The following is a 144179-nucleotide window of genomic DNA, read 5'->3' as shown; positions in this document are numbered from 1 at the left end:
TATTGTATTATTTGTTCTCTCTTCTCCGGTGGATTAAACTGAAATTGAAACAAACTTTCTATAGCTTGTTTTAAAAATAGTGATATTTTAGAGATTTTTTCATTTTCAAATAACCAAAAGTGAGAGGTTGTAATTTGAATAAACGGAAAAAGGTCATTCTTGAACATGGGGTGTGACATTCTTACTAATCTACCAGAGAACCAGTTTGGATGTAATTATAACTTTTGTATGACTGAAGCCTTTAGTGAGAGATCTAATGCTTTAATGTTTAATAGATTCTGCCCTCCGAATTCATATTCATTAGATAAATAGCCCTGTTCAATTTTGTCTGCCTTGCCGTTCCAAATAAACATTAAAATGTTTTGCTCATATCATTTAAAACCCTTTCACACGTACCATCACACGGGTGTGATCGTTCTACAGTGGTCCCTGAAGCGTACGATCACACCCGTGTGATTAGAACACTCATTTAGAACGCTCGTTTAGAACGGCCAGTTTCGAATGACGCAACAATCAGCGTTTGAGCTGGCCACACTTTTTTCAGAAACTATTTACACAAACACAGTCCTTACAAAGTTATGTCCAGAATGTGAGCAGTTTATTTTTTGGATTCAATGTTCAGATATTCACAGAAGTATATATAGCATAACACAATCATCCTAACCGGGAAAATGTAGGCTACAATAGTCCTAGCGCTAACTGAGGAAAGATTGACCCAACACAAGCAGTCATATTTTCTAACTCTAGGCTGACATAAACTACAATATGAATTAGCTAATAGCAATTACTATGTATAATTAATCACATCACGGGTGAGCTCACCATTGATCGAAATAATTAGGTAAAACACTTTATAGAAATCGAAAGTAATCCGATGATTAGTTTCAGCGCGCAGCCATGCATTTTTCCTCACAGAAACCGAAGATAATAAGAGAAGACGAGATGAGTTTGGTCTGTTTATAGTATGCATGTTGAAGGGGTGTGTCATCTACCGTCGTTCACATCCCACCATTCATTTCCGGAAGTCCTCAAAGAATTTGTGAACTCTTACTCACCTCATTTTGTTATAACATCTTTGGTCAAACAGACGATTACGTGAAACCCAGAATGCATTGTATGTCAACAAACATGGCTACACAGCTGGAATTAGCTTAGCTCATCATAATCAGTACATCCTTCAAAAAAATTATTTTACACACATAATATGTGCCCATTACAATCTGTGCAAGAATCGGAATGCATGATTTGTCACCTAGAATTGAAAACATGTGAATAAAACCGTAAATACATAAATAATTGCCACACGAAACATTTTCTGATAGTGATTTATTGATACAAGTGGCGCGTGCCGGTAGTCAAACACGTACCCTCTCACTCTGAGCCATTCCTCTGAGCCATTCAGTGTTGTTGTTTATGTATGTAGCTAGTGAGCTAAGCTGTAGCATTAGCAATGTCTTTCAAAAGGAGACAACTCACAAATGTGGAAATTCTGGAGATTTTTTTAAATTCTGACAATGAGTCTGAGTATGAAAGTCAGGAATCAGATTCTGACAGTGACAGTGAGGAGCTGCCCTCCAACCTTGTAGCCATTGAGAACCCTGAATCTGAATTTCCCTTGTCCACTGACGAAGTACCAGTTCCCTTTGAAGATGCTGGTGGTGATGGAGGCAGACCGACAGTGGATGAAGTACAGGAGTTCTGTGGTAGCTGGAAGGCCACCAGTAATTTCACCCCTCCTGGCCCTGCTGTTTGCTTTGACGAGTCCCAGTCTGGAGTGCAACGCCCCTTGCCATTTCCAACTGAGGCAGAGTGCTTCAAGTTGTTTCTGACAGAGGAGCTGGTGGGAGACATAGTAGAGGAGACCAATCGCTATGCCTTGGAGCTACAGGAGAAGAGAGAGCCAGGAGTGAGGGGGAAACTCGCTAAATGGGTGACAACCACAATTAGTGAAATGTATACCTTCCTGGTGACAGTCCTCCTCATGGGGATAGTAAAGAAGAACTCCCTAAGAGAATACTGGAGCACAGATCCTATGTTTGCAACTCCCTTCTTTGCCACCCTCTTTTCCCAAGACCGCTTCCTAGTTCTGCTGCGATGCCTGCATTTCGTCAACAATGCTACTGCCATCTTAAGTGACCCGTTATACAAAATAAGAAATGTTCTAACCAGCCTGACATCAGCATTTGGTCGGGTCTTTGTGCCATACAAGGACCTATGCATTGATGAGTCCCTGATGTTATGGAAAGGTAGGCTGGCGTTCCGTCAATATATTCCCTCCAAAAGGCACAGGTTTGGAGTCAAGTTCTTTGTCATGTGCGACGTGAAGACAGGATTTGTCCAGGATATTATAGTTTACACAGGGTCCACCACTGACATCAAACATTATGAGGGGCTTGGGGTGTCCGGGTCCGTAGTGATGACCATGCTGGCTCCTCATCTCGGCAAGGGACACACTTTGTATGTGGACAATTGGCACAGCAGTCCCACACTCTTCCAGCATCTGCTCTCCAACAGCTCAGGGGCCTGTGACACAGTCAGGTCAAACAGGAAGGGGATGCCGGTATTCGGATGCAGGAAGATGCAGAGAGGGGAGGTGGAGTTCCAGGAGAACGGTCAACAGCTGGCAGTAAAGTGGCATGACAAACAAGACGTCCATGTCCTCTCCACTGTTCATACAGCAACCATGTCGGCCACAGGGAAGGTGGATCACCTGACTGGAGAGAGAAAGATCAAACCAGATTGTGTGCTCGACTATAACCTCAAAATGGGGGCAGTGGATAAGGCAGACATGATAAACAGCTTTATGGAATGCACTCGGAAAACAACCAAGTGGTACAAGAAGATATTTTTCCATCTGATCGACACTGCTGCCCTCAATGGCAGCATAGTTCACCGCCAACTAACAGGTGAGATGATTACTGAACAAGCTATTTTTGTAATTGGATGTACAGTTCACATACAAATCCATTATGCAATTATAGTGACAATATCTCACCCACCTACCCACTGCCTCATCATCCTCTAACTTTCTTCATCCTCCCCACTCCCTCTTAGGTAAAGTAATTAGTAGTAAAGTAGTCTTTTCATCCAGTAAGACTGTTAAGGAGTGTACGTTAGCATACAAAAGCTGTCCTCATTCTTCTGCTCCAAAGATGTCCAGCTCCAGTTATGATATTGGCAAATAATGTTTGTGGTTTCTGAAAGTACAGAAGAAAGAGGAATTATTAATTAGAATACAATATAAGGATATAGCAATAAAACAATACTACAAAGAAGTAACATAATAAACACTGCTATAAAAAATAGTTTATTGCATTAAGAAACTAACTTTTGAGCTCCACAGGGGGGCAAGGCAGGGCAGAACAGAGCTATGCTGAATAGACCAAATAAACAAACCATGGTCATATTTTTTATTTTATTTAACTAGGCAAGTAATTTAAAAACAAATTATTATTTACAATGATGGCCTACACCGGCCAAACTCGGACAACGCTGGGCCAATCGTGCGCTGTCCTATGGGACTCCCAATCACAGCCAGTTGTGATACAGCCTGGATTTGAACCAGGGTGTCTGTAATGACGCCTCTAGCACTGAGATGCAGTGCCATAGACCGCTGCGCCACTCGGGAGTCATAAGGTCAGGGTAGCTTCAAAATACAACACAAGCTAATAGTTCTCTGACGCAACTAGCACTGTTTTACAGAGCTAATAGAATAATGTAGCTACATAAGCACGATTGACTATAACACCATAAAGGTTATAAAATGTGTAACGTTACCTCACGTGTCCGCGGTTATAAGGAATATATTATGATCCATACATACAGTGAGCTACAGCAGAAACTATTATAACGTAATAAGGCACTTACTTTGATAGAAACGCAGCCTGGATTTGAACCAGGGAGTCTGTAGTGACGCCTGTAGCACTGATGTGCTGTGCCTTTGACCGCTGCGCCACTCGGGAGTCATAAGGTCAGGGTAGCTTCAAAATACAACACAAGATAGTACTTCTCTGACGCAATTAGCATTGTTTTACAGAGCTAATAGAATAATGTAGCTACATAAGCACGATTGACTATAACACCATAAAGGTTATAAAATGGGTAACGTTACCTCACGTGTCCGCGGTTATAAAGAATATACACAAATATATTACGCTCCATACATACAGTACGCTACAATAGAAACGACATACAGAAACTATTACAACGTAATAATGCACTTACTTTGATAGAAACGCACACATTTCCAAAGTTATTATTATTAACGAAAACAATGACTGCAATGAGGGCAACAGATAGAAAATGTGAACACGTGTGCAGATCATGTTCTGACGGGAGATGAGCAAATGTCTGCAGACGTGAACTGCACAAACAATTGGGAAGTGCTTGGGGGAATTTTGTCCGTGTCAGAAATGTCCCAAAAATGTAATTGTCCGCAAAAGTAAAAATTACTATTTTTATGTGAATGAATGAGGAGGCGGAACACACCTAAATTCAAACTGTTTTTAGAAAATAAAAACTTGTTAGAAAATAATTTGAAATTGAAGTTGAAACAGCCTATAAATATAAACAGGCTGCGTGCTTTGGTTTGAGGGCAGCGCGGATAAAATGTACTGTTACGTATCAATCACATTCTGGAATGGAGAGAACATTCTAACATCACGTGCATAAAAAAACTCACGCTGGGGCGACCGTTAGAGATATTTGGAACTCACGCATGAAAGGGTTAAAAAACAGGCCGCTAGCTGTAGGCAAGGCCATACGCAAATAGGTAAACTGGGATATGACTAAAGAGTTAATCAGGGTGATTTTTCCACAAATAGACAGGTATTTTCCTTTCCAAGGTAGCAAAATCTTATCTATTTTTGCTAATCCAAATTGTGGATTTAAAAGAAAACATGAATCATCAGCGTACAATGGCACCTTTTTTTTAAGCCCTGGATTTCTAACCACTTAATATTATTGTTGGATATGCTTTTAACAGCTAACATTTCAATGGCAATAATTAATGGATATGCCGATAGTGGACAACCTTGTTTTACTCCTTTTGACAGTTTAAAACTTTCTGAGAAGTAGCCATTATTTACTATTTTACACATAGGGTTACTATACATAACTTTAACCCATTTTATAAGAGCTTCTTCCATTTGAAAGTTATCCAGGCATTTATATACAGTTGAAGTTGGAAGTTTACATACACTTAGGTTGGAGTCATTAAAACTCGTTTTTCAACCACTCCACAAATTTCTTGTTAACAAACTATAGTTTTGGCAAGTCGGTTAGGACATCTACTTTGTGCATGACACAAGTCATTTTTCCAACAATTGTTTACAGACAGATTATTTCACTTATAATTCGCTGTATCACAATTCCAATGGGTCAGAAGTTTACATACATTAAGTTGACTGTGCCTTTAAACAGCTTGGAAAATTCCAGAAAATGATGTCATGGCTTTAGAAGCTTCTGATAGGCTAATTGACATCATTTGAGTCAATTGGAGGTGTACCTGTGGATGTATTTCAAGGCCTACCTTCAAACGCAGTGCCTCTTTGCTTGACATTATGGGAAAATCAAAAGAAATCAGCCAAGACCTCAGAAACAAATTTGTAGACCTCCACAAGTCTGGTTCATCCTTGGGAGCGATTTCCAAACGCCTGAAGGTACCACGTTCATCTGTAAAAACAATAGTACACAAGTAAAAACACCATGGGACCATGCAGCCATCATACCGCTCAGGAAGGAGACGCGTTCTGTCTCCTAGAGATGAACGTACTTTGGTGCGATAAGTGCAAATCAATCCCAGAACAACAGCAAAGGACCTTGTGAAGATGCTGGAGGAAACAGGTATAAAAGTATCTATATCCACAGTAAAACCAGTCCTATATCGACATAACCTGAAAGGCCGCTCAGCAAGGAAGGAGCCACTGCTCCAAAACCGTCATTAAAAAGCCAGACTACGGTTTGCAACAAAGATTGTACTTTTTGGAGAAATGCCCTCTGGTCTGATGAAACAAAAATAGAACTGTTTGGCCATAATGACCATCGTTATGTTTGGAGGAAAAAGGGGGGGCTTGCAAGCCGAAGAACACCATCCAAACCGTGAAGCACGGGGGTGGCAGCATCATGTTGTGGGGGTGCTTTGTGCAGGAGGGACTGGTGCACGTCACAAAATAGATGAGACATGAGAAAGGAAAATTACGTGGATATATTGAAGCAACATCTCAAGACATCAGTCAGGAAGTTAAAGCTTGGGCGCAAATGGGTCTTCCAAATGGACAATGACCCCAAGCATACTTCCAAAGTTGTGCCAAAATGGCTTAAGGACAACAAAGTCAAGGAGTGACCATCACAAAGCCCTGACCTCAATCCTATAGAAAATTTGTGGGCATAACTGAAAAGCGTGTGCGAGCAAGGAGGCCTACAAACTTGACTCAGTTACACCAGCTCTGTCAGGAGGAATGGGCCAGAATTCACCCAACTTATTGTTGGGTGAATGGGTGGAAGGCTACCCGAAATGTTTCACCCAAGTTAAACAATTTAAAGGCACTGCTACTAAATACTAATTGAGTGTATGTAGACTTCTGACCCACTGGGAATGTGATGACAGAAATAAAAGCTGAATAAATAATTCTCTACTATTATTCTGACATTTCACATTCTTGAAATAAAGTTGTGATCCTAACTGACCTAAGACAGGGAATTTTTACTAGGATGCCAGGAATGTCAGGAATTGTGAAAAACTGAGTTTAAATGTATTTGGCTAAGGTGTATGTAAACTTCCGACTTCAACTGTATTAACTCCAGTCATACTTTATCAAATGCCTTTCAAAGTCAGCTATGAATACCAGGCCTGATTTACCAGATGTTTCATAGTGTTCAATTGTTTCCAGATTGAACTATTTGGCCTGAATGCCAAGCGTCACGTCTGGAGGAAACCTGGAACCATCCCTGCGGTGAAGCATAGTTGTGGCAGCATCATGCTGTAGGGATGTTCTTCAACGACAGAGACTGGAAGACTAGTCAGGATCGAGGGAAAGATGAACGGACCACAGTACAGAGAGATCATTGACGAACACCTGCTCCAAAGTGCTCTGGAGCTCAGACTGGGGCGAAGGTTCACCTTCCAACAAGCACACAGCCAAGACAACGCAGGAGTGGCTTTGGGACAAGTCTCTGAATGTCCTCGAGTGGCCCAGCTAGAGCCCAGACTTAAACCCGATTGAACATCTCTGGAGAGACCTGAAAATAGCTGTGCAGTGACGCTCCCCATTCAACCTGACAGAGCTTGAGAGCATCTGCAGAGAAGAATGGGAAAAACTCCCCAAATATAGGTGTGCCAAGCTTGTAGCATCATACCCAAGAAGACTTGAGGCTGTAATTGCTGCCAAGGGTGCTTCAACAAAGTACTGAGTAAAAGGTCTGAATACTTACGTAAATGTGATATTAAATTTGTATTTTTTTTGTATATATTTGCAAACATTTCTAAAAAACAATTTTTGCTTTGTCATTATGGGGTTTTGTGTGTAGATTGATAAGGGGAAACAACTATTTAATCCATTTAGAAGGTTGTAAAGTAACAACATTTGGAAAAAGTCAAGGGGTCTGAATACTTTCTGAATGCACTGTATATTGTCCCTAACATCATTACCCCATAGTAACACACACACACACACACACACACACACACACACACACACACACACACACACACACACACACACACACACACACACACACACACACACACACACACACACACACACTCCCCACCCTTCCCCCACAAACAACCACAAGCTCAGATGTTCAACAATTGTTCCATTCCCGTTTTAGTGTGGTAGTGTGGCCCCAGGCCAGAATCTGAACCAGCTGGCTGAGGGACCACCAATAACCACCCCTATCTGTGTAGAATTTGTCTTCAGGTTAAACCTTTCACTAAAACATGTTTTTACCAAGTGCTGAAGAGACCTCATAGCATCTGTCTATAATCCAACGCAACCTACATCCACTAACTACCGTATTTCTACTAAAGAAGCTTTAGCGGTGATCCCTAACAACCTTAATTAATTTCCTCTAAACCATAGAAAACCACCATGTTGTAGTAATCCATCAGTCTCCTCTTCATAGTCGTTGGAAGTACTGGGTGCATCACTTAAATGAGATGAGGGTGATTAATTTTTGTCTCTCTCCATCAAGTAAACAAGATGTATATGAGATCAAATGAATGATTAGTGCAAAAGTACCTAGAGGCTAATAAAATAAACTTTATGTTGGCAGCTACTCCAGTTCTCACAGTTAGATGGTTGAGGTAAACCTCGGGAGGTTCTTTCCTCTTTTCAACCTCTTTAAAGAGACCACTAAAATGCCACCAGGGGGAGACAGACTGAAATATAAACTGATTTATTTGTCTATCTGGTCTCTGTTTATACAAATGCAGGCCTTGGTTTTTGGGAGCTCATCAAAGACAACATATTGAACATATTTGAATGAAGCAGGACTGTTGGAGCATGGATACAGCAACTAATATGTGTTTGCCAAAAATAGTAAGAGGAGTTTGCTAAAAATTATACCATAAAATTTGACCAAAAAAACATTGCGATGAATCTGTGGTTTGGGTCTGGCACAACTTAAAACCCTGTGGCTCAACATGTAGGTAATGTAGACAGTGCCCTCACATGCCCTCAGCCATTCTCCAATGAAGCTCAATCAAAGGATTTGAAAGAAAACAAATACAAACACTAACACTAACAGCGCCTCTTCAACCTCAGGGGGCTGAAGAAAGACCCTCACAAACTTTTAAAGATGCACAATTGAGAACATCCTGTCAGGATGTATCACCACCTGGTACGGCAACTGCACCGTCCACAACCGCAGGGCTCTCCAGAGGGTGGTGCGATCTCCCCAAAAATGTACAGTATATATTTATTTTCCATTCTTTTACTTTTAGATTTGTGTGTATTGTTGTGAATTGTTAGATACTACTGCAGTGTTGGAGCTAGGAACACAAGCATTTCGCTACATCCGCAATAATATCTGCTAAATATGTGTATGTGACCAATAAAATTTGATTTGATTTATTTGAACTTAGGTCTGGCTGCCAGTGCTCTTCAGGTATTCTGCTGTGTCACTCTGCCCATAATTACAATGGTCCAGTTTATGGGGAAATCAATTCAATCAAACTGGTTAGTAAAATGAATTAAAGTCCTAATGAGCCTGTCAGCCAGGCCATCCTACAGCTGTGACTTAAAAGCTTACAATGTGTCATGAGGAGTGGAACTAACAGTTTTATGTTTGGCTTTGGGATAGTTTAAAGGCCAGTGCCAGAGGACCTGAGGGACCTACTGGGTACATAACTTAAAAGCATGTCTGACATGTATTGGGCTGCACAATCATGGATTAATTTAAAAACCAATAGATGAAGCTTAAAAGTAATTATAAAACTCACCAGTGCAGTGACCTTTAAAACCGGTGTAATGTGTGCGCTCCATCTGGTCTTGGTCAGTACCCATGCTGCAGCATTCTGTATGTTTTGCAGTTGACCAAAGGCTTTCTTGGGTAGACCAGACAGGAGAGCATTACAGGAGTCAAGCCTGCTTGCAATAAAAGCATGGATGAGTCTCTCTGTATCAGCCTGAGAGAGAAACGGCCGCACCATAGCAATGTTCCTCGTGGTAAAAAGCTATTTAGGTCACATTCCTAATGTGTGATTCGAAATTGTGTTCAGAATCTAAAATAACACCTAGGTTTTTTATCTTTATTGCCCATGAATTAAAATGTGCGGCCAGATTCTCTCTCTGTGCTTTGGCTCCAACAATCTCTGTGCTTTTGGCTTCAACAATAAAACATGTTTGATTATTTTTAGAGGTAAATATAAAGTGGGCCTCTTATTTCATGTGTACAACATCATGATACTGGTCGTTTCTTTCCAGTTTCCAGGATATTTCAAGAGCAGTAGGAACCTCTCAGCTGTGCTTAAATAGCGCTGTAGAAATGACACATGTTTATTGATATACAGTAGATATTTGCCTTTGTTTTTTCATATGTGTCCTGAGTGGGATATCTCAGTTTTTTCATCACCTTAATGGGGAATCCGAGGCCTCCTTGGGCAGATGGGGCCTGCTGGACCTCAGGTAATAATACATTGATAAAACTTGCAATTTATCATTTTAGACAATAATCAAGTAGAAGGCAAAGTAGTCGCCATCAATGACTTGGTTGGCTCATCTTCTGTGTCATCATGACCTTGCCTTGCCTGCTGAGATCCATTCTGTGAAAGAGTAACTTAAAACCTTAAAGTGTTTTGAGAACCATGTAAAATGCTATATTTTCTTCTCTCACCCTTTTCATGTTCAGTCTCATTAAAATTAAATTGTTTATGTGCTGCTCCATAATGCTATATCTGACTTACGCAATGAGGCTTACGCCCAACTATACATAACCACTTTAGAAGAACTGACAGGCCAATGAGGAAATAGCTGCAACTGTATTGTCATGTGATTTCAAATTATTCTCACATTCTCACCATTTTATTCTCCAGTGTTTTCTGTTTATCTTTCAATTTGTCTTTCTCCCTATATCATTTTGTGTGATAAAAGAAGCCTTTTGCCTCAGCTTTTTGATCTATAATAAAGTGTAGTCCTCAGAATTTCACATGATGAAAATCACAGTATTTTCATGAGGTTAATTTTACAATGCCAGATGATTATGCCGTTGTTTAAATGTTTAATCATCATTCAGGGTCATGGTCCGATGGGTCCACCTGGAACTTATGGATGTGAAGGTTCAAAGGTAACCAGTGAGCTCTTGCTCTTACTATAATTCCCCTACCCTAAGTAAGTGTGTGTGTCTGAGCTGCATGTACTGTGTGTGGGCATGTAAGTATGTATTATCGTATGTACACTGAACAAAAATATAAACAGAACATGTAAAGTGTTGGTCCCATGTTTCATGAACTGAAATACAGTGCATTCGGAAAGTATTCAGACACCTTGACTTTTTCCACATTTTGTTACGTTACAGCCTTATTCTAAAATGGATTAAAAGAGTTTTTTCCCCTCATCAATCTACACACAATACCCCATAATGACAAAGCAAAAACATATTTTCGTCATTTCTGCAATTGTATTAAACCCCAAAAAACTGAAATATCACATTTACATAAGTATTCAGACCCTTTACTCTGTACTTTGTTGAAGCACCTTTGGCAGCAATTACAGCCTTGAGTCTTCTTGGGTATGACGCTACAAGCTTGGCACACCTTTATTTGGAGAGTTTCTCCCACTCTTCTCTGCAGATCCTCTCAAGCTCTGTCAGGTTGGATGGGGTGTCAATGCACATCTATTTTCAGGTCTCTGGCTGGGCCACTCAAGGACATTCAGAGACTTGTCCCGAAGCCACTCCTGCATTGTCTTGGCTGTGTGCTTAGGGTCATTGTCATGTTCAAAGGTGAACCTTGACCCCAGTCTGAGGTCCTGAGTGCTCTGGAGCAGGTTTTCATAAAGGATATCTCTGTACTTTGCTCCGTTCACTTTAGCCTCGATCCTGATTAGTCTGCCAGTCCCTGCTGCTGAAAAACATCTCCACAGCATGATGCTTCCACCACCATGCTTCACCGCAGGGATGGTGCCAGGTTTCCTCCAGACGTAACGCTTTCATTCAGGCCAAGCATTCAGGCCAGATAATCTTGTTTCTCATGGTCAGAGTCCTTTAGGTGCCTTTTGGCAAACTCCAAGCTGGCTGTCATGTGCCTTTTACTGAGGAGTGGCTTCCGTCTGGCAACTCTACCATAAAGGCCTGATTGGTGGAGTGCTGCAGAGATGGTTGTCCTTCTGGAAGGTTCTCCCATCTCCACAGAGGAACACTGGAGCTCTGTTAGAGTGACCATCAGATTCTTGTTCACCTTCCTGCCCAAGGCCCTTCTCCCCCGATTGCTCAGTTTGACTTGGCAGCCAGCTCTAGGAAGAGTCTTGATGGTTGCAAACGTCTTCCATTTAAGAATGATGGAGGCCACTGTGTTCTTGGGGACCTTCAATGCTGCAGAAATGTTTTGGTACCCTTCCCCATATCTGTGCCTCAACACAATCCTGTCTCCGAGCTCTAGGACAATTATTTTAACCTCATGGCCTGGTTTTTGCTCTGACATGCATTGTCAACTGTGGGACCTTATACAGACATGTGTGTGCCCTTCCAAATCATGTCTACCCAATTGAATTTACCGCAGGTGGACTCCAATCAAGTTGTAGAAACATCTCAAGGATGATCAATGGAAACAGTATTAACCTGAGCTCAATTTTGAGTCTCATAGCAAAAGGTATGAATACTTATGTAAATAAGGTATTTAAGTTTTTTATTTGTAATACATTTGCAAAAATTGTTCAAAACCTGTTTTCGCTTTTTCATTATGGGGTATTCTGTGTAGATTGATGAGAAAAAATATATTTAATTAATTTTAGAAAAAGGCTGTAATGTAAGAAAATTTGGAAAAAGGGAGGGGACTCTGAATACTTTCCGAATGCACTGTAAAAGATCCCAGAAATATTACATACACACAAAAAGCTTATTTCTCTCAAATTTTGGGCACAAATGTGTTTACTTACGCAGTCAGTCAGGAAAGCAAAGGCTAGCTTTTTCAAGCAGAAATTTGCATCCTGTAGCTCTAACTCCAAAAAGTTTTGTGACACTGTAAAGTCCATGGAGAACAAGAGCACCTCCTCCCAGCTGCCCACTGCACTGAGGTTAGGTAACACGGTCACCACCGATAAATCCATGATAATTGAACATTTCAATAAGCCTTTCCCTATGACTGGCCATGCCCTCCTCCTGGCTACTCCAACCCCGGCCAACAGCTCCCCCCCCCCCCCCCCCCCCGCAGCTACTCGCCTGAGCCTCCCCAGCTTCTCCTTCACCCAAATCCAGATAGCAGATGTTCTGAAAGAGCCGCAAAACCTGGACCCGTACAAATCAGCTGGTTTAGACAATCTGGACCCTCTCTTTCTAAAACTATCCGCCGCCATTGTTGCAACCCCTATTACCAGCCTGTTCAACCTCTCTTTCGTATCGTCCGAGATCCCTAAAGATTGGAAAGCTGCCGCGGTCATCCCCCTCTTCAAAGGGGGTGACACTCTAGACCCAAACTGCTATAGACCTATATCTATCCTGCCCTGCCTCTCTAAAGTCTTCGAAAGCCAAGTTAACTTCTTATGGCTGTGGGGCAGTATTGAGTAGCTTGGATGAATAAGGTGCCCAGAGTAAACTGCCTGCTACTCAGGCCCGGAAGCGAAGATATGCATATTATTATTAGATTTGGATAGAAAACACTCTGAAGTTTCTAAAACTGTTTGAATGATGTCTGTGAGTATAACAGAACTCATATGGCAGGCAAAAACCTGAGAGAAAATCCAACAAGGAAGTATGTGAACAAGGAAATCGGAAATCCAACAAGGAAATCGGTGAACATACCGTTTTCAAGTAATTGCCTATCCAAGATACAGTGTAAATTTGGTCCGATTGCACTTCCTAAGGCTTCCACTAGATGTCAACAGTCTTTAGAACCTTGTTTCAGGCTTCTACTGTGAAGGGGGAGCGAATAAGAGCTGTTTGACTAAGGGGTCTGGCAGAATGCCATGAGCTAAGTCACGTGCGCAGCCGTGAGAGCGAGCTGCGTTCCCTTTCATTTCTAAAGACAGAAGGAATTGTCCGGTTGGAATATTATTGAAGATTTATGATAAAAACATCCTAAAGATTGTTTCTATACATCGTTTGACATGTTTCTACGAACTGTAATGGAACTGTTTTGACTTTTCGTCTGGACTAAGTGCCTGCGCCTTGTGAATTTGGATTTGTGAACTAAACACGTGAACAAAAAGGAGGTATTTGGACATAAATGATGGACTTTATCGAACAAAACAAACATTTATTGTGGAACTGGGATTCCTGGGAGTGCATTCCGATGAAGATCATCAAAGGTAAGTGCATATTTATAATGCTATTTCTGAATTCTGTTGACTCCACAACATGGCGGGTATCTGTATGGCTTGTTTTGATGGCTGAGCGCTGTACTCAGATTATTCCATGGTGTGCTTTCGCTGTAAAGCTTTTTTGAAATCTGACACAGCGGTTGCATTAAGGAGAAGTATATCTTTAATTCCATGCATAACACTTGTATTTTCATCAACATTTATGATGAGTATTTCTGTAAATTGATGTGGCTCTGCAAAATCACCAGATGTTTTGGAAGCAAAACATTACTGAACATAACGCGCCAATATAAACTGAGATTTTTGGATATAAATATGAACTTTATCGAACAAAACATACATGTATTGTGTAACATGAAGTCCTATGAGTACCATGTCATGAAGATCATCAAAGGTTAGTGATTAATTTTATCTCTATTTCTGCTTTTTGTGACTCCTCTCTTTAGCTGGAAAAATGGCTGTGTTTTTTGTGACGAGGCACTGACCTAACATAATGGTATGCTTTCGTCGTAAAGCCTTTATTAAATCGGACACTGTTGTGGGATTAACAACAAGTTTATCTTTAAAATGGTGTATAATACTTGTATGTTTGAGGAATTTTAATTATGAGATTTCTGTTGTTTGAATTTGGCGCCCTGCACTTTCACTGGCTGTTGTCAAATCAATCCCGTTAACGGGATTTCAGCCGTAAGAAGTTAATAAACAGATCACTGACCATTTCGAATCCCACCGTACCTTCTCTGCTGTGCAATTCGGTTTCCGAGCCGGTCACGGGTGCACCTCAGCCACGCTTAAGGTACTAAACGATATCATAACCGACATCGATAAAAGACAGTACTGTGCAGCCGTCTTCATCGACCTGGCCAAGGCTTTCGACTCTGTCAATCACCGTATTCTTATCGGCAGACTCAATAGCCTTGGTTTCTCTAATGACTGCCTCGCCTGGTTCACCAACTACTTTGCAGACAGAGTTCAGTGTGTCAAATCGGAGGGCCTGTTGTCCGGACCTCTGGCAGTCTCTATGGGGGTACCTCAGGGTTCAATTCTCGGGCCGACTCTTTTCTCTGTATATATCAATGATGTTGCTCTTGCTGCGGGTGATTCCCTGATCCACCTCTACGCAGACGACACCATTCTGTATACTTCTGGCCCTTCCTTGGACACTGTGCTAACTAACCTCCAAACGAGCTTCAATGCCATACAACACTCCTTCCGTGGCCTCCAACTGCTCTTAAACGCTAGCAAAACTTTTTTACATGCTTTTCAACCGTTCGCTGCCCACACCCGCCCGCTCGACTAGCATCACCAACCTGGACGGTTCTGACCTAGAATATGTGGACAACTATAAATACCTAGGTGTCTGGCTAGATTGTAAACTCTCCTTCCAGACTCATATTAAACATCTCCAATCCAAAATCAAATCTAGAATCGGCTTTCTATTTCGCAACAAAGCCTCCTTCACTCATGCCGCAAAACTTACCCGAGTAAAACTGACTATCCTACCGATCCTCGACTTCGGCGATGTCATCTACAAAATAGCTTCCAATACTCTACTCAGCAAACTGGATGCAGTCTATCACAGTGCCATCCGTTTTGTTACCAAATCACCTTATACCACCCACCACTGCGACCTGTATGCTCTAGTCGGCTGGCCCTCGCTACATATTCGTCGCCAGACCCACTGGCTCCAAGTCATCTATAAGTCTATGCTGGGTCACTGGCTTACTGGTGCTCTTCCATGCCGTCCCTAGGAGGGGTGCGTCACTTGAGTGGGTTGAGTCACTGACGTGATCTTCCTGTCTGGGTTGGCGCCCCCCTTGGGTTGTGCCGTGGCGGAGATCTTTGTGGGCTATACTCGGCCTTGTCTCAGGATGGTAAGTTGGTGGTTGAAGATATCCCTCTAGTGGTGTGGGGGCTGTGCTTTGGCAAAGTGGGTGGGGTTATATCCTGCCTGTTTGGCCCTGTCCGGGGGTATCATCGGATGGGTCCACAGTGTCTCCTGACCCCTCCTGTCTCAGCCTCCAGTATTTGTGCTGCAGTAGTTTATGTGTCGGGGGGCTAGGGTCAGTCTGTTATATCTGGAGTACTTCTCCTGTCTTATCCGGTGTCCTGTGTGAATTTAAGTATGCTCTCTCTAATTCTCTCTTTCTTTCTCTCTCTCGGAGGACCTGAGCCCTAGGACCATGCCTCAGGACTACCTGGCATGATGACTCCTTGCTGTCCCCAGTCCACCTGGCCGTGCTGCTGCTCCAGTTTCAATTGTTCTGCCTGCGGCTATGGAACACTGACCTGTTCACCGGACGTGCTACCTGTCCCAGACCTGCTGTTTTCAACTCTCTAGAGACAGCAGGAGCGGTAGAGATACTCTTAATGATCGGCTATGAAAAGCCAACTGACATTTACTCCTGAGGTGCTGACTTGTTGCACCCTCAACAACTACTGTGATTATTATTATTTGACCATGCTGGTCATTTATGAACATTTGAACATCTTGGCCATGTTCTGTTATAATCTCCACCCGGCACAGCCAGAAGAGAACTGGCCACCCCTCATAGCCTGGTTCCTCTCTAGGTTTCTTCCTAGGTTTTGGCCTTTCTAGGGAGTTTTTTCTAGCCACCGTGCTTCTACACCTGCATTGCTTGCTGTTTGGGGTTTTAGGCTGGGTTTCTGTACAGCACTTTGAGATATCAGCTGATGTAAGAAGGGCTATATAAATACATTTGATTTGATTTGATATGCTAGGTAAAGCTCCGCCTTATCTCAGTTCACTGGTCACGATAACAACACCCACCCGTAGTACACGTTCCAGCAGGTATATCTCACTGATCATCCCCAAAGCCAACACCTCATTTGGCCGCCTTTCCTTCCAGTTCTCTGCTGCCAGTGACTGGAACGAATTGCAAAAATCGCTGAAGCTGGAGACTTATATTTCCCTCACCAACTTTAAACATCAGCTATCTGAGCAGCTAACTGATCGCTGCAGATGTATATAGTCCATCTGTAAATAGCCCACCCAATCTACCTACCTCATCCCCATACTGTTTTTATTTACTTTTCTGCTCTTTTGCACACCAGTATCTCTACTTGCACATCATCATCTGCTCATTTATCACTCCAGTGTTAATCTGCTAAATTGTAATTCTTCGCTCCTATGGCCTGTTTATTGCCTACCTCCTCATGCATTTTGCACGCACTGTATATAGACTTTCTTTTTTTCTACTGTGTCATTGACTTGTTTATTGTGTTATTGGCTTGTTTATTGTTTATTCTATGTTATTCCATGTGTAACTCTGTGTGGTTGTCTGTGTCACACTGCTTTGCTTTATCTTGGCCAGGTCACAATTGTAAATGAGAACTTGTTCTCAACTAGCCTACCTGGTTAAATAAAGGTGAAATAAAAAATAAATTAAAAAACTTCCCTGTTCATGAGCATTTCTTCTTTGCCAAGATAATCCATCCACCTGACCGGTGTGGCATTTCAAGAAGCTGATTAAACAGCATGCATTACAGAGGTGCACCTTGTGCTGGGGACAATAAAAGGCCCCTCTTAAATGTGGAGTTTTGTCACACAACACAATGCCACAGATGTCTCATATTTTGAGGGAGCATGCAATTGGCATGCTGACTGCAAGAATTTCCACCAGAGCTGTTGCCAGAGAATTTAATGTACATTTCTCTACCATAAACCGCCTCCAATGTTATTTTAGAGAATTTGGCACCAACCAGCCTCACCATCGCAGACCACATGTATAGTGTCGTGTGGGCGAGCGGTTTGCTGATTTCAATGTTGTGAACAGAGTGCCCACTGCTTGCTGTGGGGTTTTGGTATGGGCAGGCATAAGCTACGGACAACGAATACAATTGCATTTTATTGATGGCAATTTGAATGTATTGATGGCAATTTGAATGACGAGATTCTGATGCCCATTTTTATGCAATTCATCTGCCGCCATGACCTCATGTTTCAACATGATAGGCTAATGCTATTACTTTTTAAGATATGACCCAGGTGCAAACAGTGTTGAAGAAACTAAAGTTTAATCTTTAAACAGGGGCATGCAACCGACAGGTCAAGGCAGGCAGGGGTCAATAATCCAGAGAGGGTCTAAGGCCCCGGAACAGCAGGCGGGCTCAGGGTCAGGTCAGGCAGAGGTCGGCAATCCAGAGTAGAGGAAAAGGTACAGGATGGCAGGCAGGCTCAGGGTCAGGGCAGGCAGGAAAGTCAAAACCGGGAAACTAGAAAACAGGGACTATAGGAAAGACAGGAGCAAGGGAAACCACTGGTAGGTATGAACGAACAAAACGATCTCGCACAGACAGACAGGGGATAATGGGGAAGATGGGTGACACCTGGAGGGGGGTGGAGACAAGCACAAGGACAGGTGAAACAGATCAGGGCGTGACAAATGCACTGCCCCATGTTGTAAGGATCTGTACACAATTCCTGGAAGCTGAAAATGTCCTAGTTATTCCATAGCCTGCATACAGTACTCACCAGACATGTCACCTATTGAGCAAGTTTGGGATGCTCTGGATCGACGTGTATGACAGCGCGTTCCAGTTCCCGCCAATGTCCAGCAACTTCGCACAGCCATTGAATAGTAGTGGGATAATATTACCAGGCCACAATCAATAGCCTGGTCAACTCTATGCAAAGGAGATGTGTCACGCTGCAAAAGGCAAATGGTGGTCACACCAGATACTGACTGGTTTTCTGTGACCAACAGATGCATATCTGTATTCCCAGTCATGTGAAATCCATAGATTAGGGCCTAATGCCTTTATGTCAATTGACTGATTTCCTTATATGATCTGTAACTCAGTAAAATCTTTGAAGTTGTTGCATGTTGGGTTTATATTTTTGTTCAGTATACATGTGCATTTCGTCATGTAGTTGGTGTGTGTTCTGGGAGTAATGAGTGTGTTAACATGGGGGGCCCAATGGGTGTGTGGATCAGATGAACATCCTGGGACACCTGGACTGAAAGTAGGTCTTTTTTCACTTGTTTCGGATAGGTAAAAGATGCTATGCGATGTTCTAGTGTTGGGGGTTGTAAGTGGGTCTTTTCCATACAGGATTCACCTCAGGCAGAAAACTTTGCCTTTGGATTTCTCAGCATCATCAACTCACAACACATATCATTATATTTTACTGCTGTAGGCCTATGATTCCTGTGCTTTTGGCCTTGTGCCATTCAATACTAACTGGTAGAAGTCCCCTGAGAATTAAATACAAATTGCAGGACACGGAAAGGAAATAGGTTAGTGTGGCTTCATTTTAATGTCACAGAGAAGGCAGAATCAACTTGCATGTGCATGTATTATTGTTATACAGTATACAGTACTGTAATTGTTAAAGTTTTTCCTGTTGTTTCTCTAGGGAGCAGAGGGATTCAAGGGTTACCTGGTGACCAAGGACTGCCGGGGGTTCAAAGGTAATGAATTGCAAAATGATGCTCTCTTATCAACTATATTACAAAAGTAAGTTAACTCTGTAGAGTATGGCTTTTTTGGTTTATTAATTGTTATTATCATAATATGTCATATTAATAGTCATATGACTGACTGTAGGTAACATGTCTTCTATTGTTTTCAGGGGGAAACTGGAGAGCCTGGTCCCAAAGGAAGCAAGTATAAAACAACACGTGTGTTTAGTCCTTGTGCTTTTTAGATGTGTTCATGACTTATATTTTAAGAAACAGCAGTTAATGGTGTTTTCATTTTTCAACATCAACCTCCCATTCTGTTTCTCTAGGGTGAGAGGGGGAATAATGATGTGACTGAGACCCCTGGGACAAGAGTATTTAACTTTTCCCCTCTCTCGACTCTACTTGAGGGGCATGCATTACTCGTAACTGATATAGATGTTCATACTGCCTTTTAGACTCTGATTTCATGTTTTTCCATGTCATTGCCGCTCTGTAGGGTGAAACTGGGCTCAGAGGAAGCAAAGAAGAGGTACGTTTCATTAGTTTGTAAATATCTCACTTCTCAAATGTAACTTCTTGTTTGTGCCCTGAGAAATTCAGAAATCTACCTATACAGACCTACAGGTCTATTTTGAAGACTGTAACCCATTTCCATCTACAGTTTTCATGCGAGTAAAGTCATACCATATCAACCAAATATCATGATAGGCTAATTTGTTCTTTCGACATCGTGGTATCTTTTTGTGTCAGTAAAATGTATTATGTGAGAAATAACCATCATAACGAAGTAAATTTGGAGTCACGCAATGAAATTGTGTGTCCCACTACAACTCGGGAAACCACGCAGTTTAAATCTGGCAACAAAAAAATGTTGATTAACTTCACAGGGTGGTGAAAGTGCATGGTATGAGCTTGATGCTCCTTTCCAATAAATGTCAAGGGTTTTATTCTGGTGACATGATGATCAATGCTGTTTTGACAAATAAAAACATTTTCGCTCTTATCCATAATCTCATCATGTAGACTAGCCTATCCACAGAGCCTATCTGTACTGTATCTGCGATCTGTTGGCTAGAGCGCATGTGCCAAGACCAGAGTAGGGTACATTTACTATTTAACGCAACAGTTTTTGTGCCGAAACTATCCGTAGAGTTGAAAATGCGATGGAAATACATTGAACATTAGGTTTAAGCAAAAAAGTCAATTTTGTGTGCACTACGTCCTCACCCACTGATTTTTATCTGCAAGTCAGTTTGGTGGAAACACTACTGGTGGGAAAAGCATATATTTTTTTCATGCAGATTTTTGAATATTCGCATGAAAATGTGTCGCCAATTGGATGGAAACCTACGTAGCTATACAAACCACATTATTTCACCAACACTGACACAAAAGAACAGAATACAAGTATGATGAAGAGAAGGGAATCTATTTCAGTATATAGTGGTTAGTTCAGCTCCCCATAACCGCCTCCACTGTCTCATGCGAACTTATTGGTCTGTGACAAGTAGTACATACAGGTAATGTGGTTTGGACATTACCAATTATGCGTCACATCTTGGACAATCTTGGACAATTCCCGAAAATGATGCATGACTTTAGAAGCTTCTGATAGGCTAATTGACATCATTTGAGTCAATTGGAGGTGTACCTGTGGATGTATTTCAAGGCCTACCTTCAAACTCTGTGCCTCTTTGCTTGACATCATAGGAAAATCAAAATAAATCAGCCAAGACCTCAGAAAAACAATTGTAGACCTCCACAAGTCTGGTTCATCCTTCGGAGCAATTTCTAAACGCCTGAAGGTACCACGTTCATCTGTACAAACAATAGTACGCAAGTATAAACACCATGGGACCACGCAGCCATCATACCGCTCAGGAAGACGTACTTTGGTGCGATAAGTGCAAATCAATCCCAGAACAACAGCAAATAACCTTGTGAAGATGCTGGAGGAAACAGGTACAAAAGTATCTATATCCACAGTAAAACGAGTCCTATATCGACATAACCTGAATGGCTGCTCAGCAAGGAAGAAGCCACTGCTCCAAAACCGCCATAAAAAAGCCAGACTACGGTTTGCAACTGCACATGGGGACAAAGATCGTACTTTTTGGAGAAATGTCCTTTGGTCTGATGAAACAAAAATAGAACTGTTTGGCCATAATGACCATTGTTATGTTTGGAGGAAAAAGGGGGATGCTTGCAAGCCGAAGAACACCATCCCAACCGTGAAGCATGGGGGTGGCAGCGTCATGTTGTGGGGGTGCTTTGCTGCAGGAGGGCCTGGTGCACTTCACAAAATAGATGGCATCATGAGGAATGAAAATTATGTGGATATATTGAAGCAACATCTCAAGACATCAGTCAGGAAGTTAAAGCTTGGTTGCAAATGGGTCTTCCAAATGGACAATGACCCCAAGCATACTTCCAAAGTTGTGGCAAAATGGCTCCAGGACAACAAAGTCAAGGTATTGGAGTGGCCCTCACAAAGCCCTGACCTCAATCCCATAGAACATTTGTGGGCAGAAGTGAAAAAGCCTGTGCGAGCAAGAAGGCCTACAAACCTGACTCTGTTACACCAGCTCTGTCAGGAGGAATGGGCCAAAATTCACCCAACTTATTATGGAAAGCTTGTGGAAGTCTACCCAACATTTTTGACCCAAGTTAAACAATTTAAAGGCAATGCTACCAAATACTAATTGAGTGTATGTAAACTTCTGACTCACTGGGAATTTGATGAAAGAAATAAAAGCCGAAATAAAAAATTCTCTCTACTATTATTCTGACATTTCACATTCTTGAAATAAAGTGGTGATCCTAACTGACCTAAGACAGGGAATTTTTACTAGGATTCAATTTTTAGGAATTGTGAAAAACTGAGTTTAAATGTATTTGGCTAAGGTGTAAATAAACTTCCGACTTCAACTGTATGTAAACATACATCAATGCAATCTATAACACCAATTGAATTTGCTGTGATGTTGTCCCACACCAGAAAGGTGTATCAGGAGACACTGGAGCCAGAGGGCCAGAGGGAAGGAAGGGGGATGTGGGTCTGATGGGAGCTGCTGGGCCTTGTGCCTCTCCTGGACAAGATGGGTTACCAGGGAAATCAGGAGAGCTTGGATACCCAGGGAAACCTGTACGTGGACCACGAGTAGAAGCGATTTGCCACAAAATGTCAATAGAGTCATTACCAGCTCATTATCTTCAAGCATACTGATGTGAATGTATTGTCTTTCAGGGGAAGCCACCAACTGATGACCACTTGATGAAGCTTTGCGCTAATGTACTTCCGAGTATGTTCCCTGCTATTTTTTTTATGCATGACTATTATCTGTTGTATGGATTATTGAAGATTTAGACTGTTTCAAATGATAGACTCCAGAATGCTTGCTAGGAATGAAGGCATTAGGCAATCATTGATTGTTTTTATTTTTTCACCAAGTGCACGTATCCAGGGCATTTCGAAATAGTGAGGATGTTCGTAATTGTAGATCTAAGAAAGCATACAGCAGCATCCTGTTGGTCTACACATCATAACAGCATGTTCACTGAACTACCCCCTGGAAACATCTGGAGCACTAGTGCAGCTTTCATTTCTGCATTTTGGAGAAAAAAAACACACATCCTCTGCAACGTACATTGTTGCCTAATCTCTGTGTCTGGGTAGAACTCAGTACATGTTTCTATTTTAGACCACAAGTCTTGGAGATACATAATAACATGCCGACAGTAGTGATGAAAATCTGAATCTGGCTCCGAACTAAACAAATGCATAGACCTACTATTCATTGGAACAATGTATATGACAAAATAGCAACAATACAGCTCGTATGGTGTTGCCTGCCTATGCAAACTCTGTGCTCCAGCCAAACGCTACAATACGCCCACGAATGTTAGTTTCTTCTCCGCAATGGGTCTAGATCTGAGTACCTTCCCGACGATTTCTAGAAGGCAAACACATTCTAACCGTTCTGATTGGTCCCATAAATCGATGGTTTGGTTTGTCGGCCACAAATAATCCTATCCTTGTTGTCCTTTTTCTATAAATGGCACACAATTCTTTGTCTGACAACTAAAACTGAATTATTTCGCTGCTCTATGTTCTCTACATATTTCAATCTGAGATTGCCATCATTGAAATATTAAAAATATTATTCTAATAGTGCTGATCATGATGACAGATATTATTGGCAAAATCACAAAGTTACATTATGACACATACCAACTTGTCAACTGTTATATCTTTTTTTGTTTTGTTTATTTATTTAATTTGTATTATTCTTTTTAAAAAATTGGAGGGTAGATCAGCTTTAATAGTGCAGATATATTGTAGATTCCATCAATGTAATTGTCTGCATAATTTCCAATCCCCCATACATTTTTGGGGTGTTTATATATATACACTACTGGTCAAAACTTTTAGAACAACTACTCATTCTAGGGTTTTTCTTTATTTTTACAATTTTCTACATTGTAGAATAATAGTGAAGACATCAAAACTATGAAATAACACATATGGAATCACGTAGTAAACAAAAGAGTGTTAAACAAATCCAAATATATTTTATATTTGAGATTCTTCAAATAGCCACCCTTTGCCTCGATGACAGCTTTGCACACTCTTGGCATTCTCTCAACCAGCTTCACATGGAATGCTTTCTCAACAGTCTTAAAGGAGTTCCCACATATGCTGAGCCATTGTTGGCTGCTTTTCCTTCACTCTGCGGTCCGACTCATCCCAAACCATCTCAATTTGGTTGAAGTAGGGGGATTGTGGAGAACAGGTCATCTGATGCAGCACTCCATCACTCTCCTTCTTGGTCAAATAGCCCCTAAATAGCCTGGAGGTGTGTTGGGTCATTGACCTGTGAAAAACAAATGATAGCCCGAACCAGATGGTATTTGGTATTTTATTAGGATCCACATTAGCTGTTGCAAAAGCAGCAGCTACTCTTCCTGGGGTCCACACAAAACAAGAAACATAATACAGAATGACATAATACAGAACATCAATAGACAAAAACAGCTTAAAGACAGAACTACATACATTTTTTAAAAGCACACGTATCCTACATATTAATGCATACACACAAACAATCTAGGTCAAATAGGGGAGAGGTGTTGTGCGCCGAGGTGTTGCTTTATCTGTTTTTTGAAACCAGGTTTGCTGTTTATTTGAGCAATATGAGATGGAAGGAAGTTCCATGCAATTAGGGCTATACAGTTGAAGTCGGAAGTTTACATACACTTAGGTTGGAGTCATTAAAAATCGTTTTTCAACCACTCCACAAATGTCTTGTTAACAAACTTGTAGTTTTGGCAAGTCGGTTAGGACATCTACTTTGTGCATGACACAAGTCATTTTTCCAACAATTGTTTACAGACAGATTATTTCACTGTATCACAATTCCAGTGGGTCAGAAGTTTACATACACTAAGTTGACTGTGCCTTTAAACAGCTTGGAAAATTCCAGAAAATGATGTCATGGCTTTAGAAGCTTCTGATAGGCTAATTGACATAATTTGAGTCAATTGGAGGTGTACCTGTGGATGTATTTTAAGGCCTACCTTCAAACTCAGTGCCTCTTTGCTTGACATCGTGGGAAAATCAAAAGAAATCAGCCAACACCTCAGAAAAAAATTGTAGACCTCCACAAGTCTGGTGCATCCTTGGGAGCAATTTCCAAACGCCTGAAGGTACCACGTTCATCTGTACAAACAATAGTACGCAAGTATAAACACCATGGGACCACGCAGCCGTCATACCGCTCAGGAAGGAGACGCATTCTGTCTCCTAGAGATGAACGTACTTTGATGCGAAAAGTGCAAATCAATCCCAGAACAACAGCAAAGGACCTTGTGAAGATACTGGAGGAAACAGCTACAAAATATCTATATCCACAGTAAAACGAGTCCTATATCGACATAACCTGAATGGCCGCTCAGAAAGGAAGAAGCCACTGCTCCAACACCGCCATAAAAAAGCCAGACTACGGTTTGCAACTGCACATGGGGACAAAGATCATACTTTTTGGAGAAATGTCCTTTGGTCTGATGAAACAAAAATAGAACTGTTTGGCCATAATGACCATCATTATGTTTGGAGGAAAAAGGGGGAGGCTTGCAAGTCGAAGAACACCATCCCAACCGTGAAGCACGGAGGTGGCAGCATCATGTTGTGGGGGTGCTTTCCTGCAGGAGGGACTGGTGCACTTCACACAATAGATGGAATCACGAGGAAGGAAAATTATGTGGATATATTGAAGCAACATCTCAAGACATCAGTCAGGAAGTTAAAGCTTGGTCACAAATGGGTCTTCCAAATGGACAATGACCCCAAGCATACTTCCAAAGTTGTGGCAAAATGGCTTAAGGACAACAAAGTCAAGGTATTGGAGTGGCCATTACCAAGCCCTGACCTCAACCCTATAGAACATTTGTGGGCAGAACTGAAAAAGTGTGTGCGGGCAAGGATGCCTACAAAACCTGACTCAGTTACACCAGCTCTGTCAGGAGGAATGGGCCAAAATTCACCCAACTTATTATGGAAAGCTTGTGGAAGTCTACCCAACATTTTTGACCCAAGTTAAACAATTTAAAGGCAATGCTACCAAATACTAATTGAGTGTATGTAAACTTCTGACTCACTGGGAATTTGATGAAAGAAATAAAAGCCGAAATAAAAAATTCTCTCTACTATTATTCTGACATTTCACATTCTTGAAATAAAGTGGTGATCCTAACTGACCTAAGACAGTGATTTTTTACTAGGATTAAATTTCAGGAATTGTGAAAAACTGAGTTTAAATGTATTTGGCTAAGGTGTATGTAAACTTCTGTCTTCAACTGTATATAATACTGTATGCTTTCTCAAACTTTATCTGGATTTGGGGACTGTGAAAAGACCCCTGGTGGCATGTCTGGTGGGATAAGTGTGTGTGTCAGAGCTGTGTGTAAGTTAACTATGCAAACAATTTGGAATTTTCAACACATGAATGTTTCTTATAAAAATAAGAAATGATGGCAGTCAGTCTCTCCTCAAATCTTAGCCAAGAGAGACTGGCATGCATAGTATTTATATCAGCCCTCTGATTACATTTAAGAGCAAAACGTGCCACTCTGTTCTGGGCCAGCTGCAGCTTAACTAGGTCTTTCCTTGCAGCACTGGACGACACGACTGGACAATAATCAGGATTAGACAAAACTAGAGCCTGCAGAACTTGCTTTTTGAAGTGTGGTGTCAAAAAAGCAGAGCATCTCTTTATTACGGCCAGACCTCTTCCCATCTTTACAACCATTAAATCTATATGTTTTGACCATGACAGTTTACAATCTAAAGTAAAGCCAAGTAATTTAGTCTCCTCAACTTGTTCAACAGCCACACCATTCATTACCAGATTCAGCTGAGATCTAGAACTTAAGGAATGTTTGTACCAAATACAATGCTCTTAGTTTTAGAGATGTTCAGGACCAGTTTATTACTGGCCACCCATTCCAAAACAGACTGCAACTCTTTGTTAAGGGTTTCAGTGACTTCATTAGCTGTGGTTGCTGATGCGTATATGGTTGAATCATCAGCATACATGGCACACATGCTTTGTTTAATGCCAGTGTCAGGTCATTGGTAAAAATAGAAAAGAGTAGAGGGCCTAGAGAGCTGCCCTGCGGTGCATCACACTTTACATGTTTGACATTAGAGAAGCTTACATTAAAGACAACCCTTTGAGTTTTATTAGATAGATAGCTCTGAATCCACAATATGGCAGAGGTTGAAAAGCCATAACACAGGTTATGGTCAATAATATCAAAGGCTGCATGGAAAATCTAACAGTACAGCTCCCACAATCTTCTTATTATCATTTTCTTTCAACCAATCATCAGTCATTTCTGTCAGTGCAGTACATGTTGAGTGCCTTCTCTATAAGCATGCTGAAAGTCTCTTGTTAATTTCTTTACAGAGAAATAGCATTGTATTTGGTCAAACACCATTTTTTCCAACAGTTTACTAAGAGTTGGCAGCAAGCTTATAGGTCTACTGTTAGAACCAGTAAAGGCCACTTTACCGCTCTTGGGTAGTGGAATTACTTTGGCTTCCCTCCAGGCCTGAGGACAAAGACTTTCCTCTAGGCTCAGATTAAAGGTATGACAGAAAGGAGTGGCTATAGAGTCAGCTACCATCCTCAGTAGCTTTCCATCTAAGTTGTCAATGCCAGGATGTTTATTGATCGATAACAAGAATTTTTCCACCTCACCCACACTAACTTTACAAAATTCAAACTTGCAATGCTTTTCTTTCATTATTAGATTTTTATGCATGAGTACAATTGCTCACTGTTTGTTGTTGGCATTTCCCGCCTAAGTTTGCCCACTTTGCCAATGAAGTAATCATTAAAATGATTGGCAACATCAAAGGGTTTGGTGATGAATAAGCCATCTGATTTGATGAAAGATGGAGTTGAATTTGTCTTTCTGCCCATAATTTAATTTAAAGTACTCCAAAGTCTTTATATCATTGATCTTGGCTTCATAATACAATTTCTTCTTCTTTTTGTTGAGTTTACTCATTTCTCAATTTGCAGTAAGTAAGCCAGTCAGATGTGCAGCCAGATTTATTAGCCATTCCTATTGCCCCATCTCTTTCAAACATACAGTTTTTCAATTCCTCATCAATCTATGGAGCCTTAACAGTTCTAACAGTCAGTTTCTTAACAGGTGCATGTTTATCAATAATTGGAAGAAGCAATTTCATAAATTCATCAAGTGCAGTCTGGATGCTCCTCATAAATCACATCAGACCAACAAATATTTTTAGAGTCACAGCATGATGATCTCTTATACACTATTTTAGGCTTAGCTGTTGGAACTTTGGCTTTCATGGATATAGCCACTACATTGTGATCACTGCATCCAATGGGTATGGATACAGCTTTAGATCAAAGTTCAACAGCATTAGTAAAAATGTGATCGATACATGTGGATGATCTTGTTCCTGTAGTGTTTGTAAACACCCTGGTAGGTTGATTAATAACCTGAACAAGATTACAGGCACTGGTTACAGTAAGAAGCTTCCTCTTGAGCGGACAGCTTGATGAAAACCAGTCAATATTCAGGTCCCCAAGAAAGTAGACCTCTCTGTTTACATCACATACATTATCAAGCATTTCACACAGTATATTTAGATACTGACTGTTAGTACTTGGTGGCCTATAGCAACACCCCAAAAAGAAAAGGCTTTAGATGTGCCAAGTGAACCTGCAACCACAACACTTAAATAACACATGACATAAGATCTTCTCTAAGCATTACAGGGACATGGCTCTGAATATATACAGCAACACCTCCCCCATAAGCATGTCTGTCTCTTCTATAGATGTTATATCCTTGTATTGCTACTGCTGTATCATCAAATTAATTATCTAAGTGAGTCTCAGAAATAGCTAATATATGAATGTTATCTGATGTTAGCAAGTTATTGATTTCATGAACCTTATTTTTAAGGCTACATATATTAATATGGGATATTTTCAGCCCTTTCCTGGGTAGCTTATCAGAGATTGCTCTTTTCAGTATTATATCTAACAAAGCAAGAGAAAAAAATATACATTCAGCGGTACATTAATCAATTGGTGTGTGTGTGTGTGTGCTGCGGGGTTGAAGCTACAAACCCATAGGCTTGGCTCTCTCATCCCTTCCAGGCTTCTGGGAGGCAGGGTGGACAATGAGCCTGTCATAGCGGATGTAAGCAATGTCCCCACGCGCTCTGGCAGCTTTCATGGCTGGGATCAGTTCTTTCCTCTTCTGGCGCACAGCTTCAGGATAGACCTTGTTGAGGAATATATAAGTTCCTCTCAAGTTCTTGGCTCTTTCCAGAACAGCTACCTTGTCCTTGAACCTCAGGAACTTGACCACTATTGGCCTGGGCCTGTCACCTGGGCCGGTGGTGGGTTTTCACCTATTTCACCTTTATTTAACCAGGTAGGCCAGTTGAGAACAAGTTCTCATTTACAACTGCGACCTGGCCAAGATAAAGCAAAGCAGTGCGACAAAATCAAACAACACAGAGTTACATAAACAGACGTACAGTCAATAACATAATAGAAAATATCTATGTACAGTTTGTGCAAATGTAGAAGAGTAGGGAGGTAGGCAATAAATAGGCCATAGAGGCGAAATAATTACAATTCAGCATTAACACTGGAGTGATGTGATGTGCAGATGATGATGTGCAAGTAGAGATACCCTCTTTCTCTTTTGCACCAGGTAAGTAATAATATAGGGGTGAGGTAGTTGGGTGTGCAATTTACAGGTGGGCTATGTACAGGTACAGTGATCGGTAAGCTGCTCTGACAGCTGATGCTTAAAGTTAGAGAGGGTGAGATAAGACTCCAGTTTCAGTGATTTTTGCAATTCGTTCCAGTCATTGGCAGCATAGAACTGGAAGGAAAGGCGGCCAAAGGAAGTGTTGGCTTTGAAGGAAGTGTTGGCTTTGGGGATGACCAGTGAAATATACCTGCTGGAGCTGTGGGCACGCTCCACCTCAATCTTCCTGTGGTCCATCTTCAATTTCTCAGAGATCATTTCCCTTACTTTGTCCTCAGACTCCGTCCAGGTCTCATGTGGAGATTCTGCAATTCCGTCCACAACCATGTTGTTCCGCCTTGATTGTCCCTCGAGATAGTCTGATTTATCTGTCATTGTTATCATGGATTCACACACAGAACTGATGTCCTCTCTCAATGACTTACAGATTGCTGTCATTTTGCCATTCTCCTGTTACAACTCATCGAGCTGACCCTGGGAGAACTGCAAACTGTTCTTCAGGTCCTGGACCTCTCTGGTCAGGTCGTCCATTCTTTTATTAGTAGAATCCATGAGTATTTGGACAAAACACTTGAAGCTATTGTTGTTGTAACAACTGCATGTAGGTCTCTTTTGTTCGTTTAAAAGATCCTTCACATGTGATAGAGAGACAACACTGTCCTCAACGGTACTCCCACCGGCTTTCGTCTTTGTCATGGTAGCTAGCAACGTAGGTTACGCTGTTACTCCTCGCAGTTCCAGACAGGGCTGGTCACATGGAAGATTGAAAACAACAAACAGCAGGGATCTAGACAGCCACAAACCTGGGACAATCCGCGGTCCCAGCCACAATGGCTAACCACGTTGCGGGCTGCGTTCATGAAAACCCTGCTGGCTTGATATGCAGCTAGCTGCGACGCCAAATAGCTCCTCAGACCTGTCCTTGGTCGGCAGGATGACTGGAAAGAGACAAGCAGTCCCAGCAACTGATGCCTACTGAGTCGCGGGATCCAAACTGAGAAGCTAGCTAGCAACCAAGAACTTTCCAATACATTTTCAAACAACAAACTTTCCAAACAAACAAAACCTAGCTCTTCCTCGTTCCGCATTCAACAGGAAGTGATGGGAAGTTAACTATGATGGGATGGATTATCGCTGCAGAATGCTGTGGTAGCCATGTTGGTTAAGTGTGCCCTGATTTCAAAATAAATAACAGACAGTGTCATCAGCAAAGCATCCCCACACCATAACACCTCCTCCTCCATGCTTTACGGTGGGAAATACACATGCGGAGATCATCTGTTCACCCACACCGCGTCTCACAAAGACACCGCGGTTGGAACCAAAAATCTTCAATTTGGACTCCAGACCAAAGGACAAATTTCCACCGGTCTAATGTCCATTGCTCGTGTTTCTTGGCCTAAGGAACTCTCTTCTTATTATTGATGTCCTTTAGTTGTGGTTTCTTTGAAGCAATATGACCATGAAGGCCTGATTCAAACAGTCTCCTCTGAACAGTTGATGTTGAGAGGTGTCTGTTACTTGAACTCTGTGAAACATTTATTTGGGCTGCAATTTCTGAGGCTGGTAACTCTAATGAACTTGTCCTCTGCAGCAGAGGTAACTCTGGGTCTTCCATTCCTGTGGCGGTCCTCATGAGAGCCATTTTCATCATAGCGCTTGATGGTTTTTGCGATTGCACTTGAAGAAACTTTCAAAGTGCTTGAAATTTTCCTTATTGGCTGACATTCATGTCTTAAAGTAATGATGGGCTGTCGTTTCTCTTTGCTTATTTGAGATGTTCAAATAGTGCTATCTTCTGTATACCAAACCTACCTTGTCACAACGCAACTGACTGGCTCAAACGCATTAACAAGGATAGAAATTCCACAAATTCACTTTTAAGAAGGCACACCTGTTAATTTAAATGCATTCCAGGTGACTACCTCATGAAGCTGGTTGAGAGAATGCCAAGAGTGTGCAAAGCTGTCAACAAGGCAAAGGGTGGCTACTTTGAAGAATCTCTTATATAAAATATATTTTGATTTGTTTAACACTTTTTTGGTTACTACATGATTCCATATGTGTTATTTCATAGTTGTGAAGAAAAACCTTGAATGAGTAGGTGTGTCCAAACTTTTGACTGGAACTTTTGAGTGCATTCGGAAAGTATTCAGACCCCTTCACTTTTTCCACATTTTGTTATGTTACAGCCTTATTCTAAAATGCATCAATCTACACACAATACCCTATAATAAGATGGCGCCGGAGGAGATGGCTGCCGTTTTACGGGCTCCTAACCAATTGTGCTATCGTGTGTTTTTTTTTTTGCTATCGTGTGGGTTATTTTGTACATAATGTTTCTGCCACGGTCTCTTATGACCGAAAAGAGCTTCTGGATATCCGTACAGCGATTACTCACCTCGTACTGGGTGGGAAAAAAATCTTTAACGAGTCGGACGCAAAGGATTTACTTCACCATCAGTCATATTAGCCAACGTGCAATCATTGGATAAGAAAATGGATGAGCTCCGATCAAGAGTATGCATCCAAAGGGACATTAAAAACTGTAATATCTTATGTTTCACCGAGTCGTGGCTGAACGACGACATGGATAACATACAGCTGGCTGGGTTTTCGGTCCATCAGCAAGATAGAACAGCTGCCTCCGGTACGACAAGGGGTGGCGGTCTGTGTCTATTTGTGCACGAAATCTAATATTATGGAAGTCTCAAGGTTTTGCTCGCCTGAGGTAGAGTATCTCATGATAAGCTGTAGACCACACTATTTACCAAGAGAGTTTTAATCTATATTTTTCGTAGCTGTCTACTTACCATCACAAACCGATGTTGGCACTAAGATGAGCTGTATAAGGCCATAAGCAAAGAGAAGAAAATGCTCATCAAGAGGCGGCACTCTTTGTGGCCGGGGACTTTAATGCAGGGAAACTTAAATGCGTTTTAACTAATTTCTACCAACATGTTACATGTGCAACCAGAGGGAACAAAACTGTAGACCACCTTTACTCCACACACAGAGACACGTACAAATCTCTCCCTCATCCTCCATTTGGCAAATCTGACGATAACTCTATCCTGATTCCTGCTTACAAGCAAAAAATAAAGCAGGAAGTACCAGTGACTCGCTCATTAAGGAAGTGGTCAGATGACGCAGATGCTAAGCTACAGGACTCTTTTGCTAGCACAAACTGGAATATGTTCTGGGATTCTTCTGATGGCATTGAGGAGTACACCACATCAGTCACTGGTTTCATCAATAAGTGCATTGATGACGTCTTCCCCACAGTGACCGTACGTACATACCCCAACCAGAAGCCATGGATTACAGGCAACATCTGCACTGAGCTAAAGGGTAGAGCTGCTGCTTTCAAGGAGCAGGACTCTAACCCGGATACTTATAAGAAATCCCACTATACCCTCTGATGAACCATCAAACAGGCAAAGTGTCAATACAGGACTAAGATTGAATCGTAATACACCGGCTCCGACACTCGCCGGATGTGGCAGGACTTGCAAACTATTACGGACTACAAAGGGAAGCACAGCCGCGAGCTGCCCAGTGACACTAGCCTACCAGACGAGCTAAATAACTTCTATGCTCGCTTCGAGGCAAGCAACACTGAAGCATGCATGAGAGCATCAGCTGTTCTGTACAACTGTGTGATCACACTCTCCATAGCCGATGTGAGCAAGACCTTTAAACAGGTCAACATTCACAAGGCCGCAGGGCCAGACAGATTACCAGGATGTGTGCTCTGAGCATGCGCTGACCAACTGGCAAGTGCCTTCACTGACATTTTCAACCTGTTCCTGACCGAGTCTGTAATACCAACATGTTTCAAGCAGACCACTATAGTCCCTGTGCCCAAGAACACCAAGGTAACCTGCCTAAATGACTACCAACCCGTAGCACTCACGTCTGTAGCCATGAAGTGCTTTGAAAGGCTGGTCATGGCTCACATCAACACCATCATCCCAGAAACCCTAGACCCACTCCAATTTGCATACCGCCCCAACAGATCCACAGATGGTGCAATCTCTATTGCACTCCACACTGCCCTTTCCCACCTGGACAAAAGGAACACCTATGTGAGAATGCTATTCATTGACTACAGCTCAGCGTTCAACACAATAGTGCCCTCAAAGCTCATCACTAAGCTAAGGACCCTGGGACTAAACACTTCCCTCTGCAACTGGATCCTGGACTTCCTGACGGGCCGCCCCCAGGTGGTAAGGGTAGGTAACAACACATATGCCACGCTGATCCTCAACATGATCATCCTCACTCCCGACGACACAACAGTGGTAGGCCTGATCCTCAACAACGATGAGACAGCCTGTAGGGAGGAGGTCAGAGACCTGGCAGTGTGGTGCCAGGATAACAACCTCTCCCTCAACGTGATCAAGACAAAGGAGATGATTGCAGACTACAGGAAAAGGAGGACCGAGCACGCCCCCATTCTCATCAACGGGGCTGTAGGTGAGCAGGTTGAGAGCTTCAAGTTCCTTGGTTCCAAATCACCAACAAACTATCATGGTCCAAACTAGAGATGAAACGGAATGAAAATTTCATATCACGATTATAGTGACCAAAATTATCAGTATTATCGCAGTATTGTTAAAATGTGCTGGAAATGTTCAAAAAGTACTGATACACACACTGAAATCATTTCACCAAGTTTATATTGAAAACCAGCAAACAACAAATAAAATTATCAGCACTATGCACTTTTTGTGTGCATAAACATTAAAATAGTAACATTAAAGATGGCACCATGTGGCCATGAGAGGTAAAAGTTTCCCTAGTGCAGGTTTAAATGAACACAACCTTAAGTAAGCAAATCAAATGGGCATGTAAAAGCAACACAAGTAAAGCAATGTGCATGTAAGAACAATAACAATATGTAAACAAATCCAATGTGCAGGTGTTGACATTAAAATAACAACACAAAATATGTAAACAAATCAAATGAACAGCACTGATTGTATGGCCTAACATCCTGTATGTATGCATCTTTGTTCACTTGAGATTGAAATGTAAAAATGTCAGCATATTTACTTTGTCCGGTTTAAGTAGTGATCTGCGAGGAGAGACAATGTGCCTGCTGGCACTGAACACTCTCTCTGATGGCACGCTGGTTGCTGGGATGCACAAAAGCTTCCTGGCAACCCAGGCAAGGTGAGGCAGCTCTGATGCATGGCCCCTCCACCACACCAGTGGATCCTTTTCTGTTGGAATGGGTGGCAGAGACGGGTAGACCTTGATCTCTTCTTTCACTCTGTCTTCTGGGGAGGTCGGAATCTGACCCTCTTCAACTCTCTGCTGCCTTGTTGAGGTAATATTTCTCAGCAACCCAGCCAGGCCTTTCCCCTCTCTGATACCGCTGTGGGGGTGTTGGTGGTGGAGGTGCTGCTAGTGCTTTGTGGTTCTTCCCTGACTTGTGCAGCTGCCAGCTTCAAGGCCTCCTGGACACAGCTGCCAGTGTAAACTTTTGCAGCCTCAGGCTCATCTAACAAGCTCCTTTTGAAGCGGGGGTCAATGAAACAAGCCATGTGCATGACTCTCTTTGCATCTGTTGTTAAGGTCTTCTCTCATTACCCTTTTCATCTCCTTGGTCAGGGATGGCTTCGTATCCTTTTCCACCAGAACATCACGGGTGATGTGGTCCAGGACAGGCTTGCTGGCTGACAGTGTCACTCGTGTCTCTGAAGCAAGTGCATCTGTAAACTTGCTCAGAGCTTCAAGGAGCTGTCACATTTGCTCCATGACACTTATGTTGGCATCCTTAGGCATCATATGCCATGTTCCTCTTTCTCTAGCCAGTGTCACACAGACTGGCTGCTGTTGACTGAGGAAACGCTCAAGCATCTTGTGTGTAGATCCCCATCGGGTCACCACATCATGTATCAAAGCCTTCAGTGGCATGTTGAGGGCAGCTTGCTTTTCTCTCAGTTCTCAGTCCTTCCAGCTCCGTGAGAAGCCTTGGGCCAGATGACGGCAGGCCTTGACTGAGATGGCCAAATTCAAATTATGGCCAAAGCACCCAAGCCACAGATCTGGGAACTCTTCAAAAGCCTTGATCATGTTTGTGGCGTTGTTTGTGGTTATGCAGACCAGGTCTTTCTTGTTGATCCCCCACTCTTCCAGCATATTCTCAAAAAACTCTCTGATGTTGTGTGCCGTGTGATCTTCTGGGAAGAACTGTTTCCAGACAGTTTGATTCCAGTTGCCAGTCTGGGGTGAGGTAATCGATAGTAAAGCTAATGTAGGGTTGACCACCCCCGCTTTCACTGGTCTAGAGATCAGTAGTTGCAGGAAACCCTGTGGCTTGAGCCAAATTTTTTCCAACATCAGCTTTAACCTGGTTGTACAGGTTAGGGATTTCAGTCTTGGAAAATAATGTTTGTGGTGACACTTTGTAGTGAGGCACGGAAACCTTCATTAGCCTCAGAAAGCCAGGCCTCTCAACAATTTGAAATGGCATCATGTCCTTTGCAATGTAATATGAAAGGGCTACAGTGAGGTCTTGAGCATGTTTTGATGTGGTTGCATAAGCTGCCTGCCTTTTAAATGCTTGCTCGAGTGTCTGTGTCACAACTGTAGATGAGGGACCAGTAGCATCACTGGGTTTTCCTGTTGCACGCCCACTATGTAAACAAGGGAATAGCAAATGTATTATTATTATTATTATTGGTGTTGTTACATTATAATTATTATTATTCACTCCTCTAGGTCACCAGGCTGCTCGTTATGGCGCACACCTGTCACCATCGTTACGCGCACCTGCACGTCGTCAGACTCACTTGGACTCCATCACTTCCTTGATTACCTGCCATATATATGTCACTCCCTTTTGTTCCTTTCCCAGATGTCACTGTTTCTGTTTCATGTTTGTGTGCTGTTCGAGGTTCTTGTTTTGTATTATGTTCTGTTTATTTTATTAAAACACTCACTCTCTGAACGTGCTTCCCAACTCTCAGCGCACATCGTTACAGAATGACGCCTCACCTAAGGGAAGCATCAGGGAGAGTTTTTTTTGTTGTTTTGGTCAGGCTCTCATGCCTCAGCCGGATCGACAGGCTCCCCTGCCTCAGCCAGCTCGTCGGGCTTTCATGCCTTTGCCGGATCGCAAGACTCCCCTGCTTCCACTGGCTCGTCAGGCTCCCCTGCTTCAGCCGGTCTGTCAGGTTCCCGCGTCCCAGCCGGCGACAGGTTTCCGCGCATCAGCGGGGGTGATCGGTCCGACCCCGATCTCCGGGATCGTCCCTTGGGTTGGCATCCTGTGGCTGGAGCCGAACGCGCCGGGGAGGGGGTACCGTCAGTTATGCTCTCTCTCCGGCGCTCTAGATCACCATGCTCCTGCGTCTCAGCCAGATAGAGTTTCCTGTGCCTCTGCAGAGGTGACCGGTCCGCTCCTGTTCTCCGGGATCGTCATTTTGGTCGGCGTTCTGCGGCAGGAGCCGCGCGTCGGGGAGGGGGTACTGTCACGTGTGCTCCCTCTCCGACCTCTAGGCCACCAGGCTGCTCGTTATGGCGCACACCTGTCACACGTGCGTGCGCATCGTCAGACTCACCTGGACTCCATCACTTCGTTGATTACCTGCCCTATATATGTCACTCCCTTTGGTTCTTTCTCCAGATGTCACTGTTTCTGTTTCATGTTTGTGTGCTGTTCGAGGTTCTTGTTTTGTATTATGTTCTGTTTATTTTATTAAAACACTCACTCCCTGAACTTGCTTCCCAACTCTCAGCGCACATCGTTACTCACTCACTTACTCACACACACACAGTATCTTCTGTTTTGCATTTGAGTATATGCAATGACCCCATGCACAATTGACATAAATACAAATGAGTCTTAAGAAGACAGTGATAGTAATTGCGATGAGCCCAACAATTGACATAAATACATGAGTCTTGTATTGGAGTATATAGTGTTTCTCCTGTTGGAACACTTTTACAACCAAGTCGATGACTGACGGATTTTAAATGAACAAAATATGTTGGTTGGGTGACTAAACTACATAACGTGTTATCGTGTGCAATGGGAGAATAGAGTCTGCAGACACACGACGCATACAGCAGCAGAACAACGTGTAGTGTTTTTACAAGCTTCGGTTTACATTAATGAGAAGCTATTAGCAAGTTAGACAGACAAACCATGACATTTTTCCCCATTCCAAAGTCCCCACAGCTAAAAGTTAACTTACCTTGCATTCACTATAAAGTAGTGGGTGGTGGTCACGAAGATGACTCAAGAGATTTGAAGTGTTGCCCCCTTTCACAGCGATTTTTTTTTGGCATGTTATGCAGACAGGGTGACCATCTTCGATTAAGTTTCCCTCAGCACTCTTGTAAAACCCAAAATACGATCACTCTGAAAAATCTCCAGAGCGCTGTCACTGCCTTCCGCCATGTTTTCACACAAAACAAAACAAAACCCACATTGCATGCTGCGCCTGCGTCAGACTGTTGCTTATTTTGGTTGATGCTGGACAGTATTTTACGTGAGTTTTTCAAACCGTGTTTTAATGAAACGGTAATACTAACCGTCGGAAATGTTACCATGGTTTAACGTGAAACCAGTAACCGTTTCATCCCTAGTCCAAACACACCAAGACAGTCGTGAAGAGGGAATGACAACGCCTATTCTCCCTCAGGAGACTGAAAAGATTTGTCATGGGTCCTCAGATCCTCAAAAAGTTCTACAGCTGCACCATCGAGAGCATCCTGACTGGTTGCATCACCGCCTGGTATGGCAACTGCTACAGAGGGTAGTGTGTATGGCCCAGTACATCACTGGGGCCAAGCTTCCTGCCATCCAGGACCTCTAAACCAGGCGGTGTCAGAGAAAGGCCCTAAATATTGGCAAAGACTCCAGCCACACTAGTCATAGACTGTACTCTCTGCTACCGCACGGCAAGCGGTACCGGAGCGCCAAGTCTAGGTCCAAAAGGCTACTTAACAGCTTCTACCCCCAAGCCATTCTACCCCCGAACAGTTAATTAAAATGGCCACCCAGACTATTTGCATTCTCCCCCCACCCACATTTTTACACTGCTGCTATTCTCTGTTTGTTATCCATGCATAGTCACTTTACCTCTACCTACATGTACATATTACCTCAATTACCTCGACTAACCTGTCACGCCCTGACCTTAGAGATCCTTTTTATGTCTCTATTTTGGTTTGGTCAGGGTGTGAGTTGGGGTGGGTATTCTATGTTCTATTATTTGTATTTCTATGTTTTGGCCGGGTAGGGTTCTCAATCAGGGACAGCTGTCTATCGTTGTCTCTGATTGAGAACCATACTTAGGTAGCCCTTTTTCCCACCTGTCTTTGTGGGAAGTTGACTTTGTTTATGGCACATAGCCTTTAGCTTCATGGTTTGTTTTGTACTGTTTATTGTTTTGTCGGCGTATTCACTTAAATAAAGGAATATGTACGCTCACCATGCTGCACTTTGGTCCTCTTCCTTCAACAGCCGTGACATAACCTGTGCCCCCACACATCGACTCTGTACCGGTACCCCCTGTATATAGCCACACTACTGTTATTTTATTGTTGCTCCTTAATTCTTTTTTTTTCTTTCTTTGTATTTTTTACTTTAGTTTATTTTGGCAAATACTTTGACACATATTTTTCTTAAAACTGCATTGTTGGTTAAGGGCTTGTAAGTAAGCACCAGCTGTCAGAGCAGCTTACCGATCACTGTACCTGTACACAGCCAATCTGTAAATAGCACAACCAATTACCTCATCCCCATAATGTTACTTATCCTCTTGCTCTTTTGCACCCCAGTATCTCTACTTGCACATCATCATCTGCACATCTATTACTCCAGTGTTAATGCTAAATTGTAATTATTTGCCCTATTTATTGCCTTACCTCCTTACACTTCTACATTTTTACACACTGTACATAGATGTTTCTATTGTGTTATTGACTGTATGTCTGTTTATGTGTAACTATGTGTTGTTGTTTTTGTCGCACTGCTTTGCTTTATCTTGGCCAGGTCGCAGTTGTAAATGAGAGCTTGTTCTCAACTGGCCTACCTTGTTAAATAAAGGTGAAATATATATTTTTAAAGCATTTCACTGTAAGGTCTACCTACCCCTGTTTTGGCGCATGTGACAAATATAATTTGATTTGATTTGACAAAGCAAAAAAAGTATTTAGGAAATTTTTGTGACCAGCTCTGGGAAGAGTCTTGGTGGTTCCAAACTTCTTGTATTTAAGAATGATGGAGGCCACTGTGTTCTTGGGGACTTTCAATGCTGCAGACATTTTTTGGTACCCTTCCTTAGATCTGTGATTCAACACAATCCTGTCTTGGAGATCTATGGACAACTCCTTCAACCTCATGGCTTGGTTTTTGCTCTGACATATACTGTCAACCGTGGGACCTTATATAGACAGGTGTGCGCCTTTCCAAATCATGTCCAATTATTGAATTTACCACATTTGGACTCCAGTCAAGTTATAGAGACATCTGAAGGATGATCAATGGAAACAGGATGCACCTGAGCTCAATTTTGAGTCTCATAGCAAAGGGTCTGAATACTGATGTAAATCAGTCCAGAGTATTCTTCCTCACTATGAGCTCTCTCCAATCAAAAAGCAGCCGGTGCTTTTAAATGCAAACATTTACACTACCATTCAAAAGTTTGGGGTCACTTAGAAATGTCCTTGTTTTTGAAAGAAAAGCAAATTTTTTGTCCATTAAAATAACATCAAATTGATCCGAAATACAGTGTAGACATTGTTAATGTTGTAAATGACTATTGTAGCTGGAAACGGCCATTTTTTAATGGAATATCTACATAGGCGTACAGAGGCCTATTATCAGCAACCATCACTCCTGTGTTCCAATGGCACGTTGTGTTAGCTAATCCAAGTTTACCATTTTAAAAGGCTAATTGATCATTAGAAAACCCTTCAGCAATTATGTTAGCACAGCTGAAAACTGTTGTTCTGATTAAAGAAACAATACAAGTGGCCTTCTTTAGACTAGTTGAGGTATGGAGCATCAGCATTTTGTGGGTTCGATTACAGGCTCAAAATGGCCAGAAACAAAGAACTTTCTTCTGAAACTTGTCAGTCTATTCTTGTTCGGAGAAATGAAGGCTATTCTATGCGAGGAATTGCCAAGAAACTGAAGATCTCACACAACGCTGTGTACTACTCCCTTCACAGAACTGCACAAACTGGCTCTAACCAGAATAGAAAGAGTGGGAGGCCCCGGTGCACAATTGAGCAAGAGAACAAGTACATTAGTGTCTAGTTTGAGAAACAGATGCCTCACAAGTCCTCAACTGGCAGCTTCATTAAATAGTACCCGCAAAACACCAGTCTCAACATCAACATCAGTGAAGAAGCTGGGGCTGCGCTTTGGGTCATTGTCCTGTTGAAGGGGAGAATGGCTCAAAATAATGTCTGAAACGGAGCAAATGGACTGGCATAAAACCCAAGGAAACCATGTGTTTGATGTACAATGCCTTCAGAAAGTATTCATACCCCTTGACTTATTCCACATTTTGTTGTGTTACAGCCTGAATTCTAAAAAATATCTCACCAATCTAGATACAATACCCCATAATGACAAAGGGAAAACATGTTTTTAGAAATGTTTGCAAATTTACAGAAAATGTAATACAGAAATATCTAATTTATATAGGTATTTTACTTTGTAGAAGCACCTTTGGCGATGATTACATCTGTGAGTATTTTTTGGTAAGCCTAAGAGCTTGCACACATGGATTGTACAATATTTGCCCAATATCCTTTTTTAAATTCTTCAAGCTCTGTCAAGTTGATTGTTGATCATTGCTAGACAGCCATTTTCAAGTCTTGTCATAGATTTTCAAGTCGATTTAAGTGAATTATGCCACTCAGGAACATTCAATGCCGTCTTGGTAAGCAACTCCAGTGTAGATTTGACCTTATATTTTAGGTTATTGTTTTGCTGAAAGGTGAATTTGTCTCCCAGTGTCTGTTGGAAAGCAGACTGAACCAGGTTTTGCTCTAGGATTTTGCCTGTGCTTATAGCTGTATTACGTTTCTTTTTATTAAACAAAAACTCCCTAGTCCTTTCCCGATGACAAGCACACCGATAACATGATGCAGCCACCACAATGCTTGAAAATATGAAGGGTGGTACTCAGTGATGTGTTGTGTTGGATTTGCCCCAAACATAATGCTTCGTGTTCAAGACAAAAAATGATTTCCGTTGCCAAATTCTTTGCAGCATTACTTATGTGCCTTGTTGCAAACAGAATGCATGTTTTGCAATATTTATATTCTGTACAGGTTTCTTTCTTTACGCTCTGTCATTTAGCTTAGTATTGTGGAGTAACTACAATATTGTTGATCAATCCTCAGTTTTCTCATATCACAACCATTAAACTCTGTAACTGTTTTAAACTCCCCATTGCTCTTATGGTGAAATCCCTGAGCAGTTTCCTTCCTCTCCAGCAACTGAGTTAAGAAGAACTTCAGTACTCGATTGAGGGACCTTACAGATAATTGTATGTGTGGGGTACAGAGATGGGGTAGTCATGTTAACCACAATTATTGAACACGGAATGAGTCCATGCAATTTATTATGCGATTTGTTAAGCACATTTGTACTCCTGAACATATTTAGGCTTTCCATAACAAAGGGGTTGAATACTTATTGACTCAAGACATTCCATCTTAATTTTTAAAAATAAAATGTAAAAAGTTTCTACAAACAAAATTCCACTTTGAAATTATGGGGTATTGTGTGTAGATCAGTGACACACAATCTCAATTTAATCAATTTTCAATTCAGGCTGTAACACAACAAAATGTGGAAAAAGTAAAGCAGTGTGAATGCTTTCTGAAGGCACTGTATTTGATACCATTCCACAAATTCAGCTCCAGCCATTACCACGAGCTCATCCTCCCCAATTAAGGTGCCACCAACATCCTGTGATTGCAGATGAGATTACATTAAAAGTACATAGTGCAAGTGATCAGTGCTGTTTGAGATTTTGCACAGATTATTATAGCAATTGTGAAGATCTCCACAAACCTGTGACCTTTCCATGCTGTCTTAAACATGCACTCTTTCTATGACAACATAAGAAGACATGTATAGTTACAGTAGGCTAACCTCAAAATGTGCTGATGAATGTGTTACTCATTTTAAGGTTGAATAAATACTGTTGCATTAGTTTGTAAGATAGCCTTAACTTTAGGCTACTTACTCTATTACAAAAGTAATATTGCATTGTGTTTGATAAACAATGCAACCAAATATCAACATTTAAAGGATCTCTAATGATTGGATAGTTTCATCTGAGCCACTGGCTTAATCCTATTCTTTAATGTTTACAACATTGATTCAACCAGTTTGTGCCCAGTGGGTAGTGTTCAGTGACCCTCCTGCTGGATGGAAATGAACATGTTTTCTCTCAGTATGTATCCTCTGTCTGTTGTACCCATAAATAGTGTGACCTGGTTAACTTTCATCCATCTTATTTTGAAAAACATTTGATAAGATGAGCTATTTGGATGCAGTTTGTTGTATACTTTTTTATGTATTTTGGACGAGTTCATACAATTGTCTTTCTCTTTTTGTTTTCTGCATTTCAAAACAATTGTATACATTTCTCCATGTATTTTCTTGTCAGAGAAAGAGCACTGTTGACTGTAAAGTATTTTTTGAATAAACCTTCTGTTATAATCTTGTTGATAAATTGAATCCCATGTTATAACCCTTTATGGTTATAATGATGAATAATGTTCCAGAAATTCCTGTATTGAACAGTGTAAAGACAGCCCTTTGTAAGGGAGGCTATTAAGGAGGAGTTAATCACATATCACATATCTCAAGCAGTAGCAACAACTCTCACACACAAAGCTTCAACCTACTAGCGCTGACACATGAACAGAAAAACTACTTCCTTTCTGACAATCACATCAGCACACAGAAAGGTCACATTGGTAAGTTGTTAAAGTATCACTTCATTTTCCAGTCCACTTGCAGCTTGTAGGCTATTTACCTATACGTTATGTAGTAACAATGAGTACTTTCTAGTATTTACTTAAAATAATTTTAAGCAATTAAAGAAATGAAAGCATAATCCCTAGGCATTTACTACATTTATACTGCATATACTTACCATTTAACTTGCAATTTGTAAATATATAGGAGGTAATAGCAGACCATAAAATCAAATGAAAACACTATATTTACACCCTCTTAACAGGTTACGAGACTGACAACCATGGGGGCTTATGAAGACTTCTTGGCTTTAGAGAATGAGGACAATTACACAGATTATAACAACTCTGTAGACCCCAGCTATGTCGTGGATGAAATAGTGAATCTGTGTGTCAAAACTGTGGTAAACAGATTTGGAGCCAAGTTCATCCCAACATTCTACACTATCAATTTCCTGTTGAGTGTGGTTGGGAATGGGCTGGTTCTATGCATTATCTACAAATACGAGAAGCTCACTTCCGTCACCAACATCTTCCTACTCAACCTGGTCATCTCTGACCTGCTGTTTGCGTCCAGTTTGCCCTTCTGGGCCATTTACCACTCCTCTGAGTGGATCTTTGGTCCGTCCATGTGCAAGCTGGTGGGCAGCGTGTACTTAATCGGATTCAACAGCTCCATCCTCTTCCTCACTCTCATGACCTTTGACCGATACCTGGCTGTGGTCCATGCCATTAACGCTGCCAAACGGAGGAGGAAGTTCTATGCCTGCGTCTCCTCGGCAGTTGTGTGGTGTATCAGCCTTCTGGCCAGCGTCAAGGAGTTAGTTCTGTACAACGTCTGGAAGGATTCTCAGTCCGGACACCTTTGTGAGGAGACAGGCTTCTCCAAGGAAATCATGGACAAATGGGTGCTGGTGGGTTACTATCAGCAGTTTGTTATCTTCTTTCTGCTTCCTTTGGCCATGGTCATGTACTGCTATGTTAGAATCACAGTCCGAATCATGTCAACCCGGATGAGAGAGAAGTGTAGGGCAGTCAAGCTGATTTTCGTGATTGTATTTGCATTTTTTGTGTGCTGGACCCCATACAATATTGTGATACTGCTGAGAGCCCTCCAGATCTCCACCGGTCATAGTTCTGAGCCGTGCTCTGATGTGCTTGACTACGCTCTGTATGTGACTAGGAATATAGCATACCTCTACTGTTGTGTAAGCCCTGTCTTCTACACGTTTGTTGGGAAAAAGTTTCAAAGACACTTTAGGAAACTACTTGCAAAGCGTATCCCATGTCTGAAGAGTCATATCCTCACTAGCCAAAGTAGCCAAAGTAGAACAACTTCTCAGAAAAGCCCACATACCATGTGTGAATACTAAAGAGGAACTGGTCTTTAAACCAGAGATTATTGATGTGAATTGGGAATAATGTATATACTTTTGAGGGTTTTATGTTTACTATCTCAAATAATTTCTCAATCATAGCAATACAATTTGAACATGCAATTTCTATTCTGTGTAATTTTGCTTCGGACATTGTGTACTCAACATTTTCTGCTAAACTGTAAATTACAAAATGATGTTTGAAATATTTGAATCAATGTTTGCACGCAGGACTCGCTTTGGATAAAAGCGTCTGCTAAATGGCTTATATTATAATTATTTTTACAAGAAAGTGTACATTTTATTTGCTTCAGGAGCTTGAGCTGTTTCTTTCCTTGTTTTTTTAACAATAATTTTTATTGGATCACATTAAAGCAACACAATCGATAAATACGAATAAAAAAAGTCCCCTTTTTGAACAACTCCCTCTACTATTACGCATCTTGAATCTTTGCATCTTTGCATAAAATAAATGAATAAAGAGTTGTGAAATAATGTATTTACTCATAGCATGTGGTTCTGAATGTTGACTGACTTAATTTAGGTCTACCTGTTTTGAGAGATGCATATTCTATGCTCTATCATACTATCTAGGCCTCTACCATTTTCTTGCTGGCATAACTATCAAGAAAGAAAAAATATTTCTCCACTCTAGCTATTTTCAGAGCAGGCTGTTCTTGACATTACTCAGAACTCCCCTTCTCACACTTCCTTTAACATAAACACATTGGAGAACATCCTGTTAGTCATCCTTTTTTTCATATCTCACTTTGCTTAACATTTTGAGCAGGTTGCCTGGTGTTCTCCACAAGCGTCTTGGGACTTGTCTGAAGTCGGTACAGCCGATCTGCCAACTTCCGTCTGTAGCGTAAACTGTGTAACAGTTTGGGCTGCACACCTGGTTGTTTTACTCGAGTAAAACAATGCCCAACAAGACTTGTCTGAATGTTTTTTTATTTAACTAGGAAAGTCAGTTAAGAACAAATTCTTATTTACAATGATGGTGTCACGCTCGTTGAAAAGAGTAGACCAAGGCGCAACGTGCTTAGAGTCCGACATAATTTTAATAAACTGAAACTCACTGAACAAAAACAACAAACAACCAACCAAACGAACGAACCGTGAAGCTATACAACTATCGCTGACAGGCAACTAAACATAGACAAGATCCCACAAACACAAATGAGGAAATGGCTACCTAAATATGATCCCCAATCAGAGACAACGATAAACAGCTGCCTCTGATTGGGAACCATATCAGGCCACCATAGAAATACAAAAACACCTAGATGACCCACCCAAGTCACTATCATGCCAACACAGAGAAAAGACCAACACAGAGAAAAGACAGCTTAATATGGTCAGGGCGTGACAGTACCCCCCCAACCCCCCCCCCAAAAAAAATGCGGACTCCGACCGCAAAGCCTGACTTAATAGGGGAGGGTCCGGGTGGGCATCTATGGATGACGCAGGGCGTCGGGGGCGGCTCCGGTCGGGGATCATCGGCGGAAGCTCCGGACTGAGAACTCCTGCTGAAGGCTCTGGACTGCAGACCGTCGCTGGAGGCTCTGGACCGCCGACCGTCGCTGGAGGCTTTGTCGCCGGAGGCTCCGGACCGGGGCCCGTCGCCGGAGGCTCCGGACCGGGGCCCGTCGCCGAAGGCTCCGGACTGTGGACCGTCTCAGGAGGTTCCGGACTGTGGACCGTCTCAGGGGGTTCCGGACTGTAGACCGTCTCAGGGGGTTCCGGACTGTAGACCGTCTCAGGGGGTTCCGGACTGTAGACCGTCTCAGGGGGTTCCGGACTGTAGACCGTCTCAGGGGGTTCCGGACTGTAGACCGTCTCAGGGGGTTCCGGACTGTAGACCGTCTCAGGAGGTTCCGGACTGTAGACCGTCTCAGGAGGTTCCGGACTGTAGACCGTCTCAGGAGGTTCCGGACTGTAGACCGTCTCAGGAGGTTCCGGACTGTAGACCGTCTCAGGAGGTTCCGGACTGTGGCTCGTCGTTGGAGGTTCCGGACTGTGGCCCGTCGTTGGAGGTTCCGGACTGTGGCCCGTCGTTGGAGGTTCCGGACTGTGGCCCGTCGTTGGAGGTTCCGGACTGGGAACTGTCGCCGGAAGCTCTGGACTGGGAACTGTCGCCGGAAGCTCTGGACTGGGAACTGTCGCCGGAAGCTCTGGACTGGGAACTGTCGCCGGAAGCTCTGGACTGGGAACTGTCGCCGGAAGCTCTGGACTGTGGAGGCAGGTGGCACCAGGCTGATGACACGCACCTCAGGGCGAGTGCGGGGAAGAGGCACAGGACGTACTGGACTGTGGAGGCGCACTGGAGACCTGATGCGTGGGACCGGTACAGGTGGCACCGGGCTGATGACACACACCTCAGGGCGAGTGCGGAGAGGAGGCACAGGACGTACTGGACTGTGGAGGCGCACTGGAGACCTGATGCGTGGGACCGGTACAGGTGGCACCGGGCTGATGACACGCACCTCAGGGCGAGTGCGGGGAAGAGGGAAAGGACGTACAGGACTGTGGAGGCACACTGGAGGTCTAGAGCGCAGAGCTGGCACAACCCTTCCTGACTGGATGCTCACTCCAGCCCGGCAAGTGCGGGAAGCTAGCACAGGACGCACTGGGCTGTGGAGACGCACTGGAGACCTGATGCGTGGGACCGGTACAGGTGGCACCGGGCTGATGACACGCACCTCAGCACGCCCGCTCTGCAGCGCTCTCAACGCCAGCACCTCTCTCCGGAATCTTGCGTCAAGCTCCTCACTCGACTCCCTGACTAGCTCTGGTTCACTCCTCGGCTCCGCCGACTGCTCCATATGCCCCCCCAAAAAACATTATTGGGGTTTCTGTGGCCTTCCTCCCTGACCTCGTTGCTGTCCTATCATGCTCCTAGGCGACTCCCGCCAAGGAAGGCGATCCTGTCCTGCCAGGATTTCCTCCCAAGTCCAGGATCCCTTCCCATCCAGGATCTCTTCCCAAGTCCAGGATACTTCCTCCTCCTGCGCACGCTGCTTGGTCCTTTGTTGGTGGGATCTTCTGTCACGCTCGTTGAAATGAGTAGACCAAGGCGCTGCATGCTTAGAGTTCCACATAATTATAATAAACTGAAACTCACTGAACAAAAACAACAAACTAAACGTGAAGCTATACAACTAGCGCTGACAGGCAACTAAACATAGACAAGATTCCACAAACACAAATGAGGAAATGGCTACCTAAATATGATCCCCAATCAGAGACAACGATAAACAGCTGCCTCTGATTGGGAACCATATCAGGCCACTATAGAAATACAAAAACACCTAGATGACCCACCCAAGTCACTATCACGCCCAAACCAACACAGAGAAAAAACAGTTTAATATGGTCAGGGCGTGACAGACAGCCTACACCGGCCAAACCCGGACGACACTGGGCCAATTGTGAGCCGCCCTTTGGGACTCCCAATCACGGCCGGTTGTGATACAGCCTGGATCGAACCAGGGTGTGTGTAGTGACGCCTCAAGCACTGAGATGCAGTGCCTTAGACCACTGCGCCACTCGGGCTAATAGCAGTAAGGCTAAATAAACGTTTTCAGCAAATATATACAGTACCAGTCAAAAGTTTGGACACACCTACTCATTCAAGGGTTTTTCATTATTTTTTACAATTTTCTACATTGTGGAATAATAGTGAAGACATCAAAACTATGAAATAACACATTTGGAATCATGTAGTGACCAAAAAAAGTGTTAAACAAATCAAAATACATTTTATATTTGAGATTCTTCAATGTAGCCACCCTTTGCCTCGATGACAGCTTTGCACACTCTTGGCATTCTCTCAACCTGGAATGCTTTTCCAACAGTCTTGAAGTAGTTCCCACATATGCTGAACCCTTGTTGGCTGCTTTTCCTTCACTCTGTGGTCCAACTCATCCCAAACCATCTTAATTGGGTTGAGGTCCGGTGATTGTGGAGGACAGGTCATCTGATGCAGCACTCCATCACTCTCATTATTGGTCAAATAGCCCTTACACAGCCTGGAGGTGTGTTGGGTCATTGTCCTGTTGAAAAACAAATGATATTCCCACTAAGCGCAAACCGGATGGGATGGCGTATCACTGAAGAATGCTATGGTAGCAATGCTAGTTAAGTGTGCCTCGAATTCTAAATAAATCAGTGTCACCAGCAAAGCACCCCCACACCATCAAACCTCCTCCTCCATGCTTCACAGTGGGAACCACACATGCAGAGATCATCCATTCACCTACTCTGCGTCTCACAAAGACACGGCTGTTGGAAACAAAAATCTAAAATTTGGACTCATCAGACCTAAGGACAGATTTCCACCGGTCTAATGTCCATTGCTCATGTTTCTTGGCCCAGGCAAGTCTCTTCTTCTTATTGGTGTCCTTTAGTAGTGGTTTCTTTGCAGCAATTCGACCATGAAGGCCCGATTCACGCAATTTCCTCAGAACAGTTGATGTTGAGATGTCTCGGTTACTTGAACTCTGTGAAGCATTTATTTTGGCTGCAATCTGAGGTGCAGTTAACTCTAATGAACGTATCCTCTGCAGCAGAAGTAACTCTGGGTCTTCTTTTCCTGTGGCAGTCCTCATGAGAGCTGAAACTTTAAAAGTTCTTGAAATTTTCCGGATTGACTGACCTTCATGTCTTAAAGTAATGATGGACTGTCGTTTCTCTTTGCTTATTTGAGCTGTTCTTGCCATAATATGGACTTGGTATTTTACCAAATAGTGCTATCTTCTGTATACCACCCCTACCTTGTCAAAACACAACTGATTGGATCAAACGCATTAAGAAGGAAAGAAATTCTACAAATTAACTTTTAAGAAGGCACACCTGTTAATTGAAATGCATTCCAGGTGACTACCTCATGAGGCTGGCTGAGATAATTCCAAGAGTGTGCAAAGCTGTCATCAAGGCAAAGGGTGGCTACTTTAAAGAATATAAAATATAAAATCTATTTAGATTTGTTTAACACTTTTTTGGTTTCTACATGATTCTATATGTTTTATTTCAAAGCATTGATGTCTTCAATATTATTCTACAGTGAAGAAAATAGTAAAAATAAAGGAAAACCCTTGAATGAGTAAGTGTGTCCAAACTTTTGACTGGTACTGTATATACTGTCTATATTTTTTATACGTCAAGGGGTCTTAAAATTCAAAATCAAATAGCTAAATGATCCTTGGTATGACCTGGTTCTCTGGTAAGAGATTACGCCTAGCCCTGGAATAAAAAGCATGCTCATTGGAGGTTCTCCTAGGCTTAATATGTGTCCGAGAAGCCAGCCCGAAAAATCTTACAAACATCATTCTTTAGTGGAATTGTACATCAGTTGTTTACCAGATGGTTATGCTGACTTACAATAAGTGTTTCAATTTACAGAGGTGAGAAAACCACATACAAACTTTACAAGAAGGACTTCCTTTGTTTTGGTGTGAATGTACGAGTCACACCACAAGTAAGATTCAAAGTACCATATTCAAAAGTACAAAGTAAGTCCTTTTTAGACAAATAAATAAATGATATGCCTTGATAGGAGTCAGGTAGCCAATCCTAGTTACCATAGAGGAAGAAAATGTTAGGGAAAACAGTATAAGACAGAAATTCTGCATTAAAACAGACTTATGTAAATAGTCTGTTACGTTTAGAAGCAATTACTTTGTCTCAGGGAAGGTGATGCAACACGTAATGGGCACATGGTGGCACTATTCATCACATAATGCAGTGGTTCCCAAACTTTTTATAGTCCCGTACCCCTTCAAACATTCAACCTCCAGCTGCGTACAAAATATTGTGAGCACAAAAATTGTGAATAACTCACCACAGGTTAATGAGAAGGGTGTGCTTGAAAGGATGCACATAACTCTGCAATGTTGGGTTGTATTGGAGTCTCCACTCTTTTACAAATAAAAAACATTTTTTTTAAATCACACGAATGTATTCCAGAACACACACACACACACATTCCTAATGAGAGGTGTGTGGCTGGTGGAAGTTTTCAACAAGCATGTCTATTCTGGGCTCTGTTTTTGACAGTGCAACACTAAGGTCATGCTCAGCATTGAGACTGTTTCTGTACTTGTTTTTAAGTAATCCAGAGTTGAGAACCCTGACTGACATAGGTATGTGGTGCCAAACTGGACCAGAACATCTACTGCTTTCTCAGTCAGGCAGGAGACAGCTTCCTGCTGCAGATGAGCATCCCAGAACAGTGTGTGTGTTTGCCCCAAAAAGTATCTTGCTTCAATCAGTTTATTCCAGTTCAGAATAAAAATGACTTGTATTTTAACAGCAACGGTTCCAACCTAGACTTGTTTTCAACAATAATTTCTACAGTAAGATGTACAGTAGGCCTGATCATTTTTCATCATCTGTACTATTATTTAGGATTGCACTATCAGTAGCTAGCTAGCTTGCTTTGGCTAACGTTAGCTATTAGCTTTGTACAAGGCCAGGGGATTGTTTGAAAGAGAAACTCACATATACTACTGCAATGAAACAGCTGGGAGCAGGTCTCGAACCCTCGACCTTCTAGCCCGAGGTCCGGCGCGCTATCGACTGTGCCGCAAAAGTATGTTCATGCGGCAGAGTCGATTTCCGCGCGTATAAACCCAGGGTCGTTACACTACTATGAGACAGTACTCCCTTATTTCTGCTTATCATCACCTTTTATAAAATGACAACAATGCCCTGCTAGCTGACTTACTTTTCCACTGTCGAAGCACTGTTTCCTGAAGCACTCTGCCCTGTTCTGAAATAATTCCATGGGTAACGTTATACCGTCATGCTGTGGATGTTTGGTCAGGACGTGGCGTTATATGAATTTGTTCGTTTTGATTGACTCATTACTAAACACTTCCCCGCACAAAACACATTGAGGGAGCTCCTCGTTAATTCTCAAAGTTTATATGAAAGAGAGAAACTCATCGGTGTATTGGCTTTTCATGACTATCGAGCTCAATCAGAACTTGTTGCTAGCATGAGTCCATTAGGCGAGTGGGAATGACAAATCAGTGGCTGATAGCGCATTATCTGCTGTCGAAAGACAGCGCTGCAGCGTGTCGCGGAGTGATTTTCAAGATAAGGCCAGAAAAAAATTCTGGTAAACCGCGAAGCACACGGTAATCTCCCTCTCGCACAGCTGCCAAACTAAGCAGAGACCGCTGCAAAGCAGAGCGCACTGAACAGAGACCGCAGTTGCACTTGGCCAAATCAATTCCCTAAATAATTATACATTTACTCTGACACGTCGCGACCCACCATTAACAGGTCCGCGACTCATACTTTAAGAAAGGCTGCAATAGGGATATCCAAAGTCAACCTAAATTTACCACAGGCGATCGAGTCACGTGCAGCTGCACTCCGAATGTGATTATTTGTGTGCTGCCAGCTGTGGGCAGGATTAAAACAAACCCAACCTTAATTTACATTGTGATGGTCACAGCCACAAATCTCGCAAAACTCCGTTTTGGACAAAACTGACTTCATGACCAAAATTATCCTACTTACACTTTGTAGTCAATTTTGATAGTAGAATAAATGTTTCTGACTCATATGATGCCACATAGGCTGTTTTATAAATGAGAAGTTGTTTTTAGGGGTAGTTGTTAAAAGTTACTGTATACTGAAACAACCAGGGCAACTCAACATGAAAGAAAAGTGTCCACATAATAGCGCAACACAATTCCAAACATGACAGATAAGATACATAGCCCCTAGGCTATATGAATATAAAGATTTGATTTTTTATATTATTTAACCTTTATTTAACTAGGCAAGTCAGTTTTAAGAACAAATTCTTATTTACAATGTCAGCCTACCAAAAGGCCTCCTGCGGGGATGGGGGCTGGGATTAAAAATATATAAATATAGGACAAAACACACATCATGACAGAGACAACACAACACCACATGAAGATAGACCTAAGACAACAACATAGCAAGGCAGCAACACATGACAACACAGCCTGGTAGCTACACAACATGACAACAACAAGGTAGCAACACAACATGGTAGCAGAACAAAACATGGTACAAACATTATTGGGCAGACAACAGCACAAAGGGCAAGAAGGTAGCGACAACAATACATCACGAAGAGCAGCCACAACTGTCAGTAAGAGTGTCCATGATGGAGTCTCTGAATGAAGAGATTGAGATAAAACTGTCCACTGAGTGTTTGTTGAAGCTCGTTTCAGTCGCTAGCTGCAGCAAACTGAGAAGTCAAGCGACCCAGGGATGTTTGTGCTTTGGGGACCTTTAACAGAATGTGACTGGCAGAACGGGTGTTGTATGTGGAGGATGAGGGCTGCAGTAGATATCTCAGATATGGGGGAGTGAGACCTAAGAGGGTTTTATAAATAAGCATAAATTAGTGGGTCTTTCGACTTTTATACAGAGATGACCAATTTACAGAGGAGTATAGATTGCAGTGATGTGTCCTTTAAGGAGCATTTGTGGCAAATCTTATGGCCCAATGATAAAGAACATCTAGCCGCTCGAGAGCACCCTTACCTGCCAATCTATAAATTATGCCTCCATAATCTAGCATGGGTAGGATGGTCATCTGAATCAGGGTTAGTTTGGCAGGTAGGGTGAAAGAGGAGCAATTACGATAGAGGAAACCAAGTCTAGATTTAACTTTAGCCTGCAGCTTTGATAGGTGCTGATAGAAGGACAGTGTACCATCTATCCATACTCCAAAGTACTTGTATGAGGTGACTACCTCAAGCTAGAGGTAGTAATCACACCAGTTGGGAGAGGGGCATTCTTCTTACCAAACCACATGACATTTGTTTTGGAGGTGTTCAGAACAAGGTTAAGGATAGAGAAAGCTTGTTGGACACTAAGAAAGCTTTGTTGTAGAGCATTTAACTCAAAATCCGGGGAGGGGCCAGCTGAGTATAAGACTGTATCATCTGCATATACATGGATGAGAGAGCTTCCTACTGCCTGAGCTATGTTGTTGATGTAAATTGAGAAGAACGTGGACCCTAGGATTGAGCCTTGGGGTACTCCGTTGGTGAAAGGCAGTGGCTGAGACAGCAGATGTTCTGACTTTATACACTGCACTCTTTGAGAGGTAGTTAGCAAACCAGGCCAAAGACCCCTCAGAGACACCAATACTCCTTAGCCGGCCCACAAGAATGGAATGGTCTACCATATCAAAAGCTTTCTCCAAGTCAATAAAAATAGCAGCACAACATTGCTTAGAATCAAGGGCAATGGTGACATCATTGAGGACCTTTAAGGTTGCAGTGACACATCCATAACCTGAGTGGAAACCAGATTGCATACCTGAGAGAATACTATAGACCAGGGGCTTAACCTGTTTTTAATTCTCATTTTCTTTATGGGGGCGTGTTTGTTTACAATATCACTGAAGACGCTGGAGATGAGAAGCAGGTACAGGGAGTACACATTTAATGAACGGACAAGTGACAGAACAGGAACAGCGACAGAGCAGGGAGAACAAAACGACATGACGACAACAATGCTGAAGCGGGAAACAACCTCGGGAACAGACAGATATACGGGAGGTAATGAAAGCAGGTGATTGAGTCCAGGTGAGTCCAATGAATCGCTGATGCGCGTGACGAGGGAAACAGGTGTGCATAATGATGGTGGCAGGTGTGCGTAGTGCTGGGCAGCCTGGGAGAGCGGGGGCAGGCGTGACAGTACCCCCCCCCCCCCCCCTAGGGGCGCCACTCGGCGTCCAACCTGAGCGAGCCTGATGGGCCGGCTGAGGCATGGGCGTAGAAGCCCGACGAATCGGCTGCAGCGTGGGAGCCTGGCAAACCGGCTGCGGCGTGGGAGCCTGATGATCCGGCTTAGGTGTAAAACCCTGACGATCCGGCTGAGGCATGACGTGGGATGGGAGTCTGCCGAGCCAACCGGGGCAAGGAAACCTCTCGAGCCAGCTAGGACGTGGAAGCATGACGAGCCAGCCAAGGCACCCCCCTGGTTCCAAAGGTGGCGGCCACCATGACCAAAAAGCCAGCACTCCCTGATGCTTCAAATGGTGGCTTCAGCATTCTGTAAGAACCGACGCTGGAGAAGCAGGTACAGGGAGTACACATTTAATGAATGGACAAGTGACATTACAGCGTTAGAGTAGGGAGAACAAAATGACATGACGACAATAATGCTGAAGCGGGGAACAACCTCGGGAACAGACCGATATAAGGGAGGTAATGAAAGCAGGTGATTGAGTAAGCGCCAGGGAGGGAGAGAGCAGGACAAGGCATGACACAAAAAGCGCTGTAATTTCTAAACGGTTCACCCGATATGGATGAAAATACCCTCAACTTAAAGCTGACCGTCTGCACTTTACTTTTCAGTATAGAGCCAAAAGAAGAAAAAATGCTTCACTGTCCCAATAATTATGGACGGCACTGTAAATGGAGTACACAGTGCAATGAAATGCTTACTTGCAGGTTAGTCCCTCGACAATGCAAAAAAAAAAAAAGTAGGTAGCTAAGTGAATAAAAAGAGTAATAAAATAAAAGCTCAATTAAATTATTTCACCAATTTAATAATGGGCAGTTTTTCACAAATACAGTGACTATACAAAACATTAGGAACATCTTTCCATGACATAGACTGACCAGATGAATTAATGTAGAAGCTATGATTCCTTATTTATGTCACTTGTTAAATCCACTTCAATCAGTATAGATTAATGGGAAGAGTCAGGTTAAAAAAGGATATTTAAGCCTTGAGAGCCTTTTAACAGGGTATGGTTGTAGGTGCCAGGCGCACCGGTTTGAGTGTCAAGAACTTCAACGCTGCTGGGTTTTCACACTCAACATTTTCCCATGTGTATCAAGAATGGTCCACCACCCAAAGGACATCCAGCCAACTAGACACAACTGTGGGAAGCAGTGGAGTTAACATGGGCCAGCATCCCTTTGGAATGCTTGACACCTTGTAGAGTCCATGCCCCGACGAATTGAGGCTGTTCTGAAGGCAAAAGTGGGTGCAACTCAATATTAGGAAGGTGTTCCCAGTACACACAGTGTAGTTACATAGCCTATATGGAAATAAAAAACATGAGCCAAGCATTTTTACCTGTAGAGGTTATAAGACCTCAATGATTAATTTCCTTTGGTCAGTTCTACCACCTTCAGCTTCAGTCCACAGGGGGGCACAGTGTCACTGTCAGAAGATAAGTGCTTCAGTCAGAAAAAATGTATCTCATCCCTTTGGTCTCAGCTAGCTAGCCAGCCAGTAGCTACCAAAGTGGCTAACCAGCCAAGCTAGCTAAAGAAACAAAACCTATCAAATACACTCGCTGGAAATAAACACATTTCCTAATATCATGACTCATATCAACATCCTTAGCTTGCCCATTCACTAAATATACTGTTAAATAACCCTGATTGACACCCAATAGCTTAAGGATGCTGAGCGCTAATCCTAGTTTATTAGCATTAGCAAACCCTCATGCTGAAGGAGACTAGCTAAATAGCTACCACCAACCCTGCACAAACCTGTGTGACTAACTCTGCCACTGGTGCACTTTGACTTTCTGCCTGATCTACCCTCTCTACCTTATTCAACACTGCCTGAACCTGCTCACTTTTTTTGCCACTCTCAGAAGAAGTACCGAATATCCAGACTCTGTCCCAGACTCTGACTGAGTGACAGGAGTTTTGCTAAGCGATGACATTGACATCTAACTGGTGCTGTACAGGTGGGAAAAGGTCAAGGGACATGAGCGGTCCACTGCGTTGTGAAATCTCGACCAATCACAGCAGACACCGCTTCACTCCAGGGGCTTCTTGCATTTCCTACTGAATAGCGCAGTATATTGCATTGTTTATTTTTGTCATTCAGATTGGTCAGTAAAACATTTTTTTTTGTTCTGCATAGCGCAAGTCATGGAAACTTATATCAGACTGAAATGTACAAAATATAGATATTGTTATTATTAATATTTATTTATTGACCATCAAATGTTTTGGGGCTGGAAAATGCATAATGATGCCATTGCAATCAATCCAAGCTGTGCAGCAGCCATTTGATCAGTGGTGGAATAATTACCCAATTGTCATACTTGAGATAAAGTAAAGATACCTTAATAAAAAATGTCACACAGTAAAATACTACTTGAGTAAAAGTTTGAATGTATTTCGTTTTAAATATACTTAAGTATCAAAAGTTAATGTAGAAATCATTTCACATTCCTTATATTAGGCAAAAAAAGATAACACAATTTTCTTGCTATTTTAATTTACGGATAATCAGGGGCACACTCCAACACTTAATTTACAAACAAAACATTTGTGTTTAGTGAGTCCACAAGATAGGGATGACCAGGGATGTTCTCTTGATAAGTGCGGGAATTGGAACGTTTTCCTGTCCTGCTAAGCATTTGAAATGTAGTACTTTTAGGTGTCAGGGAAAATGTATGAAGTAAAAAGTACATTATTTTCTTTAGGAATGTCGTGGAATAAAAGTAAACATGTTCAAAATATAAATAGTAAAGTACAGATACCCCAAAAAACTACTTAATTAGTACTTTAAAGTAATTGACTTAAGTGCTTTACACCTGACTTTGATTAATGGAAAGAGACATCTGTTACAAAACACAAAAAAGTTTAATTACGTGCAGAGATTACCAAGCCTTGGTGGGTAGGCCTGCACGGTAGGGAGGGATATATTTTCTCTTTGTCGAGATTGATGTAGTCTATTTATTGTAAACACAAACCATTAAGTGCCCGAAGTCAGTATGCTTTGTTTATTGGTTGTGTGGTGCAATGGAACAGAAACCTGTTGGTGGAAAATGTATTCAATAATTTTATATAATTATAAATATGGCATTCAAATGTTGAAAATCTGATTTCCCCCTAGCTGATCATTGTCTGCAGCCGGCTCTGATCTTAGTGCAATGAAACAGGCAGGGAGAGTGAGGCCCCCCCACAGTAAACTGTCCATAATAATTAAGCAGCTCCATTAAAAACATTACACATAGCCTAGGCCTACTTAAGAATTATTCGATTTTTTCAGTATCCTAGACTTCACAATCTCTTGTAGACCGTGGTCTTTAATTGATACTGAAGGGACATACATTTGTGAAATAATAATAATTTAGATATGCCTTTATGAGCATGTCCTCAGGTAGTGTAACTTTTCTAATTTAGACCATTTCTGCATCATTATTTTTTTAAATACTTATGTGTAGGACACTGACACTATGGAGCATCAACAAAGGCACGTCAGTGATCTTTAGGTCTGAGTCGGAGCTCTAGAAAGAGGTTTCGTCTTGATGGTAAATATGTTTTACTTTTGTTTCATGATAAGGACTAGGATCAGACAAAGTATATAGAGAATTTTTTTTCCCGCATTCCTAGTTGAACGCACTTAAGTCGGAAGTCGGAGATGTCCGAGTTCACAGTTTTTCTGAAAGCCGCAAGAGAGAGATTGCGTGCCTTGCGTAGAGTAGAAACCTATAATTTGTGCGTGGTGCGTGCATGGGCGGGGGCAGCAAAACGGAGACTGAATTGATGCAAAATGGTCTGCAATTGGTCGAAGCTTTGTGGTACCCAGGAGAAAGACTGTATCGCACAGCAGCATCATTGTAAGAATGCTCCGAAAACCGACTGACAAACCTGGAACATGGCCCAGCGGAGGATATAGAATATCATATTTTTAGAACATCAGAACATGACAAATGCCATAAGCATTTAGACGGTTCATCTATAATAGGCTATGATTCAAAGGCAGGTGACACTGACCCAGGTACGTTTGAATAAATGTAGGCATATTTGTCCAGCTGTCAATAAGATAGGCATGGCTAAATTGATACGTGTCAGTGTCCGAATCGATCTCTAGTTTAGATTGATGTATGTAATCACGATATCTATGCACTAGAACATAATATAGTTGACGCCTCATATGTGTTCTCAAACAAAGACATTTCTAGCCTTTTTCGTGTGTTGTGATTGTTCCACTGATGCTGCATGCTATGTCATTGGATGCAGTAGAGTACGGCCTCTATATTGATGACCAGGCCAAAAAATTCGCCCCTGTAGCCAGGTTGGCTATGTAATGTCTCGTAGTGTTTGATATTATTATTATTAGGAAATTAGTATCGATTTCGCCATTCGGAGAGTGTTTTGATCGAGTCCGTATATCCTAGTCAGAGTAGGTAAATCCTTTTGGGATGCGCCACCATAGTCGGGGAAGGGATCTCTGCCAAACTTGTCATCATAGCACGCAAATTGGCCTACTCTTTTTGGTTGTTAGAGAGAGGGAGCGGAAGGGATGAACAGTGTGTGTGTGTGTGTGTGTGTGTGTGTGTGTGTGTGTGTGTGTGTGTGTGTGTGTGTGTGTGTGTGTGTGTGTGAATTTAAAATGCAACACTACATAGGATGGAGCAGAGAGAGGTGAGAATAGGAGGAAGGCAACATTTGTAGTTTACTAGTACTACTATACTATATTAATACTACTACTGTTCCGGATGTTGATTAAGGCAGCCCACCACACCTCTCTGATTCTGAGAGGTTGGGTTAAATGTGGAAGACACATTTCAGTTCAATACATTCAGTTGTACAACTGACTAGGTATCCCCTTTTCCTTTACCCTTGTACTACTATACCATAGTAGGCCACCTAGAATACACAAGCTGTTCCAGACAATTCAACACTGCACAGGGAGATAGAGACTCTTTCCATCAAAAGATGCAGTCAGTGCTCACAAGCAGCCAATCTCTCTGCTAATGGTCAGATTACTATTGATTCACCAGTGACCCTCAACGACTCAAACTACCATGTAGAAGGAGAACATGCTGTCTATTGATCCATGTTAAAATCACCACTGTGGAGGAGATAGCTTGTTCAAACTGAAAGCTATCTGAATACAGGAAATCTCCCTGCCTCATAAAAGTTGGAGAAGGATTCTATTTACCTGCCTGCCAACTGTCTGCAGCCATTATTCTCATTTAAAAAAATGTGGAATGGATTTAATGGCCTGAGAGATCATCCCTGACACTTCTTAGTGGTTGGAAAATATTAGACCTACTTTGATTTTTGAGGGAGATTTAAGAGAGAATTTATGTATTTGATACACCTTACTGAGCACATCTAAATGTATATATTTTCTTCCTAAAAATCGTTGGGCATGCTAAGTGTGGCATAGTTAGGTAACAATAGAGCTCCTCAGTGGATAAGATACAGAGGAGAGCACTTTTATAAAATCCTCAGAAAATTCCCCTCCCTGCTGCAGCCCTGCTTGGTTTAGTCTGGTGGGAGCTAAATGAGCAGGAAGGAGAATGTTGAGCCACCACTCAGTAGATAGTAAAAAAAATGCATTGAGTGAGTCATCAGCCAAGAGCCCCAGTGCAGAGGTGCATGAGGAGGACTGAACACTGCTCCTTTGACTGGAAGGATATCTATGATGTTGCTGCTAATCCAGTGCAGCGAAGAAGAAACTCAGTATCTGGATGCAACAGAATGCGATCTGTTGTCCTAGCTGCTTTCCCATGGTTGAACACTGCATGCTATGATCAGCTACGTGGTTTGTTTAGCGTCACGCTGCTGATTCGCTGTAGTGTAATTTGTGATGCCGTGATGATAACGCACCAGATCCTCTTCTTCAGATTAGTCCCAGTGAGTAAATCCAATGAGATTAAAATCATGAGCTTTATGTGGAGGTAGGTAGCCTACAGTATGGGATTAACTACAGTGTGGCATATTCATGCATCATGCTGGCAACCATCCAACCTTTCAAGAAAAGAGTTATCTTTTCTTTTTGCATCTTTTCTCCACAAAACGTTTCGTATTTCACTATACCTTTTTACTGTACCTTAATCACAAGGGATTTACAACTGTCCTTCATTTTACTAATGTTGTTGTAATGAAATGGCAGCTTTTAAAATATGATAAGGATTGTATTATTTAACACTTTTGGCCTACTCAATTATACTGTCTGCATCCCTGCTTTTATTAATCGGTTGGGAGCTCCTGTGAGGGAAGAAATATGCAGACCTACTGTGTTATGTAAGTGCACTAAGATGTCCTCAGTAGCTGCACAGTCAATATAGTACTGGGATGGTGATTAGCAATGAGCCAAGTTATCTCATATGGTTAAGTAATAGTCCCATTCAGAGAGAAACATAAACGACTGCACTGTCGACTGGCGTTTTAATGTGAAGCCTTTGAACTCACTTACAGTAGCAGTAACCTTTCCTCTAACTCCTCTTTTGATTTAGCTTAGTGACCATTTCAGTATTTTATCTACTCAATTATTATACTTTGCCTGCACACACAGCAGAGAATACCAAGTGAAATTTTCACATTCTTCCCTGCTCTTCTCATTCTCTTATACAGTGTGTGTTGTATATGGTGGCATTCCATCCATACTGTACACAGGTTGTATGGAGGCAGGCAGAAGACAAGTGACCTTGTTGCTGAAGAACAGTGGCAGAGTTGTTGAAGATGATGGTTGGCATCTGGATGCACTTCCACACTGGAGGGCCAGAGAGTGGCTCTAATAAGACACGTCACTGAGGGGTCTGTGCTGGTGGATTGTTCTCAGAGGGGAGTAGGGGACTTGTCTATTGTGTTGGTCTGCTGCCCAGGCAGACTGACTGACAGAGAGAGAGACATTTATCTTCTATCACTGAGCCAGCAGTGTTTGTATGCGTGCGTCTGCGTGTGTGTGTATAAGAGAGAGAACGAGAGAGATATTTAATTGAACTGAGAGAGAGATTTAATTGAACTGAGAGAGCGAGAGAGAGAGAGAGGCAGCACACTCAATCACTTTTGAACAGTCCATTTCACACCCTGAGCAGGACAGGGCCCTGGAGTGTTCCTTACTGTTAGCACTGTGCTGTATTGTTGTCTCTCCTCCCACTGAGAATCTACTACAAGATAGTGGAGAAACCTCCCAAAGCTCATGGGATTTCCTGTTGGTAATCTTCCCACTGGAGCTCCACTTACTCTGCAGGACTGTAGAAATCGCTACCTCTAAAGTCTGCTCAGAGATAACCAACAGAATAACACATCTGCAGTGTTCTTAAAGATGGAGATAAAGGTTTTGATTGGACTTTATCTACTGTATCTCAAAAACAGGGATAGGAATGCTAAATGTGGGGCCTCCTTAACCTCTCTCCAGTAAAAGCTCTTCATCCTCCCCATTCACAGTTTTCTTCTCTGCTTTTCTTCCCTCTCCTCCAGAACTTGTACCAGAACAGGTTTCTCGGACTCAGACTTGCAGCCATGGCCTCCCCGTGTCGTTCATCCCAGAACCGTCGGCGCTGTAAGGACCCCATCCGCCACAGCTACAACCCCGAGCAATTCCGCAACGTTAATTTCCAGAATGGGGTGCCGGAGGATGTGGCGGCCATGTACCGCTCCACCAGCGACACGGACCTGGTGACATCACACAGCCGCTCCACGCTTACCGTCAGCACCTCGCTCTACGCCATTGGACAGACCCAGGACATCCTCATCTGCTGGGACATCAAGGAGGAGGTGGACGCTGGGGACTGGATCGGCATGTACCTCATTGGTGAGCACTAACATAACTTTTAGGAGAATATTTTTACTATTTAATTTTACCATTGATTTTCTTAGAAGGGACCAAATGAATAATTAGTAGATGATAGAACCAGATAGAGATGGTGAGATGAAGAACAGTTTATTTCCAATCTTGTGAAGCTGTTACACATCGGGTAGATTAAGGACAGGAACAAGAATGTGTTATTTCAAGTCTATTTGAAAGGTACTGTATGTAAGGTACATGGAGCGCTATGTGATGACTCAGGTCAGGTCTGCTTTCCCATATCTTTGAAGGTAATCTTAAGGTGTTCTGGTTTTCTGATAAGGTTCTCAGACTCATATCCACAGGTAACTGACAATGTTTGTGTGATAATGTAGTGCAACTTTTGGCTGGATTCAATCCGTATCGCCAAAGTTCAGTACTCTAGTGCGCTTGAAATGTAAAGGTGATTTCCGATTGAGCCGACATATGCAGCGTTTACTATGAATGCAGTCTCTGCGAATGCGGGAACATTGCCTTTAAACTTAAATTGCACTGTAGTGCTGAACTTCCGCGATACGGATTGAATCGAGCCTTAAGTCTCACACCTTTCCTCTCTGTCTTACCTCTCTCTCAGAAGAGGTGTCGTCTGAGAACTTTCTAGACTACAAGAGCCGCGGAGTGAATGGTTCCCACAAGGGCCAGATAGTGTGGAAGATTGAGGGCAACTCCTATTTTGTGGAGCGTAAGTGCATTTCTGGAAATACATCCAAACCCACCTACATTATAATATGCTATTTCTCCCACACACTAAGAGAGCTGTTTTATAACGGATGTAGCATCTAGCTCTCAGAACAGGACACTGCTTCGTCAGTGCATATTGTAGATCTTTACGTAACACTGAAACAATCTCATATCCATTTTGTTTCTCATAACAGTTGTGCCCATACATTTGTGTCAATACATATGTTTCTTGACAATGCATATCTTTAGACTTCCATACTGTAACTATCAGGATTTCCCAGTACAAATCCTTCTTACCCTGCACTGATTAAAGCAAGTCTTTTAGGCAAGATTCACAGAAATAAAATAATTTACACAGCCAAAGGATCCCATTAGATCCACTAGACTAGAGAACCCACACTGACTGTACAGTACAGTAGGCCCCGGTGTGGACAGCTCTGCTTACACACAAGGGAAGTGGAACTAATAATAACTAACTACCATTGCCATCTTCCTCTCATATGGTCCTGCTAATGTAATGATTTGTCAGCTGTGAGTGATTTTGTTATTTAGCTAGCTCTGCTTATTTTTTATTTACCTACAGTAAGACTCATCCTTCAAAGAGCTCGTCCCACCTCATTAGTACAGACAGGACATTCGCTAAAATCAGTGCCTCTCTATAGGCCAGGCCAGTCCATGGTGTTTACTCCAAAGCATCTCTTTTTAGCTACCACAGTAGATTAGCAGGATGGATAGAAGCCACTGAGATTGAGACTGAGACTCTGTGTAATGAAAGTGATAGTATTATCTGTCTGTCTGACTCTCAGGTCCTAATAACCCTGTAGCTGAGGACAGCTTGCTCTCTCCCCCCCCCAGTTTATTGGCATGCTGCTCAGAACATCTTTCTAAAGGCGTCAGCATGCTTCAGTTCGGCTGGAGGCTAGCCAAAGTTGACTAGGTGAACTGAACAAGTGTGCTCGCATAGTCCCTTAAAATACCTTCTCTTGGAAAACGCGACAATAGCAGTTTGTCCATTTTGAGACACCATAGCCAGTATAAACTTCCTCAAAATAGTCAGAATTAACCTAAGATAACAAGAAATCTGTCATTAATTTAGACATTTTTGCAGAGGAGATCTTAGTTGCGCATATTTCTATCTAACTAAGATGTTTGATGCAGTATTTCTCAATGAAAAAATTTGCACGAAAACAAGTTGTCTCTTTATTGAAGGATCCCTACTGCTGATCAATCACCGATGAAGGGGCATAGATTTCGGCTACCGACTTCGGCTTGTCTCCAGAAAAAATGTTGTGTGCCCAAACAGCCCAAGTCCAAAACGAACAAAAACGTTACAAAATGTCTTCATAATATATGCACAAACTCTTCCGAACTGTTTAGGCTGGGAAGCATGCGGACGCCTTTAGGCCATACTGTTGTGGCTCTGGCCTGTTTTTGAAAGCTATCCAACTGTGAAATGTGGTAAAGGTGCCAATAAACTGAGAAATCATGTATAAAACGAACAGTAGCTCATGCTAAAAAGATAGGACAACATGTTCTTAAACTCATTTCTGTTCTCTCTCCTCTGTCCTCTTTCTTCTCTCCTCTGACTCTTCTTTCTTCTCAGCGGAGACCAAGATCTGCTTTAAATACTACCATGGTGTGAGCGGGGCCCTGCGAGCCACTTCCCCCAGTTTGACTGTGAAGAACCCCTCAGTTCCGGTGAGTGTGTGGGACGACTACTTTGTCCAAACCTGGTAGTGCTACACGGGCTCTATGTGTTCATTAGTGCTCCTCTAGGGACACTGATGATAAGAGGTAGCGTGTGAATTATGGATCTACTGTATGTCTTTCAATCTGAAGGATATATCTTTGCATTGTCTGGGTTTGAGCTTATTACTAGAGGCCAAAAAACTCCTGACAGTTCCAGAAAGGGATCAGCAATCCCTCTGGTATCTCATCTATTGTCCAGCTCCGTCCATTATAACTGCCTGGATTACTTGGGGTTATCAAACGCCATTTAAAGTGCCGATATGTTAGGTTTAGAAATCCATATATTAGATTGGTTACCCTTCCTTTCTCATTGACTGGAGAAGAAAACAATGGCATTTATTACAAGCTTATTGGCAGGATAAAATGTGTCTGTCAGAGGAAAAGATAACATCTGCAAATCTGTGTATGCAACCAATACATTTTGATTTGATTTGATTTAAGACCCACTGGAGGGACAGACAGAGGGAGAGGGAGAGAGAGCGACAGAGGGAGAGAATGATGGAAACAGAGACTGCAAGTGCTGAGAGAGAGAGATAACGCACAGACAGACAGACAGCACGCACAGTCAGAGATAAACAGACAGATAAGCCACAGCCAGAGGTGAACAGAGAGTGGAAGGGAATTACAGAATTTCCTTCTGTTGTCCTTGTGCTGGCCCTGTTGTGGAGTAAACTGTAGCACAGGTCTTGTGGGCACTTAAGGTTACTACAAGCTCCATGCGTGCATGTGGGTGGAGTGGGATCTTTGGAGTAGCGGACACCTTTTGTTAACATGATATCCTCGCAGGTCCCATTCACAAGGGGGCGATGGCAAGTTTTTTATTTTTGTGTTTTCATTGCTAGTAGTAGCCAGCCAGTAGATAGCTGGCTTTAGCCTGGCTAAAAAGAAAGCTAGCTAGCCTTTTTAGCTTCCCACATCTCAATGTGAAACAATCAGATTTATAATGAAATAATATGCCCTGGCAAATATTCTTATACTTCCAGTGTACCTGAAATATTATACCAGTTTGATATGCTGCTTGTGTATTCATTCCCCTATCAGCTAAAAAGATAACATAATGTTTTGGTGTGGAGAAAAAGTCACATAGCTAGCTAGTTGGCTTCAGTAGGTTCTAGCATTTCACAATAGCCTGTAATCACTAGTTATTACTTTTAAACAAAATACCTTTTTGGTGGATTCTTGAGTTTTCTTGTTGTCTTCTCATGTGGTGAAAGCAAAATAAGAATATCTTGTCTTGTCGTACCTTGCTAACAAGTTGGCTAGCCTTTTAGCTTCCCTCATCTCCATCTGAAATAATCTGATTTATAATTAAATAATATGCCCTGGTAAATATTATTATACTTGCCAGTGTAACATTATCCTAATTTGATATGATGCTTCAATGTATTCGCTCCCAGAATAACGTTATCACTTCTAAACAAAATACATTTGGGGGGGATTCTATAAGGCTACAATGTTGTCTGGTTTATTGTTTGAACAGTCGCTGAGATTATATTTAGTTATCAATGCAAAATAGGCTACTTTAATGAATAGTCTATATAGCCCAGCACTGCAGTGGAAACAATGATACGTTGAGTCTCAATCTCCAGGTAGAAGAAAACTGCGTCAAATGCCGGAGTGTACGGTATTACAAGGAGCCGCCTCTTTTGTGACGAAAATGTAATTGCAACACTACGCTACACTCTGTCACCCCCTCTACGTATTCTCTGTATGTGCCTTTAAGTTCCAGCTGTCTGCTGTAGGCCCCCACAGCCGACACACCACCACACTGCTATGATCACTGGTCCACCTAGAGAGGCTCACACGATACTCCTACAGGAATGTGCACACGCGTGTGTGTATTTGCATCTGACCCTTACCCCTCACCCCCCATCTCTCAGTGGCTGTTTTCCCTTAACTGAATCTTTCCCTGGGTAGTAATGGGAAGAGAAAGCTAACCCGCCTGCCTGCTGTAAAGACCCCTAGATAGGCTTACACCTGTGGAGGCGGAGCAAGGAGGAGAGATGCTGTAAAGGCTGGCGCTGATGTCCCTCTCTCATTCTCTTTATTCTTTGTCTCTATCACTCCCTTTAACCCTTTCTCTTTTTCACTCAATCTCTTTTTTCTTCCCTCCCTCCCTCCCTCCCTTCCCTATTTCTCCCTCATGCAGGTATTTAAGCCCGTCACCAATGAAGAAGTCCCCCAGAGCACAGGCAGTAGAAGACTCATCAGCTTCTCCCTCTCAGGTGAACAGTCTATTGTGCCAAGTGTTTCTGACAGGCCTGAGTTGAGTTAGATTCCTAACAGTGAGGGATGTAGCAGCAGCAGCAGTAGAGGCGGTATGATCCAGTTCCATCTGATTCACAGTGAGGTAACACACACTGATGTGATGTTAGATGAAAGGTGGGTGTGACAGCTCGGGAAGTTGTGTATCTAAATAGTTCTCTCCCCCCACCACTGCATGGGAGATGACAGGAGGCAAATGTGATTTTTAGGCAGCAGCTCTTCCCCCTTCATCTTTAGCTTTGATCAACACAGGCTGAACAAACAGGCGGACTGTAGCAGTCCCTGTCTAGTCCCAGATCACTGGAAGGTTATGCTACTGTATGACATGGCTGTCACAATTGTTAGAGAGCAGAGTTGGAGAAAGTTAAATGCCACACTATTCAAAATAATAATTCTGTCTAGACATATTTTTCAGGATTAGTTATTTTCTCTCTGCTCTCCTGTAGCAGAATCTATTACTACTACTATTGTAGAAGTACAATATACTGTTGTATTTGGCGAGATATTGAACTGAATTATTTTGCAGAGCTTCTCAAGGATATTCTTGCTGCCTGCACTCTACTCCACTTTGTCAGAAGAATGTGATGTCCTTAACCCTGTAGAGGTGACATTTCAAAGCCTTTCCTTCTCTCTATACTCTTATCATTTCTGGCAGATTTCCATGCCACAGGGCTGAAGAAGGGGATGTTCTTCAACCCTGACCCCTACCTTAAGATCGCCATCCACCCCGGCAGGAACAGCATCTTCCCGGCACTGCCACACCACGGCCAGGAGAAACGCTCAGGCATCGTCTGTAACACCATCAACCCCCACTGGCAGAGAGAGGTGAGTGGAGAGCTGTGTTAGTGATTCATATAGTGTAAACGTTCTGTGCAATACTGGTAATGATTATTTCAATGTTCTGACTGGTTTTATACAGGTAGGCCCTCTACATGTACACACACCCAACATTATAATGGGTTATATTTACTCAAGAGAAAAAATGCTGAACATGTGTTGCAAAAACTTGTATTTGGATGTAATGATTTGGTACCACAATATCATCTCCCACAACATCTATTAAAGATATTGATCTCTGCATAATACAGGCAAGCAGAGCTTATTGACGTTTGACTTGGTTAGGCAGGGATATTCCCCTCCCCTGCCTGTATCTCCTCCTGAACACAGCAGTACTCCCGCCCTGCCTGTGTCTCCTCCTCCTGAGCACAGCAGTACTCCCCTCCTGCCTGTATCTCCTCCTCCTGAACACAGCAGTACTCCCGCCCTGCCGGTATCTCCTCCCACCCTGCCAAATGTATTATCATTTATAATGTATGAATTATACATTTACACCATGAGTTTTCTCATGTGGTAATCGTCTTTTATAATAATGCCTGTCAATATTTGATTCGATTGATTCGATTTCCTAATTATTCTTACAGGGGTTTCGTTTTTTCTTTACCTCTATATTTTGGCATCACTGTCATTGAAGATCACACAAGGTTAGGTAATGCATTGTTTCATATGTATTGTTCCCTCCATTCCAAAGTCTTACTTTGAGTGCAAAGAGTTCAGCACCATTGACATCTCCCTCTTTGTTTCCTACAGCTGCAAGTATTTTCAGCACTATTAACAGCTACACACAGGGATATGCAGCTGTATAAGGCTATACGCACACACTTACACACGGCACCTTTACAGGCATTTTAAATAGATACTATGTCTTTCTCTCCCTCCTCAGCGCTTCAACTTTGTGTCTCTGCCCACGGACGTTCTGGAGATCGAGGTAAAAGACAAGTTTGCCAAGAGCCGTCCTATCATCAAACGTTTCCTGGGCAAGCAGTCCATGCCAGTGCAGAGGCTACTGGAGAAGCATGCTATTGGGTACGGCTCAGGAATACACAGAATGCTCATACATTTATCAGGATAATCAAATTATTATTAATATATATTTGGGGAGCTCTTGACAAGAGTCCTCTAAAGAATGTTTAAATCATAAAGTAACATGTCTCTCTCTTTTGAACTCCAACCCCCACTCCCTCTCCTTCCACCCTTTCCCCCCTCTTCTCTCCCTCCGGCCACCTCCCCATCTTTCTCTCAATTTGTCCCTCACTCCTGCACTTTTTTCCCTCTCCCCCACTTTTCTCTCTCCCTCCCTCCCCTCTCTACCCCCCTACACAGTGACCGTGTGGTCAGCTACACGCTGGGCCGAAGGGTGCCGACAGAACATGTCAGTGGACAGCTGCAGTTCAGATTTGAGATCACGTCCTCTATTCATCCAGGTTCCTCTTCCTCTCACACATCATCTCACAATAATCCAGATCTGGGTTCAAATAGTACTCGTTTGCCTTCAAATAGTTTTGCTGCACTTGATCAAACTGTCCAGATGTAATGGAACTAATGAAATAGTTCCAAAAGTACAAACCCCACCCAGCTGGGTCTCTTAACAGGCTCAATCAAACGCTCAAAGTATTTGAACAAAAACTCATGCTAATTGAACCCAGGTTTGTATAGGAAAGGGGGATACCTAGTCAGTTGTACAACTGAATGCCTTCAACTGAAATGTGTCTTCCACATTTAACCCAACCCCTTTGAAACAGAGAGGTGTATATCCTGTTTGTTGGTTTCCTCTCATGTAGGTTCACTTAGTGTTTTTCAATACAGAGGTGGGAAGATAAGAATATATAATATGTACTGTAAGTCTTTCTGTAAATATCAACTTTCAAATCTAGGTTTAGACTGGCAGATATTAAACATTGCTCTAGCTGTTGAGTTGACACTTTTTTTTTTACAATAGGTTCCGTTATTATAATTTGCCATATTGTCATACTCGATGTATACAGGATTTTCCATTCATTGACATACCAAAGCAGAAACAGAGTGGTCTATTAACTAATGAATGAGTTCATGTTGATATGACCCACTTTGTGTCAGGCAGCCTGGGAGGTAATGAGCTCTGTTCTCCTCCTGCAGATGATGAAGACATGTCTCTCAGCACAGAGCCTGAGTGTGCCGCTGTGCAGGAGACCAGTAACCAGGGGGAGGGCCAGTCTTCCCAGGCCCAGGGCCAGGACGAGGACACCATGAGCCTGGGTCCGGGGGCTCCCGAACTCCCCATGGATGAGGAGGAAGACGCTGGAGCTCCAGAACTTCCAATTGGAGGAGATACAGTTACAGACACGCCCATGGAGGGGCATCCATCAGGGCCTTTGGGTTCAGAGCAGCCCATGGATGGAGATGGAGACTCAGGGCCTTGCTGTTCCAGAGCCAAGGCCCTAAAAACAGAACCAAGCCAACCAGAGGTCAATGGGGCTCAGGAGGAGGTGGCTGTGGCTGTAGCTGCGGCTGCAGAGAAGCTGCCCAAGGTAGAGGATAACAGTGAGGAAGGGGGGCAGCAAACCCCCTCCAGTCCTCAGCTTGCTGACCCAGAGCAGGGGGTGGACAGTACCCCAGCAGAGGGTCAGGTCATACCTGCTGTATTGGAAGACATGGAGAGTGGAGCGCCTGGGGAACCAGCAGAACAGGTGGTGGGTCAGGAGGAAGGAGACGAGGAATGCTGCTCCCTGCGCATCAGGACCACCCCTAGGCGTAAGAACCGGCCCTGCTCCCTGCCCGTGTCGGAGCTGGAGACAGTCATCGCCTCGGCCTGTGGGGAGCCTGAGACCCCTCGCTCCCACTACATCCGCATCCACCACCTCCTCCACAGTCTGCCCTCCTCCCAGCCAGGCACCCAGGAGGACGGGGAGGGAGAGGGGGCTGAGGCTGAAACAGAGCCCGATCCAGACCCAGGCCCTGACCAGCTCAGCCCCAGGGTCCAGGATGGCTCAGAAGAGGATGAAAAGGCAGAACCCCTGACCCCAGGGCCCAGGAGGACCCTGCCTCGCAGCCTGTCCATCGAGCGTCTGTCCGACCTGGCCCTGCTACTGGACAGCGAGGGCCGCCACCCCCAGGGCCAGGTCAGGGGTCACCAGAGAGTGTCTGACGACGACATGGAGCCCTGCTGCAGTGATTCCTGCTATGAAGGCCGAGGAGGCAGTCACAACCAGGCACCTCTAGTGGCTGCAGCCAGGATGTCTGTGGAGAGCAGTGATTTTCCCTCCCAGGAGGATGAGGACATGGAGGTGAATGGAGCGGAGAGCAGGGAGCCAGGAGATGGGATGCCCCAGTGGCAGGTGGATCCGTCCACGCAGGTCCAGAGCCCCCAGAGCTTCATAGAAAACGGAGAGTCACCCGTGGCCGGGCCCAGTGGAAAGATAGGACGTGAGTTGGGTTCCTCACTGAATACTAACTAGCAAAATATAGATGTGAGTTGGGTAAGTTAGGATATACTGACCTGTTTTTGTCGTCCCATAGGAGATTGTCCCTTACCGTCCAGTCATCCTCCAATCAGCCAGCTTCCTGCTCTGCGTCATGATCCTCATCATTACCCCACTATAGATGAACCACTACCCCCAAGTGAGCTTTGTATATAACTTTGTCTGAGACTGAGTCATATCATTCATATTCCTTGTTGATGAACAATACATACCAGGACAAACCTAATGATACTAAGAAATAATTGTCTCCACTGTGTGTTTGTGTATAGACTGGGAGGCGCGTGTGGACAGCCACGGTCGTGTGTTCTACGTGGACCACATCAACAGGACCACCACGTGGCAGAGACCCACCTCAGCAGCCACGCCCGACGGCATGAGGAGGTCCGGATCCGTTCAGCAGATGGAACAGCTCAATAGAAGGTGAGTGAATGGGAGAGACGGGAAGAAAGAAGAGAGGTAGATCATACTTTTGTAGCCACTTTTCATTGTATGTTAAAAGAAAACAAGTGAAAACGTACATTATACAGGGCCATCTGGTGGTTGTAAGAAGAACCTAAAGCTTATTTGTTTCTTGGATGATTTTCTTAGAATTGGTTCAGTTCTTTCCGAGAATGGGGGAGTTTTGTATTAAATCCCCTAAAGTTGATGTCGGTGCTCCGCGGAAATGAATTTGCATAATACAAAAATCCCCATCAAAATATGTCACTTTAAGATAGAGATTTTTTTGCATTCGATGCATCTCAATCTACCACATCTGTCTAATGTATGTAGCACTTCCTCATCTGCGGTGAAAGGTAGCAGAGCTAGAGTGGTGTTTGTCAGATTATGAGACATCCTGAAAATCGGTCTTCTCACAAAATCGTATGTAGCGTTTGGAACGGTTTGGCCTACAAACTAATACGCCTCTGTGGAAAGATGAGTCTAACGAACACAATGGTGTTCTCCGTTTTGCTCTACGGCCCCCACAAGCGTCTTGGTACTTGTTTGAATGCGGTACAGCCGATCTGCCCACTTCTGTCTGTAGCGCCCGAACAGTTTGGGCTACCCACTAATATGACACCGTGGAAAGGTGACTCTCACGAACATGTCATGTTGGTTATTTTGCTCTAGGACGCCCACAGACCTCACAAGACTCATCTGAAGGTCTTCCAGTACCAGTTGAAAAAAACAATGGAAGTACAGTATATATGGAGACTGTTAAGTGCCAAAAATAAGGGGTTAAATACATGTTTAAAAAATCCTGATCATTCTTGTACATTATCTCTCACACATAGGACAGACACTTCAGAACCCCGCACCCCATTGATACCTATTGCTTGGATTTTGTTTCAAAAGCATTTGCTGCCGTGTGTTGAACATTTGGTTAGGGCTGTGTAGCTCCCTCCAGTAACCACGAGAACAACCGTTCCTTGATTTTAACTGGCGGCTTTATTCTGTAGATTTAGTCAGAATTATCACCTTCCGTGAGAACTATAAAGTAAATGAAAAATACAGTTAAGCACACTCTTACAACCTTATCTTACGAGTGACTTATTAGCTTGGTATAACTCTGAAGTGCTTACATAAATAAACAGTTTAGCCGGCGCTATAACAGTATCAGATTAAACACATGAATAAAGGAAAAATACCTCATTGGCTGCTTATTACAGAAGGGAGGAAATCAAACTTCACACTTATTATTCCTGGCATGAATTCACACTTCATCCTTAATTATTATAATGTTACCATCCTAACATACACGCTTCAACCTTTATGAACTACACCCGATGACATGAAAACTTAGCTAACACAGCGCGGGATTGCCTTCCCTCCAAAAGTGTGTTGCTACAATAAGGATCCCCGTTACAACAGTATTAGCTACGTAGTTCCGCTTGTCTTATCATTTCCCCCGCACAGAGGACACGTAAACAATTCAAACACAAAACAACGACATACAGGTTAACTGTCAGTTACACTCCCACCAATCACCGGTGATTTCTGTGAAAGGGGTCTGCAGGTTTCTTGATCGGCTTCCAGGAGGGTGACTGTCTTATGGATGGGCCTCTCCAGATAGGTGGGTTTGGTGATGCGTTTACCTCTCTCATCCAGGGTTGAGTCGCTGATCAGTAACTTGAATCTTCTCACCCGGCCATCCTGTCCCGGGTACACTTCTGTAACCTTTGCCAATTTCCACTGGTTGCGTGGTGCAGTATCATCTTGCAAGATGACAATGTCATTAATCCTTGCGTTTCTTCTGTCTTTATTCCATTTCTGTCTGTGTTGGAGGTTTAGGAGGTACTCTTTCTTCCACCTTGTCCAGAATTCATTGGCTAAGAATTGTACTCTGCGCCATCTCTTGCGGAGATAAATATCTTCCTTGATGAACTGTCCAGGTGGCGGTAAGATAACTGTGGGCTTTATTATCAAGATGTGATTTGGCGTGAGAGGTTCTGGACCTAATCGATCATTCAGATATTCCGTAGTTAGGGGCCTACTATTTAAAATCGCCATGACTTCATAGAGAAAGGTACGCAGAGAAGCGCTGTCGAGTCTTCCGTCTGACTGATCAAGAATGGATGAACTTCTTCTTAATAGGGGGCGATATTTTCACTTTGGGAAAAAATAGTGCCCAAATTAAACGGCCTCGTACTCTGTTCTAGATCATATGATATGCATATTATTATTACTATTGGATAGAAAACACTCTGAAGTTTCTAAAACTGTTTGAATTATATCTATGAGTAAAACAGAACTCATTTGGCAGGCAAACTTCCAAACAGGAAGTGAAAATTCTGAAATGGGTCTCTGTGAAGGGCTGCTCCTGTTCAATTGCCTTGTATTTATGGATATGTATGCACTTCATACGCCTTCCACTAGATGTCAACAGGCAGTAGAACGTTGAATGAGGTGTCTAGCCTGATGTGGGACCGAATGAGAGCTTTTGGAGTGACAGGTCAGCCATATTGGCAGTATTTTGCTGCGCACCTGGTAGCACCATATTATTTTCTGCAATGCGTTAGGTAGACACGAAGAAATGCTCCGTCTGGGACGTTATTGGATACATATGAGAAAAACATCCGAAAGATGGATTTTCAACTGAGTTTGACCAGTTTATTCGACTTTTATTATGACTTTTGGAATTTTTCGTTCCATGCGCCAAACTTTCATTGACACGTGAGCACCATTATGCTAGCCAAAGTTGCTAATTCGACAGAAGAAATGGACATTCTAAAACAAAACAACGATTTATTGTGGAACTAGGACTCCTGGCACTGCATTCTGATGAAAGTTCATCAAAGGTAAGATAATATTTATGATGTTATTTCGTATTTTTGTTGAATATGTTGACTCCAACATGGCGGAGAATGGCTGAGCGCTGTCTCAGATTATTGTATGCTGTGCTTTTTACTAAAGTTATTTTTTTTAAATCTAACACAGCGGTTGCATTAAGAACCAGTGTATCTTTAATTATATGTCCAACATGTATTTTTCAGCAAAGTTTATGATGAGTTTTTCTGTTAGATTACGTGACTCCAAAATTTCTCCGGACAATTTGGAGTATTTTTGCGCCATGTTCACAATGTAAAACCAGGATTTGTAGCTATAAATATGCACATTTTCGAACAAAACATAAATGTATTGTATAACATGATGTTATAAGACTGTCATCTGATGAAGTTGTTCAAAGGTTAGTGATTATTTTTATCTCTATTTGTGGGTTTTGTGAAAGCTATCTTTGCGGTGAAAAAATGGCGTTGTGTTTTGGGCTATTGTGGTGAGCTAACATAAATATATGTTGTGTTTTCGCTGTTAAAACATTTTAAAAATCGGACATTTTTGCTGGATTCACAAGATGTTTATCTTTCATTTGCTGTATTGGACTTGTGATTTCATGAAATTATATTATATGATATTCCCTGTGGCGCTAGGCTAGGCTATGCTAGTCAGCGTTTCTGATGAGGAGGATCCCGGATCCGGGAGGGTGATTTTAAGACACTTCGTATCGTGCGGATTTGCCTTTCCCAAACACCACCCATGTGACTTGAAGATGGGGTGTTCATGATAAACTCGCATCCAAGTTCCTTCAGTCGTGTTTGATCCATTTCTTTCAGGGCGTCCACAAACTCGTGTCTTGCGCCAATGAAGTTGCTGCCTTGATCACATCTGATTTGACGAACATTACCACGTATGGCAATGAATGAACGCAGGGAATTGATAAAGGCGTCGGTGGTTAAGTCATCAAGCATTTCAATGTGAACTGCTCGAGAGCCCATGCAAGTGAGTAGGAGCCCATAACGCTTTAACTCTCTTCTTCCGTCCTTGGCATAGAAAGGTCCAAAGCAGTCCATCCCGCAGTATGTGAAGGGAGGCGTGGTCTTCCATGCGTTCCTTCGGAAGATCTGCCATCCTTTGCCCTTCTGTACATCTTCTGAATTTCCTGCATTTCACACATTTGTAGATGTGAGAGGCATCCTAGGATCCATATACCGTTGGATCGCAGCTCATTGATCGTCATTCCACGTCGTTGGTGTCGTACTCTTTCATGATAGTGCTTGACGAGCAGCACTGACAAGTGGCTATCTCTTGGCAGGATTGCAGGATGCTTCACATGGGAATGAAGAGTTGCATGAGCCAAGCGACCTCCCACCCTGAGGATACCTTGCTCATCCAGAAATGGACTCAATTTATGCAACTTGCTTGCTTTATCTTTGGTCTTGATGTCTTTCTGGTGCCTAAGGTTGTGTATCTCATGGGAGAAGGCTGCTTCTTGAACCATCTTTATAATGGTGAGCTCTGCCTCTCTCCTTTCTTCTATGCTTGTAGCTTCACTGGACCTCAATTTTAAGCCTATGGCTTCCTTGACACGTCGTTTGAGCCTGGCAATAGCTTTTACCACTCTTGCCCAGTCTGAGAACTTGTGAAGGTGATCTAGTAATGATCTTTCTTCCTTTGCCTGGGTATCATGGACCAGGGATTTCTGCAGCTCTGGATCATTGTCTGAGAACTCTTCCCCCTTGACTTGTCCTTTGGGAAGTTCTTCTTGCCAAAGAAAGTCTGGACCTGTGAACCAGTTGGAAGCCATGAGCTGTTCTAATGTGAGACCTCTGGAAGCATGATCCGCAGGATTCTCTTCAGAGGTCACATATCTCCATTGTTCGGGATCTGTGCTTTGCTTAATGCGTTGAATACGGTTAGCTACAAAGACGTGGAATCTTCTGGCTTCATTGTTGATGTAGCCAAGAACTACCTTCGAGTCTGTCCAGAAGTATTCCTGTATCTCTAGCTCCCTTTTGAGCATGTCACTTGTTCGAACAGCTACCACCGCTGCTGAAAGTTCCAGTCGTGGTATGGTCGTAACCTTGGAAGGGGCGACTCTCGACTTCCCCATAACTAGGGAGCGATGAACTTCTCCTGCTGTGCTGATTGTTCTGAGGTATGAGCACTCTCCATAACCTGAGGTACTAGCGTCGGAGAAGTGATGGAGCTCATAACTCTGCACCTCCTTGAAACTTGATGGCAAGTAGCCTCGTTGGATCCTTACTTCAGACAAGTTTTGTAGACCCTGGAGCCAGAATTCCCACTGGGAGCATAGGTCATCTGGAAGGGGGTCATCCCAGTCAATCTTGTCACGACACATCTGCTGCAAGATCTGCTTCCCTGCCAGGACAAAGGGTGCCACAAACCCAAGCGAATCGTATACAGAGGCTACTGTAGACAACACTCCTCTTCTTGTGAGTGGGCGTTCCTTGACAACTACTCTGAACTGGAACTCGTCTGATGCGACACACCACAGTACACCAAGCGCTCTCTCCATGTGTGGTTCACCCAGAGCCATATCCAGGTCTTTGGCACCCTCGGCACATTCTTCCTTGGGAATTGTGGCTATAACTTCCTTGCTGTTGGAGATAAACTTGTGCAACCGGAGTTTGCCGATGCTGCAAAGCTCTCTTGCTTCTTTCACCAGCTGGGCCGCTTCAGACGATACGCTCGTCAACCCATCATCAACATTAAAGTTCCTTTCTATGAACTGGATATACTTCTCGCTGAAGCTTCCTCGTCCTTCGGCAGCAAGATGTTTGAGACCATAGTTGGCGCAACCAGGAGATGAAGCTGCGCCGGACAAGTGGACCTTCATACGATACACTGAGGGTTGAGACTCTAGATCTCCGTTCTCCCACCAAAGGAACCGTAGATAATCTTGGTCTTCTGCTTTCACATGAAACTGGTGGAACATGCGCTCTACATCACACATGATTGCAACTGGACCCTTACGAAAACGACAAAGGACGCCCAGCAATGTGTTTGTCAACTCTGGACCGGTAAGGAGATGATAATTCAAGGACGTCTCTCGAAACTTAGCTGAGCAGTCAAAGACGACTCGTATCTTCCCAGGCTTTTGTGGGTGATAAACCCCATGGTGCGGGATGTACCATGCTGAATGCTTGTTAATTTCCTCTTTGGAGACCTTCTAAGCATCTCCACAAGCTATGGTCTCTTCCATGAATGCTGTGTAGTCCTTGTAGTACTGCTTGTCTCTCCTTAGCCTCCTTTCCAGGCACTTGAGACGGTGAACTGCACATGTTTTATTGTTCGGCAGGTTGGGTCTTTCTTCCTTAAACGGCAGCGGCATCTCATAATGTCCATTGTCCTTGCGTCTGATTCCCGCTTTCATTTTTGTCAGGAACCGGATATCCTCTTGAGATACGAGGTCCTCTTGTCACGTTCCTGACCTGTTTTCCTTTGTCATGTATTTGTTTTAGTTGGTCAGGGCGTGAGTTGGGTGGGTTGGTCTAGGTTTGATTTTCTATGTTGGGATTTTGTGTTCGGCCTGGTATGATTCTCAATCAGAGACAGCTGTCAATCGTTGTCCCTGATTGAGAATCATACTAAGGCAGCCAGGGTTTCACTTGTGTTTTGTGGGTGTTTGTTCCTGTGTCAGTGTTTGGGCCACACAGGACTGTTTCAGGTTAGTCACGTTTGTTGGTTTTTGTATTTTGTAGTGTTTGTTGTTTTTCCATTAAATAATGAATACTTACCAATCCGCATCTTGGTCCGATCCATGCTCCTCCTCGTCTGAGGAGGAGAACGACTACGACAGCCGTTACACCTCTTCTGCAGTTCTCTCGTTGAAGTGGGATTCAAGTGTCTTGATAATGTCCAGTGCTGTGATTACCTCTCTTACGCGTGTTCTACAAACATAGTGTACTTGATTTGTGAGGTTGGAAGACGATTGAAGGCTTGGCATCACCTGTCTAACGATAACCCGATGACTCATTCCAATAGCGTCGCCATAGTCGATACATGGGTTTCCATAGCTGACTATGCTCCAGCCAAGGTCTGTTCTCTGAGCAAAAGGCTGATTTCCCTTACCAGACACAATTTCTCTTGGAAGGAGAGCCTGGGAGCAGTTGTAGCCAATTAAGAGACCGACATCACAGCTCTGTTGAGGAGCAATCTCCTCTGCAATGTGTTCAAGATGAGACCATGCTCTTGCAGTCTCTGGAGTAGGAATATGATCTCTGTTTGCAGGAATAAACTCTCTCGAGTAGGTCGTTGGCAGAGGGATTTTCTTCTCCAAGTAAAACCCTCTAACCTGCAAAGCAGACAGCTTCTGGCAGGGCACGATGGTATTCCTTGAAGCCATTGTAGAGAGTTTCAGTTGGACTGGCTCCTTCCTTGTATTGAGAGCGTTTGTTGTCTCTTCAAGGATAAAGGTGGTGTCGCTCTGGGTGTCAAGAAGTGCATACACAAGAACTTCACGATCTGGCTCGTTTGTGGTTGACACCCATACTGGAATGATTGTGGAGGTGTGAGTGTTGTTAATGTCCCTTACGACTCTGTTAGATATGGCCTCACTTGACGCTCTTGTCCCCTTATCTTGTGGGGGCTCTGTCTTCCTATCCCTTAACCTTTCTTTAGTACGATCTTCGTGCAGGCAGGATGGATGCCTCCTCTGACACGTGTCGCAGGTGTTCCTGTTATCACAATCTTTCGAGCGATGCCCAGGCCTTAAACAGCCAAAGCACAATTTATTCTCTTGAACAAACTTCTGTCGCTCTGCGGTGGGCTTATCCATGAACTTCCAGCATTTGTGGAGACTGTGACCTGACTTCTCACAGAAGACACAACTAGTAACAGTATCTTTCTCATCAGAGTTAGTTGCTAATACCCTTGCTCCGGGGCTTTGAATCCTTGGCGTCTTAGGTTTTCCATCTTCGCTTGATTTCAAAGCATGAAGGGATGTTACAGGATTGCAAGCGATCTTTGCTTCTCTCGTGAGAAACTTCACAAACTGACTGAAGCTTGGAAAGGTCTCAGTTTCTTCTAAGATGTCTACGACCTTTCTATTCTATCTTGAAGTTAGCCAATCTGGAAGTTTAGCGAGGATCTTTTGGTTTTCATTACAGTCATTAAGCACCTCCAGGCCCTTATTCTGAGACATAGCAGCCTCACAGCTGCGAAGAAAGTCTACAAGGTCTCTAATTTCAAGACTGTCCTTGGATCCTATCTTAGGCCATGCATTGAGCTGATCTCTGAAGGACTTGGCGATGAGGAATTTGTTTCCGTACCTTTCTTCAAGAATGGTCCACGCAGCATAGTAGGCTGACTCTGTTCCTAACATAAAGTAACTTTCGATGGCTTTCTTGGCAGGCCCACCGACATATTTTCTTAAGTAATATATCTTCTCAGCTGCTGGTATGTTCTTCCTGTCTATCAGGGTCTGAAAAGAGACCTTCCAGTCAGTGAACGAGAGTGGTTCTCCATTGAATGTTACTGGTTCTGGTATGGGGAGGCGGCTTTCATTGATTGATTCCGCTAGTAACCTGAACATGGTCTTGGTGCCATCTTCTTGTTGTGTGCTTGTCACAACATGTTGTGGTGAGAGACTGTGAAATGAGCCACTTCTGTGCATGACTTCTTTCACAGATTTGCAGATAGAGAGTAGTTCTCTCTTCTCGTCCTCTGAGTTTTCATCTTGCTCATACACTTGCATCCGCGCCTTGGCAGCATTTAGTTTCTTGAGCACTTCTAGGCACTCTAACTCTCTACGCTTGTCTTCTAGCGTCCTTCGTCTGGCAGCCTTTTCTAACTCTAACTTGACTCGCAGCCTACCTTCTTCTAAACTGCGTTTCACAGCCTCAGCTTCTTGCTCCGCTGTCCTCTTCTTATCTTCATCTTCGAGTCTCTGAAGCTCTTCTAGTTGGCGTTCTTGCTTAACCATTACTTCTAAAGCTGCTTGGTTAGCAGCGACTTCCGCCGCAGCCTCTTGTCTCTTGACAGATGACACGCTTGAGCGTCTGGAGTTGACCTTTGAGTTGCTTTGAGACTGGGAGGAAGCACTTGAGGGCTGATAGTTGAGACTTGACTTATGTGAGAGTTCGGACACACACAAGGAATTGCTGTCCTTCCAGTGCAGCTCTATCTGGTTACCTTCTTCCCTGCCTTTTAAATGACACCTTACAGTCTTGATAATAGACATTGTAACTGCTTCACAAGTATCAACTCTGCGTCGTATATCGTTGTCGGGAATGTCGATTTGACGCAAATTTACATAGACAAGGTTTAGTTCTGTAGAGGTATGACTAATCTTGTTTAAGAGGTCTTCTAGTAGGTCTTCAGAGCAACAGTCTGTCAGTGACAGTTTTGCTTCCTTTACCAGAGCCTTCCACTTCTCATAGCTGACTCTGAAACGATGTTCGAGCTGTCTCCACCTTTCGTCGCACAGTTCTCTGCCCTTTTCAGTTAACCTGCGGACCCTCTCACCTTTTCGTGGCTCTTGTTGTGATATCTCATTAGCAGCCTCTGTATCATCATTCATCATTCTGGCAGCAGTGACTCCACACCAGTCTGGGTCTTTTCCTGCTGCTCTGTTTGTTCTGATGAAGGCTTGAAGTTTGCGAGGTGTTGCTGCAGCTGCTCAACTTGACCTACCCCATCTCTATCACCTTTAGTGAAACTACCTCTTTCTGACATTCTAAATCAAATCAAATCAATTCTAGGTAAGGTTTGGATAAGTGAGTAGGTAATTTATACTACAATTCTCTGTAATTTAAACCTTAGTACGTGGTATAAACATGTATAATGCTTGTAACAAAGGCTTGAACAAACACCTTACCAAACAATGACACTATTAACTTACAGGTGAAAATATAATTAATAGGTGTACGCTGACCCTTAATGGTTTGTAACTATATATATATATATATATTTTTTTTAGTAAGTATCAAAGAATATTTTTCCAGTAATACACATACCAGCGATACATTAAGATAGAAAGAGCAAATGCATAATACCAGCGTCTTGATGAAATACACAACTATCTCCAGTCCTTACGAATTGTAATCTTAAAGTCTCTTATTAGCTGTTCACAAGGCTAGGACCACCTTCAAACACCTTGACTTGTACTTGCGTGTCTGACTTTCCTGTTAGCCTTGACCTTATGTTGTCTCACCATGCTTCCTTATGTGGAGATTTTCTTCTTAGGTTGCAGGTAGGTGCAAAACTCTTATCTGGCAGATGACAGGGCCTACCAGGATTTGGGAATCTTGTAGACATTTTACAGCTGGATGAGATTCTTCTTTCTCTCTTGCTCGTGAAGAGCATTGAGTTCTCACTGTAGCTCCCTCCAGTAACCACGAGCACAACCGTTCCTTGATTTTAACTGGCGACTTTATTCTGTAGATTTAGTCAGAATTATCACCTTCCGTGAGAACTATAAAGTAAATGAAAAATACAGTTAAGCACACTCTTACAACCTTATCTTACGAGTGACTTATTAGCTTGGTATAACTCTGAAGTGCTTACATAAATAAACAGTTTAGCCGGCGCTATAACAGTATCAGATTAAACACATGAATAAAGGAAAAATACCTCATTGGCTGCTTATTACAGAAGGGAGGAAATCAAACTTCACACTTATTATTCCTGGCATGAATTCACACTTCATCCTTAATTATTATAATGTTACCATCCTAACATACACGCTTCAACCTTTATGAACTACACCCGATGACATGAAAACTTAGCTAACACAGCGCGGGATTGCCTTCCCTCCAAAAGTGTGTTGCTACAATAAGGATCCCCGTTACAACAGTATTAGCTACGTAGTTCCGCTTGTCTTATCATTTCCCCCGCACAGAGGACACGTAAACAATTCAAACACAAAACAACGACATACAGGTTAACTGTCAGTTACACTCCCACCAATCACCGGTGATTTCTGTGAAAGGGGTCTGCAGGTTTCTTGATCGGCTTCCAGGAGGGTGACTGTCTTATGGATGGGCCTCTCCAGATAGGTGGGTTTGGTGATGCGTTTACCTCTCTCATCCAGGGTTGAGTCGCTGATCAGTAACTTGAATCTTCTCACCCGGCCATCCTGTCCCGGGTACACTTCTGTAACCTTTGCCAATTTCCACTGGTTGCGTGGTGCAGTATCATCTTGCAAGATGACAATGTCATTAATCCTTGCGTTTCTTCTGTCTTTATTCCATTTCTGTCTGTGTTGGAGGTTTAGGAGGTACTCTTTCTTCCACCTTGTCCAGAATTCATTGGCTAAGAATTGTACTCTGCGCCATCTCTTGCGGAGATAAATATCTTCCTTGATGAACTGTCCAGGTGGCGGTAAGATAACTGTGGGCTTTATTATCAAGATGTGATTTGGCGTGAGAGGTTCTGGACCTAATCGATCATTCAGATATTCCGTAGTTAGGGGCCTACTATTTAAAATCGCCATGACTTCATAGAGAAAGGTACGCAGAGAAGCGCTGTCGAGTCTTCCGTCTGACTGATCAAGAATGGATGAACTTCTTCTTAATAGGGGGCGATATTTTCACTTTGGGAAAAAATAGTGCCCAAATTAAACGGCCTCGTACTCTGTTCTAGATCATATGATATGCATATTATTATTACTATTGGATAGAAAACACTCTGAAGTTTCTAAAACTGTTTGAATTATATCTATGAGTAAAACAGAACTCATTTGGCAGGCAAACTTCCAAACAGGAAGTGAAAATTCTGAAATGGGTCTCTGTGAAGGGCTGCTCCTGTTCAATTGCCTTGTATTTATGGATATGTATGCACTTCATACGCCTTCCACTAGATGTCAACAGGCAGTAGAACGTTGAATGAGGTGTCTAGCCTGATGTGGGACCGAATGAGAGCTTTTGGAGTGACAGGTCAGCCATATTGGCAGTATTTTGCTGCGCACCTGGTAGCACCATATTATTTTCTGCAATGCGTTAGGTAGACACGAAGAAATGCTCCGTCTGGGACGTTATTGGATACATATGAGAAAAACATCCGAAAGATGGATTTTCAACTGAGTTTGACCAGTTTATTCGACTTTTATTATGACTTTTGGAATTTTTCGTTCCATGCGCCAAACTTTCATTGACACGTGAGCACCATTATGCTAGCCAAAGTTGCTAATTCGACAGAAGAAATGGACATTCTAAAACAAAACAACGATTTATTGTGGAACTAGGACTCCTGGCACTGCATTCTGATGAAAGTTCATCAAAGGTAAGATAATATTTATGATGTTATTTCGTATTTTTGTTGAATATGTTGACTCCAACATGGCGGAGAATGGCTGAGCGCTGTCTCAGATTATTGTATGCTGTGCTTTTTACTAAAGTTATTTTTTTTAAATCTAACACAGCGGTTGCATTAAGAACCAGTGTATCTTTAATTATATGTCCAACATGTATTTTTCAGCAAAGTTTATGATGAGTTTTTCTGTTAGATTACGTGACTCCAAAATTTCTCCGGACAATTTGGAGTATTTTTGCGCCATGTTCACAATGTAAAACCAGGATTTGTAGCTATAAATATGCACATTTTCGAACAAAACATAAATGTATTGTATAACATGATGTTATAAGACTGTCATCTGATGAAGTTGTTCAAAGGTTAGTGATTATTTTTATCTCTATTTGTGGGTTTTGTGAAAGCTATCTTTGCGGTGAAAAAATGGCGTTGTGTTTTGGGCTATTGTGGTGAGCTAACATAAATATATGTTGTGTTTTCGCTGTTAAAACATTTTAAAAATCGGACATTTTTGCTGGATTCACAAGATGTTTATCTTTCATTTGCTGTATTGGACTTGTGATTTCATGAAATTATATTATATGATATTCCCTGTGGCGCTAGGCTAGGCTATGCTAGTCAGCGTTTCTGATGAGGAGGATCCCGGATCCGGGAGGGTGATTTTAAGACACTTCGTATCGTGCGGATTTGCCTTTCCCAAACACCACCCATGTGACTTGAAGATGGGGTGTTCATGATAAACTCGCATCCAAGTTCCTTCAGTCGTGTTTGATCCATTTCTTTCAGGGCGTCCACAAACTCGTGTCTTGCGCCAATGAAGTTGCTGCCTTGATCACATCTGATTTGACGAACATTACCACGTATGGCAATGAATGAACGCAGGGAATTGATAAAGGCGTCGGTGGTTAAGTCATCAAGCATTTCAATGTGAACTGCTCGAGAGCCCATGCAAGTGAGTAGGAGCCCATAACGCTTTAACTCTCTTCTTCCGTCCTTGGCATAGAAAGGTCCAAAGCAGTCCATCCCGCAGTATGTGAAGGGAGGCGTGGTCTTCCATGCGTTCCTTCGGAAGATCTGCCATCCTTTGCCCTTCTGTACATCTTCTGAATTTCCTGCATTTCACACATTTGTAGATGTGAGAGGCATCCTAGGATCCATATACCGTTGGATCGCAGCTCATTGATCGTCATTCCACGTCGTTGGTGTCGTACTCTTTCATGATAGTGCTTGACGAGCAGCACTGACAAGTGGCTATCTCTTGGCAGGATTGCAGGATGCTTCACATGGGAATGAAGAGTTGCATGAGCCAAGCGACCTCCCACCCTGAGGATACCTTGCTCATCCAGAAATGGACTCAATTTATGCAACTTGCTTGCTTTATCTTTGGTCTTGATGTCTTTCTGGTGCCTAAGGTTGTGTATCTCATGGGAGAAGGCTGCTTCTTGAACCATCTTTATAATGGTGAGCTCTGCCTCTCTCCTTTCTCTCCTTTCTTCTATGCTTGTAGCTTCACTGGACCTCAATTTTAAGCCTATGGCTTCCTTGACACGTCGTTTTTTTTTTTTTTTTCTTTTTAAGTGGGAGAACTTGCACAATTGGTGGCTGACTAAATACTTTTTTGCCCCACTCTATATGAGAAAAACATCCTGAAGATTGATTCTCAACTGAGTTTGACCAATTTATTCGATTTGTAATATCACTTTTTGAAGTTTTCGTTCATTAGCGTAAAGTTCTATGGACACGTGAATGACACATGCTAGCCAAAGTTGCTAATTCGACAGAAGTAATGGACATTATAAAACAAAAAAAACGATTTATTGTGGAACTAGGATTCCTGGCACTGCATTCTGATGAAAGATCATCAAAGGTAAGGGAATATTTATGATGTAATTTCGTATTTCTGTTGACTCCAACATGGCGGAGAATGGCTGAGCGCTGTCTCAGATTATTGCATGCTGTGCTTTTTACTAAAGTTATTTTTTAAATCTAACACAGCGGTTGCATTAAGAACCAGTGTATCTTTAATTATATGTTAAACATGTATCTTTCATCAAAGTTTATGATGAGTATTTCTGTATTTCACGTGGCTATCTGTAATTACTTTCGCTATTTGAGCCATTTCTGAACATGGCGCCAATGTAAAACCACGATTTGTGGCTATAAATATGCACATAATCGAACAAAACATAAATGTATTGTATAACATCATGTCATATGACTGTCATCTGATGAAGTTGTTCAAAGGTTAGTGATTAATTTTATCTCTATTTGTGGGTTTTGTGAAAGCTATCTTTTCTGTGAAAAAATGGCGGTGTGTTTTTGGATATTGTGGTGAGCTAACATAAATATATGTTGTGTTTTCGCTGTAAAACATTTTAAAAATCGGACATGTTGGCTGGATTCACAATATGTTTATCTTTCATTTGCTGTATTGGACTTGTGATTTCATGAAATTATATTATATTATATCCCTGTGGCGCTATGCTAGTCAGCGTTTCTGGTGACAAGGATCCCGGATCCGGGATGGGTAGTCCAGAAAGGCCTGAGATATTCTGAATGGAGGACAAGTCACTAAGTCTTGACAGTAATAATCAGATGAGAAATGTGCACAACAGTCTGTCAAGAATCGCATAAGTGTTATTATACATCTGCAGTGCATGAAATCTCTTAATGGAATTGGAAACCTAGAGAGCGAGGGAGGAAAATTAATTGAAATGCTTATTGAAGGCGAGGACAGGGCTTGCCCTCACTGGGCTGGTGGAATTCCCTTTGTGTGTCTGGAATGAGAAGTGTGTCCAACTGGAGACATGAGCAGTGGGCTGTGTCAGGGCTGTGTCATAGATCCTTCTCTCTGTCAGGATAACCCCTGCACAGACCTCGCATGTATTGAAGGCTATTATAGTAGTGGAATCCATTGATCAATGGTCGCAAATTCAATTTCTTTCTCTCTGGGGATTAACTCTAAGCAAGCCTACATTTATTGTACAGTATTGAGTGATAATTCAATAAAAATGTGTTTTTTAATTAAAAAATTTCTTACCAAGATAAATTATCTAACGTCATTAGCAGATAATTTTTTGCTTATTTAAAAAAAGGCTTAATACAAACAAGTAATGTATATTGCAGCATTACCACAAAAATGGAAGAGGCAAGTAGAAGGGGGAAAAGTAAGGAACTTCTATGTCGGCCCTGTATTAAAGAACATAAATGGTTAAAGAAAAGTGTGATAAATAAAAACATATGCCAATTTCATTTAAACTGACAGCTGTGCCATATAAATTGCAAAATAGTTGGGAAGAGATTTGATGTACCCATTCCATGGCACATGGTTTATGAATTGATATGCAAAACAACGCCGGATTCAAAACTTCACATTTTTCAATTTAAATTACTATACAAAATTCTTGCAACAAATATAATGTTATATATATGGAGGATACCATCTTCTCAGCTCTGCAGATTTTGCTGTGCGGAGGCAGAGTCATTAGATAATTTATTTTGGTATTGTCCATATGTAACTTGTTTTTGGTCACAGGTCCAGGAATGGTTGAAGAATTGCAACATTTGCCTAGAACTAACGCTGCAGATAGCAATACTGGGTGATTTTAAAAAGCTATAGTCAATCAATCAATAATACCATTTTTTGCTAAAATAATTATTATATTTTTAATTTACAATCTGTAGAAGCTATGAGAATAGAAAGGTTCAGTACTTTTGTGAAGCATCACAGCACAGTTGAAAAATATATAGCAAATAGAAATCCAAAATGGATGGTGTTGAGAGATAGATGGGAGGGGTTGAATGGAGCTGAAGGGTGGGACTAATAACAAGATAACCAATGTAAAACATACGGTGTCTGTAAAATGTATATAGGTTCAGAAATCTTGTGAAATAGCACAGTTACAAATAGAAATCAAACTGGATGGACATCAGAAATAGAGGAAGGACTAAAAACAAACTAAATATAACTATTGTAAAATAGATTGTATCTGTAAAATGGGTATAAGATGTATAAACTGAAGGTAGAAGCCTAAGTGTTTATTTGTTTACTCCAATTGGGGGAAGGATGGTAGGGTTTGTGGGGAATAATAAAGGTATATTCTTTAAAAAGTATGTACTGTATATCTATATAGGTATGTGTATGTGTATGTATATGGATATATATATTTACCCCAAAAATATATGGGGGATTGGAAATGATGCAGACAATTACATTGATGGAAGCAACAATCTTTCCGCAATATTAAGCTGATTCACCTCTTAAAAAATAAAAGTAATGTATCTTATTTCAATATATTTGTACAATATTTTACCTTAATCATCTTATTAACAAGCCGTTTCTTGCACATTTAAAGGAATGGTCTAGATTGAGACACCGTTGCTCTGACTTAAGGATGTTTAGTAAATGTGTGCTGATGTGTTTGTCAGGTACCAGAGCATCCAGAGGACCATGGCCACAGACAGGAGTGAGAATGAAGGAAGCAGAAGCAGGAGTGAGAGAACAAGCCTCAACAACAACAGCAGTGAGACAGACTCTCCTTCGATGGCTAATGGTAAGTGGGACCACACCACAATGTCACAATTACAGAATGCAATAAACTGAAGTGTAATCTTCCTTTGTAAAAAGTCATGTCATTGGTATACAAAAGGGTTTTCAAAGTTTTACACACAATCTAGTACTCGACTGTTACCATTCAGTTAATGTTCCTTTGTTCTCTCCTGGTGTTTGTGTGTAGAGCTGAGAAGAGACAGCTCCTCTTCCTCCGCCTCCTCGTCATCATCTCCAGTCAACAGTCAGAAGATCACAGCTCTGTTACAGAGCCCAGCGGTGAAGTTCATCACACACCCAGAGTTTTTCACTGTCCTCCATGCCAACTATGTGAGTACCTATCTCCCTAGTGGACAATTCTAACTATACACAGTGGACAATTATAACAAACAATTTCCTTTTGAACACCAATACCAATGCTCAGTAACATATTCTAGTCTTCAGTAACAGATGCTGAATATTCTTCCATTGTGGTTCAGATTGGTTGCGTATGGTGTTTCCAGGGTCATGCTGTTATGTTTTTCTCTTCTCAGGGGGCCTACCGCATGTTCACCAGCAGCACGTGCCTGAAGCACATGATCCTGAAGATTCGTAGAGACGCTCGTAACCTTGAGAGGTACCAGCACAACAGAGACCTGGTCACCTTCCTCAACCGCTTCTCTGACGCCCAGCTGGAACTGCCCCGGGGCTGGGAGATCAAGACTGACCCTCAGGGCAAGGTGCAGAGACATCAACCCTTAGTTCAACCACAGCTAACTCCCCCACTTATTCACATAAGAGTTTATTTTACCTTGGTTGAGAAGATGGAAAATATGTGAAAAAATGAATAAGTTTACCAATGATTCTGATTTGGTCTTTGCCTTCAGATCTAGCAGTGTTTAGATTTGTGTTTCTAACTTTGGTACGCTTTTTCCTGTAACATCTTTTCTTTGGTCCAGAACTTCTTTGTGGACCACAACAGCCGAGCGACCACATTCATCGACCCGAGAATCCCTCTTCAGAACGGTTGTCTGCCCAACCACCTGACCCACAGGCAGCACCTGCAGCGATTACGCAGCTACAGTGCTGGAGAGGTCAGAAGTCAAACAGTACTATAGAGAATACATGTCCTTGTTTTTAAGTGTTGTAACTGTATGATTGATGAACATAATGTATTCGAATTATGGAAATATGGAATTTAATTTATGTATTTGCTTGTTTATAGCTGTACCTTTTGTCATATGTATTCTGTCAGGCCTCGGAGGTGTCCCGTAGTCGAGGTGCGGCCTTGTTGTCACGGCCTGGGAACAGTGTGGTGGCCGCGATGCGGAGCCAGCATCATCCTGATCCAGTGCCACAAGGTGTGTCCTGTACATACAATACACAAAGCACACAAACCACGTGTTATAGTTTCTGCTGTGTGATACAGTTTCTGTACTTAGTCTGTGTGAGTCAATTTCTGCTGTGTGAGTCAGTCTAACTGTCTTCTGAATTCAATGTCTTTGTTCCATTCACAGCTTATAATGAGAAGATAGTGGCCTTCCTCCGTCAGCCTGGAATACTAGAAGTTCTAACAGAGCGCCAGCCAGCCCTGTCCAGGAACCATTCCCTGAGGTAGATATACACACTGGAGGATGAATTTGATTTATTTTTTATATGAGGGCTTTGTAGATTCAGGGAATGTGAATATCTCAATCACTGCTGTATTGGTTCCATACTTCCATAACTGAAGTTCCCACTCTGAAAAATAAAGGCTAACACTTTACATTACAGTGCCCTTAATGTGTAACTACTCATGTAATTACAGTGTAACAAGTATTGTAATTATGCATTATTACACTGTACTTAGCAGTAACCATAACCATCCTGGTTCAACCCTAACCTCAACCCTAGCTTCATGTCCACATCTTGGTTCAACCCTAACCCTAACCTCAACCACAACCCTAACCCTAGCTTCATGTCCACATGCCAGTTCAACCCTAGCCTCAACCACAACTCTAGCCCTAGCTTAATGTCCAAATCCTGGTTAAACCCTAACCCTCAACTACAACCCCTCACATTGGGAACCTAAGTTGGAGTTGTCGTGGAAATTTCCTGTATTACTCAATAAAGAGAGAGAGAGAGCCAACCACACACAAGTCAGAGTTAAATTATATATTCCATCTTTAATATATATATACAAGCTTCACCAAAGCCCTTTAATGACTCTCAGATCAATTCAGTGTCTATAAATGAATTCTCTGAGAGTCCTTATGAAACAATTCTTAGTTTCATTTATAGCCAAGATACACCCCTCTCAACTTACAAAGAATCCTTTACCCGAAAGAGGAGTATCCTATCGCTAGACAGCATCAGCTATAAATCATCGTTCAGTTTGATCTCCCAAGACAAGGTTTAAATCTCATGCTTGATACTTCACTGTCTACCAAAACATTACCTCATCCAATGGCATATATCAATTGTCATTTCTAGATACTCCCAAACCTGGACAAACTCAAAATCAGACAGTGAGCCCCTTAGGTCAAATACTAGGTCAAGATAAGGGCAACCTCAGAGGGGACATACAATGGTTCCAAACACGGCCAAACTCCTTCCCCCTATGAGAAAAGTAGGGAGTGACTGGCGTACAGACATTGTATGAGATAACTAACTGGTTCCCCAATTAATAACTCCATCCCATGGTTTAGGAATAGTTACAAACAACGTTCCCATAAGAAACCAACGTTCCACTCTGTCCTCCTCCCCTTCTGATATTCTACTTAGTACCACATGGTTTAACAGATACATTGACTTATGAAGACAAGCCTGACCTCTCCCCTCTCTGGCCCCAAGTTACCAATCCCTAGCTCAGAAGATTCTAATGACAAGTATCTCACAAGCATATAAGAAAATAACATCTTATCTATCTATGTTACTTAGCTAAATCTGATTCTGCCACGACATTCCCCTCTCAAGGGACACTGTCCCTTCTCTAGAATCAGAACATTAACTATACACATTTATCTAACAGTAGTTGCAGAGTATATGCATTAAAAAAATATTTTCAATATTTAAAAGAAAAATAAAGAATCAAATCCCTTCATTGTCAAGTACCTTAGCTTATATGTAAGCTTTCTCCCTTCTGAAACTACGTTTACAACCTTTATTCTACAAGACAGACTTGCACAGGTTTAATCACACAGAATAATTCATTGTTGAGAAAAATAAAAACCATAACATAGAAATGTTCCCTAAGTTACATGAGAACCAGTATCTAAACACATAACATATCATCATAACATATAGAACAGTCTTCCCTCTCAGTCCTTATGCTCAGAATAGAAAATAGGTCAGGGAAATCATTCATATTCCAAATCATAGCTTCAACCCAACTAAATATCCAACCAAAATTTAGAATGACATTCCTCAGTGATTCAAATTGGTCTTATCACTCAAAGTAAAAACTCAATTTAACACACATCAATATTGGCAGAATTTACATTCATATTAACATTCAGTATAATTATCCCATAATTATACTATTAACTTTTTTAATCATGATTATAATACAGATCAGTATCTTAATGCATTCTTAATCTAAATTACTATAATCTTACGTGGTGTAGACCTCTACAATCAACCTGATACCCCAAAAGTCTAAAACAATTTATTGGCACAGTTGACCAACCCCCTCCTTCAGGCACTGATTCTTCTGGCGTCCTTTTCGTTCTTCTTCAGATAACTTTACAGTTCAAAGTGGATGGCCCATGATAATGTCCCAATTTCAATGTCTCACCTTTACCACTCATTATGTATTTTCCATTCGTCAACCAATATACCAGCAACATAAGAAAAGTTTAGAACAGATCTCTCTCCATGCCCACTGTGACTCCTCTCACACTCCTGAGAGAAACATCATGAGAAAAGCAGTTGATAGCTTAGATCGGATACTGTACACCGATATCTGGCTTGGTTCCTTTCACCCGGTAGAAGTGGTCCAGACAGGGCCTTTTTTCAACGCCTTTGTCACTCTTCTTCAGCCAGTTAGAGGGGGTTTTGAGGTACACACACTGTTCGGTCCAATTATCTCTTCCATGCATTAAGATACCATCTGATGTCACTTTTCATGATAACCTCGAAAGAACAGATCAGAACACCAGTTTAGTTCAGTTCATTAACTACATGATACATTTTTACTTTTACCAATTATTCTTAATACAATTCTAAACATATTTCAAAGAGAATATCCACACATTCTATTGAAACTATTCTTTCAAATTGGCTTATACTCCCCATCACACTGTCAACTCCATCGTAGAGCCAAAGGATCAGGAAGTTAGACCTATATCCCCTCGGGAATAGAACAAAACAAACACAACAACAATACAATACACTCCTTCACATATCACTCAAGGTGTATTTAAACTTCAATCCAAAACCTCAAAGAACTGAATCCTCCCCCACTTTTTTAACACATAACTCTCCATGAGAGTAATGTATAAAACAACACTACAAAAGATAAAACACAATTTCAAATAACCTAATCAAATTAAACTCACTACTCTGAAAAACTCCACAAAGAAAAATGATTTTAACCCATATGGTCATAGGAAAATATAATTAAAACCAGCCTTAGTTAATATGGCTAAGAACTATATTTTTCAATTACACAAATTACCTTGAAATCATATTACAAATGACCATAAAATCATTATTCAAATGGCTTTCCAATGAGGGTGATCAAGCCACAACGGAAAGTCATGATAAAGGTCATAAATCATACAAACCCTTCTAATAAGTTAATATAAAAAAATATTTTTTATTTTTTACTATATTAGACAATTTACAAAAATAGCCAAACCTTTCCTACATGTTGTATTCCAGAACATTCCTTTATCAAAAGAAATCAGATGTTTAATTAAAACTCAGAAAATAAAAAACTCATAAAAATTCCATGTGCGTGCGTGCCCCTTTAAGATACTTTAGCACTAACACAAATTAACCACTCACCAAACCCAAAGGAAATGTTTTAAAACAAATCAAACATAGTATTTTTTATAAACACCAACAAATAGTCATAACAAATGTTTTGTGTGTGTGCAATTTGCAAACCTTAAGGTAAAAACACACAAAAACTTCCAGGCCCTTTTCAATTTGGTAGTTTACGGCCTCTATCACTCACTCTCCCCAAGATTATAGTCCCAGGCAACATTTCAAAGAGAGACAATGAAACACCCATTTTCCCAGAAAAACACAAAACACTTTGTTAGTATTCATTACACTACATCGATTCAGAAACTCAAAAGTGAACTATAAACCAAACCTAATGATAATTCCACTGTACCTCAAATCATTAATCATACATTTTAATCTACACCAATGTATATGTATGCTTAAGTAAACATGCTATCCTTAGATACAATTATCCTGATATCATTACTATCTAAATGCAATCATTTTTCCTCTGTCGCAAATGTAGTACATTTCTCAGCGTAAGAAATCAGTAATTTAATCCCAGGCATTTAATAAAAATGTAGACGTTTTCTCCCATGGCTCCTCCAACTTACATATTTTAGATAACTTCCATCCGTTCCGGAAGAAAGAATCCTATTTAAACACATCAGATCATACAATGTTTAATTAAGTAACATCAACACCTAAAATCAACAATAAACATTAAACAAATAAACAAACCCATAACCCCTTTAATCAGCCATCTAATCATTTCAACCTGCTGATATGTTTAGTCAAAACTATCCTGATCTTTTTAACAAATCTAAAATCTTTCAAAAGTTGGCGCTGTCTTATCAGCGTAAAACTCAAAACTAACTTTTTTTCCACTCATATCCACAAGGTCATTCCCCAAAGGTCAATACTGTTCAGTTCCTACATCAATGATCTTCCTTCTGTCTAAACAGGGTCTGAAGTTCCAAAGTATGCAGATAATACAGTGATAAATTCATGCAAATAACAAACAACAAACTACACCAGAACTCACTACTATTATGGTTCAGATGACAAACTTTTCCAGACTCATGTTAACATCTCAATAAAACAATTAAAAAACACAGTCTGCTTGTTCCTCAAAAAAAAATAAACTTATTCCTTAGACAGATGTCTATGTATCAGGGAAAAAGCTCCCAGTGGTATCTGATTTTAAGTACCAAGGCATCATACTTGATTCCAACCTCTCTTTAAAAAAATAACTCAAATAACCAAATTCAACCTAGCTAATTTTCCAAAACATATGACATTGTTTTGACTATAGAGGTAACAAAACTATAATTAAAATCTATAATACTCCCCCACTTAACATACTACCTTACTAGTATGGGCCAAGCTTGCTATTTCAACATTAATACCCATTCAGTCTTCTGTGTTTACATCTCAAACTTGATAGAAAACCCAATAGCTATAGAAAGCATAAACTCCTGTGTTGGAAAAAATCCTATGATTCTAAATGTCCAGGCTTCCTCTCTCTCAGTATTTTATTAAACAGAAAACCCAAACCTTATTGCAACAGATCCACAAGATCCGCCAGGAGAAATATTAACTTCTAAAAAGTACCTTTTTAGTCAATCTGCTTTCAGTGTGAGAGCTTCCCATGTCTGGAACCCTGCCATTAGACACACACAACTGTGATTAATGATGCACTGTCTCTTTAAAATAGAACCTACTCCTTTACCGATTAAACCTGGTTCCACGTACTGGAAACAGATTATAATGTTAGAATACATTAACTTTCCTGCTCAAATTCACTGGTGTTAACTAAACAATCAAACCAATAATCAATAACCATCAGAATACATTATCACAATGTTTCAATACTCACACCTAAATCACTTTCAGCTTAACATATCCTATATTTCTTTCTTTCTGTTGGGCAAATATACCCCTCTGCCAACAACGTTTTTCTCTTACCTCTTATCGTAAGATTAAAACCAGACTTTACCACTTTCTCTTCTCCTTCCACTTATCACTTATCCAAGACTTTAACAATAACACATACCGCTAAATTTATAACATATGTCAGTCAATTCATAAGACTGAAAAACATTTCGGTGGCCATTTCTCTATCGCCATTATCTCTCCGCTATTATTTATAATTACTTTAATTTAGGCAACAGACACCGTCTTGCATCGAAATTCGCTTCTATTTTGAATTAATTAGTCTATCAATTTAACTTTAACAATCTATTAAAAACTTCAATTTATCCCTTCTTCCAATTTGAACCAAACAAGCTTTTAAAACGTTCAGTTTATATCTTATACAAACACTAGCAACCGCATCTCTCCATGCAAAACATACAAATAGTTGAATTACAATCAAAAACTCTGATTTTAAGACAGAGCGTTTGCCGGGAAACGAACTCGGATCTCCAGTTCAGAAGGCAGCTATTTTAACCACTGAACCACCAATGCTATATGAATGACTATGACTCTCAGCAATATAAACCTACTTTACAATTGTCCGTATTCGTAAAATCAAGACACTTCCCAGAAAAATTACCCTAAATAAAGGTCCAAGCGTTATTCCAGCTATGATTCTCCCATGCCAAATTAATAGATTAGCAGTCAAAGAATAAAATCGACATTTATAGACTAAGAAACAGATCGTGCGCATTTTAATAAAAAAGTAGATTATGTTTACTCAGGCAACGTTACTTTACTACATCACATTAATCACGCAATGATAATTAGTTTGATGGAAACCTTAGGCTTTGTACGACATTATAAATTACGTAGAGATTCCATTCTAATTCGCTCTATTTTATTGAAACCCGTTTATTTAATAAAAACCCACAACTCCTCTCATACTGGGAGGAAAAAAAACAAAACATTTACATACCTGAAGGGCAGTTTTATTTCAAATGTTGTACCCAGATGGAGATAATCCAATAAACGTTTTATAGTTCCATCGTTAGGGTAAAATAACCAAAAGTGGACACTCTAATCAGTTTCTAAAACTCAATTGCCCAGATTTTTTAGACTAGTTTAATAGTGCTTAAAACCTTATCTTTATCAAATTATCCATTAAAGATACCAACTCAAAACCCTCCGTACGTCTACGAATGGGTGGTTTAAATTGTATCAAATTTTAGTCTCAGCATTACTTTATCAAATCTCTAGTAATCAATTATACACACATACAATTTCAAATATTCACAGAACCCATATAAAACGTAATAAATGCTTAGGTACTCACATATAACTTTAAAGATCCACATAGGATTGGTCAGATGTTCACACAGAACTGGTCCAATGTTCACACAGAACATAATTAAAAGGTTACCCACACAGAGTCAACCTAACCCGCTCACACAGAACGGTATACAAATATTACCTAGTGATATAAACAAAATACTCACACAGAGTAACCCTAACCCGCTCACACAGAACGTTATACAAATATTACCTAGTGATATAAACAAAATACTCACACAGAGTAACCCAGGGCATACCTGGCTAGCACATTTAAAATAATTGGAATTCACCACTTCTGAGGGTCACTTAGACAGTCACACAGACACACAGAATGAGGTCCTTCTCCCAATAGGGCTTCACCAAGTACCATGTTTCACACAGAACACACAGTCACCCTGGCCCCTCACCCCCACAGACTGCACCAATCCCCACTGTGATCAATTCAGTGTCGGAATGGATCTAGTCGCCCGCAACCGAACAATAGCAGAGTATTCTTTGAGTCTGCAAACTTTCAGATTACTCTCCTCTGACTCGGCCCTGTTTACGCCTCCAAGGTACCCTCTCTTTCAAAGGAATACACTCAGAGCCCACGTAACAGAGGCTTATCTAAAAACTCGACTTCAAGTGTGTGTGGGTCGCTCACCTCTTTCTCAAAAAAAAACTAAGTTCGAGATGTGGTATCCACTCGGCTCGCTGCCTCTCAGATCAAAGGTTGGTCCATCTGCTTCGTTCCCAAAGTGTGGTTTCCCTGAGATCCCACGTTTGAGGGATCCCTCGTGCACGATTTATTTACCTAGATCATCAGGAACGGTCACCGAGTGAAGATTCACATCCTGTTCGTGACGCCAAATGTCGTGGAAATTTCCTGTATTACTCAATAAAGAGAGAGAGAGAGCCAACCACACACAAGTCAGAGTTAAATTATATATTCCATCTTTAATATATATATACAAGCTTCACCAAAGCCCTTTAATGACTCTCAGATCAATTCAGTGTCTATAAATGAATTCTCTGAGAGTCCTTATGAAACAATTCTTAGTTTCATTTATAGCCAAGATACACCCCTCTCAACTTACAAAGAATCCTTTACCCGAAAGAGGAGTATCCTATCGCTAGACAGCATCAGCTATAAATCATCGTTCAGTTTGATCTCCCAAGACAAGGTTTAAATCTCATGCTTGATACTTCACTGTCTACCAAAACATTACCTCATCCAATGGCATATATCAATTGTCATTTCTAAATACTCCCAAACCTGGACAAACTCAAAATCAGACAGTGAGCCCCTTAGGTCAAATACTAGGTCAAGATAAGGGCAACCTCAGAGGGGACATACAATGGTTCCAAACACGGCCAAACTCCTTCCCCCTATGAGAAAAGTAGGGAGTGACTGGCGTACAGACATTGTATGAGATAACTAACTGGTTCCCCAATTAATAACTCCATCCCATGGTTTAGGAATAGTTACAAACAACGTTCCCATAAGAAACCAACGTTCCACTCTGTCCTCCTCCCCTTCTGATATTCTACTTAGTACCACATGGTTTAACAGATACATTGACTTATGAAGACAAGCCTGACCTCTCCCCTCTCTGGCCCCAAGTTACCAATCCCTAGCTCAGAAGATTCTAATGACAAGTATCTCACAAGCATATAAGAAAATAACATCTTATCTATCTATGTTACTTAGCTAAATCTGATTCTGCCACGACAGAGTCAGTGTCAGAACCTATACACATACTTATACAAAGGGATGTGGATTCCTTTTCAGAATTCAGACCCAGACCTGTACATACGTTTAACCTTACAAAGCAACAGAATCAAGCTCTAAAAACATTGAGCAGCAATCAGAATATTGTGGATTACACCAGCAAATAACGGGTCTCAGATTGTTATAATGGATAAAATGCAATATCTTCTTGAAGCTAATAGACAATTAGATAATGTCAAACTATGTCCCATTGCTCCACTCAACACAACTGGAAACACAAAGACTAATCCGGGAGATAATAAGTATATTACAGATAAACAGATGGTCTACCTTTTTGGGCCAGATTCTCCAAAACCTATGCAGTTTTACTTACTACCTAAAATATATAGATCTCTTTAGACGTGGACGGTTCTCCCCCAAGTTCCCTGCGGTAGACCAATAGCAAGTGATTGTGGCTCAGAGTCTTATTGTACAGTGGCTTGCGAAAGTATTCACCCCCCTTGGCATTTTTCCTATTTTGTTGCCTTACAACCTGGAATTCAAATGGATTTTGGGGGATTTGTATCATTTGATTTACACAACATGCCTACCACTTTGAAGATGCAAAATATTTTTTTGTGAAACAAACAAGAAATAAGACCAAAAAATTGAAAACTTGAGCGTGCATAACTATTCACCCCCCAAAGTCAATACTTTGTAGAGCCACCTTTTGCAGCAATTACAGCTGAAAGTCTCTTGGTGTATGTCTCTATAAGCTTGGCACATCTAGCCACTGGGATTTTTGCCCATTCTTCAAGGCAAAACTGCTCCAGCTCCTTCAAGTTGGATGGGTTCCGCTGGTGTACAGCAATCTAAGTCATACCACAGATTCTCAATTGGATTGCGGTCTGGGCTTTGACTAGGCCATTCCAAGACATTTAAATGTTTCCCCTTAAAGCACTCGAGTGTTGCTTTAGCAGTATGCTTAGGGTCATTGTCCTGCTGAACCTCTGTCCCAGTCTCAAATCTCTGGAAGACAAACAGGTTTCCCTCAAGAATTTAGCGCCATCCATCATTCCTTCAATTCTGACCAGTTTCCCAGTCCATGCTCATGAAAAACATCCCCACAGCATGATGCTGACACCACCATGCTTCACTGTGGGAATGGCGTTCTCAGGGTGATGAGAAGTGTTGGGTTTGCAACCAGACATAGTGTTTTCCTTTATGGCCAAAAAGCAACATTTTTGTCTCATCTGACCAGAGTATCTTCTTCCATATGTTTGGGGAGTCTCCCACATGCCTTTTGGCAAACATCAAACATGTTTGCTTATTTTTTTCTGGCCACTCTTCAGATAAAGCCCAGTTCTGTGGAGTGTACAGCTTAAAGTGGTCCTATGGACAGATACTCCAATCTCCGCTGTGGAGCTTTGCAGCTCCTTCAGGGTTATCTTTGGTCTCTTTGTTGCCTCTCTGATTAATGCCCTCCTTGCCTGGTCCCTGAAATTTGGTGGGCAGCCCTCTCTTGGCAGGTTTGTTGTGGTGCCATATTCTTTCCATTTTTTTTTTAAATAATGGATTTAATGGTGCTCTGTGGGATGTTCAAAGTCTCTAATATTTTTTTATAACCCTTTTTTTACAACCCTGGCCTGTTCTTTTTCACAACTTTGTCTCGGACCGGTTTGGAGAGCGCCTTGGTCTTCATAGTGCCGCTTGCTTGGTGGTGCCCCTTGCTTAGTGGTGTTGCAGACTCTGGGGCCTTTCAGAACAGGTGTATATATACTGAGATCATGTGACAGATCATGTGACACTTAGATTGCACACAGGTGGACTTTATTTAACTAATTATGTGACTTCTGAAGGTATTTGGTTGCACCAGATCTTATTTACTGGCTTCATAGCAAAGGGGGTGAATACATATGCACGCACCACTTTTCCATTTTTTTTTTATTTTTTTTAAACAAGTTATTTTTTTATTTTCACCTCACCAATTTGGACTATTTTGTGTATGTCCATTACATGAAATCCAAATAAACTGTATTGCCTTGGGCAGCAGGTAGCCTAGTGGTTAGAGCGCTGGGCTAGTAACCGAAAGTTTGCAAGATTGAATCCCCGAGCCGACAAGGTAAAACTCTGTCAGTCTGCCCCTGAACAAGGCAGTTAACCCACTGTTCCTAGACCGTAATTTAAAATAACAATTTGTTCTTAACTGACTTGCCTAGTTAAATTAAGGTAAAATAAAAAATAAATAAAATAATAGCTATGTTAAGGATACTTGTGAATTTGTCAACAGGCAAAGATACCAATAAATGTTTTTTATTCTCCATTGATATTAATTCTCTGTACACAAACATTGATACCAAATTAGATCTACAGGCAGTTGCAAATGCCTTGCAGAGGTATCCTGACCCCAGTAGACCGGATAGGGTTATCTTGGATTTGTTGGAGTTGAGCCTCACCAGAAATTACTTTCAATGGGAAGTACTACCTCCAGATACATGGTACAGACATGGGAAAGACATTCTCCCCAAGTTTTGCAAATGAGTTTTTGGGAAGAAACTGCTTTCCTTAAATGTAAGACCTTACCATTGCTGCACCTTAGGTATCTGGATGGTATTTTTGGACTGTGAGGAGGCTCCATCTCTGAATTCATGGAATTCTTAAACATTTTGAATTCACATCACTTAGCAATCACCATTACACATAATTTGCAATACAATTTTTTTTGAATTTCTAGATCCACAGGTATTTTTCATTCAAAAGGGGGGAGAAACCAAACAATTGGCAACTAAAGTTTTCTTTAAGGAAACAAATAGACATGCCCTCCTTCACAAATGTAGTTTCCATGCAAAACACACAAAGTGGGTTGATCAAATCACAACTTATACATTTCCACAGAATGTGTAGTTTCCCTGGGGAAATAGAGGAGGCCACAAGAATACTCTTCTCAGCCTTAAGGCCCATGGGCTACTCTAGGCAGTTCATAAGAGAGGTTAAGACTGAGGTAAATCAGATCTTCCAGACCCATGGAGCATATAAGGTAGAGAAGGATAACCGCCCCGTGGTTCCATTTGTGGGGACTTATTCTCAGGCTCTGGAGGGGTTCCACTTTGAACTTAAATCTAATTTTCAACAGGCCCAGAATGATTGTGAGGCCTTGAAATATTTCAGGGTAATCTCAGCCTATAGGAGGAATAAGAACTTGAAGGACATCTAGTCCATTCAAGCCTGTCTAAGAAGAAACTGGTACAGAATAAGCATTTTACCCCAAAAAAGTTTCTGTCCAATAGGCCTTCGGGTTTGGGGGCCCCAATCAGGCATGTACAGTCGTGGCCAAAAGTTGAGAATGACACAAATATTAATTTTCAAAGTCTGCTGCCTCAGTTTGTATGATGGCAATTTGCATATACTCCAGAATGTTATGAAGAGTGATCAGATGAATTGCAATTAATTGCAAAGTCCCTATTTGCCATGCAAATGATCTGAATACCCAACAAAACATTTTCACTGCATTTCTGCCCTGCCACAAAAGGACCAGCTGACATCATGTCAGTGATTCTCTCGTTAACACAGGTGTGAGTGTTGACGAGGACAAGACTGGAGATCAATCTGTCATGCTGATTGAGTTCGAATAACAGACTGGAAGCTTCAAAAGGAGGGTGGTGCTTGGAATCATTATTCCTCCTCTGTCAATCATGGAAGGAAACACGTGCCGTCATCATTGCTTTGCACAAAAAGGGCTTCACAGGCAAGGATATTGCTGCCAGTAAGATTGCACCTAAATCAACCATTTATCGGATCATCAAGAACTTCAAGGAGAGCGGTTCAATTGTTGTGAAGAAGGCTTCACGACGCCCAAGAAAGTTCAGCAAGCGCCAGGACCGTCTACTAAAGTTGATTCAGCTGCGAGATCGGGGCACCACCAGTACAGAGCTTGCTCAGGAATGACAGCAGGCAGGTGTGAGTGCATCTGCACGCACACTGAGGCAAAGACTTTGAGGATGGCCTGGTGTCAAAAACGGCAGCAAAGAAGCCACTTCTCTCCAGGGAAAACATTAGGGACAGACTGATATTCTGCAAGAGGTACGGGGATTGGACTGCTGAGGACTGGGGTGAAGTTATTTTCTCTGATGAATCCCCTTTCCAAATGTGTGGGGCATCCGGAAAAAAGCTTGTCCGGAAAAGACAAGGTGAGCGCTACCATCAGTCCTGTGTCATGCCAACAGTAAAGCATCCTGAGACCATTCATGTGTGGGGTTGCTTCTCAGCCAAGGGAGTGGGCTCACTCACAATTTTGCCTAAGAACACAGCCATGAATAAAGAATGGTACCAACACATCCTCCGAGAGCAACTTCTCCCAACCATCCAGGAACAGTTTGGTGACGAACAATGCCTTTTCCAGCATGATGGAGCACCTTGCCATAAGGCAAAAGTGATAACTAAGTGGCTCGGGGAACAAAACATCGATATTTTGGGTCCATGGTCAGGAAACTCCCCAGACCTTAATCCCATTGAGAACTTGTGGTCAATCCTCAAGAGGCGGGTGGACAAACAAAAACCCACAAATTCTGACAAACTCCAAGCATTGATTATGCAAGAATGGGCTGTCATCAGTCAGAATGTGGCCCAGAAGTTAATTGACAGCATGCCAGGGCAGATTGCAGAGGTCTTGAAAAAGAAGGGTCAACACTGCAAATATTGACTCTTTGCATCAACTTCATGTAATTGTCAATAAAAGCCTTTGACACTTATGAAATGCTTGTAATTATACTTCATTATTCCATAGTAACATCTGACAAAAATATCTAAAGACACTGAAGCAGCAAACTGACTATTTGTGTCATTCTCAAAACTTTTGGCCACGACTGTAGTCCCATTAGATACTGGGTTTTCAGTCCAACCCTAATTTATCACACCTGATTCTACTAATTAGCTGCTCAACAAGACCATAACTAGCTGAATCAGATACTCTAAATTAGGGTTGGACTGAAAACCTACTGGACAGTAGATCTTCAGGAAGAGGGTTGGGCAGCCCGGCTCTAGGCCTCAATGAGAAGTAAAAAGCCACACAGTAATTTGTCTCCATCCTGTGGCTGCTTTAGACTTGAAGTCTCCACTGGGATTTCTGAATTGATTTAGGATAAAGCTACAGATCTATTGTACTTGTCATAATCATTATTATTTATTGTCTGGATTCCTGTAGAATTCTCTTTACCTCTGATTACTTTTGTGTGGGTTTGTTAGAAATTGTGTGATGGAAATAATTCCTCATAGGCTTACTTTAGTTTCAATTTGAATGAATATTTATAGGAATTTATTTGTTTCTCCCTATTTTGGGAATTTTACTTATGATTTGCACTTATTCCCCATCTCACATATTCCCTCAATTTGAGAGCCCTTCGGATTCATTATTCTTATTTCATATATGTTGGTGTGTTTCTAACTATACAGTTGAAGTTGGAAGTTTACATACACCTTAGCCAAATACATTTATACTCAGTTTTTCACAATTCCTGACATTTAATCCAAGTAAAAATGCCCTGTTTTAGGTCAGTTAGGATCACCACTTTATTTTAAGAATGTGAAATGTCAGAATAATAGTAGAGAGAATTATTTATTTCAGCTTTTATTTCTTTCATTACATTCCCAGTGGGTCAGAAGTTTACATACACTCAATTAGTATTTGGTAGCATTGCCTTTAAAATTGTTTAACTTGGGTCAAACGTCTTGGGTAGCCTTCCACAAGCTTCCCACAATAAGTTGGGTGAATTTTGGCCCATTCCTCCTGACAGAGCTGATGTAACTGAGTCAAGTTTGTAGGCCTCCTTGCTCGCACACGCTTTTTCAGTTCTGCCCACAAATGTTCTATGGGATTGAGGTCAGGGCTTTGTGATGGCCACTCCAACACCTTGACTTTGTTGTCCTTAAGCCATTTTGTCACAACTTTGGAAGTATGCTTGGGGTCATTGTCCATTTGGAAGACCCATTTGCGACCAAGCTTTAACTTCCTGACTGATGTCTTGAGATGTTGCTTCAATATATCCACATAATTTTCCTTCCTCATGTGCCATCTATTTTGTGAAGTGCACCAGTCCCTCCTGCAGCATAGCACAACATGATGCTGCCACTTCCGTGTTTCACAGTTGGGATGGTGTTCTTCGGCTTGCAAGCCTCCCCCTTTTTCCTCCAAACATAACGATGGCCATTATGGCTAAACAGTTCTATTTTTGTTTCATCCGACCAGAGGACATTACTCCAAAAAGTACGATCTTTGTCCCCATGTGCAGTTGCAAACTGTAGTCTGGCTTTTTTATGGCGGTTTTGGAGCAATGGCTTCTTCCTTGCTGAGCGGCCTTTCAGGTTATGACGATATAGGACTCGTTTTACTGTGGATATAGATACTTTTGTACCCGTTTCCTCCAGTATCTTCACAAGGTCCTTTGCTGTTGTTCTGGAATTGATTTGCACTTTTCGCACTAAAGAACGTTCATCTCTAGGAGACAGAATGCGTCTCCTACCTGAGCGGTATGACAGCTGCGTGGTCCCATGGTGTTTATACTTGCGTACTATTGTTTGTACAGATGAATGTGGTAACTTCAGGCGTTTGGAAATTGCTCCCAAGGATGAACCAGACTTGTGGAGGTCTACAATTTTTTTTCCTGAGGTGTTGGCTGATTTCTTTTGATTTTCCCCATGATGTCAAGCAAAGAGGCACTGAGTTTGAAGGTAGGCCTTGAAATACATCCACAGGTACACCTTCAATTGACTCAAATGATGTCAATTAGCCTATCAGAAGCTTCTAAAGCCATGACACCATTTTCTGGAATTTTCCAAGCTGTTTAAAGGCACAGTCAACTTAGTGTATGTAAGCTTCTAACTCACTGGAATTGTGATACAGTGAAATAATCTGTCTGTAAACAATTGTTGGAAAAATGACTTGTGTCATGCACAAAGTAGATGTCCTAACCGACTTGCCAAAGCTATAGTTTGTTCACAAGATTTTTGTGGAGTGGTTGAAAAAGGAGTTTTAATGACTCCAACCTAAGTTTATGTAAACTTCCGACTTCAACTGTACATGTAGGTCTTGTAGCTATCATCAGCCAGTCTTTCCTTTTGAAAGGAAAGTTGTCTGGAACTATTCTAACCCGAACCACTCCAGAGACCTTAATCCTAACCTTAACCTCTCTGGCACCCTAACCTTAACCATTCCTGAGGCCTGAGTCCTACCCTAAACCAAGGAGTCCTACCCCTTGGTTCCCATGCCGAACCCTAACCCCTTGAGAGATCCAGATGCTTTTACCTACAACTATAACCAAAATGTGTCTACAAATTATTTTGAATATACTGCCCTATTTTCCTATGGTTAAATACCCCCCATCAAACAAAACCGTACCTCTAGCGTCAACCAAAACCCTAACACTAACCCTAGCCTCAACCAAAACCATAACGCTAACCCTAGTTTCAACCAAAACTATAACACTAACCCTAGCTTCTACCGAAACCCTAACCATACCCTGAAGTAACCCTAAGTACAGTGTAAATAGTGTAATAGGGAGTCATTTGTTACACTATAATTACACAGTAGTAAAGGCACTAATGTAAAGTGTAACCAAATAAAGTTATTTTATTCTGTCAGGTTTGATAGAACACACCCAGTCTAGTCCATATTATAGTGTATGTTTCGAATGTCATGTGTCATGTGTGCTTGCAGGGAAAAGATCCACTACATCAGAACAGAGGGCACCCAAAGACTGGAGAAACTAGCATGTGATGCAGACCTGGTGATACTGTTGAGGTAGGTGGCAACTGTTAATATTACCCCCTGAATGTTTCATTGTAGTATTGTCATTATTTCCATGTTTGTCACTTGTTGGATGTCCCTACAGCTTGTTTGAAGAGGAGATCATGTCCTATGTTCCTCCCTCCTTCCATCCTGGCTTCAGCTTCTCTCCACGTTGTTCACCAGGGTCTTCACCGCAGAACTCTCCAGGTGGGTTGGCACTAATGGCAAACGGAGCCGTAGTGGGTTGAAAATGTATTCACAAGAATTGGTCAGAAACCATGTCACATATGGTTATACTTGTGTTATATCAATGTCTCATGTCATTGGAGGACTGCATGTCACGGAGTTGAATGTGCTTGTCAACAGGAATGTCGAGAGCAAGAGCGCCTGCCCCGTACCGGAGAGACTTTGAGGCCAAACTACGCAACTTCTACAGGAAACTGGAGGCTAAAGGCTATGGCCAGGGCCCAGGAAAGATCAAGTAAGGAAAGCAGTCTAAAATGTCCATTAACATGAGTACGCACACCTTTTTCAAATACAGTTACAGAATAGAACCCTACTGTTTCTAAGAAACGGTAGTGTTGTGTATGCAAATTAGCACTATACTGTATATCCATATCTGTGTTGCTGAGCATCCTATGATGTTGTTGTGTTCCAGGCTTATCGTCCGGAGAGACCACCTGTTGGAGGGTACCTTTAACCAGGTCATGGCCTACTCACGCAAGGAACTACAGAGGAATAAGCTCTACATCACCTTCATAGGAGAGGAGGGGTACACCAAAGCTTCTTCTGTTGACCTGAACACATTAAATAACATGTCTTTAGGATTACTGAATTCAATTCAGTTACTTTGAAAAAGTAATGAACGTGTCAAGACGGAACCCCCTCTCGTCTTTTAAAGAACAAACTGCTCATTTTTGGGCTATAGAGAGGTTAACGAATGTTTGTTTTATTTGTCTGCTACTGTCATAACTCAGGTCTCTTCTTTTCCCACACCATCAGGCTGGACTACAGTGGGCCATCCAGAGAGTTCTTCTTCCTGCTGTCTCAGGAGCTGTTCAACCCCTACTATGGCCTGTTTGAGTACTCAGCCAACGACACATACACCGTCCAGATCAGCCCCATGTCTGCCTTCGTAGAGAACCATCTGGAATGGTGAGGAGGGCATCTGCTTGTCCTGTGTTTAAGCTTCCTTCAAACTCATAAAACCTGGGGTGTGTTCATTAGGCCCCAAAGGGAAGAAAACTGACTGAAACCAGTCACTACCTTGACTTGTCTAATAAGAAACACTCTTAATTGTTTTCGGTTGCAGAGCATTTTCAAATGTTTTCCATGTCCTAATGATCATGACCCTGGGCTTGTTCTTGTTTGGAGGAAAAAAGTAATGGGTTTCATAGAAATCTCATGTCAAGAGACCTAAACACTTTAATTGGATTTGTATTTTATATTAACCCATCCACCAACCCCCCTCTTCGGAGGACACATATCTTGTTTGTTTTTTACAGCTTTTCTGCTACATATACATACATGGTACTTTTATATTAAGCAGTCACATAATACATTACTAAACATAAGCTCTTTAATCCCACCCCTCAGCCACTCTCAGCCCATCACCATAGACCACCCTTGTTTGGTTTCCATGTGTCATATATTTTTCAATTGAGCTGTGATGTTTTACATACATTTTGAAACTTTCTAAATTGTATAGTATCCACAGATTGTGAGCTAAAGATGAAAACCTTTCCTACGAGTATTATTATTTGGCTTTCCAAATCACCCAACACTGCTATTTGTAAGGTTAATTTTAAGTCAATGTTGTGATTTTTTAACCATTCCTGAACCTATGACCAGAAACATGCTACAGAATAAATTATCTAGTGATTCTGTCTCTTCGCAGCAAAATCTACAGAGCTGAGATAGTTAGTTGTATGCCCCATATATATAGCATTGTGTTAGTGGCAATAATTTTGTATAATAATTTACATTGAAAAACTTGAAGTGTTGAATCAAGTATAGTTTTTTGTACCAGTTCATAAACCGTGTGCCATGGAATCGGTACATCGAAAATCTCTTCCCATTTATTTTGCAACATGTATGGCGCAGCTGTCAACTTTTTGGTCCTCAAATGAAACGGGTAATTTTTATTTATTTATACCAATTCCTTTCAGACAATTTGTATCTTTAATATATTGCAGGCAAACAAGTTAAATAGGCACGTGTCTGGCTTAGCATTCCAAAGAAAATTTTATATTTTTGCTCATGATTTAAAAAACTAGTCGTCTGGAGTAGGCAGCGCCATTAGTAAGTAAGTAAACTGTGATAGGACCAAAGAGTTAATCAATGTGATTTTTAAATACTTGTCTATTTACCTCTCCATGGTTACAGAATCTTATCTATTTTTGCTAACTTTCTATTGAAATTGATTTGTCAGTTCTTTTATCTTTTTTGAGATGTGAATAGCAAGTATGTCTACTTCACCATCTGCCCATTTTATTGGTAACCTACAAGGTAGCATAAACACTGTTTTTGAATGATCCAATACGTAATATGGACACTTGTCATAATTAGGTTTTAATCCAGAGAGACTAGAAAAGTGATCAAGATCTTCAATGAGACTGTGCAGAGATCCACAATGTGGACTTAAGAAAAAAACTTGAGTCATCGGCATACATTGACACTTGTTTTTATGCCCTGGATTTCTAACCCCTTGATGTTCTTGTTGGATCTACTTTCAATGGCCACAATAAATAGATATGGAAACAACGGACAGCCTTGTTTTACTCCTCTCAATACTTTCTGAGAAACTATTTTACATCTGGGGTTGCTGTACATAACTTTAACACATTATATAAGAGATTCACCGAAATTAAAGTAATCCAGGCATTTATATATAAATTCTAGTCATACTTTATCAAACGCCTTTTCAAAATCTGCTCTGAAGACCAGGCCTGGTATCTTTGATGTTTCATAATGTTCAATTGGTTCAAGTAATTGTTGGACGATATATTGGAGATAATATACATGTAGAAAACCTGTCTGATCAGGATGAACAATATCTGGTAAAACCTTTTTTATTCATTGTGCTATGCATTTTGCCAGGATTTTCACATCACAACATTGAAGTGTAAGAGGCCTCCAGTTTTATTAAATGGACTAGATCTTTATACTTACCACCTGGGTCCTGTTTTAGTAGTAATGAAATCAGTCATTGTTGAGTACCTGAAAGTCTACAATTTTTATAGAAGTAATTAAAACACGCTAATAATGTATATTTGAGTATGTCAAAAAAGGTCTGATATACCTCTACTGGTATACCATCAAGCCCTGGTGTTTTTTCAGACTGAAAAGTTTTAATTGCCTCTTCTGTAAGTTGGCCTTCACACAGGTCTTTCTGTAAATTTGTTAATTTTACATTACTATTAGAAATCCTGACCGTTAACATCATTCAGTGTAAATGGAGGAGAATGAAAAGAAAACATATGCTTAAAAAATGTTGCTTCTTTCAAAAATGTAATTTGGTGAATCATGGATGACTTTATTTGTAACGAGTTTCTGTAAATTATTTTTGGTAGCATTTCTATATTGAAGATTTTGAACTTGTGTGTGTGAGACCTGTCTGTGTGTGTTTGTGTGCAGGTTCCGGTTTAGTGGGCGTATTTTGGGACTGGTGTTGATCCACCAGTATCTCCTGGATGCCTTCTTCACACGGCCCTTCTACAAGGCTCTCCTCAGACTGTGAGTGTCTCTGTCTCTCGACATTGGCCTTTACAATTCTTCTGTACAGAAAAATGTCTCTGCCACGTTAACAACAAAGAAAAATTATCCATATTGGATTAGTGTGCAGTCTGGCATAAATGTCCAAAGAAGTTTGAGGCTTAACACAGTCTAACCCAGATTGAGTGACTTTCTAGCGTGAGCACTAATGACAAGTCTCCCCAGACAGGATGATAATGGGCTACAACAACTGACACGATCAGCATTCTTTACAATTAAACACAAAGAAAATGCACCTCAGGCTAGTGAGTGAGTTACTCCCCTTGATTGACTAAGGCAGTGGGTTGCTTTGTGCAGTAATACATAGTGAACCCCAAAGCAGTTAATGTGTGAGATAAATATGTTTACCTGTGCAGAGCCACTGACCTGAGTGATCTGGAATACCTAGATGAGGAGTTCCATCAGAGTCTACAGTGGATGAAAGACAATGACATCACAGACATGCTGGACCTTACCTTCACTGTGAATGAGGAAGTCTTCGGACAGGTATGTGTGTGTCCTCCACAGGAGGTTGGTGGCACCTTCATTGGGGGGGACAGGCTTGTCGTAATGGCTGGAGCGGAATGAGTGGAATGGTATCAAATACATCAAACATGGTTTCCATGTGTTTGATGCCATTCCATTCGCTCCGTTCAAGCTATTATTATGAGCCGTCCTCCCCTCAGCAACCTCCGGTGGTGTCCTCAATGATAAGAAATGCGTAGTATCTAAACATAAACCCAAAGCAAGCTAAGGTATAAGATGTTATTTTACTACGAAATGATCTTCATGATCAGTGTATATCTTCAGTATATACACTATATATAAAGTATGTGGACACTACTTCAAATTAGTTGATTCAGCTATTTCCGCCACACCCGTTGCTGACAGGTGTATAAAATCGAGCACAGTCATGCAATCTCCATAGACAAACATTGACAGTAGAATGGCCATCCTGAAGAGCTCAGTGAATTTCAACATGGCCACATTTTCAATAAGTCAGTCCGTCAAATTTCTGCCCTGCTAGAGCTGCCCCGGTCAACTGTAAGGGCTGTTATTGTGAAGTGGAAAGGTCTAGGAGCAACAACGGATCAGCCGCTAAGTGTTAGGCCACACAAGCTCACAGAACGGGACAGCCGAGTGCTGAAGCGCGTAGCTCGTAAAAATCGTCTGGCCTCAGTTGCAACACTTACTACCGAGTTCCAAACTACCTCTGGAAGCAAAGTCAGCAAAAGAACAGTTCGTTGGGAGCTTCATGAAATGGGTTTCCATGGCCGAGGAGCCGCACACAAGCCTAAGATCACCATGCTCAATGTCAAGCGTCGCCTGGAGTGGTGTAAAGCTCGCTGTGTAAAACTCTGGAACAGTGGAAATGTGTTCTCTGGAGTGATGAATCACGCTTCACCAGCTGGTAGGCTGACGGACTAATCTGGGTTTGGCGGATGCCAGGAGAACGATACCTGCCAGAATGCATAGTGCCAACTGTAAAGTTTGGTGGAGGAGGAATAATTGTCTGGGGATGTTCGTGCTAGGGCCCTTAGTTCCAGTGAAGGGAAATCTTAATGCTACAGCATACAATGACACTCTAGACAATTCTGTGCTTCTAACTTTGTGGCAACAGTTTGGAGAAGGCCCTTTTATGTTTCAGCATGACAATGTCCCCATGCACAAAGCGAAGTCCATACAGAAATGGTTTGTCGATTTTGGTGTGGAAGAACTTGACTGGCCTGCACAGAGCTCTGACCTTAACTCCATCGAACACCTTTGGGATGAATTGGAACACAGACTGCGAGCCAGACATTGCCCAACATTAACCTTTATTTAACTAAGCAAGTCAATTAAGAAATCATTCTTATTTACAATGATGGCCTACCAAAAGGCCTCCTGCGGGGATGGGGCCTGGGATTATAAATAAAATAAAAATATAGGACCAAACACACATCACGACGAGAGACAACAACACTACATAAAGAGAGACCTATGACGACACCATAGCATGGCAGCATCACAACATGGCAGCAGCACAAAACAGGGTAGAAACATTGTTGGGCACAGACAACAGCACAAAGGGCAAGAAGGGACAGGCAACAATACATCACGCAAAGCAGCCACAACTGTCAGTAAGAGTGTCCATGATTGAGTCTTTGAATGAAGAGATTGAGATAAAACTGTCCAGTTTGAGTGTTTGTTGCAGCTCATTCCAGTCGCTAGCTCCAGCGAACTGAAAAGACGAGCGACCCAGGGACATGTGTGCTTTGGGGACCTTTAACAGAATGTGACTGGCAGAACAGGTGTTGTATGTGGAGGATGAGGGCTGCATTAGATATCTCAGATAGGGGGGAGTGAGGCCTAAGAGGGTTTTATAAATAAGCAACAACCAGTGGGTCTTGCGACAGATATACAGAGATGACCAGTTTACAGAAGAGTATAGAGTGCAGTGATGTGTCCTTTAAGGAGCATTGGTTGGCAAATCTTATGGCCGAATGGTAAAGAACATCTAGCCGCTCGAGAGCACCCTTACCTGCCGATCTATAAATTACGTCTCCATAATCTAGCACGGTCATCTGAATCAGGGTTAGTTTGGCAAACCATGTCTAGATTTAACTTTAGCCTGCAGCTTTGACATGTGCTGAGAGAACGTGTACCGTCTAGCCATACTCCCAAGTACTTGTATAAGGTGACTACCTCAAGCTCTAAACACTCAGAAGTAGTAATCACACCTGTGGGGAGAGGGGCATTCTTCTTACCAAACCACGTGACCTTTGTTTTGGAGCTGTTCAGAAGAAGTTTAAGGGTAGAGAAAGCTTGTTGGACACTAAGAAAGCTTTGTTGTAGAGCGTTTAACACAAAATCTGGGGAGGCGCCAGTTGAGTATAAGACTGTATCATCTGCATATTAATGGTAAGAGAGCTTCCTACTGACTGAGCTATGTTGTTGATGTAAATTGAGAAGAGCATGGGGCCTAGGATCGAGCCTTGGGGTACTCCCTTGGTGACAGGCAGATGTTCTGACTTTATACACTGCACTCTTTGAGAGAGGTAGTTAGCAAACCAGGAGACCCCTCAGAGACACCAATACTCCTTAGCCGGACCACAAGAATGGAATAGTCTACCGTATCAAAAGCTTTGGCCAAGTCAATAGAAAAAGCAGCACAACATTGCTTAGAATCAAGGGCAATGGTGACATTATTGAGGACCTTTAAGGTCGCAGTGACAGATGTTTTTTTAGGGTCAAGTTTAAGGAGCTCCTTTAGCACCTCGGACTCAGTGACTGCCTGCAGGGAGAAACTTTGTTGCGGGCAGGGGAAAAAGAGGGAGGAGCATCGGGGATAGTCGCATTAGAAGGGGTGAGGGATGAGGAAATGTTGGACGGGCAAGGAGGCATGGCTGTGTCAAATAGGAATCCTGACTTAATGAAGTGGTGATTAAAGAGCTCAACCATGTGCGTCTTGTTAGTAACAACCTCAAAAATCAACTTTAACGGACATGGGCAGCTGTGAGGAGGAGTGTTTATTCTCCAGGTCATTAACCGTTTGAGAACTTCTTGGGGTTACACCGACAGAGAGAGAACTGCTCCTTAAAGTAACGAACTTTGGCCATCCGGATAGTCTGAGTGCACTTATTTCTCATTTGCCTGAACGAGAGCCAGTCAGCCTGAGTATTCGTGTGCCGAGCCTTTCGCCAAATGGAATTCTTGAGGTGGAGTAACTCTGCAAGATCACGGTCGAACCAGGGGCTGAACCCATTTCTAATTTTCTTTATGGGGGCGTGTTTGTTAACAATATCACTGAAGTCACTGAAGATATCAAAAAAGAACGTCCGAGCTTCTTTGACAGAGGGGATCAAGCTGATTCTATACCAATTTACAGAGGCCAGGTCATGAAGGTAGGCTTGCTCATTAAAGTTTTTTAGCAAGCGTCTTTGACAAATCAGGACAGGACGTTTCACTGAGTAGCCATTACGAACACAGGCTGTTAAACAGTGATCACAAAGGTCATTACAAAAAAACACCAGACTGGTACCTATCAGGATTATTTGTAAGGAGAACATTGAGGAGAGTAGCCTTTTCTGGGTGTTTGGAGTCATACCTTGTGGGATTGGTAATAATCTGAGAAAGATTTAGGGAGTCCCATTGCTTTAGGACTTGGTCAGGTAGTTTAAGCATGTCCCAGTTTAGGTCATCTACTGTAGCAGGACAAATTCAGAGAGAGTTTAGGGGCCAGCAGGTAGGGTACAGGCCGGTGCTGATGGAGGACAAAAAAAAACTTCAACAGTCAACAAAGAGCTAATCGAAAGTTCAATGCTTAAAACCAGCAAATCAAATTGTTTGGGGACAGACTACGTGGAGATAACCGAGCACTGAAGGTGATCCTTGGTAAAGATTGCCACTCCCCCACCTTAGGAAGATCTGTCTTGCCGAACAAGGTTATAGCCAGAAAGGTTGGCATCCAGTATTCAAAACACTCTTCCTTAACCACGTCTCAATAATGACCAACACATCTGGATTGGAGCTGTGAAACCACACTTTCAATTGATCAATTTTACGTAATAAGCTTCTCGTGTTAATGTGCAGAAAACCCAGGCTTTTACAAGAGCAGACATCAGTGAAACATATCAAAGCACAAGTCAGAATTGGGGCTAGCAACAGTAGATGGGCCAGGCTGTACATGCACATTTCCAGATATCATCAACAGTAATACAATCAAGGCACGGCATAGGACAGGTAGAGCTCTGCAGTGTTGATTTATGACATTTGAATGAGCATTAGATGGCAACAGGATCATATTATACAGCAATTTCATCAGGTAACATAAATACACAGCCGCGAGAGGTGGTTAGAATAGGATGGGGGGCCAAAAGTCTATGTAACCAATAGAGAGTCAGAGTCCCGAGTGTGGGAACAAACAGTCTGTCCCACGGTAGGGTAAACAAGAAAGTTCATAGTCAACAAAGCATGCAGGAGTCATGAGGCACATAGCAAAATGCACCTTTTTTTTTTTTTTTAACTTGGGGCTAGTCATTGTAAGTTCAGAGTCACTTGCCCCAACAGTGCCTGTGTGCTGGAGGTAAGTGAAAGCTCGGTAGAGAGGGGTGAGTGTGGTGGGGGTACCTGTACCAGACAGGGAGAGACAAGCCAGAGCAGACGTGAACAGATCGCCAGGTGGAATCCAAGCAGCAGTGCAGCAGGCAGCGGGAGTAGGAGTCACACTCACTTGGGAGAAGCTTTATTTCTGGAGGCAGATTTCTTGTAGAAAATGCCAGTGGATGGTCCTGAACAGCAGGAGGGTGCTTCAAGACCTCTAGATTTGGGAGGGATAGTCTGTGAGACTCCTGCCATGTGTTGGGCTAAAAGGCTTCGACACATTTCACTTCACGCCTCAGTGCTAACTGAAGTTGTATCTGGTCTTCCAAAATTAGGCTGTACGTTTGGAGTTTTGATCTGGAGTGAAAGTTATGCTGTGGAGGGTAGCATCCTGTATACAGTTGAAGTCGGGAGTTTACTTACACTTTAGCCAAATAGATTTAAACTCAGTTTCACAATTCCTGACATTTAATCCCAGTAAAAAAATCCCTGTCTTAGGTCAGTTAGGATCACCACTTTATTTCAAGAATGTGAAATGTCAGAATAATAGTAGAGAATGATTTATTTCAGCTTTTATTTCTTTCATCATATTCCCAGTGGGTCAGAAGTTTACATACACTCAATTAGTATTTGGTAGCATTGCCTTTAAAATTGTTTAACTTGGGGCAAACGTTTTGGTTAGCCTTCTACAAGCTTCCCACAATAAATTGGGTGAATTTTGGCCCATTCCTCTGGTGTAACGGAGTCAGGTTTGTAGGCCTCCTGCTCGCACACGCTTTTTCAGTTCTGCCCACAAGTTTTCTATAGGATTGAGGTCAGGGCTTTGTGATGGCCACTCCAATACCTCGACTTTGTTGTCCTTAAGCCATTTTGCCACAACTTTGGAAGTATACTTGGGGTCATTGTCCATTTGGATGACCCATTTGCGACCAAGCTTTAACTTCCTGACTGATGTCTTGAGATATTGCTTCAATATATCCACATACTTTTCCTTCCTCATGTGCCATCTATTTCGTGAAGTGCACCAGTCCCTCCAACAGCAAAGCACCCCCCCAATTTGTAAGTCGCTCTGGATAAGAGCGTCTGCTAAATGACTTAAATGTAAATGTAAAAATTATGCTGCCACCCCCGTGCTTCACAGTTGGGATGGTGTTCTTCGGCTTGCAAGCCTCCCTCTTTTTCCTCCAAACATAATGATGGTCATTATGGCCAAACAGTTCTATTTTTGTTTCATCAGACCAAAGGACATTTCTTCAAAAAGTACAATCTTTGTCCCCATGTGCAGTTGCAAACTGTAGTCTGGGTTTTTTATAGCGGTTTTGGAGCAGTGGCTTCTTCCTTGCTGAGCGGCCTTTCAGGTTATGTCAATATAGGACTCATTTTACGGTGGACGTTGATACTTTTGTACCTGTTTCCGCCAGAATCTTCACAAGGTCCTTTGCTGTTGTTCTGGGATTGATTTGCACGTTTCGCACCAAAGTACATTCATCTCTAGGAGACAGAACCCGTCTCCTTCCTGAGCGGTATGACAGCTGCGTGGTCCCATGGTGTTTATACTTGCGTACTATTGTTTGTACAGATGAACATGGTACTTTCAGGCGTTTGGAAATTCCTCCCAAGGATGAACCAGACTTGTGGAGGTCTACAAATTTTTTTTCTGAGGTGTTGGCTGATTTCCCCCATGATGTCAAGCAAAGAGGCACTGAGTTTGAAGGTAGGCCTTGAAATACATCCACAGGTACACCTTCAATTGACTCAAATGATGTCAATTAGCCTATCAGAAGCTTCTAAAGACATGACATCATTTTCTGGAATTTTCCAAGCTGTTTAAAGGCACAGTCAACTTAGTATGTAAACTTCTGACCCACTGGAATTCTGATAGAGTGAAATAATCTGTCTGTAAACAATTGTTGGAAAAATTACTTGTGTCATGCACAAAGTAGATGTCCTAACTGACTTCCCAAAACTATAGTTTGTTCACAAGAAATGTGTGGAGTGGTTGAAAAACGAGTTTTAATGACTCCAACCGAATGGTATGTAAACTTCCGACTTCAACTGTATATCCCTGCCGAAAAATCCAAGTTTATTTTACTCTAAATCTATATATTTTTTAAAAACATGCTGAAAAATGGAGGAGCTCATCTGCTCATGACCTCTCCCTATCTCTCTAATGCCTGAATGGAAGTCCCCGCAGCAATGTTCCCACATCTAGTGGAAAGCCTTCCCAGAAGAGTGGAGGCAGTTATAGCAGCAAAGGGGGACCAACTCCATAGTAATGCCCATGATTTTGGAATGAGATGTTCGACAAGCAGGTGTCCACATACATTTGGTTATGTAGTGTGCTTTCATTGGGACTTTTGCATTGTAAGGTATGTCTGTATTGTAACATGGATATTGCTCTATTTGCGGGCAGGTAACAGAGAGAGAGCTGAAGTCTGGAGGGGCTAACATTAATGTGACAGAGAAGAATAAGAAGGAGTACATTGACCGCATGGTGAAATGGAGGGTGGAGAGAGGAGTGGTCAAGCAGACAGAGGCACTGGTCAGGGGCTTCTATGAGGTACAGTAAACACTCTCAGGGCAACAGTTAATGGCCATGGCATGATTTCCCCCAATATGTCTAATTAGTTTTTTCCCAGCCTGTCTATGCTTTCAGAGGGCTTTCACTTTGCACTTCAAATATGATTTCTTCAAGTTTCTTAGAATGCAATAGAACCTGACTATCAAATGAAGTCACCAAGTGATTGACAGGAGCAATGTGTCTAAATATGTACACTCCTACATCGTTTTTAATGTTCTATGTTTCGGATATATTTCTCCAGGTGGTGGATTCCCGGCTGGTGTCAGTGTTCGATGCCAGAGAGTTGGAGCTGGTCATCGCTGGGACAGCTGAGATAGACCTCAATGACTGGAGGAACAACACAGAGTATAGAGGAGGTGAGCAGACTTCAAGGGAGCATATTACCTATTGGAAAATCTACAAACTTGCATTTTAGTCTAGGACTACGGTTAATGTGTGTCCCAACATGTTTTTAAAAGGCAATGTATCCACTACCATGGCACCCATGTGCAGGGGTGGACTGAAACAATAATTCAGGCCGGAAATTTGACTCCATCCCAGGCCACCCTGTTCACGCAAACCACCAGACCGCTAATTTTGTAGGCTAACCCTATTAGTTGATGTAACGGTACCAAACTAGTTATACATTTGGTCACTATATTCATCTGGGAAGAAGTTATCCACATTACAAAATACAAACATTTGGGACTGACCAACAATTAGCCTATCTGAACACTGAGTTTAAGGTATGCTATAGCTATGGGTGCACCCTCAAACTCACTAGGAATACACCAATCATACTGTAGCACATACAAATGTACAAGGCTGGACACACAAAACAATTAGCCTACACTTTTAAATGGAGGATGAGATATACAGAGCTAGCTCAAATGATTATCTTTATATTCAAGCATCAAGCGTATCAAAACTTCACACACACATTCACTGAACTTGAACATAAGCTACAAAAATGTAAGTAAGTATAATACAAAAGTCAAAAAAGCACTCCTCTACAAAAACATGTAGATTACAATGTTCACTCACTGGTGTCCATAAAACAAACAGCACAAAAATAAACATCTATACACTGAGTCAATGAAATTGAACATTGGCTACATAACTGCAAGTATAATACGAAAGTCCAAAAAACATGCCTCTGTACAAAAGCTTTAACTCACAGCAAATGTTCTTTCACCCTTGTCAGCCTGTTATTAAGGAAGAGTCATAGCATAGCTACTTCAGAGTAACCAGTGAGTAATTACCACTAGTAAACCAGTAGGAGGCGCAGTAACTCACTGCTCTCTGCCATCTTGTCAATGATGTCATCTTTGTCAAGTCCCATAAGAATCTCTTTCTCTTGCCATCAAAACGAACGCTTCAAGGTTCTCTTGAGTGAGGGAGGTTCTTAGGCGGTTCTTCATGAATTTCAGGGTGGAGAAGGTTCTCTCACTAGCCACCTGAGTGATGGATAGGGTGAGGGACTTGTAGCCCAAATCAATGATGTGATACGCATCCGTGAGCAGATTGTAGAGACAGGGGAAGATAGCAGTGTACCGGGCAGTTTTTACATGTGGAACAAATTCTGCTCACCAACTTCACACTTTCATCAGGATCCTAAAAGCCTTCCCCTGATTCATCACTGGCAGCGGCAGCCCTGGTGTTGTACTCCTCCAATGCTGACTGTTTCAGTCTTTCCCACTGTTGTGCAAGGCTGATCAGTTCAGCCTGCAATGCCGCAACAGTGGCATGTTCATCAAATTCCAGTAAGAATTTGCTGAGCTCCTTCATTGCTGTCTTTGGAACGCCCTTTTCTCTGATCTCAAGAAAATGCTTCGGATTCATGCAGGAGACATCTGCACACAGCACTGTATTTGCTGCATAACGACAGTGAATACTTTCAACAACAGTGTTCAGTACCACATTGTGGATCTTGATTTTGTAATCCATGGCTGCATTAGCAATGGACTCGTCTTCTGCCAACTCACCTGGTTTTCTATTTTTTTTTGTTCTCTTCTCTGGGAGAGCAGTCTGAGCTACGGAATCACAGTCCTGCTGCTCCTCCAGAATGTCTCTCCCCCCCAGGTTGCTCTGCAGAATGAGATTAACATCGTAAATAACTTGTATTGTATTACTTGTGCAGTCATCGATTGTATTCCCCCCCCGCAATTACAGTCCTACTGATAATCTCATAAATAAAGCACATATTAATCTAAAATCATAGCCTACATGTTTAGGTTTGTGCTCTTAAGTTGTACCTGAAGGTTCCTGCTCTGAATCTGACTCTGAACTGACCACTATCTCCAGTTCTGCAGTTGCACCTGAAGCTCTAGTGCTGCTGCTGCTTCCTTCTCCACCTTTGCAAAGAAAATACTCTTAGCATACTCACTATCATTAGTGTATCAGTAGGCTACATTAATACAGCTCTGGGAATTTTTCCCAGAGCTGTATATTATTGTAGTAACTTGTATTGCCGGTACTAATGGCACTAATGATCTTTGTCATTGCCTGTGTTACGTTCAAGGATGTATTATGGTTACGTTACTGTAGCCTGTTTCGCTGTACAGTGTATGTGCACTTTCCCTCCGCTTATGTGGCATGAGTCATTACCGAATGCTGGCAACTCCATAGTCTAAGTTTACTATTTTTTACTAGTTGAAACATATTGCCTTCAATGTCATTATGATCGCTATGTTGCACTCAATGCTATGATATAATTCCTCCACGAAGACGTAAAACGTGCGAACTGTTTAGCCTACCGGCCGTTGTGTCACTATTATTAGCTAGGCTACTTAGCTAGCCATGCTGGGTGTTGTGTGTGTGTGTTTTAGCTAGTGTTTTTGACTGACCTGGTCCCTTACTGGTGAACATGCCGCTTATTTTGCAGCATTTAGCTGCGTCTGTGGCAAGGGCCTTTCTCTTTTTTATTCTCTTCCTCTCTGCTCCACCTTTTCTTTTCTGACCGTCTATTTCGCGTTGCGACTTGTCTAAAATGTTATCAGTAGAGAAGCAGGTAGACGGTTGCTATGTGCGTCGCGGAGAGACCTGATGCTCCCGACGGCCAATCGGCCACTGCCCATGTGATGTAAAGGGCACATTCAATTGTTAGATGGAGTTAGATGGGGAGGTATTTTTCCCCCCGCTCTGCTGACAAGTATTTCTCTCTGCTCCTACGGGAGTAATAAAGGCCTAGTGCACAATTGTTTTTATTTATTGGTATATTATATATTTTTTGTTAACCCTCAGCATCCCTACTTCCCGTGGCTATAGCCAGTATGATCAACCGGTGGCTTCAAAGCCGCTCAATAGCCAATAATCATTGGATGCAGCTATGTTGCTGGAATGAATGTGCCAAAACCTCCAACTGGAAAAAAGCTGCAAAAGCAAATGGCCAGGGTAACATAACCAAAGATAGGGAAAATTGAAGGAAAGAGGGAGGTGTTTTATTTAAACGTGTTATCGTTAAAAATTAAAATAAAACAATTTTTTGGCATCCATTTACAATTCATTTGCGCTCGCATTTTAAAGTTAATTCCTTGTTAACATGTGAACTGTAAATTGAATACATGTGAAAATATGGTTTCATGTGATGAAAACAACAATTTCACATTGTGAAATTGCAATTTGTTTACATTACTTGATGGGGGGGATCCATACAGCTACATATCAGAATATTATTTTTGGACGATATTATATCGATACTTTGACTCAAGTATCGATCTAAAAAAAAAAAAATGGTATAATGTTTTTTTCGCTAGGTAGCGTCAGCTAGCGCTAGTCGGCTGTACCTGTGCCAAAACTTAAAAATAAAAAAATCATATAGTGTCACGTTCCTGACCTGTTTTCTGTTGTTTTTGTATGTGTTTGACGGTCAGGGCGTGAGTTTGGGTGGGTAGTCTATGTTATGTGTTTCTATGTTGGTTAAAGGGTGAACTGATATGGCTCTCAATTAGAGGCAGGTGGTTTTCATTTCCTCTGATTGAGAGCCATATTAAGGTAGGTGTTTTCACATTGATTGTTGTGGGTGGTTGTCTTCCGTGTCAGTACATGTTACCACACGGGACTGTTTCGGTTTGTCTGTTCCTGTTCGTGTGGTCTTCGTTTCATGTAAGTTCGTAAGTTTAGGTCTGTTTAGTTCGTTTTGTTATTTTGTATTTCTAAAGTGTTATTTCGTGTTTCGTCGTTTTGTCTAATAAATCATTATGTCAACATACCTCGCTGCGTGTTGGTCTGATCCATGCTCCTCCTCATCCGAGGAGGAGGAATATGACGACGATCGTTACAGAACCACCCACCAAACCCAGATCAAGCAGCGGGTTAACGGACAGCAACGACAGCAGCAGTGGGTCAAGGAGGATTGGACATGGGAAGAGATTCTGGACGGAGAAGGACCCTGGGCAGAGCCAGAGGAGTGTCGCCGTCCCAAGGCGGAGCTGGAGGCATCTAAAGCGGAGAGGCGACGATATGAGGAGGCAGCACGGAAGCAAGGCTGGAAGCCCGCAAGTACAAAGGGTACAAAGGGTAGTGTGGCGAAGTCAGGTAGGAGACCTGCGCCAACTTCCCGGGCTTACCGTGGAGAGCGAGAGTACGGGCAGACACCGTGTTACGCAGTATAGCGCATGGTGTCTCCTGTATGTGTTCATAGCCCGGTGCGGGTTATTCCACCTCCCCGCACTAGCCGGGCTAGAGTGAGCATTGAGCCAAGTGCCATGAAGCCGGCTCAACATATCTGGCCTCCAGTACGTCTCCTCGGGCCGGTGTACATGGCACCAGCCTTACGCATGGTGTCCCCGGTTCGCCAACACAGCCCAGTGCGGGTTATTCCACCTCCCCGCACTGGACGGGCTACGGGGAGCATGCAACCAGGTAAGGTTGGGCAGGCTCAGTGCTCAAAGGAGCCAGTACGCCTGCACGGTCCGGTATTTCCGGCGCCACCTTCCCGCCCCAGCCTAGTACTACCAGTGCCTACACCACGCACCAGGCTTCCAGTGCGTTTCCAGAGCCCTGTTCCTCCTCCACGCACTCTCCCTATGGTGCGTGTCTCCAGCCCAGTGCCTCCAGTTCCGGCACCACGCACTAAGCCACCTGTGCGTCTCCAGAGCCCTGTACGCACTGTTCCTTCTCCCCGCACTCGCCCTGAGGTGCGTGCCCTCAGCCCGGTACCTCCAGTTCCGGTACCACGCACCAGGCCTATAGTGCGCTTCGAGAGGTCAGTGTGCCCTGTCCCTGCTCCCCGCACTAGCCTTGAAGTGCGTGTCTCCAGTCCGGTGCCTCCAGTTCCGGCACCACGCACCAGGCCTACAGTGCGCCTCATCCGGCCAGAACCATCCGTCTGCCCAGCGCCATCTGAGCCATCCGTCTCCCCAGCGCCGTCTGAGCCATCCGTCTGCCCAGCGCCGTCTGAGCCATCCGTCTGCCCAGCGCCGTCTGAGCCATCCGTCTGCCCAGCGCCGTCTGAGCCGTCCGTCTGCCCAGCGCCTTCTGAGCCGTCCGTCTGCCCAGCGCCTTCTGAGCCGTCCGTCTGCCCAGCGTCTTCTGAGCCGTCCGTCTGTCCAGCGCCTTCTGAGCCGTCCGTCTGTCCCGAGCCATTAGAGCCGCCCGTCAGTCAGGAGCCGCCAGAGCCGCCCGTCAGTCAGGAGCCGCCAGAGCCGCCCGTCAGTCAGGAGCCGCCAGAGCCGCCCGTCAGTCAGGAGCCGCCAGAGCCGTCCGTCAGTCAGGAGCCGCCAGAGCCGCCAGCCAGTCAGGAGCCGCCAGCCAGTCAGGAGCCGCCAGAGCCGCCAGCCAGTCAGGAGCCGCCAGCCAGTCAGGAGCCGCCAGCCAGTCAGGAGCCGCCAGAGCCGCCAGCCAGTCAGGAGCCGCCAGAGCCGCCAGCCAGTCAGGAGCCGCCAGAGCCGCCAGCCAGTCAGGAGCCGCCAGAGCCGCCAGAGCCGCCAGCCAGTCAGGAGCCGCCAGAGCCGCCAGCCAGTCAGGAGCCGCCAGAGCCGCCAGCCAGTCAGGAGCCGCCAGAGCCGCCAGCCAGTCAGGAGCCGCCAGAGCCGCCAGCCAGTCAGGAGCCGCCAGAGCCGCCAGCCAGTCAGGAGCCGCCAGAGCCGCCAGCCAGTCAGGAGCCGCCAGAGCCGCCAGCCAGTCAGGAGCCGCCAGAGCCGCCAGCCAGTCAGGAGCCGCCAGAGCCGCCAGCCAGTCAGGAGCCGCCAGAACCGCCAGCCAGTCAGGAGCTGCCAGAGCCGCCCTACAGTCACGAGCTGCCCTCCAGTCACGAGCTGCCCTCCAGTCACGAGCTGCCCTCCAGTCATGAGCTGCCCTCCAGTCATGAGCTGCCCTCCAGTCCGGAGCTGCCACCCAGTCCGGAGCTGCCATTAGTACAGAGTTGTCCCTCTGTCCGGAGCTACCTCTCTGTCCGGAGCTACCTCTGTCCTGAGCTACCTCTCGTTCCTGAGTTGTCTCCTCTATGTAGGAGGGGCCTTAGTGAAGGTTCCTGGACCATGGTCGGGGGCGAGGGTCGCCACTCAAAGGACGCTAAGGAGGGGGACAAAGACAGTGGTGGAGTGGTGTCCTCGTCCACCGCCGGAGCCGCCACCGCGGACAGATGCCCACCCAGACCCTCCCCTTGAGTTTTAGGGGTGCGCCCGGAGTTCGCACCTTGAGGGGGGGGTTCTGTCACGATCCTGACCTGTTTTCTGTTGTTTTTGTATGTGTTTGACGGTCAGGGCGTGAGTTTGGGTGGGTAGTCTATGTTATGTGTTTCTATGTTGGTTAAAGGGTGACCTGATATGGCTCTCAATTAGAGGCAGGTGGTTTTCATTTCCTCTGATTGAGAGCCATATTAAGGTAGGTGTTTTCACATTGATTGTTGTGGGTGGTTGTCTTCCGTGTCAGTACATGTTACCACACGGGACTGTTTCGGTTTGTCTGTTCCTGTTCGTGTGGTCTTCGTTTCATGTAAGTTCGTAAGTTTAGGTCTGTTTAGTTCGTTTTGTTATTTTGTATTTCTAAAGTGTTATTTCGTGTTTCGTCGTTTTGTCTAATAAATCATTATGTCAACATACCTCGCTGCGTGTTGGTCTGATCCATGCTCCTCCTCATCCGAGGAGGAGGAATATGACGACGATCGTTACATATAGCTTGTTCTCCATCTTCTTTTTAAATAGTGAGCCAACATGTTTTCAGAACTGTTTTATTTCCATGACTGATAAAAGCAATGTTCTCATGGTCGCTCTTCTCTCTGCAGCAGAGATAGTGAGCAATATGTAAAATTGCAATAAAATCTAAGTATCGAATCGCAATACAAATAGTATCGTGATAATCATGCGAATCACAATAAATATTGTTTCGGCACCTAAGTATCATGCTAAGATTGTATTATGAGGTCCCTGGCAATTCCCAGACATATTTGACATGTTGTTTTTGTAAGGGACGCCACAGTCCCTTGTTGAACCATCATCCCTGTTGCCTGATTTCTATACTGTATATGCTGTAGCCAACTCTTCTATGGCATGTCAACAATAAAGGAGTTGGCTACCGCACATCACATCTGATATGGGACCAAGCTACCAACCTCTGTACCCAGTCTTTGACATGCCCTATTGTCCTTCTGCATCGCAGGCTACCATGACAGCCACATAGTGATCCGGTGGTTCTGGGGGGCCGTGGAGCGCTTCAACAATGAGCAGAGGCTGCGTCTGCTGCAGTTTGTGACTGGCACCTCCAGTGTTCCCTACGAGGGCTTCACTGCGCTACGGGGCAGTAACGGCCTGCGACGCTTCTGTATCGAGAAGTGGGGCAAGATCACCGCTCTTCCAAGGTAATATAAGCGCTCTACCCAAAGTAGAGTGGACCTAGACAATCATTTCTACCATTACCGGTATACCTGCTATTACAGGTATAGATTCAGACTGTCCTGTGCTGTTATCCTCCAAACCACTGCATAACAATGTAAAGTATTTGTAAGAACTCTATTCTGTTGAATTGGTTGTCTGCTCTGATGCATGGTCTATATCTTCCAGGGCACACACATGCTTCAACCGGCTGGATCTCCCTCCATACCCCTCCTACACCATGCTCTATGAGAAACTGCTGATCGCTGTGGAGGAGACCAGCACTTTTGGCCTTGAGTGAAGGAGAGAGGTGTGCATCCCAAATGGCACCTTATTTCCTATATAGTGCACTACTTTTGACCAGGGACCATAGAACTCTGGTCAAATGTACTGCATTATGTAGGGAATAGGGTGCCATTTGCGAAGCAATCAAGAACTTAAATAGGATCCTGTGCCTCAGGACTGTGGACTCTACTGTACACAACACTCCCTTTATACTGTACATTTCAATACAACAGCCAGAGGACTGTACATTTCTCTTTTTTAACAATCTTATGTACAGTATACAAGCAAAAGGAAAAGCCAAGCACCACCACATGCATTACTCACATGTTACAATGTACCTTTGTTTGCATAAAGGCACATAGCTCTTATTTGCTCAGCCTATAACAGTACTCAGGGCCTTGACTCAACACATCACACACGCCAATGAATAGTCTAGTCCCTCTCTCACAGTGCACCTTGCACCAACAGCCTCAGCAAGCATCATCACATCACCAACCACAACCAACATTATCACTAGAAGAAATGCCTCAACTCGCATTATCAGAGGGAGAGAAATGCCTCAAATACTGTCACGTGAACCACTACAACCAACATTATCTCATGACATTGTGTTCCAAGTTTGGCAATTCCACTTCAAATACTGCTGCCACTGGTCATATCCTGGGATAATCCATCAGCAAAGGACTGGGTCATCAACATCTCTCAAGTTCTTAATTGCCCTAAGTTTTTACCAAGATTTTGTGAACATTGTGATGTATCAGGAGAGATTCAATAGTGTCGCAAGATCCTACCGCAATTGCAAAACGAGTGTTCGAGGATTCTAATGATATTGAAGTTGTTATATTTTAATTGAAGTCAAAACTATGTTTTATCACTAAAAGCATGTGTGGAATTGACGTAAACCTTGAAGCTGATTGGGAAACGAACACAAACCAGTTTTACTGTAGGTAATTAGAGTGAAGCGATGTGAAGAAACCCCCTTAAACAACGTCAGATCAGAATTTCTTTCCGATGTGCTCCATGTGAAAACAACACTTCTTTTCCCCCTCTTGACCTTGAGAAGCATTTGATGTTTACATGAGGTGTGTCATCTCTTGTTTTAACACACTTGAGTCAGGATATTATGAATGTTTCATTGTCACAAGATTGTTGTGTTTCATTTGTACATGGTAGACAGATTATTTTGGAAGGAAGTGTTTAAATATTTTGCCAGGTTTTTATATAATTTTTTCAAGCATGGAACACAGAACTGGACATATTGCATTGTTTAAATATATATTCAAACACTGAGGCAAACCAAGAGAGAACAATTAAAGTAAATTTGCGGGTATTGTGTTTAGATAGTACTGGATCTTATTCTTCCTGAATATTTGTTGCACTTCTGAGGAGTTGACACTAAGTTCACCTTAAATATATGTATACAACTATTTGAACAGAAATCTATTATATTTTTTAATGTTTTTAAATGTAACACTACTTGCAATTATTATACACTATAGTTCTGGCTGAACAAATCAAAAAACAGTAGATTACAATGCTGTTGACTTGTTACCGCACTTCTGTTATAGCAGCAGGTTAACATGTTCGATTTTGTTTCAGTGTATGCCTGTATGTCTACTCTTGGCCACAGTCATACGTGCTGTGACATGAACATGTAATGGACTTAAAATTAACGTCACGTTGGTGGGTCTTTTGTCAGTTCTAGGTTACCATGCCACATCCATTTAGGACAGACCCCACAGGGTTGCTTTATTAATTTCCCCTCATGTTGTCATTTAATGCACATATCCTATAGCGACTTTATCATTATAGGATAGGACAGCTGTTGTGGTCTGCAAATGCCATGCCTTAACATGAAAACACTGTATATGACAAAATGCCACTGTCAGGCATACGTAGGCCTATAACTGAGTTGATTGCAGACCAATTGAATAATTGTGTATGTGCTATCATGTTCATTGTTATAGTAGTTTGATATTAGAAGAGAGACACCAGAAACTGATATTGAACACTACTACTGTACTTACATGACCTATGTTTTTGTTAAAATCTTTTCACTTTCTCTCGTGTTCCTTTCCTTGGACAATTAAGATTTTGAAATGTACAGTGAGTGCATTTATAGTTGCTATTATGAAATTGGAAGGCTGTAAGATCAAGTTTATACAGGAAATGTATTGTCAAAGCATTTTGAAATGATAAAATGTCATATGCAGTACAAGATTGGTGTTATTCATGTATTTTTTATGTATTGTCTATGTTGTTGTTCAGTATGTACAGTATAAGAATCAGAATGTTTTAAGTTACTGTTGAAAATGTGTCTAATGATATGCACATTTCCTGTGGCGAAGAACAAGCAATGTAATTTTCAAACAATAATCTGTTGCTTATTTTAAAAATCTTACATTATATTTTTCCTTAAAGAGATTGTTTGCAGCTAGTGAACGTTTTATGACCATTCTTTAGGTCTCAGAAACCCTCTCACAGGTCTACATGTTTCACTGTCCGTCCCCACTATTTCCTGTCTGATGAGCTCACATGCAGTAATTCTCAGGCTGCGCTTTCAATTCGAGCATAGTACTGTTAACGAATGTCAATAAACAATCACTTCATAAAGCACCTTTCTTCTACTAGTTTTATGAGTGGGAAGGTGGTAATTTCCAGTTGTGAAGTAGTAAATACGAGTTGGATGCATTCACATGCTTTGAACTCATTTGAGAAACACTGGATTGGCTAATGGCCAACAAGATTCATCAACCATAAACTAAAAGTACAGCTATCATGTTCACAAACAAATTATAGTCTTTAAAAAAAACAGTAATTAGATTGCTTTTTATAAATAATATTTAGTTGTTGAATTTAAGAACCAAAAATGCTGTTTACCCTGGCCTGACGTTTTGATAACCATGTAACTCTCTCTCGGACAAGGTGACTTATCAATATATTTGGCTCTATTTACTCTCAGATTCAAAAATGCTAATTAGCATCAATGTAGACATGCAAGACTACAAATCCCTGCACTTCATATCTAGCTGACACCTTTGCTAACAGGTATTGTGTCAATTTAAAACTTGCACAAGACAGTTAACAGAATTGCCAATTTATTCATTACTAAATTTAGCTAACATTAGATTGTTAATCCAAAGATTCTTACCTTTGCTTCAATTCAGCAGTCTCGTCCAGATCAAGGCATTTGTAGTTCTTTATGAACTACTCATTAGTAGCTAATTAGCATTTCTTTTTTGGGGGGTAAATGGAGGAAAATATATTGATAAAAGTCACCTTGTCCTAGAGAGATTTACACAGTTATCAAAACGTCACGCCAGGGTAAGTTTACATTAAACACAGCCCTTACTTTAAGTGTTTCTAAAATCCCCTATGGGAAAAATGAACTGTGGAAAACAATTGGAACCATTTCCTTGTTTGACCGCTAGGTTTTATGGGTATTATGACTCATACTGTGGTACTCTGTTGCTACATACATTGTTGGACTTATAAATGAATACCTATTGATTCTTGAAGAATATATATCTTAAAAAATTACCAAAACAGTATTAAGCTTTTAAAAGGATTGCCCCTTTAACTCTTCAACATTACCGAAGTGCGGTCTGGTGAAATCATAGCGATAGATAGAGAACTCTAGTGCCCAAAAGCTTGATTTACCACAGGAAGCACCATTGAGCACTTTCACCATTTTCAAGTAGTCAATTGGGTGGAACTTCCTATGGTTTGAGGAAGGATCACATGATTCCATCCGGGTCATCAGGAGGGATCAGCCAATTAATTATACTTGTGAGCAAACATTCCAACTGCAGGTGGCAGTAAATTGCCATCCGTGGCTTTATACCTGTTTAAACAGCACCCTGCAGGTGGCAGTATGGATCCTTTCAGTTTGTTTGCCAACTCATAGAAGTAGAAGAAGAAGAAAATGGACTACTTCAAAATGGAGAGCGCTGCCCATGCTCTCACAGACGCCTTAATAGAATAGATACAATGATGCGGTGTCTATCTAAGTTGATGGGTGCGATATATCAGTCACTGAGTTAAATTGACTTTTGCGAAGAGCGTTATCAGAGCAGCCAGTCAAACAAGTGTCTATGCCTGACTGCATCACAACTGCGGATAACGTTCAAGAATCTCATTAGACACATAGTGGTTGACAAGAATAAAACATTCTAGTCCCCGTACTTGGAAGCTTCTCCAATACGCAAAAGAAAGGTAATTTTGTGTTATTCTCAACAACGCGTGTTTTCCTGAAAGAATATTCAACAAGTGAACCAATAATGATTCCACCACCCAGTCCACGGGTCACCGACACAAGAAGCTGCACAAGATGCCAGACCGAGACGAACCGAGGAGCCACTGCGCTTCTTCTGGACAACATCAAAACCCCAATCAGGACCGAGTCATTTAAGGAACTATACAACGTTATACCTGGCAAAGAGCTAGGCAGGTGAGTTGAACATTGTAGGTAGTAGGTTAACCGGTTGGACCTTAAAAACATAGTAGGCCAACAAAAAGAAGCTATTCTCTACCTGGGTGTATAAATGCTCATGTTCCAACGTGGGATACTTTGTAGATCATAGTGCTTGGTTGTCCTTTTCAATCAATTTTCAATGTGGTAACCTCAGGCACCATCCATTGGATGTATGAATATGTTTTCATTTATTTATCAAGGATGTGCATGTTGTTTTTAACATGCATTTGACATTGCACCAGATGGCAAACCAAATTTTCATCTGTAATCCCTGGTTTCAAAAGAAGACGGTCAGGATGGCAAATATATTTGTATTAAAGATACAGTAGATACCCAATGACCAGTCCCTTTCCCCAGCTGTGAGTGCAAGACTGGCAAGTGAGTCTAGCCTTTCACATACAAAACATTAAGAGAACTGAAGCAAGTTATAGTAAGTAGTGGCACAGGAGATTTGTCTATGCAAAAGTATGGACAAAAGCCTTTCATCTAACCTATTCCAAAACCATGGGCACTCATAGATAGGTGTACTGTTATGTATTTATAATTTGTTCATTGTTTTATCTATCTGAGACAAGATATAGTAGCACAATATTTGCCCATGTGTAGGGTTGCACGTTTTGGGGAATATTCAGAGGTGGAAACTTTCCATGGTAATTAATATTAATACCACTTTAAATATAGATGTTTTTTGCATTGGATATATTTACCATATCATATGGAGCCAGATATATAAACATTTTACATTGTCATAAGTAGACATAATTGCAAATGATTAAATCCTTACAATAGAAATAAAAAAACTAGTTACGAATTGAACTTTTAATTAAATGAGTTGACTCTTCACATGGGATGATTTCACTGAACAACAAAAGAAAGGGAATATTGAATGATCCCCAATGATCCATCGCATCTCCCAAAAACGTTTTTAACATACATCTGTAAAATGATAGTCTAGGAACTAAAGCTTTGGTTGTCTTCCTCTCAGGCGTCCATGTCTTGTCCCTGGACCTCCTCAATGTCCACATCTTGAACATCAGACTGAGGCCTCATCTTCGCTGTCACTTTCCAACCTTGTTGAGGATGGCTCATTTTGAGGCTTTTTGAGCCTGACATTTGCCCGGATGGCCACCAATTTTTCAACCCTTGTATTGGTCGGCCTGTTGCGTGCTTTGGTGTGTGTGTTCCCAGACAAGGACCAGTTGCGCTCTGAGGCGGCTGATGTTGGTGGGATTTGGAGGATGATGGAGGCAACATTGGAAAGAGTCTCACATCCACAAAGTCCCTTCCACCAGGTGGCCGATGAGATATGTTGGCACGACTGCCAATTTGCATCTCCATCCCAAAGCCCTTGCTTGGAAGTGTACTTTGCCAGACTGCCAAGAACCTTGCCCTCATCCAGGCCAAGGTGGTGAGACACAGTAGTGATGACACCATAGGCCTTGTTGATCTCTGCATCAGACAGGATGCTCTTGCCAGCATAGTTGGGGTCCCACATGTACGCTGCGGTGTGTATTGGCTTCAGGCAGAAATCTTCACGTTTTTTGATTTCAGAACTGCAGTTTCCTCTGCTTGGAGCAACTTTGAAGTGGGCAGGGCAGTACGGATTTCTTCTCTTACATATGCAAGAAGAGTCTGAACATCAGACATGATGGCATTGTCACCCTCAATCCGTGCAATGGCTACTGCGATAGGTTTCAGGAGTTTCAGGCTGCTTACCACTCTCCCAAAATACATCACCCAGGAGGATCCTCTTAATGGGGCTTTCCATATCGGCAGACTGTGATATGGCCATTTCTTGGAGAGACTCCTTCCCCTCCAGGAGACTGTCAAACATGATGACAACACCACCCCAATGGGTGTTGCTGGGCAGCTTCAACGTGGTGCTCTTATTCTTCTCACTTTGCTTGGTGAGGTAGATTGCTGCTATAACTTGATGAGCCTTCACATACCTAACCATTTCCTTGGCTCTCTTGTAGAGTGTATCCATTGTTTTCAGTGGCATGATGTCCTTGAGGAGCAAGTTCAATGCATGAGCAGCACAGCCAATGTGAGGGTAGGACTTCTTCCCTTTAGACCAAGCAGCCATCATGTTTGCAGCATTGTCTGTCACCAGTGCAAATACCTAATGTGGTCCAAGGTCATTGATGACTGCCTTTAGCACATTTGCAATGTAGAGACCAGTGTGTCTATTGTCCCTTGTGTCTGTGCTCTTGTAGAATACTGGTTGAGGGGGGAAGATGTAGTTAATTATTCCTTGCCCACGAACATTCAACCACCCATCAGAGATGATTGCAATACAGTCTGCCTTCTCTATGATTTGCTTGACCTTCACTTGAACTCTGTGGAACTCTGCATCCAGCAAATGAGTAGATAAAGCATGTCTGGTTGGAGGGGTGTATGCTGGGCGAAGAACATTCAGTAATCTCTTCCAATACACATTGCCTGTGAGCATCAGAGGTGAACCAGTTGCATACACAGCTCGAGCAAGACATTCATCAGCATTTCTCTGACTACGTTCCTCTATTGAGTAAAAAAAAATGTCTGATTCCAGGAGGACCATGAGCTGTTGCTATTGATAAGATGTATTTTCATCATAATTTTCACCTCGAATAGAAGTAGAGGGACTTATGTCAGAGGTTGTTTGTTTGTTGTGCGCGCTGAGGGAACTTTATGCACTTGGCCAGATGACTCTGCATCTTTGTTGCATTCTTCACATATGATTTTGCACATGTTCACAGCTTTTCCTTCTACATTAGTTGCAGTGAAATGTCTCCATACATCAGATAGTGCCCGTGGCATTTTCCTGTAAAGATTAGAAGAAAATAAATGGGAAAAAAATTACACATACAATTCCATGTACAGATAAATAGTTAAGCAGTTTGATTAAACAACTACTTTGTAAGATACATTTTTTTAAATGAAACATGTATGGAAACAGGTGAATTAACACTCAGTTAGCAGGCTCAAGCAAGCTAAACCCCACATCGTAGCAAAAACTAACTAGAAGAAATTAACAAGTTAAATGATTTAAACACACTTTGCTGTAGGCTATATGTACTAGTTAACAAAAAATCATACATGTCATATATTCACCCCACCCAGTATTGTAATCAAAACTTACCAGAAAGCATGTAGTTCTTGGCTCAGACAGTGTAGTAGTGTGGGCTTAATAGCATCTCATTAGTGTAAGATCTTGAGAATCGGCTGTGATGGAAGAATGCACTGTGCATGCAGAGTGTTGCAATTCCATTGAATTGGGGATAGTTTAACCAAAATATGCCACAAAACCTAGAATTGCCTTGCGTATCCCACCAAAAAAGGTTCACTGTTAAAAGCTAATGTTTTTGATGAATTTAAGCAAAATTCCCCAAATTCCCAGGCTTAACTTCCCAAGGATAATTTCCAGAAAATGTCTGACCCTTTGCAACCCTACCCATGTGTAACTTGTTCAGTTGTAAACTAGTTGGCTAAGTCCAATACTACTGTAAGTGAATTCCCTTATGTGCACTATGCAGAAAATTGGTCTGCCATTTCGTGGTTGCTAAAATTCTAATAGTATGCCTAATTTCAGTTTGTGACAAAACAAGTAAGTGTAGTGTGGAGAATCATTATATAATCTAAACCTTTGTGACATCTTTTCCATAACCGAAAATATATTATTTTCAGCTACACACAAGCCAAAGTATGTGGACACCCCTTCAAATTAGTGGATTTGGCTATTTCAGCCACACCCGTTGCTGACAGGTGTATACAATTGAGCACACAGCCATGCAATCTCCATAGCCAAACATTGGCAGTAGAATGGCCTTACTGAGTGACTTTAACGTGGCACCATCATATGATGCCACCTTTCCAACAAATGTCTGCCCTGCTAAAGCTGCCCTGGTCAACTGTTAGTGATGTTATTGTGAAGTGGAAAGGTCTAGGAGTAACAACCGGCTCAGCTGCGAAGTGGTAGGCCAAACAAGCTCACAGAACGGGACCACCGAGTGCTGAAGCGTGTAAAAAAATCGTCTGTCCTCGGTTGCAACACTAACTACAGAGTTCCAAACTACCTCTGGAAGCAATGTCAGCACAATAACTGTTTGCCGGGAGCTTCATGAAATGGGTTTCCATGGCCAAGCAGCCACACACAAGCCAAAGATCACCATGCGCAATACTACGCATTACAATGACATTCTAGACGATTCTGTGCTTCCAACTTTGTGGCAACAGATCACATACTTTTGGTCATGTAGTGTATTTGAAGGTGTACAAAAGTAAAAGACACAAACAAAACTTAAAAATGTGAAGCATAGAAATAGCACACATATAAATAGATCTACCACCACTTTGACTAATCTCTCTCATTGAACACAAGTCTATCTCACATTTCCCTGCTAAACTGTCTGAGATATAGGTAATGTAGTTGGAGCCAGACCTCCTGAGGCTGCATGGTCATTCCTTTTTTACCTGGAGATGTTGGGCAAACACACGGGTGACTTTTATAATTAGAGCTCTTCTGTGATCATTTTGATCAAAGTTGTCTATTAGGTAATAGCTAGCAGCAATTTCATTTTCATAAATTACAAGTCAAACAGACATTATGACTAGGGCCAGGAGTTTGGGGTCACTCTTTGAGGCACTGCTTTTACTGGTATTTCCAGCTTGATCTGCTAGGTTTGCTGCAGGTAGAAAATCCTAGGAAATGTTATTAATTGACACAAGTAGTCTCCAATTAACAGTGGTGGAAAAAGTACCCAATTGTCCTACTTGAGTAAAAGTAAATATCTTAATAGAAAATGACTCAAGTGAAAGTCACCCAGTAAAATTCTACTTGAGTAAAAGTATTTGGTTTTGAATATACTTAAGTATCAAAAGTAAAAATGTGAATCCATTTCAAATTCCTTATATTAAGCAAACCAGACAGCACAATTTTCTTGTTTTTTAAATGTACAGATAGCCAGGGGCACACCAATACTCAGACATATTTTACAAACGAAGCATTTGTGTTTAGTGAGTCTCCCAGATCAGAGGTAGTAGGGATGACCAGGGATGTTCTCTTGATAAGTGTGTGAATTGGACCATTTCTGTTCTGCTAAGCATTCAAAATGTAACGAGTACTTTTGGGTGTCAGGGGAAAATGTATGGAGTAAAAAGTACATTATTTTCTTTAGGAATGTAGTGAAGTAAAAGTTGTCAAATATAAATAGTAAAGTGCAGATACCCCAAAAACGTACTTAAATAAATAATACTTTAAAGTACAACTTAAGTACTTTACACCACTGCCTATCAATCAATGTCTGGTTGTGCGCATGTGTTAGGTGGGGGGATTGCCTAAGCTAGGGGATGTGTAGCTCTGCGAATCTTAATTGCACAAAGCCTATCCTTTGGCAGGGAATACTATTTGTAGATCATTGATTCTACACCTCACTGCTCAATCTGATCCTCTCCAACGGACTTGTAGCTAAAACGGACTTGTAGCTAAAAATTGGTAAATAACTGCCCATAAAAGGGGAGAGTCCATGAAACCAACTATAGAAATATATTGTAGCGAAGTCGGGGGATAGCCCCGACCGAGACTCGAACCCGTATACAGCGACTATCAAGCAAACAGTTTTGAGGGAGTGTGCAGTTGGCATGCTGACTGCAGGAATGTCCACAAGAGCTGTTGCCTGAGAATTTTATGTTAATTTCTCTACCATAAGCCGCCTCCAACATTGTTTTTAGAGAATTTGGCAGTACGTCCAACCGGCCTCGCAACCGCAGACCACGTGTAACCACGCCAGCCCAGGATCTCCACATCTGACTTCTTTACCTGCGGGATCATCTGAGACCAGCCACCAGGACAGCTGATGAAACTGTGGGTTTGCACAACCGAAGAATTTCTGCACAAACTGTCTCAGGGAAGCTCATCTGTGTGCTCATCGCCCTCACCAGTCTCGTAACCGACTAAAGTGGGCAAACTTCAATGGCCACTGGCACGCTGGAGAACTGTGTTCTTCACGGATGAATCCCAGTTTCAACTGTACCGGGCAGATGGCAGACAGTGTGTATGGCATCGTGTGGGTGGTTTTCTGAACAAAGTGCCCCATGGTGGCAGTGTGGTTGTGGTATGGGCAGGCCTAAGCTACAGACAACGAACACAATTGCATTTTATCGATGGCAATTTGAATGCAAAGATACTGTGACGAGATCCTGAGACCAATTGTTGTGTCTTGAAAGGAGTGGGTCCACAGTCCTCAATCAACAGCCTGATCAACTTTATGTGAAGGAGATGTCACACTACATGAGGCAAATGGTGGTCACACCAAATACTGACTGGTTTTCTGATCCATGACCATACCCTTTTTAAGGTATCCGTGACCAACATATGCCTATCTGTATTCTCTTTCATTTGAAATCCAAAGATTAAACAAAAATAAACATAACATGCCAACAATTTCAAAGATTTTACTGAGTTACAGTTCATTAGGCCCTAGTGTACAATGTTATTGATCCTCAGTTTGCTCCTATCACAGCCATTAAAATCTGCAACTGTTGTAAAGTCACCATTGTTCTCGTGGTGAAATCTCTGAGTAGTTTCCTCCTTCTCTGGCAACTGAGTTAAGGATGCCTCTCTCTTTGGGTGTATTGATACACCATCCAAAGTGTAATTGAATAACTTCACCCAATGTCAGCTTTTGTTTTTCTGTTTTTTCCAATATGCGAGGCATTGGAAAACCTCCCTGTGTTTGAAATGTACTGCTTGACTGAGGGACCTTACAATTATCTGTATGTGTGGGGTACCGAGATGAGGTGGTCATTCATAAATCATGTTAAACACTATTGCACACCAAGTGAGGTCATGAACCGTATTATGTGACTTGTTAAGCATATTTTTACTCAACTTATTTAGGCTTGCCATAACAAAGGGGTTGAATACTTATTGACTCAAGACATTCAGCTTTTTAATTTAATTAATTTGTGAAAATGTCTAAACTTAATTACAATTTGACATTAGGGGGTATTGTGTGTGTGTGTGTAGGCCAATGACCAACAATCTAATCCATTTTTAATTCCGGCTGTAACACATGTGAAAAGGTGTTAATACTTTCTGAAAGGCTGTGTGTGTAAGTGGAGGCTCCTCAGGGGAGGACCCTCAGTGACTTTCAGAAATGTTTTAATAGTGAAACATTAGTTACATTTCTACTAAATATATTCACTTCACCAAATAATAAATTAAAACACATTTTTGCAATGGTCTACAGTAGCCTCAACAGCACTCTCTGGGATAACACCATGGTGTAGCCGGAGGACAACTAGTTTCTGTCCTCCTCTGGGTACATTGACTGACTTCAATACAAAACCTACGAGGCTCGCGGTTCTCACCCCCTTCCATAGACTTACACAATAATTATGACAACTTCCGGAGGACATCCTCCATCCTATCAGAGCTCTTGCAGCATGAACTGACGTTGTCCACTCAATCAAATGATTAGAGAATGAAGCTAGTACTGAAGCATATGCTACAGCTAGCTAACACTGCAGTGCATACAATGTGGTGAGTAGTTGACTCAGACAATAGTTGATCAGATTAATTTCTTCAAAAATGGAGATGAGAGAGCTGTATGTGTGTGTGCCAAGTCAAGGTAAGCTTTTATTAATTTATTGCCACTGGGTTTCCTAACACATTAGTTCTAGTAGCTATGTTGACTATGATGTAGGCTGTGTGTAGCGGTTACCAGTTATGATATGAAAGTTTTGCTTTAGACCGCTGATGTGTTGTGCACTGTAGCGAAGAGGAGAGCGATCAAAGGCTGCTATGAACTGTGTTTGAATGTGATCAGGTGTGTATTCATTCCGCAGATTCTGTTACAACATTTCTGAAATGGAATGAAACTGAGATAAACATACCTGAATTTGACCAATAGAAACTCTTGTTTGCAACTGTTGGACTAATGATTACACCCTAGATCATCTAGATGCAGGCAAGACTGTGCAAGGTGATATTGAATGTGTCAATGTCTGTCAACTTGATTACTCAAATGTTCTCTCTACCTGTGCACCTTCGTTGTAAGCTTTCATTCATAGGCTAGGTTGTACCAACCTCATGATGGGTATAGGACAAATGTGTGTATCACGTAGTAGCCTAAACCTATCAATGTTACATTGAGCTGGGTGAATGTAATATGAATGACAGTCATCCAATATGCTGTCATAGAAATAAGGCCTTGCTCATATTAAACACAGCTGGGTTTGTGTGTCCTCACAGGAAAATCAAGTTTTTGACTGCACTGGAACTTTTGAGATTCGCAAAGCTATGCCTCCCCTGACTTTGGCAATCCCCCTCGCCAAACACACACGCACAACCAGATTAAATGGAGACACCTGTTCCCTACTAAAGACATGAATGGGTTTATCAGCAGCAGCCAGGGTTAACAACGTCAGCCTGGGTCAAAGACTAAAGACACTCCGCTTTGAATAACTGGATTGAGGGATTGAGGCATGCATGGCACTACTCTGAACCTGCTACCATATTATTATGTATTGAGGTTATAGTATTGGGCATGGTTGATAGCGACTTCCTTGTCTGATACAGTCCTTGACGTGTTATATTTAACTAGGCAAGTCGGTTAAGAACAAATTATTATTTACAATGACTGCCTACCCCAGCTAAACCCGGACAACGCTGGTTCAATTGTGCACTGAGATATTGGACTTCCAATCATGGCCGGTTGTGATACAGCCTTGAATCGAACCAGGGTCTGTTGTGATGCTTCTAGCACTTAGAACAGTGCGTTAGACCGCTGCGCCACTCGGGAGCCCTAATGTGTAGGTCTATGTTTGAAGGCATAGTTTGCTGAATCTCACTGCATGTGAGGGTAGAGGTATGCAATGGAGCATCAAGCCCAGAGCCAAAACATGACCGCTAGCCAGCCAATAATACTGTATGAGGTCATTGATTAACACAGCATGGCTCTCTATCTGGGCACTGAAGTGGGTCATTTAAAATCAATGGTTGGTAAGCTTGAAGGTCATCTTTGTTTACTAATGATTTTAATGAAGATGGAAATGCAGGGAGAAGGGATATTCAGTGACCAAGACAACAATTGATGGCTGTTTCACCCTATTGCCCATTTCCCAATCATTTATTTTCACTCTACTGGTACCTGCATTCAGGTGTAAGGATTCTAGTAAAGGGAGGACAAAGCAGTGTGATGTAAATTACTATCTTGATTATCCACCAAGATGTGTAATCACCATCAACAATCACTATCGTATCACTGTAGTTGGCTTTCTCAAACGTATTCATTACTATTTAGTCACACTGTAGTCCTGTTTTTTAATCCTTATATCGTAGGGGGAAGTTTGATCATCATTAAGGCCTGTACTTCAATATTTTTAACGTGAAGTTCCCCATCTGTCTCCAGGGGAAAGTTTGCCATAGTGAAGAGGTGCATGGAGAAGAGCACAGGGACAGAGTATGCAGCCAAGTTCCTGAAGAAGCGAAGGAAGGGTCAGGACTGCAGAGTGGAGGTGCTCCATGAGATCGCTGTGCTGGAGCTCACCAACACTAGCCACAGAATGATCAACCTGCACCAAGTCTACGAGACCTTGACAGAGATGGTCCTGGTGCTCGAGTAGTAAGTATTACTACAAACAGCTGTTGTTTATGTGTGTACATCTACATGAACACCTATTCACTGTTAACTGTGTGCGCACCTGTCGGCATGACATCTTCAGGCTCACTAGCGACGTCAAGCTCTAGGTCCGATCTCCTCCAGCTTTACTCTGCTAAGAAGAGCAGCTTGCAGAAAGTCGTCACTCGCATTTCTAACGATGAATACCACAATCCCCACTGCAGGGAATCGGCGAGTCAGTTGGAAAAACTGTGCAGTGAGTTGGAAAGACCACCGGTCTCCCTCTGCCTGAGTAGGAGGGTAATCCAGCTAACACTAACCCCTGCTGTAGCGTCTGTCACGCTTCGCTGACTAGAGTAGAGCAGGCTAGAGGGATGTCAGAACCCTGCTGCTCCTTACTACCATTGGGACCAGCTGCTCATCTACTAACTTTGCACTAGAGTGACTAGTTTTTTCTATTAGACTTATGACAACATTGTGTTGAAGGCATTCCAGACATTGAATAGTTTGATGGGTTATTGTTTTGTAACTTTAAAAAAAAATCTCCATAGGATAAATATCAGGATGAGTGTACTGTGAGTTATTTTGGGGCTGCTGTATGTGTTTTCTGTGCTTCAGATGATTGTCAACTGAGTAGGTCAATGGCAGTACTCACTCTGAGATATTTATAGTTTTGACCAGATTACATTTTGTTTGTGTTGTATTCATGTTTTAATCTTCTCTTTTGAAGGTGCCCAGTGAGTGAAAGCATGGCTCTCTGCCCTATTGAGTGGTCTGTCAGTATGAGAAAAACAGAAATGCTCTGAGAAAGGGTAATTGTGAGTTGAGATCTCATACTATTTGGCTTGGTCAGAGACTTCTACATTACAATAAATAATGGGGCATTTTCCACTTTGGTAGGAAATGGAGCGGAACTGCTGTTTTTGTTTGGTATTGATAATTATCTATGATCTGAATGGGGCTAGAGGTGTCATTTGCAAATGACACTTGGTTGTTTTTGTAGATATTCTGGGGGCATAGCAGTCAGATAAATGAGGAAGTGGGCAGGTTGGGATAGCGGAGCTCTATTCAGGCACCAAGGGGCTGCAGAGGGAGGGAGCGACCCAGAGCGGAGTGGGATCTCTTTAGTTCTGTCAGATGACACATGAGGAGCTGGAGGGTGGCTGCTGTGCAATAGGGAGTTAATCACCTTGGCTGCCTGGACCAGAGGAAAAACACACCTCTCTGCGAACACGCATCAACCGCAGTACACACAGTCACGCTTGTGTGCATGCACTGACCTCTATACGCCTACATACGCGTGTGCACACACACACACACACCTACCTCACTACTCATACGCCACCCTCAATTTTAATTCCGTTGAGGCTCTTTTTCTGTCCTTGGAACTAGTAAACAAATGAGAAATTCAACCGCTTTGAACTGGGATACCAGAGTGAAAATCAGGTCACTGGCTGAGCTCTGTTTGTCTCACTGGAGTTGGAGACCAAATACTCTTCATCCTCTCACATGGCATATTGTCGATAAACCGGGGCAAAGAGGACAACTAAGGACACTGTTTTGTCTAAATTTGAAATTTGTTCCTCATTAATTTCGGAAACACTGTTTTGAGTGTTTTATTTTACTTAGACCATATTGTTGAATTAACTCAATTCTTCAGTTTGAATTATGGATCGCCGAATAGGTGTTGATTATGTAGAGAGACTGTTAGTATCCTGTTCGTCCTTTCCACTAGTGTCCTCAGGGACATTTTCCATCATTCCAATAAACCACTCTCACTCGGCTGTGTGTCTGTGTCCATAGTGTGGCGGGAGGGGAGATCTTTAACCATTGTGTTGCCGAGAGAGACGAGGCCTTCACCCAGGAGGAGGTAAAATGGTTAATGAGACAGATCCTGGAGGGTGTGGCCTTCCTACACAGGAACAACATTGTTCACCTGGACCTCAAGGTGCATAGTATGAGGCTGTATTTGTCACATCTGACTGATTTTTGTTCTCCATTTAGCATTATGTTTAAACATTTTGGAAAGAAATGTCAGATTAAACGGTTTTCCATAACATCATGACAGAATGAACAGAGGAAACGCTGAACGATTCAATGGTCCTCATCCACTGTACCATTGAATGGTCTTGTCCCTCTCAGCCTCAGAATATCCTGCTGACCAGTGCCTGTCCTCTGGGGGATATAAAGATAGTGGACTTTGGCCTTTCCAGAAGGCTGTGTCAGAACCAGGAGTTCAGGGAGATCATGGGCACACCAGAGTATGTCGGTGAGTGAAAACCCCTTTTGATTGTATTTTTATTGAACTTACAAATACATTGACTCAAAAACAACTTGGATGATCACACGTCTTACTTAAGCAAAAATATTCACTGTTTCTCTTGTTTGCAGCCCCAGAGATTCTAAATTATGAACCAATCAGCACAGCAACTGACATGTGGTAAGATGAGTAAAATCTCAACCTATATGTTTGTGACTTAGCGATGACGGAGGTTCCATTTCTTTCAGTGGCAACAGATAATTCAGTATGCTATGTCTTGCGAACCAAGGAGCATAGGGGTGTTGGCCTACATGATGTTGACGGGGACTTCACCATTTCTTGGAGAAGACAAGCAGGAGACTTTCCTCAACATCTCCCAGATCAACATTGACTACTACACAGAGAATGAACTCCAGGACCTCTCAGCCATCCACTTCATCCAGTCACTCCTCATCAAAGAGCCCAAGTGAGATTTCATCCCAAACCAATATTGTTATTATTCACAAATTATTCGTTTTAGCGATTTTGGTAGTTCCTAGGTAGATGTTCCACCTCAATTGAAGACCTTGTTAAAAGCATAACAGTGAATTTCATACTCTTGATTTTATTGAAAATGTAACAGAAAACAACGTGGGATACTGATCCATCCCTCTCTATCCTGTATAAAGGTCTCGTGCCACTGCTGAAGAGTGCCTGAGGCATCATTGGCTCCAGGAGCAAGCCCAGAAGAAGACGGAAGAGAATATCACCAGTGAGATCTGCCAACGGGAACACGCCAAGCCTGCCCCCCCTTCCTCATATTCCTCATCATCCTCAGAGGAGGAAGGTCCTGTGGTAGAGGAGCTGATGGTAGTAGCAGCCTACACCATAGGTCCGTGCCGGCCAACGGTGCCAAACCCAGAGACTCTGTTTCCGGATGCGAAGGCCGTCTTCAAGCGGTTCACGTTCGAGGAGCCACTCTGCTCCCTACAGAAGACCATCTTCTGATAGAAGGGTAGGCCTATAAGCACTAACCAACTGTTAATGGGATCTTTACTGATTGATTGTAAATTGTTTACCACACACCACACTGTCTCCACTCACAAGCCAAACTTTGTCTCTGTCTGCATCACATTTTTATTAATTTTAATACAATTTTAATGAACTACTGATGTTTTGTTTGGTGCCATTCGGTCAATGTCGTTCATGTTCTGCTTGTTTACCATTCTTTTCCTAATATTCATGCAGTATGTTCAGCTTTCATGCGTACAATTGTTCATCATAACTTCAATTAATCTATATCACTGATTATTTCCATGTCTTACATATTTCATTTTCACTGTGAATAAATAGTAATGTCCTAATTAATCAATCATACATCATAGTGCAATAGAACACTATGGGAGACATTTTCTGGTCACACAGATTCTGTATAGTACAACTGGAACCATTGACTAAATTATTATTATTTTTTCCAAAGTGCCGGCTATAAAGATATGATGGCTTTGTACTAAGCAATTACATTGTTAATTTGCTCTTTACAGTACCTTCATTCTCCTAAGGCATGTACATTTTGCTCAGGACAGCACTGTTTATAATGAATATGCATGACATGTAATGCATAAATGGCACTTATTTCCTTGTACAATGTATGTAAATGTCTTAAGGATGTACAAAGCATCAATAAACATTGGTCAAAGCAATTATATTTCTGTGGTGATTTTAAACCAGGAGGCATCTTGTGTATGCCCTTTGTCAAAACAAGGTCCTGAAAGAATGCATGTCAAAGTGCTTTAAAAAAATATGTTTAACTATGGCTACAAGTCTGCGACTGACATGAGACGGACGAGTGCAGCAGTTATACCTTCATCGCACTAGTTCTGGTGAGCAGATCAGGAAGACCAGTTTGGCTGTGTCAAGTCCTGTCTTATCTGACAGTGGTGTGGTCTGCGCTGACCCTCTACAGCACTGCCTGTTAAATTCTGCCTAACGCTGCCAGGGAGAAGACAAAGGTACTGTATGCA

The 144179-nt window shown here is 42.2% G+C and overlaps 3 protein-coding genes across 3 annotated transcripts; all 3 read left to right on the top strand.

Annotated features, from left to right (window-relative positions):
* Window positions 1–43591: 43591 nt before the first annotated feature.
* LOC120020005 (C-C chemokine receptor type 3-like) lies at window positions 43592–45563 on the top strand. Its single transcript, XM_038963426.1, has 2 exons — window positions 43592–43702; window positions 43969–45563. The coding sequence occupies exons 1-2, from the start codon at window positions 43643–43645 to the stop codon at window positions 45073–45075; spliced, it is 1167 nt and encodes a 388-aa protein (XP_038819354.1). The 5' UTR covers window positions 43592–43642; the 3' UTR covers window positions 45076–45563.
* Window positions 45564–58815: 13252 nt separating this feature from the next.
* LOC120019829 (E3 ubiquitin-protein ligase HECW1-like) lies at window positions 58816–125856 on the top strand. Its single transcript, XM_038963243.1, has 28 exons — window positions 58816–58845; window positions 62283–62616; window positions 63224–63331; window positions 64934–65028; window positions 67229–67304; window positions 68000–68169; window positions 69065–69207; window positions 69505–69605; window positions 70297–71592; window positions 71680–71778; window positions 71909–72059; window positions 88596–88720; window positions 88916–89046; window positions 89250–89435; window positions 89655–89789; window positions 89951–90056; window positions 90213–90309; window positions 106278–106361; window positions 106453–106556; window positions 106716–106830; window positions 107008–107121; window positions 107352–107504; window positions 109986–110084; window positions 110480–110609; window positions 117598–117744; window positions 118007–118121; window positions 125344–125542; window positions 125745–125856. Exons 1-28 carry the CDS (start codon window positions 58816–58818, stop codon window positions 125854–125856), a joined length of 4755 nt encoding a protein of 1584 aa, XP_038819171.1.
* A 4010-nt stretch (window positions 125857–129866) lies between these two features.
* LOC120020085 (serine/threonine-protein kinase 17A-like) lies at window positions 129867–143838 on the top strand. Its single transcript, XM_038963522.1, has 7 exons — window positions 129867–130290; window positions 139707–139919; window positions 141720–141864; window positions 142059–142185; window positions 142308–142356; window positions 142466–142642; window positions 142845–143838. Exons 1-7 carry the CDS (start codon window positions 130121–130123, stop codon window positions 143161–143163), a joined length of 1200 nt encoding a protein of 399 aa, XP_038819450.1. The 5' UTR covers window positions 129867–130120; the 3' UTR covers window positions 143164–143838.
* The last annotated feature ends 341 nt before the right edge of the window (window positions 143839–144179 follow it).

This window comes from Salvelinus namaycush, chromosome 25, assembly GCF_016432855.1.
Source record: "Salvelinus namaycush isolate Seneca chromosome 25, SaNama_1.0, whole genome shotgun sequence".
NCBI lineage: Eukaryota > Metazoa > Chordata > Actinopteri > Salmoniformes > Salmonidae > Salvelinus > Salvelinus namaycush.
This window is presented reverse-complemented; position numbering and strand designations above follow the sequence as displayed.

Bases quoted from the DNA above. Each gene is read 5' to 3' on its own strand.
- LOC120020005 (XM_038963426.1), top strand. From the start codon at position 43,643: ATGAACAGAAAAACTACTTCCTTTCTGACAATCACATCAGCACACAGA. The intron at 43,703-43,968 runs GTAAGTTGTTAA...CCCTCTTAACAG, and splicing joins CACACAGAAAGGTCACATTG to GTTACGAGACTGACAACCAT.
- LOC120019829 (XM_038963243.1), top strand. From the start codon at position 58,816: ATGATTCAAAGGCAGGTGACACTGACCCAG. The intron at 62,617-63,223 runs GTGAGCACTAAC...CCTCTCTCTCAG, and splicing joins GATCGGCATGTACCTCATTG to AAGAGGTGTCGTCTGAGAAC. The intron at 71,779-71,908 runs GTGAGCTTTGTA...GTTTGTGTATAG, and splicing joins AGATGAACCACTACCCCCAA to ACTGGGAGGCGCGTGTGGAC.
- LOC120020085 (XM_038963522.1), top strand. From the start codon at position 130,121: ATGATTCCACCACCCAGTCCACGGGTCACCGACACAAGAAGCTGCACA. The intron at 130,291-139,706 runs GTGAGTTGAACA...ATCTGTCTCCAG, and splicing joins CCTGGCAAAGAGCTAGGCAG to GGGAAAGTTTGCCATAGTGA. The intron at 139,920-141,719 runs GTAAGTATTACT...CTGTGTCCATAG, and splicing joins ATGGTCCTGGTGCTCGAGTA to TGTGGCGGGAGGGGAGATCT.